Below are 142,912 nucleotides of genomic sequence, written 5' to 3'. Positions count from 1 at the left end.
GATAAAGAGGAGTTAGAAATCTACTTTTTTCTCCTTTGGAGCTCTTTTAATTATTAGACAGATGAAATAAAACTAGACAAAAAACAAAGCTACTATACTACATGCTCACCATTAAATATTTCTATGACTAATATTATGTATACTTTTGTTCAGACAGATGGTGCTATTAAGAAGAAACTTCTAGCTGGGCGCAGTGGCTCACACCTGTAATCCCAGCACTTTGGGAGGCCGAAGCAGGCAGATCACGAGGTCAGGAGTTCGAGACCAGCCTGGCCAAGAGACCAGCCTGGCCAAGATGGTGAAACCCCGTCTCTACTAAAAATACAAAAATTAGCTAGGTGTGGTGATGGGAGCCTGTAATCCCAGCTACTTGGGAGGCTGAGGCAGGAGAATTGCTTGAACCGGGGAGGCAGAGGTTGCAGTGAGCTGACATTGCACCATTGCACTCCAGCCTGGATGACAGAGCGAGATTCTGACTCAAAAAAAAAAAAAAAGGACACACTTGATCGAGCTCTGCTGTGCTATACCTTTACACCAAACTACTCTGATTGTTTGTTAAAATACACACACACACGGCTGGGTGTGGTGGCTCATGCCTGTAATCCTAGCATTTTGGGAGGCCAAGGTGGGCAGATCACGAGGTCTCAAGACCATCCTGGCCAACATGGTGAAACCCTGTCTGTACTAAAAATACAAAAATTAGCTGGACATGGTGGCGGGCGCCTGTTGTCCCAGTTACTCAGGAGGCTGAGGCAGGAGAATTGCTTGAACCTGGGAGGCAGAGGTTGCAGTGAGCCGAGATCATACCACTGCACTCCAGCCTGGTGACAGAGCGAGACTCCGTCTCAAAATACATACATACACACACACATACACACAGTCCAATCTCTTTTTCTGTTTTGTTTTTTGAGACACAGACTCACTCTGTCACCCAGGCTGGAGTGCAGTGGTGTTATCTTGGCTCACTGCAACCCCACACCTCGGGTTCAAGGCGATTCTCCTGTCTCAGCCTCCCAGTACCTGGGATTGCAAGCGTACACCACCAGGCCCGGCTAATTTTTGTATTTTTAGTAGAGAGGAGATTTCACCACATTGGCCAGGCTGGTCTCGAACTCCTGGCCTCAAGCAGTGCCTCGGCCTCTCAAAGTGCTGGGATGACAGGATGACAGGCGTAAGCCACTGCGCCCGGCCAGAACTTTACACGTTTCAAAGAGCTTCAGGTATTTTTTTTGAGACAGAGTCTAGCTCTGTTACCCAGGCTGGAGTACAAGTGGTGCGATCTTGGTTCACTACAACCTCTGCCACCCAGGTGCAAGCAATCCTCCTGCCTCAGCCTCCCGAGTAGCTGGGGGCATGCGCCACCACGGCTAGCTAATTTTAGTATTTTTAGTAGAGATGGGGGTTTCGCTATGTTGGCCAGGCTGAGTCTGGAACTCCTGACCTCGTGATCCGCTTGCCTCGGCTTCCCAAAGTGCTGGGATTACAGCAGTGAGCCACCGCGCCCGGCCTCCAGGTCGACTCTTATGTGGAGTGTCCACTTGTAGGTTCCCACGCAATTTTGCTTCTAGTGGTTATAGTGAGTATTGAAAGCTAATGACTCACCGGAATGTTTACTCTTTTAATTCTTTTAACAGTCCGCCTGCCGGTCTCCTTCTACCTTTGATGTTAACTGGCTAACACTGTGGTTCATTTCCTGTTATTTGCAACTTTGGAATTAAACTCATACATGGAGTCAAAGCAAATGAAAGACGCAGGTCAGCTATCCTGTTAAGGGCTGTAGCTGTGGTTCTGGAAGCTTCCAGTCCAACAACTAGCTTGTTTTCCCTCCTCCCCGCCGCCCAGTGGAGGCCTCTCTTTCGTAGGCGGGGTAATTAAGGTTGGCCTAAGGCTCTCTAAGCAAATGTGTGTTCTGCACCAGTGATTAGTTTTTCCTACACTGAGTCACATATCTTGCTGCTAGGGAAATGTATTTGACAAGACTCAAGTGGAGAATTTGTCCGTTTGTTTAGCATGTAAGGCCTTGTCCTTGAATGCCCTTTACCCCTTAGATTCTGGATATAATGATATGGTGGTACAAGTTTGCTTATTAGCTGGTGGGAGGGGGTGAAGAGGAGTCTTTATGGGCAGTTGTTTTCTTTTCTTTTTCTTTTTTTTGTGGGAGACAGTCTTGCTCTGCCGCCCAGGCTGGAATGCAATGGCATGATCTCGGCTCACTGCAAGCTCTGTCTCCCGGGTTCAAGCGATTCTCCTGCCTTAGCCTTCCAAGTAGCTGGGATTACAGGCATCCGCCACCACGCTTAGTTAATGTTTGTATTTTCAGTAGAGACGGGGTTTTGCCATGTTGGCCAGGCTGGTCTCAACCTCCTGACCTCAGGTGATCCCCCCGCCTCGGCCTCCCAAAGTGCTGGGAATACAGGCATGAGCCACTGTGCCTGGCCATGGACAGTCCTTTTCTTACACAGAATTAGGAGTCAGAGGTACTTGTTTTCATCTGTTTACAACCGGTTCAACATTCCAAGGTCATAAACTTAACACATCTACCTCATAAATTGCTTGTACAGATTAAACAAGATAATGTAAGTTATGTGCAATAAACATTCTTGACCGGGCGCGGTGGCTCACTCCTGTAATCCCAGCACTCTGGGAGCCCGAGGCGGGTGGATCACGAGGTCAGGTGATTGAGGCCATCCTGACTAACATGGTGAAACCCGTCTCTACTAAAAATGTGGTGGCAAGTGCCACGTAGCTGTAATCCCTGCTACTCGGGAGGCTGAGGCAGGAGAATCACTTGACCCCTGGAGGCGGAAGTTGCAGTGAGCTGAGATCTTGTCACTGCACTCCAGACTGGTGACAGAGCAAGACTCCATCTCAAAAAACAAAAAACAAAAAAAAAAAAAAAGAAAAAGAGAAACTGTATTACAGTTTCTATCATAAGAAAATAATCAAATTGGCCGGGCGTGGTGGCTGACGCCTATAATCCCAGCACTTTGGGAGGCCGAGGCAGGCGGATCATGAGGTCAGGAGATCGAGACCATCCTGGCTAACACGGTGAAACCCCATCTCTTTTAAAAATACAAAAAATTACCCTGGCGAGGTGGTGGGTGCCTGTAGTCCCAGCTACTTGGGAGGCTGAGGCAGGAGGATGGCGTGAACCCGGGAGGCGGAGCTTGCAGTGAGCCGAGATCGTGCCACTGCACTCCAGCCTGGGCAACAGAGCGAGACTCTGTCTCAAAAAAAGAAGAATCAAATTTAGGCTGGACACAGTGGCTCACACCTGTAATCCCAGCATTTTGGGAGGCCGAGGCAGGTGGATAACACGAGTTCAGGAGTTCAAGACCAGCCTGGCCAACATTGTGAGACCCTGTTTGTACTAAAAATACAAAAATTAGGCCGGGCGCGGTGGCTTAAGCCTGTAATCCCAGCACTTTGGGAGGCCGAGACGGGCGGATCACGAGGTCAGGAGATCGAGACCATCCTGGCTAACACGGTGAAACCCCATCTCTACTAAAAACTACAAAAAAAAAAACTAGCCAGGCGACATGGCGGCGCCTGTAGTCCCAGCTACCCGGGAGGCTGAGACAGGAGAATGGCGTGAACCCGGGAGGCAGAGCTTGCAGTGAGCTGAGATCCGGCCACAGCACTCCAGCCTGGGTGACAGAGCGAGACTCCGTCTCAAAAAAAAAAAAAATAAAAAATAAAATAAAATAAAAATACAAAAATTAGCTGACTGTGGTGGTGGGCACCTGTAATCCCAGCTACTCGGGAGGCTGAGGCAGGATAATTGCTTGAACCCGGGAGGTGGAGGTTTCAGTGAGCCGAGATTGTGCCATTGCACTCCAGCCTGGGCAACAAGAGCAAAACTCTGCATCAAAAAAAAAAGAAAGAAAGAAAGAGAGAAAGAGAGAGAGAGAGAGAGAGAGAAAGAAAGAGTAAAGAAAGAGGAAGGGGAAGGGAAAGGGGAAGTGAAAGGGGAAAGGAAAACGGAAAGGAAGAGAGATCATAAACTGCTGTGCTGTTATGTCAGTGCTTGACTCTGATTCCCACAGGTCTTGGATGTGTAGGAGAGTCAAAACTCTCTTCTGTTAGTGTCCTGGCTGGGCCTGAGAATTAAATTGACATAAATAAAGCATATTAACAGGAGAAAAGTGTACAAATTTAATGTAAGTTTTATGTGACTCAGGAGCCCTGGAAAGGAAATGAAGACCCAAAGAAGTGACAAAATCAACAGGATTTTGTATTAGGTTGAACAAAGAGAGGCAATTGTGGAAAAGTAACTAAATTATGTGCAGAGTTTGTTAAAGGAAGGTAAGAATTAGTTTCACAAAGTATGTTTGTACAGGATTCTCAGAGCTGTGACTCCCCGTGGAAGAATGTTACTTTTTTCCTGGTACAGGGAAGGCATGGTCACGTGGGAGTTTCTCTCTCCTGTTTGCAGGAAGCAAAGGGGACATTATAATGCCTTTCTTGTATCTGCTGTTTTTCAAGTGCCTTTAGCTTGAAGTAATCCTTACGTCATGGTGGCATATTTTGGCATAGAGTATTCTGCCACCCTTCAGCTGCATGTTGCAGCAGGAGCACCCTCAAGGCAAGGGAGATGACAGCCAACAGCCCCAGGCTACAGCCTCCAGCTTGCGAACTATTGTGAAATAGTGGTAGCCATGAAATCCTGGCTTGGCCCAGTTCACCCAGACCTGAGCCATCTCCTTGGGAGGGTCTTGGAGAGGGGCAGGGCATCATGACTGATCATTGTACCAGGAAACCATGCAAGCAGTAGAGGAGTTCTCCAAGCGAATGAAAGGAAATGGGGGCACTTTGGGAGGCCGAGGCGGGTGGATCACCTGACATCAGGAGTTCCTGGCCAACATGATGAAACCCTGTCTCTACTGAAAATACAAAAAAATTAGCCGGGCATGGTGGCGGGTGCCTGTAATTCCAGCTACTCAGGAGGCTGAGGCAGGAGAATCACTTGAACCCAGGAGATGGAGGTGGCACTAAGCCAAGATATCGGCACTGCACTCCAGCCTGGGCAACAGGAGTGAGACTCCATTTAAAAAAAAAAAAAAAAAAAGGCCGGGTGCGGTGGCTCAAGCCTGTAATCCCAGCACTTTGGGAGGCCGAGACGGGTGGATCACGAGGTCAGGAGATCGAGACCATCCTGGCTAACACGGTGAAACCCCGTCTCTACTGAAAAATACAAAAAACTAGCCGGGCGAGGTGGCGGGCGCCTGTATTCCCAGCTACTCCGGAGGCTGAGGCAGGAGAATGGCGTAAACCCGGGAGGCAGAGCTTGCAGTGAGCTGAGATCCGGCCACTGCACTCCAGCCCGGGCGAGAGCGAGACTCCGTCTCAAAAAAAAAAGTTTAATATATTGCTCATTTCTCAGCCCCTGCTGTTCAGCACGTTTTCCCCACAGGTTCTGACAACTCCTTTGGTTTTTTTTCCTGCTCGCTTCCCTTGTCCTGCTTACAAATCATGTGATTCAATTTTTCAGTGCTGTCTCTTTCTCTTCATCTTCCTTATCCTTTGTACTCTTCACTGTGTCTTGTTTTGGACTTTTTCTAAAACAAAGCACTAATAATGCAAACCTTTCCTAAAAGTTGTTAGGGTACTGTATGCAATGTATACTGGGATAATTGGGCCTGTTACCCCAGGAACCACCCCAGACTGCCCCCTAAGAGTATAGGTGGGAGTGTATAGATTGTGACGATGATATGATTCTGTTTTATAAAATGAAAGAAGTTAGACACGAATCCAACAGCATCAGCCACAACAGCTTCAAAAAGAAGTCTTCCATATAAATAATTCATATTAAAAGATTTTTTTTTTCGGTTAGAACAAATAATCCCCTTCTAAACCTTTAAATCATCCAGAAAACACATTTGAGGTTTCTGTCGCCAAGTATATATGTGTGTTTTATTTTTTATTTTATTTTATTTTTTGAGACGAACTCTCGCTCTGTCGCCCAGGCTGGAGTGTAGTGGCATGATCTCAGCTCACTGCAATTTCTGCCTCCTGGGCTCAAGCGATTCTCCTGCCTTAGCCTCCCAAGTAAGTGGGATTATAAGTATGTGCCACCACGCCTGGCTACTTTTTGTATTTTTAGTAGAGATGGGGTTTTACCATGTTGGCCAGGTTGGTCACGGACTCCTGGCCTCAAGTGATCTGCCCGCCTTGGCCTCCCAAAGTGCTGGGATTACACGTGTGAGCCACCACACCCAGCCTATATGTGTGTTTTATATTCTTTATTTTCAGTACTCAAATAGTAAAGTCAAAGGTTTATCTGAGTTCTGATGATAGCTTCCTTAACAGGAAACGAAACTGCCAACGTTCCACAAAGCAGACAAAGTACCTAATTTGTTGAAAAAAAACATGCTGAATCACCAGAAGAAAACTGTCTTAAGCATAATCAAGTGAACATTTGTGTGTAAGTATTTTTAAAATTAACTTGCCTTCAAAATTAAATGGCTCTGTAGACAGTCACGTAATGGTGTGATCCACAATTTAAAATGTATTTTTAGAATTTCCGACTTACATGCTGATTAGAAAACTTGCAAGTCACAATCATTTGACATTTTGGAATAGGGCAGTTGGAGTTGAAAGTGGGAAGAAAAGTCCCTGGAAATATTTTTTCTTTTATTTTTTTTTTTGAGATGGAGTCTTGCTCTGTCGCCCAGGCTGGATCTCGGCTCACTGGAAGCTCCACCTCCCAGGTTCACGCCATTCTCCTGCCTCAGCCTCCCAAGTAGCTGGGACTACAGACGCCCACCACCACACCCAGCTAATTTTTTTTTTTTTTTTTTTTTTTTTTGAGACGGAGTCTCGCTCTGCCGCCCAGGCTGGAGTGCAGTGGCCAGATCTCAGCTCACTGCAAGCTCCGCCTCCCGGGTTTACGCCATTCTCCTGCCTCAGCCTCCCGAGTTGCTGGGACTACAGGCGCCGGCCACCTCGCCCGGCTGATTTTTTGTATTTTTTTTTTAGTAGAGACGGGGTTTCACCGTGTTAGCCAGGATGGTCTCGATCTCCTGACCTCGTGATCCTCCCGTCTTGGCCTCCCGAAGTGCTGAGATTACAGGCTTGAGCCACCGCGCCCGGCCAATTTTTTTTTGTAGTTTAGTAGAGACGGGGTTTCACCATGTTAGCCAGGATGGTCTGGATCTCCTGACCTCATGATCTGCCTGCCTCAGCCTCCCAAAGTGCTGGGATTACAGGCGTGAGCCACCACACCTGGCCAAGTTACTGGAAAATTTTAAGAACAAAGTAATGTTAGGCCATATATACTACTTTTTATTTCTTTATAGTCTGAATTTTTTTGTGAACTACTTTTACTTTAACCCGATTAGAAAATTGCATAGCTTTACACACTGTCAAAGGTTCAAAGGTTTTTGGAGGGCTTGTTTTTATTTTTATTTATATTTATTTTTAATTAACTTTTTCCTTTTTTTTTTTTTGTAGAGACAGTGTCCCACTGTGTTGTGCAGGCTGTTCTTGAACTCCTGGCCTCAAGCAGTCCTCCTGCTTTGGCCACCCAAAGTGCTGGAATTACAGGTGTAAGCCACTGAGCCTAGCCTTGTTTTGTTTTTTATTTTTGCTTATTTTATTTTATTTGAGACGGTATCTTGCTATGTCGCCCAGGCTGGAGTGCAGTGGCACAATCTCGGCTCACTGCAGCCTCCACCTCCCGGGTTCAAGCAATTATTCTGCCTCAGTCTCCCAAGTAGCTGAGACTACACGTACGTGCCACCACGCCCAGCTAATTTTTGTATTTTTGGTAGAGACGAGGCTTCACCATATTGGCCAGGCTGGTCTCGAACTCCTGACCTTGTGATCTGCCTGTTTCGGCCTCCCAAAGTGCTGGGATTACAGGCATGAGCCACCATGCCTGGCTTGTTTTGTTTTTTAAGTAACTACTTTGTTAGTTGATTATTTGGTTTACCTCACAGTCGTCCAAATTACTTTTTACTTTTATAGGTTTTTTAAATTTTAAATTGAGATGGGGTCTTGCCATGTTGCCACAGCTGGTCTGGAACTGGGCTCAAGCAATCCTCCCACTTTGGCCACCCAAAGTGCTTGGGATTACAGGCATGAGCTGCTGCGCCTGGCCTACTTTTTATTTTTATTTTCATGTATTTATTTATTTAGTTTTTTAAAGACAGGGTCTTGCTCTGTCACCCAGGTTGGAGTGCAGTGGTACAACAATAGTAGCCTCAAACTCCTGGGTGCAAGGAATCTTACTGCCTCAGCCTCCCAAGTAGCTAGGACTACAGGCATATGCCACCATGCCCAGCTATTTTCTTAATTTTTTGTGGAGACAGAGTCTTACTATGTTGCCCAGGCTGGTCTCAAATTCTTGGCCTCTAGCAATCCTCTCACCTTGACCTCCCAAAGTGCTGGGATTACAGGGATGAGCCGCTGCACCCAGCCCCAAATTGCTTTTTAAAATATATGCTTTATCACTTTGCTCACTTTACACACATGACTTTTTCTATTAGAGAAACGGGAAAGCAAAATACTAGAATTCCCAGACTCCCTTACAGCTAAGGGTTGTCAGGTGACACATTTCGGCCAATGAAATGTAGGTGGAAGTGCTCGGCGATGGCTTTCTTCAGAATTAAAAACCAAAAAAGGGCTTCTTCTCTGAGAAAACACCAAATGGCGGATGACGCCGGTGCAGCAGGGGGGCCTGGAGGCCCTGGTGGCCCTGGGATGGGGAACCGCGGTGGCTTCCACGGAGGTTTCGCCAGTGGCATCCGGGGCCGGGGTCGCGGCAGTGGACTGGACCGGGGCCATGGCCGCGGAGCTCGCGGAGGCAAGGCCGAGGATAAGGAGAGGATGCCCGTCACCAAGCTGGGCCTCCTGGTCAAGGACATGAAGATCAAGTCCCTGGAGAATATCTATCTCTTCTTCCTGCCCATTAAGGAATCTGAGATCATTGACTTTTTCCTGGGGGCCTCTCTCAAGGAGGAGGTTTTGAAGATGATGCCGGTGCAGAAGCAGACCCGTGCTGGCCAGTGCACCAGGTTCAAGGCGTTTGTTGCCATGGGGGACTACAATGGCCACGTCGGTCTGGGTGTTAAGTGCTCCAAGGAGGTGGCCACCGCTATCCGTGGGGCCATGATCCTGGCCAAGCTCTCTCTCCACTGCCCTCCTGCGCAGAGGCTACTGGGGGAACAAGATCCACACCGTCCCTTGCAAGGTGACAGGCCGCTGCAGCTCTGTGCTGGTGTGCCTCATCCCTGCACCCAGGGGCACTGGCGTCGTCTCAGTGCCTGTGCCCAAGAAGCTGCTCATGATGGCTGGTATCGATGACTGCTACACCTCAGCCCGGGGCTGCACTGCCAACCTGGGCAACTTCGCCAAGGCCACCTTTGATGCCATCTCTAAGACCTACAGCTACCTGACCCCCAACTTCCGGAAGAAGACTATTTACCAAGTCTCCCTGTCAGAAATTCACTGACCACCTCGTCAAGACCCACACCAGAGTCTCCGTGCAGCAGACCCAGGCTCCAGCTGTGGCGACAACATAGGGTTTTTATACAAGAAAAATAAAGTGAATTAAGCCTGAAGGGAAAAAATAAAAAATAAAAAGCCAAGCAGTATGAGGAAAGGCTGTGATTTTTTTTTACCGGCTGCCTTCCCCCATTTCCTTGGGTAGAATGGACACATTGCAGGAAGTGACATTAAGTTGAGAGCTGAGGGGTTGGGCACAGTGGTTCACACCTGTAATCCCAGCACTTTGGGAGGCAGAGGCTGGAGGATGACCTGAGGTCTAGAGTTCGAGACCAGCTTGGCCAAATGGTGAAACCCCTGTCTCTACTAAAAATAACAATAAATAAATAAATAAGGCCGGGCGCGGTGGCTCAAGCCTGTAATCCCAGCACTTTGGGAGGCCGAGACGGGTGGATCACGAGATCAGGAGATCGAGACCATCCTGGCTAACACGGTGAAACCCCGTCTCTACTAAAAATACGAAAAAAAAATACTAGCCAGGCGAGGTGGCGGGCGCCTGTAGTCCCAGCTACTCGGGAGGCTGAGGCAGGAGAATGGCGTAAACCCGGGAGGCGGAGCTTGCAGTGAGCCGAGATCGCGCTACTGCACTCCAGCCTGGGCAACAGAGCGAGACTCCGTCTCAAAAAAAAATAAAAATAAATAAATACATAAATAAATAAATAAAATTTTAAAAAGGCTGGGCAGGGGGCTCATGCCTGTAATCCAGCACTTTGGGAGGCTGAGGCGGGTGAATCACAAGGTCAGGAGTTCAAGACCAGCCTGGCCAACATGGTGAAACCCCAGTCTCTACTAAAAATACAAAACATTAGCTGGGTGTGGTGGCAGGTGCCTATAATCCCAGCTATTTGGGAGGTTGAGGCAGGAGAATCGCTTGAACCCGAGAGGCGGAGGTTGTAGTGAGCCAAAATCCCACCACTGCACTCCAGCCCGGGCGACAGTGCGAGACTCCGTCTCAAAAAAAAAAAAAAAAAAAAAAAAATTAGCTGGGTGAGGTGCAAACCTGTGGTACCAGCTACTTGGGAGGCTGAGGCAGAAAAATCGCTTGAACCCAGGAGGCAGAGGCTGCAGTGAGCTGAGGTCACGCCACTGCACTCCAACCTTGGCGACAGAGCAAGACTCCGTCTCAAAAAAAAAAAAAAGTTGAGCGTTGAGGAAGAATAGGTAGGAGTTAATTAGATGTAGGCGATCAGAGGTCTTCAAAGAATAGTGTCCTGCCAAGAAATTACATTTAATAAAGAATGATTGAAGGACTGGATATCTGACTTTATCTTCAAATCATCAAAAGCCTGCTCAGTGGATGAGACGGCCCCTGCTTCAGCAGGGCAGAGTTAAGGCCACAACTGGGTGAATGCAAACAACAGAGGCAGCTTTCAACCATGCTAGTTGAAGATTTTGACAAATAGAACTTTCAAACAGTGCTTTGAGCTACCATGTAGGTAGTAATTTCACCATCATTGAATGTGTTCAAGCAGATGCTGAGTGACGCCCAGCCGGGACCAATAGAAATGGTAGTCTTGTTGTCAATGCAGTGATTGTAGTATTTCAGTTTTATTCAAACATTTTTGCTCACATATGCCCTAAAAGAATTTTGAATAGCTATATATCCCCTCTCCTATTTTATTTTGTCTTTTAAATTTTTAATTGTAAAATGTTCCTTCATCTGTTTCAAACAGGTGCTTACATTTGTAAAATCATAGTTTTAAAATTTGCAAAGGGCCAGGTGCAGTGGCCCACACCTGTAATCCCAACACTTGGAGAGGCCAAGGAGGGCGGATCACTTGAGGTCAGCAGTTCAAGACCAGCCTGGCTAACAAGGTGGAAACCCCTGTCTCTGCTAAAAAAAAAAAAAAAAAAAAAAAAAAAAAAGCTGGTTGTGGTGGTGGATGCCTGTAATCCCAGCTACTCGGGAGGCTGAGGCAGGAGAATTGCTTGAACCTGGGAAGCGGAGGTTGGAGTGAGCCGAGATCACACTGCTGCACTCCAGCCTGGGTGACAGAATGAAACTCCGTCTCAAAAAAAAAAAAAAAAGGTGCAAAGAATGTGATTTCTGGTGTACTATACATTATACATATGGCTTACATCTCTTTTTTTCCTTTTTTGAGACAGAGTCTTGCTCTGTCGCCCAGGCTAGAGTGCAGTGGCATGATCTCGGCTCACTGCAACTTCTGCCTCCCAGGTTCAAGCGATTCTCCTGCCTCAGCTTCCCGAGTACCTGGGATTACAGGTGCCCACCACCATGCCCTGGTAATTTAAATCTATTTTTATTGCTTCAGAATCTTAGCACAGCTCATTTAGCTTGTTCTGTTAATGGAAAGTGCCTGTTCTATAACCTAATGACAAAGCCAGTCCTTACTATCAAACCAATCAGCCAAATCAGACGAACTTGTAAACAATTGTGCAGACCAGGCATGGTGGGTCATACCTGTAATCCTAGCACTTTGGGAGGCTAGGTGGGCAGATAGCTTGAGGCCAGGAGTTCAAGACCAGCCATGGGCAACATGGCGAAACCCCGTCTCTACAAAAACAAAACAAACACAAAAATTAGAATAAAAAATTAGCCAGGCATGGTGGCGTGCACCTGTAGTCCCAGCTACTTGGGAGACTAAAGTGGAGGATCACTTGAGCCTGGAAGGCTGAGGCTGTAGTGAGCCATGATCTCGCCACTGCATTCCAGCCTGAGTGACAGAGTGAGACCCTGTCTCAAAAAAAAAAAAAAAGCAGTTTGTCACCTGGATTCAACAGTTGCCATTTTCTTTCTTTTCTTTTCTCTTTCCTTCCTTCTTTTTTTTTTTTTAACCAAAGCTCTCTTTTTTTCAGGTCTTGAGAAAGAAAATTGTCCCAAACTTAATCTGGAAGAGAACTTTTAGGGCTGAGGTAATTTACAGTCTGTTCCGGGACGTAATCAGCAATCCTGATATAATGCTTGAGTAGTCTTTTTCTGCAAAGTTATGGTTTCCACCCAGCTGCCTGGCTGCTGAGACTCTATAACCAATAGTTCATTGTATCGCTTTTATCTCTACCAAGAAAGAAGTCTTTGAATTGACTTGCTCAGGAGCTTCTTTCTTTGTGGAACTTGAACTAAAACCCCAGTACATGCTCCTACCTAAGCAATCTGAGAAGCGGTGTCAACTCTCTGGGAACTCTTCCCTTGAGAGCTATACATTCCTGAATTATTCTTTGGTTTGGTGCCCAGAGGTTTTTACACCTTGGGGGTAGCACCCTCTGCTAAGATTCAGGGTGGGTTAGGGGTACACCTTTCTTTAGTAAGGTGGGAGAAGGACATTTATTTATTTATTTTAGAGACAGGGGTTTCACTGTGTGCCCAGGCTGGTCTCGAACTTCTGGGCTCAAGCAATCCACCCACCTCCACCTCCCAAAGTGTTAAGAGTGCAGCCAAGGCTGGGCACAGTGGCTCACCCCTATAATCCCAGTACTTTGGGAGGCCAAGGCAGGTGGATCACCTGAGGTCAGAAGTTCAAGACCAGCCTGGCCAACATGGTGAAACCCCATCTGTACCAAAAATACAAAAATTAGCCGGGTGTGGTGCTGGGCGCCTGTACTCCCAGCTACTCAGGAGGCTGAGGCAGGAGAATCACTTGAACCTGGGAGGCGGAGGTTGTAGTGAATCGAGATTGCGCCACTGCACTCCAGGCTGGGCAACAGAGCGGGACTCTGTCTCAAAAATAAATAAATAAAAAGAGTGCCACTGTGAACCACCCCATCTGGCCAGGAAGGGCATTTATGAAAGAGGAGAGACGCAAGAGGAGCCAAGTGTGACCTCTTATTATTATTTTAATTTTTTTCTTTTTTAGAGACAAGCTCTCACTATATTGCCCAGGCTGGTCTCAAACTCCTGGGCTCAAGGGATCCTCCCGTCTTGGCCTCCCCAAGTGCTGGGATTACAGGTATAAGCCACCGCGCCCAGCCCAAGTGTGACCTCTTAACCTCAGGAGCATTTTCAGGCAGATCATTTCCTGAAAGAGAAGTTGAGGTTTGGAACCCAAGTTCCTTAAAACTCAGTACCCTGGAATGCTCTTGTATACTTCAAGCAACAAATGTTTCCCAGTGTGATGGCCCTAAACTAGATGTCTCCTATATGCTTGGGGCAAAGGCTTATATAAATGACCTAGAGAGTAATTTATCAGACATAATGTCAAGTGATTATTCTGAAGGCCCTTGGGGCAGCATCCTACTACATCTTTTCTAATTTCCCCAAAGTCCGCCCTTCTCAGTTCCAGAGAGATCATATGGTGCCCATTAAAAATAGTCTTTAGAGACTGGGCGCAGTGGCTCACGCCTGTAATCCCAGCACTTTGGGAGGCCGAGGTGGGTGGATCACTTCAGGTTGGGAGTTCGAGACCAACCTGACCCACATGGAGAAACCCCCCCCCCCCGTCTCTACTAAAAATAGAAATCAGCCAGGAGTGGTGGCACATGCCTGTAATCCCAGCTACTTGGGAGGCTGAGGCAGGAGAATCACTTGAACCCGGCAGGCGGAGGTTGCAGTGAACCGAGATTGTGCCATTGCACTCCAGCCTGGGCAACAAGTGCGAAATGCCATCTCAAAAAAAAAAAAAAAAGGCTCTCGAAGGCAGGCCTTGATTGAGTAGACTTGAAAAACAAGGTGTTCTGAATCTGTCCCCTACGGGTTGGAGCGTAAGAAACCTAAGGGTTTGTTTTAAAAGGTAAATCTAAAAAAGTTATCATCTGAATCAAGACTTGTGTGTATTTCATTAGAAGAAAGGCATTATTCTTTAAAATAATACTTTTGGTTTTGGCTTTTATCACTTGTAAATGTCAACTTTAAATTCTCACTTCTTCTCTTGGTCCAGATGTTATGGAAATGTCATTCTTTCCTACAAGTCATTACCAGGAAATACTTAGGTCTTAAAAGGTACACTGGGCTTTTCCCCACTGAGTTGTAGTTAGAAAGAATAATAAACATCATGAAATTCAAAACTAGGACAATATACCCAAAAAAATACTAACACAATAACCTGGGCTGCAAAACTTGTTTAGCAAGTTTCAGCTGGAGGTTAATTAAAATCGGCTTGGAAACCTCTTAAAATACAGATTGTAATGTAAACCACACACACAGCACCACCTAGATTCTTCCCTCAGGAGCTTTCTCCTCTCCACTTCCCTGGATTTTGGTGGGAACCTTTCCCCAGAATTCCATCTGGTCTGGCTGAGACCATGGTGCCCCTGACCATAACACAAACCTTTTTCTCCCATCTCAGGGGAGGAGCAAGAGGACAGTGGATAGACAGGCCCCTCCTTCACAGTTCTAACAGCACCCCCACATTCAGCTCCTTAAGCCTTTGAGCCCTTTTGGAAAGTGGGATGGTATTGGAGTGGGGGTCGGGAGGAATGGAGGATTGTAAGAATTTCCTCCAGTGTTACATGTTTTTGGCCAGGCACAGTGGCTCATGCCTGTAATCCCAGCACCTTGGGAGGCCAAGACAGATGGATCACTTGAGGCCAGGAGTTCAAGACCAGCCTGGCCAACATGGTGAGACTTCATCTTTACAAAAATTAGTCAGACGTGGTAGCATGTGCCTGTAATCCCAGCTACTCCAGAGGCTGAGGTGGGAGGATCACTTGAGTCTGGGCGCTCAAGGCTGCAGTAACCTGTGATTGTGCCGCTGCACTCTAGCCTAGGCGACAGAACAAGACTCTGTCTCAAAAAAAGAAAAAAAAATACAGAGTAGTTTAAGTGACATTGTTCTTGACAGGACAAGAGAGCGCGAAGAGGTCAAAGAAAGAACAGGAGAAGGCAGAAATGCCGCCTGACATTGGACTTGCCCATAAGAGGCTATTGAAGTGGCCGAACATTCTCAGAACTTAGCTCTGTATTTCTTCAGAAGTTCCTCAGGTTACCGCTATTATTCCTTTTGTCTGGGCTTGTTCAGAATGATTGTCAGCTAACACTCTGTTGGTGGATAAGCATCTGTGAGATGTACAGGAAACAAGGCCGAGTATAATTATAACATAATTCTGTAACAACATTGCTCAAGACTGCCTCAGTACTATATGCCAGAGTACATCATGACTATCTTGCTGACAGGCATTTGGATGGCGATTAGTGTTGGATCCCGTCTGGGAATCAGGCTCGAAGCCAAAGAAACTGGAAAATGATTTTTGTCTTTTAACTCCTTGGAGGCCTGTGTGGAAAATTCAGAAGAGCAAATTTTTGTTTCTAGCAACAGAACTCATACATAATTTGGCCGGGCACGGTGGCTCATGCCTGTAATCCCAGCACTTTGGGAGGCCGAGGCAGGTGGGTCACTTGAGGCCAGGAGTTCGAGACCAGCCTGGGCAACATGGTAAAACCCCTTCTTTACTAAAAACACAAAAATTAGTTGAGTGTCGGGGCAGGCGCCTGTAATCCCAGCTACTTGGGGAGGCTGAGGCAGGAGAATAGCTTGAAACCAGGAGGCAGAGGTTGCAGTGAGCTGAGATTGCACCACTGTACTCCAGCCTGGGCGACAGAGTGAGACCCCATCTCAAAAACAAAACAAACGGCCAGGCACAGTGGCTCACGCCTGTAATCCCAGCACTTCGGGAGGCCGAAGTGGGCGGATCACCTGAGGTCCAGAGTTCGAGACCAGCCTGACCAACATGGAGAAACCCCGTCTCTACTAAAAATACAAAATTAGCCGGGTGTGGTGGCGCATGCCTGTAATCCCAGCTACTCTGGAGGCTGAGGCAGGAGAATGGCTTGAACTCGGGAGGCAGAGGTTGCCATGAGCTGAGATTGCGCCATTGCACTCCAGCCTGGGCAACAAGAGTGAAACTCTATCTCAAAAAAAAAAAAAAAAAAAAAAAAAGCAAACTCATAAGTAATTCAAGGAAGAGTAAACAAAGCTGGATGATTGCTGAGCCGCTTGCCTTGCCTCAAAGCTGCTGTAGAGGCCAATGGAAATCTTTCCCTTCGCCTTCTGACGGTTCACTGGAAAATCAACTGACAAAAGGCTGATTAGTAAGAGAAATGGCATACAAGCTTATTAATGTTCGCGGAGGGAAATCACAGAGTGATTACTGCAACCCACCTCCCAGGGGGTACAGAAGTTTATATACCATCCTGAGGTTACAGAAAGAATGGCGCTTGACAGCTGGGCATGGTGGCAGTCGCCTGTAATCCCAGCTACTCGGGAGACTGAGGCAGGAGAATCGCTTGAACCTGGGAGGTGGAGGCTGCAGCGAGCCGAGATCACGCCACTGCACTCCAGCCTGGTGACAGAGCTAGACTCCGTCTCAAAAAATAATAATAATAATATAAATAAAAATAAAAGAATGGGGCTTGGATCCTGGCAAAACAGGTTGGAAGAGAAGGCCTCTTCTAACCTGTGTAGGGGGAGAAGAGGAGGCCTGGCTAGCAAAGGGGGTCTTGTTATATAGATCAAACCTCACAAGCAGCAGCCCTTTTTCAGGCCAGACTCTCAGTTAATCTTTCCTAGATCCGGACAAGGGAGGGCCTCCGAGAAAGCAGGACTGCATCAGTGCGGATTTTCTCTACACATACAAAGCTCCACAAAAGGCAGCTTTGAAGCTATTCTTGTATTTCCAGCCCTTCTGAATAGCCATCTTGAAATACGTCAAAGAAGTATGTTTTGGGGTGAAACATTTTGGTTTCCTTCACTGGTCTTTTGTGGAAGTGTCGAATTTTCTTGCAGAGCTGGCAGAGACGTGTTGAGACAGGGAACAGTGGATAGGAAGCCTGCATTCTCCCTGTTCCTCGACCGCCGAATGTAAGCACAGGCAAGACCTTTTCCAGGTTTCAAAGAAACAGTCTTAGTCCTAAAGCGCCAGCGGTGTTTAATGAGGAAACACTACCGTGAATGGTTAGTGAGACTATACCATGAGTTGCAGTTCATGAGGTATACGTGGAACCCAGCTACCCAGTTCAGATCTCAATCCTATTGCCTCCTGGTTGTATGACATAAAACAAATTGATTGGCACCAGGCATGGTGGCTCACACCCATAATCCCAGCACTTTGGGAGGCCGAGGCGGGCAGATCACCTAAGGTCAGCAGTTTGAGACCAGCCTGACCAACATGGAGAAACCCCGTCTCTACTAAAAATACAAAAAATTAGCCGGGTGTGGTGGCAGGAGCCTATAATCCCAGTTACTTGGGAGGCTGAGGCAGGAGAATCGCTTGAACCTGGGAGGCAGAGGTTGGGGTAAGCCAAGACCGCGCCAATGCACTCCAGCCGGGGCAACAAGAGCGCAACTCCGTCTCAAATAAATAAATAAATAAATTAATTAATTAATTAATTTGCTTTCCACACCCTACCTTCCTCATACAGAAAACGATGGCTTTGCTTAAAGGATTAAATGACATAATCCATGTATAACATGTGGGATGTAGAAAGTGTCCTATAATTATTAGCTTTCTTTTTTTCAATTAAACTGTGATTCTCAAAATGGGTGTCTGTTATAGGTAAAGAATGACATTAGAATTGATTTCTATCTCAGTTTTCCCCTAAAAAGGAGACTGGTTGATTCCATTCATTTAATGAATGTTCACGAAGTGTTTACTATGTGCCATGCATGGAATGAGCCCCTGAGGATACAGAAATTATGAGGCAGAGTCCCTGCCCCCAGGAAGTTTACAGTCAAGAGAAGTAAACATTTTTGTGCACACTCTTATGCCAAAAGTATAAATAAATAAGTCAGAGGTCAAATAGTGTAGTTCAGTGGTCCCCAGTCCCCAGGCCGTAGACCAGCACCTGTGTGTGGCCTGTTAGGAGCCAGGCCACACAGCAGGAGGTGAGCAGTGGACCAGTGAGCATTAGTGCCTGAGCTCAGCCTCCTGTCAGATCAGTGGCGGCATTAGATTCTCACAGGAGAGTGAAGCCTATTGTGAACTGCACATTGGAGGGATCTAGGTTGCGCACTCCTTATCAGAATCTAAGGCCTGATGATCTGAGGTGGAACAGTTCCATCTCAAAACCATCCCCCCGTCTATGGAAAAATTGTCTTCCACGAAATTGGTCCCTGGTGCCAAAAAGTTTGGGGACTGCTGGTGTAGCTCAACAGCTTAGAAAAGTGGCAGGAGGCCAGATGTGGTGGCTCATGCCTGTAATCTCAGCACTTTGGGAGGCCGAGCCGGGTGGATCATGAGGTCACGAGTTCAAGACCAGCCTGGCCAACATGGTGAAGCCCCGTCTCTACTAAAAATAGAAAAATTAGCCGGGTGTGGTGGCAGGAGTCTGTAATCCCAGTTACTCAGGAGGCTGAGGCAGGAGAATTGCTTGAACCCAGGGGGCGGAGGTTGCAGTGAGCCAAGATCACACCACTGCACTCCAGCCTAGGTGACAGGGTGAGACTCCATCTCAAAAAAAAAAGAAAGAAAAGAAAAGTGGCAGGAGTGTGGTAGAAAAAGCACACAGTTGTGAAGGCACAAACCTGGTTGACAGCCCAGACCTGCACCCCCTGTAATGAATCCAAGTTGCTTAACCTCTCTGAGCCTCCATTTCCTCTTCTTTAAAATGGGCCTGGGCCAGGTGCGGTGGCTCACACCTGTAATCCCAGCACTTTGGGAGGCCAAGGGCAGCGGATCACTTTAGTTCAGGAGTTTAAGACCAGCTTGGGCAACATGGCAAGACCCTGTCTTGCCAAAAAAAATACAAAAATTAGCCAAGAGTTCGGTGGCATGCACCTGTGGTTTCAGCTCCTCAGGAGACTAAGGTGAGAAGATCAGTTGAGCCTGGGAGGTTGAGGCTGCAGTGAGCTGCGATCACATCACTGCATTGCAGTCTGGGTGACAGAACGAGACCCTGTCTCAATAAAATAAAATACAATAAAATAAGATGGGCCTGATCCAGTGGTGTGCTGCAACCTGCTCCTACTGGCTTGGGAGAACCTATTGTTAAATATTCAGGAATTTTGTCAGCTAGTTGCTAAAACCATTGGTACACCCTTGGTGGAAGTATTTACACCATGGAAATCAGCCAATTCTATAAATCAAGGATACCACTGGACTTACTAGCTGACTTACTAGCATACCACTGGACTTACTAGCTGACTTACTAGCATACCACTGGAATACCCTACAATATTGTTATGGTCGTTCATGAAATAAAATCACAATGTCTGGCACATAGTAGATGCTCAATTAGGGTTACTATAAATATATCACATAGAATATATGAATAATGTGTATCTGCCAGGCACGGTGGCTCATGCCTGTAATCCCAGCACTTTGGGAGGCCAAGGTGGGTGGATCACCTGAAGTCAGGAGTTTGAGACCAGCCTGGCCAACATGGTGAAACCCTGTCTTTACTAAAAATACAAAAGAAGTAGTCAGGCATGGTGGCACATGTCTGTACTCTCAGCTACTCAGGAGGCTGAGACAGGAGAATCGCCTGAACCCGGGAGGCGGAGGTTGCAGTGAGCCGAGATCGTGCCATTGCACTCCATCCTGGGTGAGAGTGAGACTCCGTCTCAAAAAAAAAAAAAAAAAAAATGCCAGCACTTTGGGAGGCCGAGGCGGGCGGATCACGAGGTCAGGAGATCGAGATCATCCTGGCTAACACAGTGAAACCCCGTCTCTACTAAAAATACAAAAAATTAGCCAGGCATGGTGGTGGGTGCCTGTAGTCCCAGCTACTCGGGAGGCTGAGGCAGGAGAATGGCGTGAACCTGGGAGGCGGAGCTTGCAGTGAGCCGAGATCGCGCCACTGCACTCCAGCCTGGGCCACAGAGCCAGATGGAGTCTCAAAATATAAAAAAAAATATAAAAATCAGAAATAAATGAAGTTTGTTTTTATTCTCATAAATGAAGAAAAGCCAGAATCTAATTCAATTTCCTTTGACTCCAAGTCAAGTGTTCACCAGACCCAAACTCCCTCTGGACCACGTCTCTGCAAACAGAGAGATTTGTTGTTGTAGATTTAGCTGTTTTGAAACCATTTTTATTGTCGTTGTTGTTATTGATTTACTGGATAAAAGAAAGCAGTATAAACACTGAGGTGGAAGAAGATAGTGTTGGCCCACAGCTGGTGGAACACTTCCTCAGGGAAGCCTGGAGTGAATGCCGCCACTCTCAAGCCCCACTTTAAAAGGATCTCCCTGCTGTGCCTGTGTTATTATCAAAACAGAGAACTGTGAACACCACCTGCTCCCAATAAATGTTGTTTCCCCTGGGAACCGCTGAAGCTCAGAATTACCTAGCCATTGATGTCAGGTCTGGGGGAGGAAATGTACTAGATGAGCCTGGGACAACTTAAAAGGGAAGAAGTTAACAAAGGCTTCTGGGGTCGCGTCCAAAGGACTCAACTCTGGAGCCAACTTGAAGAAGCTTTCACCGGACAATTAGGGAAATCTGAGCTTCAATAAGAAAAATAATGGCAAGTAATTAAGATACAGGAAATGCTAAGAGTCCTTGAGTTAATAATGATACTTCAGGCTGGGCGCGGTGGCTTGTGCCTGGAATCCCAGCACTTTGGGAGGCTGAGGCGAGAGGATTGCTTGCGCTCAGGAGTCCAAGACCAGCGTAGGCAACTTGGTGAAACCCCGTCTGTATATTATTTAGAAAAATAATAATGCTACTTGAAAGGAAAAAAGCCTCATTGGAAGATGCTGGGGGCACTAAATTCATTCTTTTGAAAACTAGTAAATAAAAGGGAGTAATTAAGCATTTATTCTGCCTCTTCTGGGTGAACTGTGTACCTCAGGGTAACAAAATATAAGATGGGGGAAAGTTCTCTTATTTTAATAATAATAATAACAATTTTTTATAGAGACGGGGGTCTCACTATGTTGCTCAGGTTGGTCTTGAACTCCTAGGCTCAAATGACCCTCCCACCTCGGCCTCCCAAAGTGCCGGGATTACAGGTGTGAGCCACGGCGCCCAGGTGGAAGTTCTCTTTATAGAAGTATTCTAGGTCATAAATAAAGAAGAAATGATGGAATTTCACCATTTTGCAACTCCTAATGAATCCGCAGACCTAGGTATTGGTATTAACAGCTGCTAGCAGCACAGAGATGACCAGGCATTATTTGCTTCTTGAGGGGAAAAACATCACCTATGAAATATTCTTGCCCAAAACTCAAACCTGAATCTGATCAAGTCTTATCTCTGATGACTTTGGCATTATTTTTTTTAACCAAACAAAAGCAGGCAGTATTGTATACTGGTTACAGCAGGAGTTTTCAAACTTGAGCAACACAGACTCCTTTTAAAAGAAAAAGATATAGGGCCTGGTGCGGTGGCTCACGCCTATAATCCCAGCACTTTGGGAGGCTGAGGTTGCCTGTTCAAGACTAGTCTGGCCAAAATGGTGAAACCCCATCTCTACTAAAAATACAAAAAAAATTAGCCAGGTGTGGTGGCGTGTGCCTGTAATCCCAGCTATTCGGGAGGCTGAGGCAGGGGAATTGCTTGAACCGGGGAGGTGGAGGTTGCAGTGAGCCGAAATCTTACCACTGCACTCCAGCCTGGGTGATAGAGCGAGACTCTGTCTCAAAAAAAAAAAAAAAAAAAAAAAAAAAAAAAAAATTCTCACAGACCCTCAGTGGTGCTTGAAATTATTTTTATTATATTACTATAATTATACACTGGATGTGAATATTTTGTGTTTACTGCTCCTCTATAACTGTAAAACCAGTATCCATTTATAAATCAAATACAAACAAAATTACCAAACTAATAACATTCAAATGAACAATGCTGACTTAATGTGATGGAAGATGTTTTTCTGTAATGAAGTTGCTGCTTGCAAAGGAACATCGTACTGACTGCTTGGGCGGATATTCTTTGATTTCAGCACTGTATGGAGTGAGATGACAATTCTGCCTTGTTTTCTAAAAACTTTCGAAAAGGTTCTTCTTTAGGCACTATGATATGACTTCACTTGGTTTTGCTTGGCAAGAGCCAAGGTGAACAGAATAAACACAAACTGAAATGGTTGTACTAACAATTGTGACTAAGATTCAGTTATAAACTGCAAACTGCTTATCCAGATCAGTGGGTCTCAACCCTGGCATCACCCCTAGCATCACTTTTTTTTTTTTTTTTTTTTGAGACAGAATCTTGCTCTGTTGCCCAGGCTGGAGTGTAGTGGTGTGATCTCGGCTCACTGTAAATTCCATTTCCCAGGTTCAAGCGATTCTCGTGTCTCAGCCTCCCAAGTCGCTGGGTTTACAGGTGCATACCACCACGCCTGGCTAATTTTTGTATTTTTAGTACAGGCAGGATTTCACCATGTTGGCCAGGCTGGTCTTGAACTCCCAACCTCAAGTGATCCATCCATCTCGGCCTCCCAAAGTGCAGGAATGACAGGTGTGAGCCACTGCACCGGGCCCCTGGCATCACTTTGGTATGTGCATAAAAATATAAGTAAATTAGAAATCTCTCTCAGGGTGGGGCATTAGTATTTTTACAGTGCTTTCTAGGCCATTCTAATGTGTAGCCCATACTGAGAACCACTGCTTTTGATTATCCAGAAAATGCTTATACTGATTATTCTTTGGAGTAGAATCACACAGAAACACCGCATTCAATCATTCTTATAGAGACTGTGAGGTCTTATGAGACTATGGCAGGAAGCCCCAGGGGTTTGAGAAATTGGTTTGGAGCTTGATTCCCAGGTCTAGTTGTGTGACCATGGGCAACTTAACTTCTCTTAGGTTTAGCTTCTCATTGTAAAAAGAAACTTATAATTGTACCAATCTCATACAGTGGTTGTGAGAATTAGATGAGATAATAATGTATACAAAGTGCTAAACTGAAAGCCTGGTTCCTGATTAGTGCTTAATACATGTTAGCTCTTAGCTCCTATCACTAGTTTTTTTCTTTTTTCTTTTCTTTCTTTTTTTTTTCTTTTGAGATGTAATCTTGCCCTGTCGCCCAGGCTGGAATGCAGTGGCGTGATCACGGCTTACTGCAACCTCCGCCTCCCGGGTTCATGTGAGCCGATTCGCGCCACTGCACTCTAGCCTGAGCAAGAAAAGCGAAACTCTGTCTCAAAACAAACAAAACAAAGATGGCACCAGTCAAGGAAACAGAATTCTAGGAGCAGACATGGTCACCTGCAGACTCAGAGGAAGGCCTTGTCTGTCACAGTCAGGGAGGAAGTTGCTTCACTCCTAGCAGGAGAAGGTGGCTGGTTTCCCAGGGCGTGGCAGTTCCATCAGTTGCTGGTGAGCAGCCACTTGCTTTAACGAACCGTGATGAGCAGCATCCATTCTAGGTCCTCCTGGGTCCCCAGTGGAGAGGAGACTCACAGGAAGGGGTAGAGTGGATCAAAGCCATTAATAAATCATTAGATTTCTTCTGAATTGTTTCTTCAGCATTTCTGTAGAAAAGACTCTACTTTCTTTCCCTAGAAAGACTACTCTGGAATGTAAGCAGTTGATGATCTTGGACTCTGGTTTTCCATGTTTATCATTGTTTGTTGTTTCTTTTCAGATAATTTCCCTGTAACATGTTTTCTTACTTGCCTGGTGACTTCAAACTTTATAGATTTGCTTTATAGTTCAGTTTTTAAAAAGGTGTCTTTGTAATTGAGTTCAGCTAGTAGTGGGCTAATGCTGTGGTGTTTCAGCTTTTTTTTTTTTTTTTTTTTTTTGAGACAGAATCTCACACTGTTGCCTGGGCTGGAGGGCAATGGTGCAATCTCTGCTAACTGCAACCTCCGCCTCCAGGGTTCAAGTGATTCTCCTGCCTCAGCCCCCTGAGTAGCTGGGATTACACGGGCCTGCCACCATGCCTGGCTAATTTTTTGTATTTTTAGTAGAGACAGGGTTTCACTATGTTGGCCATGCTGGTCTTGAACTCATGACCTCATGATCTGCCTGCCTTGGCCTCCCAAAGTGCTGGGATTACAGGCGTATGCCACTGCTCCCAGTCGGTGTTTCAGCTTCTGAATTTTAAAGTTGGCTGGGTGCAGGCTGACGCCTGTAATCCCAGCTCTTTGGGAGGCCAAGGTGGGAGGATCACTTGAGGCCAGGAGTTGGAGACCAGCCTGGGCAATGTAGCGAGACCTCATCTCTACAAAAAAATTTTTTTAAAAGAGGAAAAGCTGGGCATGGCGGTGCGTTCCTGTGGTCTAGCTACTTGGGATGCTGAGGCAGGAGGATTGCTTGAGCCCAGAAGGTCAAGGCTGCAGTAAGTTGTGATCGTACCATTGCACTCCAGCCTGGGCAATGGAGTGAGAACCTGTCTCAAGAAAAAATAAAATTAAATGAAAATGAAAATGAAAATAAATAAAATTTACACTTAAGGGACTTCTCTAAAGTGGATACAAAAACTTCATAAAAGCCTTCGTCTTCACAACACTGGGCCTTTAAGGCTAAGTTCTAAGAAAGAAGAGAAAACAAAGACTTATATTGTAACTTGGTGGTTAATTTAATTCATTCATATATTTAACCACAGTCAGCATGTAGTTGCTTTCCTCTAAGAGGCTCACTTTCCAAAACACAATTTGCAAAATATCTTACTTCTCCACAAGGCTCTTTGTGTTTGGTTACCTTTTATTTTTGCCAGAGTTTCTCTTATGTAGTTACTTGCCTGCCTAAGGCCCCTGGTTGATAATTGACTCTGTGAGCCCGTTTTCGTGGCATGCTCTCTGAGTCACCAATAAATCCCAAAGCCCTCCTGTATTAAATATAATACAGGGCTACATCTTTATATATGGCTACCTTCTAATCTAGGAAGCCATAAGAGACACTGATACAAAGGACTGCAGGACAACCTTCCCTTCGACTGAGCTCAGTATGGATTTCCTGGAGAACTCCGAGAGATACAGAGCATTGTTTTCAGGTATCTGACTTCTTTTGGAAAACATTTATCTTGGACATTAGTCTACAGTGGTTCTTATCAACTACCATTTTCATTATTGTGGAAATTAGTCAGTTTAGGAATTTGGGCCAATGCAATGAATAGTGAAAGGAGTTCACATATCTAAGGGGAAACGGTCTTTTCTTTTTCATTTCAGTCCTTAAGAAAGCATTTGTTTACTTCTTTACCCCCTGGCAGTTTTAAGGGCTATTGTTTCTCTGCTCTAGAAATCCATTGTATTAACACAGGACTACAAATTCACCCTCCAAATAAGATGTTAATTTATCTGATTTATACTTGTGTCCAACTGGAGCTTTTGTTTGCAAGTTTCTTGTAAAAATGTGTACTTTTTCAGTACACATAAGAGACACTAATTTCAGTGATCCATTTTACCTTCAAAATTATCTTGGTCAGGTGCTACGGCTCACACCTATAATCCCAACACTTTGGGAGACCAAGGCAGGAGGATTTGAGACCAGCCTGGGCAACTTAGCGAGACTCTGTCTCTATTAAAAATCAAAAAAATTAACCGGGCATAGTGGCATGCACCTGTAGTCCCAACTACTTTTGGGAGGCTGAGGTGGGGAAATTACTTGAACCCAGGAAGATAAGGCTGCAGTGAGCTGTGATCACACCACTGCACTGCAGCCTGGGCGAAAGAGTGAGACCTTGGCTCTATTAAAAAAAAAAAAAAAAAAAAAAAAAAAAAAAGTCTTGTGTTGCATGAGGTTTTGGGGGACAAGATGTTTTTTCTTGATTTTCAATGTTTCATAATCCCACCTCCACATTTTACTTGTGTAATGATGAGTTTATTCATTGAGTGAGACTTTGGCTCTATTAAAAAAAAAAAAAGTCTTACGTAGCATGAGGTTTTTTAGGGACAAGATATTTTTTCTTGATTTTCAATGTTTCATAATCTCATCTCCACATTTTACTTGTGTAATGATGGGTTTATTCATTGTGGGCCTCAGTTTCTAATGTGGTTTTCAGCTCTTGAAAATTCCGTCAGATGCAGTGTATAGTGTCATCAATGTAAAAAGCTGTGTTTTGTCAGGCGCTGCGGCTGACCCTTGTAATCCCAGCACTTTGGGAGGCTGAGGTGGGTGGATCACTTGAGGTTGGGAGTTCAAGACCAGCGTGGCCAACATGGCGAAGCCCTGTCTCTACTAAAAATACAAAAATTAGCTGGGTACGATGGCACCCACCTATAGTCGCAGCTATTCAGGAGGCTAAGGCATGAGAATTGCTTGAAACCAGGAGGCAGAGGTTGCAGTGAGCTGAGATCACTCTACTGCACTCCAGCCTGAGCAACAGTGAGACTGTGTCTCAAAAAAAAAAAAAAAAAAAAAGTCATGTTTTACATGTTGCTATGTATAAAACCTTGATAGTCAACTGGTCAACTGGCTTCTATGCAGACTCTGTTAATACTAGCATAACACATGACCATAAAAACTTTAAATTGGGTTAAAAACTATTTTGAGCAATTCTATTCATCCAATGGCATTTGTGGGTCATTTTTGTCTTCAACAGCAAGAAAAATGTGTAAGAAATAAAGAATTAGTAAAAATGCTTACACCAAACAATTAAATCAAAGAGTAGTTTATTAAAAAAGAATCAAAACAGAAACTCTAAGTACCAGTGTGTACATTGTACACATTTAAATGACTCACGAGAATGAAGTTTTTTTTCAAATATATTAAGATCACACCACCTTGTTGTTTATCGAAAGATATTCAAGGAGACATATCTGACTCTCCAAACTGCATCTGAGATTGCCACTTTAAACAGACCTCATTTCAAACATGCAACAACGCCACTGGTAATAAAGCTTTGGAATGGGTGCTCATTCTATTATTTCACTACAAACAGCATAGAAAGCAAGATAAGTTGGGAATTTATTCTAAAATAGAATGGAGGTTGTCATCATCTACACCAGCACTCCTCACTCCTCTGTTGCCATTTTTAGCAAGTACTGCTTGTCGATCTTGAACAGTCTCCAACCCTCTTCACTGGACAGATCAGAAGCACCTCTTCTTTTGTAGAAGTTGATGGATGGTTCATTCCATTCTGCTACCAAGAAGTGCATGCTGCTGCAGCGACACTTCATTGCAACCTATTATGAGAGAGTAAAACACAAACTCAGTGACATTTTAGCTTGCTTTCAAGACCCAATTTTTATTCCATCATTAAAATAATCCAGTAAACTTACAAATTTGGAAACCAAAAACTAAGACATACCCGGCTTAGATTCTTCAGAATTTCTGATCCTATGCCAAAGCCTAAAAAGAAAAAGCACAATTTAAAAAGTCATTGTAAGGATTTATATAACCCTGAACTCTCTTCAGTCCCTCTGCTCCGAACTCAATCGTACCTCTATAATCACTCATCACGAAGAAGTCCTCAAGATACAGTAACTTGCCAATCCACGGGTCATAGGTAAAATAGTACATGGCAAAACCAACAATGCTGTGTCCTGTAATAAGAGTATCACATGAGATGTGGAGAAGGAAAACATTTCATAAAAGTTGCAGCTGCAGAATCAGAGGCCTATCATAGGTTTTAAAAAACATACATGCATGTATTATAGAAACAAGTAGCCACGACTGTCTCATGATTTTTATGTGAGTGCAGTCCAGGCCACTGCTGGATGATCTCACTGTTCTGAAAACATGTATTTGCAAAAAGCACACATCAGAACTCACTGAAGTCAGGCTACAACTGTGGACTGGCCACTCTGCAGTCTGCTGGAAGCTCACACTCAGGAAGTGAGAACACTTTCATTACTTGCCAGAGCAAAATTGCTATGGTTTTAAACTCAACACACACATTACTCACATCCTACTGGTATACTGGTATGTTGACTTGGGAATAAGTCAGGTTTACACGGCAGTTCAGAATAGTAAATATTTGGAAGTTTACAAACTCTTGCTTCCTTAAAGGTCAGAACATCAGGCCAAAGTACAACGTTTAATTTCAGAACTTGCCTTCCAATTTACGCATTTTCAATTTGCTCTCCCCATTTGTTGAGTCAGAAGAAGCAGCACTGCCCAGAAACAGGTATTACATAACATGCACATTACTTTAAAAAGTACTCATCCCGTGTTTTCTGCTTATTTCTTCTAGCCTGAGGAACAGACGTCAGAAAAAAAGCAACCACCCAAACAACTTCCCCTTTTAGCTGAGCTGTCTTCTGACCAATCAACAGGGACCAGCCAGAAAAAAAAAAAAAAAAAAAAAAAAAAGGCATCTGACACCCTCTTAACAGGTGTCTACTATTCCAAATGGAGGCAAAGGTTTCAAATTAAACTTTCTAGCCATTTTATATTCCTTAGCAAACAGACAGGAAGCGAGTATCATAGTGGGTTTCTGATCTACCGTGTTTGAAGTGTGTGATAATAGGACCTTACCTCATTTATCATGATCATCTACTTTATTGTGTAAAGGATCTTTTAGTTACCTCCCCGCCCATCCATGTACACGGAAGGGCCATGTACATGGCGAAGCTAGAGACTGTAACCTGAAGATTGGGACAAATTAAAGAAAAAAATGTGATTTAACACAATTACAAAAACTGTTACGTTAGGGTCAAACAAGAACCATTTTATGAAACTGAATTATAACAAATGACATTATACCTAACTCTTCCGGGTCTCCACAGCACTTATACTTACTTAAGCAGCTTAAACTCTTCCGAGTCTCCACGGCACTCTGATACTTACTTAAACAGCTCTTTTAACCTGCCCTAGTATTCTCAAGTGCAGCATATCTAATTTTTTTTTTGTTCAGTAGTTTGAACACTTGCTGGCTATTTTTTCTGTCCAAGTTCTCAGTAACTTCGGCCTGTGTAGTCAGTGGTTCTACACAGCCGACACTACTTCTTACATAACACTCGGTGTCTCTGGCTTCTGTAAAGGGAGAGGGGTTACCTTCCGGAGTCCAGTGCTCTTTGGGCACTTCTGCAACCAGGCAGTGGTAAAAGGGGTGCTCTCCAAAACCATCTTCTAGCAGATCTGCAAGAAGGGGGAGCAGGGACGGTAATGGCCTCGGCGAAAGTGACAGGCACCGAACGCTTGTCCCCCGCCCCGCCACTGTTGAATTACCTTTTTCAGTTAAGATTACTTGTTCTTCCATGTATTCATATTTAGCCAGCTCCTGGGGGGATGCACATAGGAGATAGAAAAGCAGAAAATAAAATGAGGCTCCGGCCCCGCCAGCTCACAGGAAGGGAATGGGGAGGGCGAGGCGGGGTAGCGGCCGGGCCTGGGATGGGCGCAGAAAGGGGAACGGGCTGGGCTCTCACACCGGCCCAGACCTCAAGACGCGAATCACCCCACCCCGAGAAACGGAACCACCTCCACCCTACGCCCCGGGAGGAGCTCGGGCTCTCCGCTACCTTGATCAGCCGCAGTATGTCACTGCAGTCGGCGGCAGTGGCTGGGCGGATCACGAATTTAGCCATTTTCGTCTTTTGCTTTTCTTCCCTTTGCGGACCAGGCCCCTGTACTTGAATAGTAGGAGGAGGTGGTTCCTCATTCGTCTCCCGGGAGCGTCCTCTTCTCAGTCAGGCTGGCACCATGACCCAGGGAACCTCGGCGAGTGACTGATAAACCTCAGTCGACTTGCGACTAAGAGCTGCGCACTTGAACGTTGGTCCGGCTCGGCTTTTAAGCGCAAAGAAGCCCCGCCTCGGGCCGTGAGGTGGGGACCTCTCATCCAATGAGGCCGCGGCCCCGGGGCGCATCGTTTCCTCTCCCAGGCACCACCCTCTCTTCCGGGCGCCCGTGTGAACCCGGAGGACAAAAGTTGGGGCCGCGGGGCGCGCTGTGGGATTCACTAGCGGCGCCCTCTAGTGGCGCTTCGCGGAGCCTTGGCGGAAACCCTACTGGGAGCCGGTGTGTCCCCCAGTAACCTTTGCAAATGAAAGAGGGGAATTCCCTCTGCGGCCCCCCCGACAAGTGACCTTTCTCTTTTCTCCTTGGCCAGTCAGGGAAGCAAACTCAGGAACCCTGGACTTAGGATATGGGAGGAAGATTAAAGCGGCAGTTCTCAAAGTGTGACCCGGGAGACGCTGCAGATCCCAAGATCCTTTGTAGAGTTTCGGTGGCAGAACTAGTTTTAGAATAATAGACGTCATTTGCCTTTTAAACTCACAATGGAATTTTCCAGAGGCGACCTGATATCTAATGATGACACTGCTCTTATGACCAAAGGAATGTGAGCTCGTATATTCTTGCGGTTTTTAGAATTTTCTAAGGTAGGTTATTTGGATTTCCCAATTATCTTTTTTTCTTTATGCTTGTAGTTTCTAGAGTTGACAGCATATTTTTTTTCTCACTTTTCTAACCTTCTTATACCTTCTTAAATCTCTGATCTTCCTTGTCACTTGATCTTGACACCTTTCCTTCTGCCCGAGTACATTCTTCATAATTTGCTTTAGTAAAGATCTGCTTTTACTAAACTTTCTCAGTTTTGCTTATCTGAATGTGTCTTTAATTCATCTTATAATTCTTTTTTTCCGACTAGTCAAGTGCAGTAGTGAGAGTAAAATAAGGAGTTTGATCTGTAACTGACTGTGAACAATCAACTGAGATAACTCACTACCTTTGGACCAGCCCATCTTACAATTCTTGAAGGGTTTATTTCACTGTTTATAGATTTTGAGGTTCAGAAGTTTTCCTCTTTCAGCACATTGATGTTATCTGTCTTCTGACTTCGGTTGCTGTTGAAAGTTGTTGTAATCCCTACTTGCTCCATCCTCTATGCTTCATTTCCTTTAACTTTTTTTTGAAATAATTATACATTTACAGAATATGTGATGATGTCATTGCTCTGGTGAGGAAAAAAATATGTGCTTGTGTATTCCTATGTTTTTTACAATTTTCGAAGGTAAGGTCTTTGGATTCCTTGATAAGTATTTTCTCTTTTTTTGGTAGAGACAGGGTCCTCACCATCTTGCTCAGGCTGGTCTCGAACTCCTGGGCTCAAGTGCTCCTCCCACCTCAGCCTCCCAAAGTGCTGGGATTACAGGTGTGAGCCACCGCAACTGGCTGGATTCCTTGACAAGTTTTAAATGTTCTGAAACCAGAGTGTTTGGGAACATTTGGATTCGAGTATAGCTACTCCTGTATTGTACCGCCTGGCCCAAGTATTCAAGCCTTTGTGGAATGAAATGACTTTTCTTTTACAACTTTACCTTTCCCAGACAGACCCTGCTGAAGGCCTTACTTTGACAGCCCTGCCTGGGTTCAGAAATGAGTCAGAGGATGATTTTCACAGTGATGAAAAGCATAAAAGGGGCCTGCAGTGTCTGCAGTCTGTAGAAGGAGGGATCAGACTATCACCAAAAAACCACCTATAACATTCAACAAGTGATTCTCTGCCTTTGCTAGCAATATCTTGTATGTAGAAAAGAAAACAGAAGTAGATCCTCTGTTACCCTTCCTGCCCTAGGAGGATTCCACGGTTAGTGAGTCACCCTGGGAGTTTATGAAACTCGAACGTCTTTCTCAAAGATCTTTAAAAATCACTTTGATTCTCAACTGCCTAAGTTACAGCTACTAGTCTTTCCTGACAGTGTTGGCTAGACCTTATGGATGACCAGACGGCTTTTTCCTCCTCTGCTTCTGTCTAAAATGTCAGGACTTAGAAGAGCTTGTTATACATTTCAGTAATGTATAGCGGTAACAGTAAATTAGACCACTATGACTAAGCACTAGTGATAGCTGCATAACTAAAGCAAAACCAAAGCCATCTTCTGTTTGGGTTGCTTAATTTAATAGAATAGTGATTGTTTTGGCCAGGCGTGGTGGCTCACGCCTGTAATCCCAGCACTTTGGGAGGCCGAGGCAGGCAGATCACGAGGTCAGGGCGTCAGGAGTTCGAGACCAACCTGGCCAATATGGTAAAACCCCGTCTCTACTAAAAATAATTTTTAAAAATTGGGCATGGTGGTGTGTGCCTGTAATCCCAGCTACTCGGGAGGCTGAGGCAGGAGAATCATTTGAACCCGGGAGGCAGAGGTTGCAGTGAGCCAAGATCATGCCATTGCATTCCAGCCTGGGCAACAGGACGAGACTCCGTCTCAAAAAAAAAAAAAAAAAAAGAAAAGAAAAAGAATAGTGATTGTTTCATTAAAATGCATTATAATTTTTTCTGTTTATTTTGTTTTTCTGGTTTAAGTTTCTTCTTTCTTTCTTTCTTTTTTTTTTTTTTTTTTTTTTTTGATGAAGTCTCACTCTGTCACCCAGGCTGGAGTGCAGTGGCGTGATCTCCGCTCACTGCAACCTCCGCCTCCCGGGTTCAAGCCATTCTCCTGTCTCAGCCTCCCGAGTAGCTGGGACTACGGGCACACGCCACCACGCCTGGCTAATTTTTGTATTTTTAGTAGAGACAGGGTTTCACCATGTTGGTCAGGCTAGTCTCAAACTCCTAACTTCAGGTGATCCACCTACCTCGGCCTCCCAAATTGCCGGAATTACAGGCGTGAGCCACCACGCCCGGCCTAGTTTAAGTTTCATGATCTTTTGCTTTGCTTTGTCCTTATTACAAGAAGAACCTATTCTGAAAAACAGATGGTGGCCGGGAGTGGTGGCTCATGCCTGTGAACCCAGCACTTTGGTAGGCTGAGGTGGATGGATCGCTTGAGCCCAGGAGTTTGAGACCACCATGGCAACATAGGGAAACCCTGTCTGTACCAAAAATACAAAAATTTGCTGGGTGTGGTGGCGTGTGCCTGTATCCCGGCTGTTAGAGCTATTAGCCTCCCAGTTTGGGAGGCTGAGGTGGGAGGATTGCTTGAGCCCAGGAGGTAGAGGCTGCAGTGAGCCATGATCATACCACTGCACTCCAGCCTGGGTGACAGAGCGAGACCCTCTCTCAAAAAAACCAAAAGAAAACAGATGGCTAAAAAAGCCCACTGTGACTGTGTTTGTGGACATGAAGAAGCCTAGAACCCTAAGAAATTTGAATGCTTTTTGTGGCAGTGAATCACATTATACTTTTCCATTGTCATGAATGGATAGATGCAACCAACATTACATATATATATTTTTTATTTATTATTATTATTATTTTTTGAAACAGAGTCTCACTCTATTGCCCAGGCTGGAGTGCGATGGCACAATCTCAGCTCACCGTAACCTCCGCCTCCTGGGTTCAAGTGATTCTTCTGCCTCAGCCTCCCACCTGCCACCATGCCCAGCTAATTTTGTATTTTTGGTAGAGACAGGGTTTCACCATGTTGGCCAGGCTGGTCCCAAACTCCTGACCTCAGATGATCCACCTGCCTTGGCCTCCCGAAGTGCTGGGATTACAGGTGTGAGCCACCACGTCCAGCCATATTTATTTATTTATTTATTTATTTATTTTTTGAGACGGAGTTTTGCTCTTGTTGCCCAGGCTGGAGTGCAATGGTGTGGTCTTGGCTCACTGCAGCCTCCACCTCCCAGGTTCAAGCGATTCTCTTGCCTCAGCTTCCTGAGTAGCTGGGATTACAGGCATGTGCCTCCATGCCCCACTGATTTTGTATTTTTAGTGGAGGTGGGGTTTCTCCATATTGGTCAGGCTGTTCTCAAACTCCTGACCTCAGGTGATCTGCCCGCCTCGGCCTCCCAAAGTGCTGGGATTACAGGTGTGAACCACTGCACCTGGCCTATTTTTTTTTTTTTTTTTTAAGAGACAGGGTCTTGCTCTGTCACCCAGACAGGAGTACAGTGGCATGATGATAGCTCACTGCAGCCTTGAACTCCTGGGTTTTAGCGATCCTCCCACCTCAACCTCCTGAGTAACTGGGACCACAGGTATGTGCCACCATGCCCGGCTAATCTTTACAATCTTTTGTAGAGGTGGGAGTCTTTATTTTCTTCCTTTCCTTTCCTTTCTTTCTTTCTTTTTTTTTTTTTGAGACAGAGTCTTCCTCTGTCACCCGGGCAAGCTCTGCCTCCCAGCATCAAGTGATTCTCCCACCTCAGCCTCCCGAGTAGCTAGGATTATAGGCGTGCGCCACAACACCCGGCTAATGAGATGGGAGTCTTTCTATGTTGCCGAGACCGGTCTTGAACTCCTGGCCTCAAGGGATTCTCCTGCCTTAGCCTCCCAAAGTGCTGGGATTATAGGCATGAGAAATCTCATGCCCAGCGTGGAATTTATATTTAAAATGGCATATACAGGCCGGGCGCGGTGGCTCAAGCCTGTAATCCCAGCACTTTGGGAGGCCGAGACGGGCGGATCACAAGGTCAGAAGATCGAGACCATCCTGGCTAACACGGTGAAACCCCGTCTCTACTAAAAAATACAAAAGATTAGCCAGGCGAGGTGGTGGGCGCCTGTAGTCCCAGCTACTCGGGAGGCTGAGCCAGGAGAATGGCATAAACCCGGGAGGCAGAGCTTGCGATGAGCTGAGATCTGGCCACTGCACTCCAGCCCGGGCGACAGAGCGACTCTGTCTCCAAAAAAAAAAAAAAAAAGGCATATACAGCTCCTGAACAGCAGGGGGAAAAATGGCGTGAAAAAAGGGATTAATTGTCTAGCATTTGGGAAACTTTTATTTGGTTAGTGAGTCAGCAGATGAACATGCCTTTACTGAGTCTTATGTTAGGTACTTGGAGGTTTTAAAGGATGATCAAGTTTTGAAACCAGCCCTCAGAGTACACACGTTACTTTTAGAGATGTGTGTGTGGTTTTCACAGCAGAATTTAATCTTTGTGAGAAAGAGAATCCCTGTAACTGAGAAGGACTGAGTAGAGGAAGAGTAGTGGGAAGGGAATCAGCCAAGGCATTGTCTTAGGCGGTTTGCCTTAATTGTCTCATTTGATCCTTACAACTGTTTTTTTTTTTTTTTTTGAGACAGAGTCTCGCTCTGTTGCCCAGGCTGAAGTGCAGTGGCATGATCTCAGCTCACTGCAACCTCTGCCTCCTGGGTTCAAGCGATTCTCCTCCCTCAGCCTCCCGAGTACCTGGGATTACAGGAATGGGCCACCACACCTGGCTAATTTTTGTATTTTTAGTAGAGATGGGGTTTCACCATATTGGCCAAGCTGGTCTTGAACTCCTGACCTCAAGTGATCCACCAGCCTTGGCCTGCCAAAGTGCTAGGATTACAGGTGTGAGCAACCGTCCCCAGCTTAATTTTTTTTGTTTTTGAGAGAGAGTATCGCTTTGTCGCCCATGCTGAAGTGCAGTGGTGTGATCTTGGCTCACTGCAACCTCCACCTCCTGGGTTCAAGCGATTCTCCTGCCTCACCCTCCTGAGTAGCTGGGATTACAGGCATGTGCCACCATACCCAGCAAAAAAAATTTTTTTTTTGAGACAGAGTTTCGCTCTTGTTGCCCAGGCTGGAGTGCAATGGTACGATCTTGGCTCACCGCAACCTCTGCCTCCCAGATTCAAGTGATTCTCCTGCCTCAGCCTCCCGAGTAGCTGGGATTACAGGCATGTGCCACCACGTCCGGCTAATTTTGTGTTCTTAGTAGAGATGGGTTTTCTCCATGTTGGTCAGGCTGGTCTCCAACTCCTGACCTCAGGTGATCCACCTGCCTCGGCCTCCCAAAGTGCTGGGATTACAGGTGTGAGCCACCGTACCTGGCCAATTTATTTTTTCTTTAAATTTTTAGTAGAGATGGGGTTTCGTCCTGTTGGCTAGGCTGATCTCAAACTCCTGACCTCAGGGGATCCTCCCACCTTGGCCTCCCAAAGTGCTAGGATTACAGGTGTGAGCCACCACACCAGGGCCTATATATATATATTTATTAAACAGGATCTTGCTCTGTTGCCCAAGCTGGAGGACAATAATGCAATCATGGTTCACTGCAACCATGACTCCTGGACTCAAGCAATTCTCCCACCTCAACCTCCCGAGTGGCTGGGACCACAGGCACATGCCACCATGTCTGGCTAATCTTTAACATATTTTTTTTTTGTAGGGATAGGATCTTGCTAAGTTGCCTAGGCTAGCCTCGAACTCCTGGCTTCAAGCTCTCCTCCCGCCTCAGCCTCCCAAAGTGCTGAGATGACGGGTGTGAGCTGCCATGCCTGGCCCTTACAACTATCTTGTGAAGTAAGTAATAGCTCCGTCTTTCCAGTTGGCAAAACCTGAGGCTCAACAGGGGTTATAAAATTGTTAAAGCTGGGACATGATAGAGTTATGAATGTTTATGACTTAAGGCTGGTTTTGTTGGACCAAGGGCCACTGCTCTCTACCATTCTACCATGAACATTTTTTTTTTCTTTTATCTTTTTTGACACAGTCTCATTCTGTCGCCCAGGCTGGAGTGCTGTGCTGTGATCTTGGCTCACTGTAACCTCCGCTTCCCGGGTTCAAGCGAGTCTCGTGCCTCAGCCTCCCAAGTAGCTGGATTACAGGCACCCGCCACCAGGACTGGCTAATTTTTGTATTTTTAGTAGAGATGGGGTTTCACCACATTGGCCAGGCTGGTCTGCAACGCCTGACCTCACGTGATCTGCCCGCCTCGGCCTCCCCAAGTGCTGGGATTACAAGTGCGAGCCTCCGCGCCTGGCCCTATTTTCATTTTTTTTTTGGATATATACCCAGAAGTGGGATTGCTGGATCATGTTACTTAAATTTTTAACTTTTTGAGGAATCTCCCTACTGTTTTTCATAGCAGCCGCACTGTTTCACATTCCCAACAGTGTGTAAAGGTTCCAATTTCTCTACATCTACACCAACAGTTGTCATTTTGTTTTCTGCTTATTTTTTATTATTATTTTTTAAAGTGACAAGGTCTTTGTTTGTCATCCAGGCTGGATGGAGTGCAGTGGCATGATCCTAGCTCATTGAACCCTGAAGTCCAGGGGTCAAGCAATCCTCCCACTTCAGCCTTCCAAAGCACTGGAATTACAGGTGTGAGCTACCACGCCTAGCCTTTCTTTAATTTAAAAAAATTTAAAAGTATTTTTATGTAGAGATGGGGTCTCACTATCTTGGCCAGGCTGGTCTTGAACTCCTAGGCTCAAGTAATCCTCCTACATAGGCCTCCCAAAATACTGAGATTACAGGCTTGAGCCACCACACCTGGCCACCTTTCAAAAAATAGTGACAGTTAAAATAGATGTGAGGCGATATTGTGGTTTTAATTTGCATTTCTCTGATGATTAGTGATGCTGAATGTCTTTTTATATGCTTATTGTTTGTTTATACCTTTTTTGGAGATATGTCTATTTAAGTCCTTCATCTATTTTTTTTTTTTTTCTTTTTGGAGACAGGGTCTTGCTCTGTCTGGAGTGCAGTGGTGCGATCTTGGCTCACTGCAGCCTCTGCCTCCCAGGTACAAGCAATTCTCCTACCTCAGCCTCCCAAAGTAGCTGGAATTATAGGTGCGTGCCACAATGCCTGGCTAATTTTTTGTATTTTTAATAAAGAAGGGGGTTTAGCTATGTTGGCCAGGCTGGTCTCAAACTTCTGGCCTCAAGTGATCCACCTGCCTCAGCCTCCCAAAGTGCTGGGATTATAGTCATGAGCCACTGTGCCCAGCCTCCTTCATCCATTTTTAAATTGTGTTATTTGTTGTTTTGGGGTTTTTTTTTTTTTTTTTTGGAGACTGAGTCTAGCTCTGTCGCCCAGTCTAGAGTGCAGTGGTGCAATCTCAGCTCACTGCAACCTCTGCCTCCCAGGCTGAAGCAATTCTCCTGCCGCAGCCTCCCGAGTAGCTAGGATTACAGGCGCATGCCATCATGCCTGGCTAGTTTTTGTATATTAGTAGAGATGGGGTTTCACCATGTTGGCCAGGCTGGTCTTGAACTCCTGACCTCAGGTGATCCGCCCACCTTGGCCTCCCAAAGTGCTGGGATTACAGGAATGAGCCACGCCTAGCCAAAACTTAAGGTCTGTTTCCTACCAAGCATCGTGCTTAGGGAGTGTCAAAATAAATACGGCATAGTACCTGCCCTCTAGGGACTCACAATTCAATATTACAAGCCCTTAAGGTACTGGTTCTGGTCGGAAAGGATCCAGCCTTCTGGAGAAAAAGGACAGGTACAATTAGAACTGAGGGGCAGATACACGATTTGTAACCCATTCTGTGTGAACTGCCTCCTCCGGGCAGCCCTTCCTCTCTCCCCTCCTGAGACTGTGTCTAAAAGGAAGACTACTGCCTATCACTCACCTCAGAGATCAAGCCTTTAACTCCTTATAAACACTTAGGATATCTGAAAAGTGCAGTCAACCATCCTTAGGCCTCCTAAAGTATCAGCTCTTGGGTGGGCGCTATGGCTCATGCCTATAATCCCAGCACTTTGGGAGGTCGAGTCGGGTGGATTGCTTGAGCCCAGGAGTTTGAGACCAGCCTGGGCAACATGGCAAAACCCCACCTCTACAAAAAATACAAAAGTTAGCTGGACATTGTGGTACATACCTGTAGTACCAGCTACTTGGGAGGCTGAGGTAGGAAGATCACACTACTCCTAGAACTTAGCTTCTGAAATGCCACTCCTGCACATCTTGGGTTTATTCCTTTTTTTTTTTTTTTTTTTTTTTTTTTTGAGTCAGGGTGTCACTCTGTCTCCAAGGCTGGAGTGCAGAGGTGCGATCATAGCTCACTGCAGCCTCAAACTCCTGGACTCAAACAATCCTCTCAACTCAGCCTCCCATGTAGCTGAGACTATAAGTATGTGCCACGTGGCCGGGCACGGTGGCTCACACCTGTAATCCCAGCACTTTAGGAGGCCAAGGCGGGCAGATCACAAGGTCAAGAGATTGAGACCAACCTGGCCAACATGGTGAAACCCCATCTCTACTAAAAATACAAAAATTAGCCAGGTGTGGTGGTGCATGCCTGTTGTCCCGGGAGGCTGAGGCAGGAGAATAGCTTGAACCTGGGAGACGGAGGTTACAGTGAGCTGAGACTATGCCACTGCGCTCTAGCCTGGTGACACAGCGAGACTTTGTCTCAAAAAAAAAAAAAAGTATCTGCCACCATACCCAGCTAATGTTTTACTTTTTGAAGAGATGGGGTCTCATTATGTTGCCCAAGCTGGTTTCGAATTCCTGGGCTCAAGTGTTCCTCCTACCTTGGCCTCCCAAAGTGCTGGGATTATAGGTGTGGGCCACCATGCCTGGTTCACGTCTTGGGTTTATATACCTAGATTGTCCTCAGGTTTACGATTCTACACCTGATCTTATTAGAATTCAGTCGAATTTGTCTTTAATTCTCCATTTTCTCTTTGAATTCTGACCCTATCCCACAAGGAGTTTTTCTCCTCCCTAATCCCTCTCCTCTCAGCCTCTTTTCAGAATCATCTGCAAACCAGTTCTATAAATGGCTTTTATTTGGCCAAGAGGCTCATATAGTCTGAGCAACAGAAAGTAAAGATATATAATCTGAGCAACAGAAAGTAAAGGTAACGAATATAGAAAATTTTCTGATGCACTCTATCTTCAATTATTTGAAAATAATCAGGCCAGGTGCAGTGGCTCATGCCTGTAATCCCAGCACTTTGGGAGGCTGAGTTGGGCAGATCACTTAAGGTCAGGGGTTTGAGACCAGCCTGGCCAACATGGTGAAAACTCGTCTCCACCAAAAATTAGCCAGGTGTAGTGGCGCATGCCTGTAATCTCACCTGCTTGGGAGGCTGAGGCACAAGAATCTCTTGAAGCCAAGAGGCGGAGGTTGCAGTGAGCTGAGATTGCCCCACTGCACTCCAGCCTGGGTGACAGAGCAAATGAGACTCAGTCTCAAAAAAAAAAAAAAAAAAAGAGAGAAAATAATCAGTAAAGAGGGAAGGGGACTAAAACAACAAAATAATCAGTAAAGCCAATATGCTAATTCAATTCCATTTAATTCATTTATTGAGCACCTACTATATATCAGGTATCATGCTGGGTCCTGAGACCACAAAGATCAAACACGGAGAGTTCCTGACTTCCGAGAATTTGCCACCTAGAGAGAAAAAACAGAAATGTAATCAAATACATTGTGATAACTGCTTCAGTGAATAACATACCACATGATCTACAGGAAGCAGCAAAAAATTAATTCTGCCAGGATGGAGTGCTAGAGAAGTCTTGGTGACGAGGCAGCATAGTGGCCTGGAATGCTACAGAGAGGAAGTGACATTTGTGTAAAGAGAAGTGAAACTAAATTAGAGAAAAAGAAACTAAGTTATCCAAATTGAATTTTTTAGTTTCATACTAAACCCTTTATAAGAGGCTAAGAAAATTTCCAAAGAATTAAAGGAAAACATGTTTATTTGTCTTTCTGTTTCACTTTATCATATACCTAAATCCTAATTAAAATGTCATTTTAATTACAGGCACTCATGTGGCCAGGTACCACTGTATCAATGGCCCAGTTGCTAATCTCCTGGTGGGAGATTTCCCTGAGTGACCTGGCAGTGTCACTATTACTACCACCCCACATGAATCTTGTGCTGGAGGCGACTAGAGCTGTGTGTCCCTCAGCAGAAGCAGGTGGCATAAGCAAGAGTTCCCTTTTGGTTTCATTTTCAGAGGACCCCAATTGCGCACTCTGCAAGAAATAATGTGCCTCTCAGGATGGTTCCAAGCTGAGCCCAAATCACTGAGGGAGATTCACTGCTTGCTAACATGAGCTTTATTCCTGGATAAACAAGTCCCAAACCATCTTCTCCATATGCCACCAAGGTCAGGTCAAAACACACATTATCAGCTGGGCGCGGTGGCTCACACTTGTAATCCCAGCACTTTGGGAGGCCGAGGCGGGCGGATCACTTGAGGTCAGGAGTTCAAGATCAGCCTGGTCAACATGGCGAAACCCCGTCTCTACTTAAAATACAAAAATTAGCCAGGTGTGGTGGTGTGTGTCTGTAATCCCAGGTACTCAGAAGGCTGAGACATGAGAATCCCTTGAACCCAGGGGGTGGAGGTTGCAGTGAGCTGAGATCACGCCACTGCACTCCAGCCTGGACAACAGAGTGAGATCCTATGCCAAAACCAAACAACACCAACAACAAAAAAAGTGCTTTATCAAGTGCGACTCTGTGAGAGACACTCTGCTAGATGCTGGAGCCATAAGAGTGAAAATAATAGTCTCTGCCCCAGAGGGGCTCAGGTCTGGCTCCTTGATACATTTCACAGATGAGGAAACTGAAGCACTGAACTTTCTGGTTTCTTTCTCTGGGCTGGTTATGCTGTACTCCCTTCATTGAGTATTTTCCTCCCTTCATGAATTTTCAAGAGTTTCACTCGTTGCCCAGGCTGGAGTGCAATGGCATGATCTCGGCTCACTGCAACCTCCAACTCCCACGTTCAAGCGATTCTCCTGCCTCAGCCTCCCGAGTAGCTGGGATTACAGGGACCCGCCTGGCTAACTTTTTGTATTTTTAGTACAGACAGGGTTTCACCATGTTGGCAGGTTGGTCTCCAACTCCTGACCTCAGGTGATCCACCTACCTCGGCCTCCCAAAATGCTGGGATTACAGGTGTGAGCCACTGCGCCCAGCTGCACAAAAGTTTTTAAGTTTGATGTAGTCCCACTTGTCTATTTTTTGCTTTTGTTTCCGGCCAAGAGAGAATCTTACATCATGTAACATAATCATGGGAGTAACATCCTATCACATACCATATTGGTTAAAATCAAGTCACAGGTCCTATCACCACTCGAGGGGAAGGTATTACACAAAGGCATGAACACCAGGAGGCAGGATCATGAAGGCCACCATGGAGTCTCTCAACCACACATTTATTTATTTATTTATTTATTATTTATTTATTTATTTTTCCTGGCTCCCAGAACTGATGCCAAACATTTAAAGGGCAATAAAAGCCTACTTTTTATTCAACCTTTAACCAGTACTTTTTTTCTTTTTGAGACAGGGCTCTCACTCTGTCGCCCAGGCTGGAGTGCAGTGATACAGATCTTGGCTTACTGCAACCTCTGCCTCCTGGGTTCAAGCAGGTCTCCTGCCTCAGCCTCCTGAATAGCTGGGTCTATAGGCATGTGCTACCACACCTGGATAATTTTTGTATTTTTTGGTAGAGACAGGATTTCTTTTTTTTTTTTTTTTGAGACAGAGTTTCGCTCTTGTTGCCCAGGCTGGAGTGCAGTGGCGTGATCTTGGCTCACTGCAACCTCCACCTCCCGGGTTCAAGCGATTCTGCTGCCTCAGCTGCCCGAGTAGCTGGGATTACAGGCGCCTGCCACCATGCCTGGCTAATTTTTTGTATTTTTAGTAGAGACGGGGTTTCACCATGTTGGCCAGGCTGGTCACAAACTCCTGACCTCAGGTGATCCACCCGCTTTGGCCTCCCAAAGTGCTGGGATTACAGGCGTGAGTCACCGCACCCGGCCGAGACAGGATTTCTCTGTGTTGGCCAGGATGTTCCTCAAACTCCTGGCCTCACGTGATCCGCCCACCTTAGCCCCCCAAAATGCTGGGATTACAGGCATGAACCACTACGCCTGGCCTAGTCAAAACTTATTAAGGTCTGTTTCCTGCCAAGCATTGTGCTTAGGGAGTGTCAAAATAAATACGGCATAGTACTTGCCCTCTGGGGACTCACAATTCAGTATTACAAGCCCTTAAGGTACTGGTTCTGGTCGGAAAGGATCCAGCCTTCTGGAGAAAAAGGACAGGTACAATTAGAACTGAGGGGCAGATACACGATTTGTAACCCATTCTGTGTGAACTGCCTCCTCCGGGCAGCCCTTCCTCTCTCCCCTCCTGAGACTGTGTCTAAAAGGAAGACTACTGCCTATCACTCACCTCAGAGATCAAGCCTTTAACTCCTTATAAACACTTAGGATATCTGAAAAGTGCAGTCAACCATCCTTAGGCCTCCTAAAGTATTAGCTCTTGGGTGGGCGCTTTGGCTCATGCCTGTAATCCCAGCACTTTGAGAGGCCCAGGTGGGTGGATCACTTGAGGTGAGTTCGAGACCAGCCTGGCCAACATGGCGAAACCCGTATCTACTATAAACACAAAATTTAGCCGGGTGTGGTGGTGCACGCCTGTAATCCCAGCTACCAGGGAGGCTGAGACAGGATAATCACTTCAACTTGGGAGGAAGAGCTTGCAGTGAGCCGAGATTGTGCCATGGCTCTCCAGCCTGGGTGACAGAGTGAGACTCCGTCTCAAAAAAACAAAACAAAACACCAAAATTTAGCTGAGCATGGTAGCAGGTACCTGTAATCCTAGCTACTTGGGAGGCTGAGGCAGGAGAATTGCTTGAACTCAGGAGGTGGAGGTTGCAGTGAGCCGAGATCTTGCCACTGCATTCCAACCTAGGTGACAGAGTGAGACTCCATCTCAAAAAAAAAAAAAAAAAAAAAAAGTATCAGCTCTTTGAATCTAGGTATAGAGGTTACTCAGTAAGAAGATCATAGTAAATAATTGCCTGTTAGTGCACAAAGCATAAGGCACCCCCTCTTTTCTCTGTGGCCTCTGGGTACATGCAGATTTTAAAGTTTAAAATTCAGCTTACCAACCTTTGTACCATTTGTCAACCGGCAATTAAATGTTAACAGTGAATCCAGGAAAATAGAGGATGCTTCAAAGAAGGAAATGTGAGAGTACACTGCACCCAAGCAGCCTCTGGCCTGAGGAACAAGGAACAGACCCATGTTCTGGCCCTGGTGCGAGTGAATGTTTGGCATAGTCTGTCTGCTGGCAACAACAGAGGTTATTACCTGAAAACTCATTCTGGAGGTGGAGGATGTTGGGGTGACTCATTCCTTTTGGGAGGATGATGAGGTAGGGGAAGGGTGCAGAAAGATCAAAAGGGGGCCCAGGACCATAGGACTGAGAGAAGTGTAGTACATTTTAGGGTCTCCTTATAAGATTAATTATATGGGGTACTACAGCAGAGGGAAAACAAAATATGCAACCAGCATTTCTTCCATTTCTTTGTGCCTACTGTGAGTGGTATTCCTTGTTTGGCATTTTACAAATGTGATTTCATTTAGTTTTTTTTTTTTTTTTGAGATGGAGTCTTGCTCTGTCACCCAGGCTAGGGTGCAGTGGCGCGATCTCGGCTCACTGCAACCTCCGCCTCCTGGGTTCAAGTGATTCTCCTGCCTCAGCTTCCTGAGTGGCTGGAATTACAGGCGCACGCCACCACACCTGGCTAATTTTTGTACTTTTAGTAGAGACAGGGTTTCACTAAGTTGGCCAGTATGGTCACGAACTGCTGACCCCAAGTGATCCTCCCGCCTCGGCATCCCAAAGTGCTGGGATTACAGGTGTGAGCCACCACGCCCGGTCCTGGCCTCATTTAGTCTTAATTACCATGTATGGTTACTTATTGTTTAATTATGTCCTACTTTCTCATCTGGAGTCTATTAAATTAGAAAATATTTGTTGTACTCTGAAAAGGAGAGATTAATTGTACATTTCCATTCTAGAGCTTCAGGGAAAACTGGGAATAAAACCAGCCATTTAAATAAAACTCATCTGGATGAATATGATCTGGAAGTATAAAGGTTTTCTTCAAAGCCCTACATCCTCTGCTGTTGAGATTTCTGTCATCTTAGAAGCATAGAAAGTAATTCTGTAGTCCCAATCCCTCATCTAAAAGTTAAGAAAACTGAAGCCCAGAGGAGGTAAAGTACATGTCCCAGGTCACCCAGCTAGAAAGTGACAGATAGTTGACTAGAAACCTCATTAAAAAGGCCAGGTGCGGTGGCTCGTGCCTGTAAACCCAGCATGTTGGGAGGCCGAGGCTGATGGATCACCTGAGGTCGGGAGTTCGAGACCAGCCTGACCAATGTGGAAAAACCCCGTCTCTACTAAAATTACAAAAAATTAGCTGGACGTGGTGGCACATGCCTGTAATCCCAGCTACTTGGGAGGCTGAGGTAGAAGAATTGCTTGAACTCGGAACGTGGAGGTTGAGGTGAGCTGAGATCGCGCCGTTGCACTCCAGCCTGGGCAAGAGAAAAGAAACCTCATTAAAAAAGAAAGAGAATCAGAAGTACAGCTGAGATTTACTGACCTTTTTTTTTTTTTTTTTTTTGAGATGGAGTCTTGCTCTGTCGGCCAGGCTGGAGTACGGTGGCACGATCTCAGCTCACTGCAACCTCTGTCTCTCGGGTTCAAGCCATTCTCCTGCCTCAGTCTCCTTAGTAGCTGGGATTACAGGCACATGCCACCATCCCCAGCTAATTTTTTGTATGTTTAGTAGAGACGAGGTTTCACCATGTTGGCCAGGCTGGTCCCAAACTCCTGACCTCAAGTGATCTGCCTTGTCTCTGCCTGCCAAAGTGTTGGGATTACAGGTGTGAGACACCACGCCTGGCTAGTTTACTGACTTTGAAGTCAAGAAATCTTTTACTGTACCACTGTGCAATTATGACCCTCATAGATTTTCTGGCAGAAATGGTAAATAAAAAAACAGACGTGGCCGGGTGCGGTGGCTCACGCCTGTAATCCCAGCACTTTGGGAGGCCGAGGCGGGTGGATCACAAGGTCAAGAGCTTGAGACCGTCATGGCCAACATGGTGAAACCCCATCTCTATTAAAAACACAAAAAAATTTAGCTGGCGTCGTAGCATGCGCCTGTAGTCCCAGCTACTCGGGAGGCTGAGGCAGGAGAATCGCTTGAACCCAGGAGGTGGAGGTTGTAGTGAGCCGAGATCGCACCATAGCACTCCAGCCTGCACGACAGAGCGAGATTCCGTCTCAAAAAAAAAACAAAAAAAATCCTCTCTAAAAAAACAGATGTTGTATGAAATATTCTCCAAGGGCTGGAACTTGGGCAAAAATCTGTAAACAATCAAAACACTTGAGTCCACTTCTCACAAATTAAGTTTCACTAGCACACGTCTTGTTTTAATGACAACAGGGAGTGCTCTTGACAGTTCCAGTCTCCTCAACCTCTTCCTCTTCCTAGGCCTTTCTCCTCTGCTTTGCATCCCTGTTCCCAATCACAAGAATAGGACTGATAAATAGAGCTCTGCAATATGGGTTAGGAATACCTACAGTTTAAGACAAGTAACAATTGATGGCAGCAGCAGCCTGTCTGGAGCGGCTACTGCAAAGATGCCAGCTGTAGTGGGGGAGGCAAGGTGAGGGCTGCGTGCTCCGTGGAGCTGGCCGGAGCCCCACCGCCTTCTGAGTTGACTGGGTGGGAGCCCCATGCTTTCAGGCACAACTGCAGCCGCACAGCTGCAACCTCCCAGCCACAGCTGCAGACCTGGACGTCCCTGTGCTCTCGCGGGCCAGGAAGCCCCCTGCCCCTCAAGGCTTGGAAGTGTCTGCTCCCGCTGCCTGGCCTCTCCTTGCTCCTGGAGCCCACTCTGGGGCAGGGCAAAGCTGTGGCTGAGCCCAAGAGCTGTCTAGACCCAGCTGGGTGTGCCTGCGCCTGGGGCGCTGCCGACATGCCAGCCCCCTGCCACCTGGCCCCCTCCAGACTTTGGGCACTGACAAGCACAGGAGGGAGGCTGGCGGCGTGGGGCAGGAGACTCTGAGGGCAGCTCGGTGCGGGCCTGCCGGCAGTCCTCTGCAGAAACAGCCTGGGCGCCGTGGACGACATGATTGATGGTGGCAGGAGGCAGACAGGCTCCTGGGTGGAAAGGGGTGGGTTGAAGCCCCACCTTCAAGTCAGGGAGGCCTGAAGCCCGGGAGCTAGGCTGTCAGTCGTGGGTGAAGTCTGTGGCCCAGAGTGAGAACTTAGGGTGATTTTTCTGGGTCAGCCCATGGCCACCCATGGACCAATCAGCATGCACTTCCTTCTGCGCCTAGCCAGTCACACAGACCCTGGGACTACCAGCTGTGGGAAGGAGCTACCCAATTCAGGTCTCCTCGACTCATCAAGACGACCTGCCTGCGGAAAGGAGCTACTCACTTCAAGTTTCCTGAGAGATGTTCTGTCACTCAGTAAGGCTCCTCTTCGCTTTGCTCACCCTGTAGTTGTCCGCGTGCCTCATTCTTCCTGGATGTGGGACGAGAACTCAGGACCCACTTAATGGCGGGCCTGAAAGAGCAGTAACACAAACAGGGCTGAAACACGCCCTCCTCCCCCCACACCCCCCTGCCCCGACTTGTGCGTGATGTGAAGGAGAGAAGTGCTGTGGCCCTTCAGGGAGCCCAGACCTAGGGGCTCCCTGAGCCAGGGCTGTGACACCCTCTTTGGGGCGCTGCGGTTTCTGGTATCTTCAAACTTCCGGGCACCACTGCATTCTCCTTGTCCAGACACAGGTGCCCACAGCAGAAGCCGCTTGTGATTCATCAGATTCAGCTGCAGACTTGCATGGAACCGGCACCTTTGCCGGCACCTGGAGCTGCCCGCCCAGCTGCAGCAGCTGGTGTGTCTGGCTGTGCGCAGTGACCAGACCTTGCATTCGCTCGCCTACACAACCCTCACCGCTCTGTGCCTGGGTCACCCTTGACAGGCGTGGAATCCTGGCTGGTAGCATGAGCTGAGCGCAGCTTGCCAGGCCAAGTCGGTGGAACGAGTCTAGCAAGCCTGATCAAAACTCAGGCAAAGGCACCACTGGTCACAGAGCTTTCTAGCTGGAAAAGCAACACCAGAAGGATCCTGTGACACAATCAACATACTAGGAGATCCCTGCCACCCTGAGAGGCTACAGGAAGCTGCCTCCATCCAGGCCTCTTCACAGAAGGAGAATTGCAGAGATCATAGGATTTTTCTGCTCACAGGAACAGATGGTGTCCGGTCAGGAAGCTAAAACGCTTCAAGGAAAGTGCAATAGGGATTATAATAGTGATGATCTGAGACTCTGATAATGATTCTGAGATGATTCCCAATTCTATGATGAATCATCTCAGAATGACTCTGAGAGGATGATTCCTGATTCTATGATCATTGAGGTAGATCTCACGGTTGGTGAATCTACTTGGTAAAGCTGAGGCATCACAATACCATCGTTTCTTTCTGAGGTGAAAGCTTTCCCAATACTTTCAAAATAGTCTGCAGGCTGCTCTACCTGTGGAGTAGCCATTCTGTATTCCTTCACTTTCCTAATAAACTTGCTTTCCCAGCTGGGTGTGGTGACTCACGCCTGTAATCCCAACATTTTGGGAGGTGGAGGTGGGCAGATCACTTGAGGTCAGGAGTTCAAGACCAGCCTGGTCAACATGGTGAAATGCCATCTCTACTAAAAATACAAAAATTCGCTGGGTGTGGTGGCGGATGCCTGTAATCCCAGCTACTCAGGGGGCTGAGGCAGGAGAATGGCTTGAATCCGGGAGGTGGAGATTGCAGTGAACCGAGATTGTGCCACTGTACCCCAGCCTGGGTGACAGAGCGAGACTCTGTCTCAAAAACAAAACAAAACAAAAACAAAAACAAAAAAAACCAAACTTGCCTTCACTTTAAAAAAATGGTCCACATCTCTTCATTTATGTTCTTCCCTCATAGATAGAATACACACTTATCCTCAGACAGGGATTATGGGTTCTCCCATCCATGCGAGTGACTTAGAGAATGCCAGCCCTTGGCATGACGCCAAAGAGTAGTTGACTCAGTAAGTCCTTTTAGGAAGGTGGAGCTAAGTGTACTTGTGTGGCGGAAAAAGCAGTGTTTTTTTTGTTGTTGTTGTTTTTGGCCAGGCACATTTAGATTCAAATCTCAGTACTGCCAGTTACCAGCTGTGTGATTTTAGACAAGGTACTTGAATTTGAGTGTGATTATGTGTAAAATGAAGTGAATAATAATGACTTCCTCCTCCTAGGGTTGTAAATACTAAATGATGTTGTAAAGCCCTTTGTAGAGTGCCTAGAATATAATAGGCACCCTCTAAATGTTTGTTCCTTTCTGGCTACCTGGCGATATAAGGATTCCAACTACTTTGGGGTTAGGAAGAACAGCTGCGAATGGCCTAATGGGGCCCTAAAGTTGTTTTATCCTGCCCTTATATACAGGACCATTATCTTATTCATTGACCTTTGGCATGAAGCATTGACCTTCCTCACGAATAATAAATGTGTAATGATTCTTGTTTGCCAACCAATGAGGTATGGCTCAATAGTCATAGAATCAGAAATCATTAGAGTATGGATAATCAGTATTGTAAACCCCGTTGCACTTTCCTGGGAGCATTTTATCTGCCTGGCCAGACACCATGTGAACATGGTTCAATCCAGAACATATCACCTGGATAAATTATTTACAAGTCTGTCTCACTTTAGAAGTGGGACTTATTCATGACCTAAATAGCATTCAACTATAATCTACACTTGCAGTTTTTTTTAAAGAAGCAAGCTTACAGAAAAGATGAAAGTAGGAGAAAGTGTTCAAAAGGCCATGATACAAAATATATCAATTCACACAATTTTTGTCACCCAGGCTGGAGTGCAGTGGCACGATCTTGGCTCACTGTAACCTCTGCCTCCCGGGTTCAAGCAGTTCTCCTGCTTCAACCTCCCAAGTAGCTAGAATTACAGGTATGCATCACCAGGCCTGGCTAATTTTTGTATTTTCAGTAGAGACAGGGTTTCACCATGTTGGACAGGCTGGTCTCGAACTCCTGACCTCAAGCGATCCACCTGCCTTGGCCTCCCAAAGTGCTGAGATTACAGGCGTAAGCCACCATACCTGGACCTTTGTTCTTTTTATAGATATTTTACAGATACCAGATAGGGGGAAATTGTGCAGTTAAAATGCTTAGAATCTGGACAGGACAGCAGACATAACCATTTCCCAGACTTTCTATTTTTTTTTTCTTTTTCTTTTAAAAAAATGTCAGAAACCTATTTCTTGCTAAATTTTCCCAAACTTTCTTTCAATACTTAGTCTCTGAAGCCATGGTTAAAAACAAAAATAGGGCCGGGCGTAATCACAGCACTCTGGGAGGCCGAGGCGGGTGGATCACGAGGTCAGGAGATTGAGACCATCCTGGCTAACACGTTGAAACCCTGTCTCTACTAAAAAATACAAAAAAAATTAGCCGGGCATGGTGGCAGGCGCCTGTAGTCCCAGCTACTCAGGAGGCTGTGGCAAGAGGATCACTGGAGCCCAAGTGATCCAAGCCCTTCCTTCCTTCTGTCCTTCCTTCATTCCTTCCTTCCTTCCTTGCTGGAGTCTCACTCTGTTGCCCAGGCATGGAGTGCAGTGGCGTGATCTCAGCTTACTGTAACCTTCACCTCCTAGGTTCAATTGATTCTCCTGCCTCAGCCTCCCAAGCAGCTGGGATTACAGGCACCTGCCACCACGCCCGGCTAAATGTTTGTATTTTTAGTAGAGATGGGGTTTCACCATATTGCCCAGGCTGGTTTCGAACTCCTGAGTTCAGGCAATCCACCCGCCTTGGCCTCCCAAAGGGCTGGGATTACAGGCATGAGCCACTGCGCCTGACCTTGTTTTCCTTTTCTTTGGCCATTTCAAACAATGTTGTTTGAAACAACATTCTTGTGTATGTCCTTGTGTACAGGAGCAAGAATTTATAGGGTATTTACCTAAGACTGGAATGCTGGGTCACAGGGTATACACGTGTTCAACTTTGTGAAATAGTGCTAACTTGTTCTCCAAGGTGATCATACCAATTTACAGCCTGCACTAGCAGTGAATGAGAATTCTTGGTGCTCTCTGTTATCACCAATAGTTGATATTTTCAGACCTTTTGGTTTTGCTTATCTGATGGGTATGAAATGGTATCTTATCATGGTTTAAATTTGATTAATGTGATAGTGATCTTTTCATACGTTTATTGGCCATATATTTTTCTTCTTCTGTAAAATTCTAACTTATGACTTTTGTCCTTTTTTTCTTTGAGACAGAGTCTCACTCTGTTACCCAGGCTGGAGTGTAATGGCATGATCTCAGCTCCCCACAACCTCTGCCTTCCAGGTGATTCTCCCTGCCTCTCAAGTGATTCTCCTGCCTCAGCCTCCCGAGCAGCTGGGATTACAGGTGCCCGCCACCACACCCAGCTAATTTTTTTGTATTTTTAGTAGAGATGGGGTTTCACCATGTTGACCAGGCTGGTCTTGAACTCCTGAGCTCAGGTGATCTGCCTACTTTGGCCTCCCAAACTGCTGGAATTACAGACGTGAGCCACCGCGCTGGGCTGACTTTTGTCCATTTTTGATTGATTTGTTTTTCTTTTTCTTATTCATTTGTAGTAGCCCTTTTATTTAATTCATTATTCTAATCCCTCCCCTTTTGTTATTTTTGTTACAGACATGTACTGAATCTGTGGCTAGGATACTTTTTTGTCAATAGTGTCTTTGGTCATATGGAAGTCTTTCAATTTAAAGTAGTCAAGTTTGGCCAGGTGCAGTGGCTCATGCCTGTAATCTCAGCACTTGGGAGGTTGAGGTGGGAGGATCCCTTGAGTCCAGGAGTTTGAGACCAGCCTGGGCAACATGGCAGACCCTGTCTCTACTAAAAATTTAAAAAATGAGTTGGGTGTGGTGGTGCACACATGTGGTCCCAGCTACTCAGCAGGCTGAGGTGGGAGGATTCCTTGAATCCAGGAAGTTGAGGATGCAGTGACCTGTGATACTGCCACTGCACTCCAACCTGGGCAAAAGAGTGAGACCCTGTCTCAAAAAAAAAAAAAAAAGTCAAATTTATCAATGCATTTTAAACTGAGACTATGTTATTGGGTACAAGCAAGTTCAAAGTTTTTATATTATGTCACCCAGCTGGAGTACAGTGGCACAATTCCAGCTCACTGCAACGTCAGCCTCCCAGGTTCAAGCGATTCTCCTGCCTCAGCCCCTGAGTAGCTGGGATTACAGGCGCCTGTCACCACGCCCAGCAACGTTTTTGTATTTTTATAGAGATGGGTTTCACTATGTTGGCCAGGCTGGTCTTGAATTCCTGACCTCATGATCTGCCTGCCTTGGCCTCCCAAAGTGCTGGGATTACAGGCATGAGCCACCGTGCCCGGCCAATACACCTTTATTTTTGTAAGTATTTACCTGATAAGCCTTTTTCCTAATCTTTACTTTCAGTCTTACTGTATCTTTATTTCAGTGCCATACCAAGGACAAGACAGCAGGAATGGTCCACTCCAGTTGCAGACAATAATGACCCTGTAGCTCCAGCATCAGCTCACCATTCTGATTTTGAATTTCATGCTTATTACTGTCCTGTCATCACCTACTGTTTCCATGGTAGACTGGACTAAGAGATGGGTAAGAATGATACATGTGTAAGGATGTAACCAATAAATGAGACAGACTCACATCCACCTGAAAGGACACAATGAAATAGTAGTAAGAAGTCCAGAATCGATTTTTGCCAAAGTACAGTGTAAAGAAGTGGAAATAAAGTTTCCTTATTTACTGGCTTTAGATAGAGAAAAGAGTCCTAGATTACGAAAATTAAATGCAGACATAGGGTTCTGAGATGATAATTTTCAAGTCATTTTATTTGCAATGTTGGTGGGGAGCCTGTCAATTAAGTTAGAACTATCTGTCATTCATTACTTTATAATTTACCAGAGTAAAAATAAATGTAGAATACACTTGTCCCCATGGGGCGACAAACCAAAAAGGGAGAAATATTGTCTGAAGGCTTGGAAAATGCTGAATACGTACATGAAAGGGAACTTGAATATTCCAATTTGAGGCCCCGTGATCATCTAGGTTTCTAGATGATTTCTCATTTCCAAGTTTGAGTCCTCTGACTTCAGAATCCCCTGATTCCACCACTGATTGCTGTTATCAATGACTGGGGTCATGAGCCTACTTTCAAATCTACCTCATTATCAGTTTTTCACAGCAAGTCTCGGGTGCAGGACTGCGCCCTCTGGTGGAGAAGAACACAACTAACTACACATCCGATAACAGCCATTACTTTTTTTTGTTTGGTCATTACTTTCAGTGGCAAAAACTGCAATTATTTTTGCACCAACCTAATATTTGGTAGATGTGTGCTAGCTATCAATTGCTGGCCATTTGACTTTTTGGAGAGTTACTTAATGTCTCTAAACCACAATTTCCTTATCTATAAAATGGTAGTACTGACCTCATACAGTTGTTGTATTAAATAAGATTAGTGCTTATTTAAGGAGTTAGTGCTCAATAAACAATACTATCCATACTATTATTTGGTCAGTTTTTTTTTTTTTTTAGACAGAATCTTGCTCTGTCACCTAGTCTGGAGTGCAGTAGCACAATCTTGGCTCACTGCAACCTCTGCCTCCCAGGTTCAAGCAATTCTCCTGTCTCAGCCTCCCAAGTAGCTGGGACTACAGGCGTGTGCCACCACACTCAGCTAATTTTTGTATTTTTGGTAGAGATGGGGTTTCATCCTGTTGGCCAGGCTGGTCTCAAACTCCTGACCTCAAGTGATCCACCCGTCTTGGCCCCCTAAAGTGCTGGGATTACAGGAATAAGCCACTGTGCCTGGCCCAATCCTGTAATTTTTACCCTGGCAGATTTTTACTAATTATGTTAAACAACAATACAGAAATTCAATAGGAACCCCTTTTAAAAATACCAACTAGTGCCTGGGCGTGCGCGGTGGCTCATACCTGTAATCCCAGCACTTCGGGAGGCTGAGGCAGGTGAAACACTTGAGGTCCGCAGTTCAAGACCAGCTTGGCCAATATGGTAAAACCCCATCTCTACTAAAAATATAAAAGTTAGCCGGGCGTGGTGGTGGGTGCCTGTAATCCCAGTTACTTGGGAGGCTGAAGCAGGAGAATCACTTGAACTCAGGAGCCGGAGGTTGCAGTGAGCCGAGATTGTGCCATCACACTGCAGCCTGGGCAACAAGAGTGAAACTCCGTCTCAAAACAACAACGACAACAATAAAACAAACCAACTAGTAAGAGTTGCTTCTGGTGATATTCTTTATGACTTTGCTGACCCCAAATGTAACCAGCCCTATCACCTTTCACTTGAAAAATTCATTACTTTTAACCAAAAGGCCTTGGGACTAACCCAGTCATCAGCAATGGAGGATTCCAATATTGGTGCCTTCAACCGTCAGTATTTTTCTTGTATTCTGACTTCTTCTTGCCTAGTGGTTCACGAGTTAGATATCTAAGCCCTGGAACAGGACAGAAAGGTACATCAGGGGCTGGCACTCTGGTGGGAGGTGATATATGGACCTATGGCCCCTGCTCTGATGAAATCTGACAATTTCTTTGTGTGTGGGAGGGGTAAGGGAAATCAGATAAATCTGTCTTCTAGCTGAATAGGAGGGCTATCACTCAAAATGAGCTCTGACCTCTTGGTTAGTCCAAGCTCTTGGTTCTTGGTCTCACTGGTCAATCCAACCATGAATCAGGGCCGAGATTAGGAAGAGGCAAGTGAGACATTCACCTGTGCAGAATTTAAAGGGGTGCAAAACCCCCAATAATCAAGATAAATAATATTTCAATGGAATATTAGAAAAATCAAATTTGCATTCAAGGCAAATGCCTCACTTGCCACATCCTGGTCCTGACCCTGGCCCTGCTTGATATAACTGCTTCTATAATTAGTCACAAGTGAAGGGAAGTAAGTAGTGAGATCAGTTATAGGCTGGGCATCAGACATCAGTAACAATCAGGGATTGCTCAATCCTCAATCTCCCAAGTGCCATGAGAGGCAAGGAGTTGAGATGATCATGGAATAGAGGATTGGGGTGGGAGGGTATGGAATAATATGCACCTGTTCTGTACATCTACTAACATTTACCCAATGTCTGGACTGAGAAGCGGAGTTATTTTTTCTCATTACAATGTCGGGGTGGACATCCTCCCCCAGGCACATGGAATGGCATATGGCAGCATCCTGCATTTGTGTTTGTAGAATACGTGCCTTAAACAGCCTTGGAGGACTACTACTCTGGTTTAGGGCTGCAAACCACTGTGTCATTGAAGGAACTGGCAATATTTAACTGAACTCAAGAAGATGGAAGGAAAGGAGTGGCAAAGATTTAAACTTGAAGGCTTGTACAAGAAAGTGGGACTAGGCCAGGCGTGGTGGCTCATGCCTGTAATCCCAGCACTTTGGGAGGCTGAGGCGGGTGGATCAGAAGGTCAGGAGATCGAGACCATCTTGGCTAACATGGTGAAACCCCATCTCTACTGAAAATACAAAAAATTAGCTGGGCATGGTGGCATGCACCTGTAGTCCCAGCTACTCGGGAGGCTGAGCCAGGAGAATCGCTTGAACTCGGGAGGCGGAGGTTGCAGTGAGCCGAGATCGCGCCACTGCACTCCAGCCTGGGCAACAGAGCAAGACTCCATCTCAAAAAAAAAAAAAAAAAAAAAGAAAGAAAGAAAGTGGGACTAGACTTAGACTTATTCTGTGTCATATCAGGGGTAGTTCCAGGAAGCAGATATTAGCTCCACGTAAAGAAAAATGTTTAATAACAAGAATGGGGAGCTTCTGGAAAAAGGGTTACAAAAAGGCATTTCTACTTTATGGGGCAGATTTGCTGAACCTGTTTTTTTTTTTTTTTTTTTTTTACACAGTCTCGCTCTGTTGCCCAGGCTGGAATGCAGTGGTATGATCACAGAGCACTGTAGCCTCAACCTCTGGGCTCAAGTGATCCTCCCACCTCAGCCTTTCGAGTAGTTGGGACCCCAGGTACGCACCACCACACCCGGCTATTTTATTTTATTTTGTGTTGTAGAAACAGGGTCTCACTATATTACCCAGGCTGGTCTCAAACTCCTGAGATCCAGTGATCCTCCCACCTTGGCTTCCCAAAGTGCTGGGATTACAGGCGTGAGCCACCACACCCAGTCTGAACCTGTTCTTATAGGGTTGTTGCCAATTCCAATATTCTATTCTTTTTTCTAGATTGGCTGCCAGGAAACGTTTGACTCTTATTATATTACTATAAGCATCTTAGGTCACTTCCGTAAAAATAGCCCTCAGAGTCAGAGGGGAGAGCAGTGTGGAATTTTCTGATTCATCTCTGCCTCAAATCATAAAAAAACTTGCTTAACTGATTATTGTAAAAAGTTTGATTCTTTTTTCTTTCTTTTTGTACTGTATCTTTCTTTTCTAAAAGTTGCAGCTTGATTTACCAATTGGAAAACATGTTCTCTTTTCTCAGAACATGTGCTTAGCCATGCAAATTGCTGTGGTGTATATTCATAGCCCTTGAGAGATGGTGTAGGGGGCTGAAAAATATCTTGGCTGGCTTTTAGGAGCCTTGGATTATAGTTCTGGCTCTGCCACTATGGCCTTAGGCAAGTCTTTTAAGTTCACTAAGTCATATTTTCCTTAAAAACATTGTTTGTTTGGTTTTTGAGATGCAGTCTCGCTTTATCGCCCAGGCTGGAATGCTATCACAGTTCACTGCAGCTTGGACCTCCTGGGCTCAAGTGACCCTCCTGTCTCAGCCTTTCAAGTAGCTGGGACCACAGGCATGGGCCACCATGCCTGGCTAATTTTTGTATTTTTTGTAGAGACAAGGTCTCATTATGCTGCCCAGGCTGGTCTTGAACTCTTGGGCTCAAGTGATCCTCCCGCCTTGGCCTTCCAAATTGTTGGGATTATAGGTGTGAGCCACCATGCCCAGCCTCATTGTTAAAAAAGTTGTAAAAAAATTTACAAAAACATTTGTATATGAGGAGAGGAGAGAAGGAATAGGATAGTTTTCCAGGTCCCTCAGAGCTCTGAAATGTAAAGTTTGCATCATCACTGAGCTGAGTCCAGCAAAATTGTTTCATGTCTTGATCTCACTTCTTTCCTCACCTCCACCCCCAATCAAATGATGATAGACGGTACGGGGTCAGATAATCAGGTAATGTTACATGACATTTCAGAAAACCACTTTTTTACTTTTTTTTGAGAAGGAGTCTCACTCTGTTGCCCAGGTTGGAGTGCAGTGGCACAATCTAGGCTCACTGCAACCTCCGCCTCCCAGGTTCAAGCAGTTTTCATGCCTCAGCCTCCCAAGTAGCTGGGATCACCGGCATGCGCCACCACGCCTGGCTAATTTTTTGTTGTTGTATTTTTAGTAGAGACGGAGTTTCGCCATGTTGGCCAGGCTGGTCTTGACCACCTGGCCTCAGCTGATCTATCCATCTAGGCCTCCCAAAGTTCTGGAATTACAAGCATCAGCTACTGCGGCTGCCTGAGAAAACCACATTTTAAAAATGGACTTGATGGTAGTCTCCTGAGCTACTAGGCACAACTGTATATGGAGCAATTTTTTTTATTTTTTATTTTTTTGAGACCGAGTTTTGCTCTTGTTGCCCAGGCTGGAGTGCAATGGTGCGATCTTGGCTCACCGCAACCTCCGCCTCCCGGGTTTAAGTGATTCTCCTGCCTCAGCCTCCCGAGTAGCTGGGATTACAGGCATGTGACACCACACCCAGCTAATTTTGTATTTTTAGTAGAGATGGGGTTTCTCCATGTTGGTCAGGCTGATTTCGAACTCCCGACCTCAGGTGATCCGCTCGCCTTGGCCTCCCAAACTGTTGGGATTACAGGCGTGAGCCACTGCGCCCGGCCAGCAATATTGTTTTTAACTGGGTTTTTAATCCAGTAGACATTTACATTAATTGCTCATTTGCTGTCCTTTTTCTGAACTGGCAGTCTGCATGTTGACTTGGCAACTGGCCCCCAAGCACAGGGCTTCAGTGTATCTGGGAGTGCAGTTATGCCTGCTGTGTTTGCAATTAGACTTTAGGGACACTCATAGCTTCAGGGACTTGCACCAGTGCCTTCCCCAGGTTCTCAGGCCTCCTGGGCTCAACAGCATGGACTCCCACTTACGAAGGTTCATGTGGTTACTGCCACCTTCGAATGTCCAACCTACCATCAGAGACCAGTGCCAAGTCCCCTGACATGGCACTCTTCTTCAAGGAGACCCACAAGCTAATTGGCAAGTTGATGACATTGGACCATATTACTTTAGAAGGGCCAGCGATTTTTAAAAAATATTTATTTATTTATTTATTTATTTATTGAGACTGAATCTCCTCTACCACCCAGACTGGAGTACAGTGGCCCGATCTTGCTTCACTGCAACCTCCACCTCCTGGGTTCAAGTGATTCTCCTGTCTCATCCTCCTGAGTAGCTGGGATTACAGGTACACGCTACCATGACCGGCTAATTTTTGTATTTTTATAGAGATGGGGTTTCACCAGTTGACCAGGCTGGTCTTGAACTCCTGACCTCAACTGATCCACCTGCCTTGATTACAGGCATGAGCCACTGCACCTGAGAAGGGCCAGAGATTTGCTGTCACAGGAATCAGTATTTTCTCTAAGTATGACTGCCTTTCCTACCTGTAGGGCCTCATTTACCATGATTATCCTGGGGTTTTTGGAATGCCTGATCCACAGGCCTGTATTCTCACACGAGATGGCATCTGAGGAGACCTGCTTCATCATGAAGGAGGAGTGGGAGCAGGTCCTGACAAATAGGATTCATCGTTCATATCATATACCACAGCCTCCACAAGTAGCCATCCTAACAGAGCATTTGAATGATCTGCTGAAGGTGTAACTGAAGTGCCAACTTGGAGACAAGACTCTGCAAGCATGGGGTACCATCCTCCAGGATGAAATATAGGCACTATATTCATGTTCTATTGCTAGGTAACAAATTAACACAAATTTAGTGGCATAAACAACACATGTTTATTACCTTAGAGTTTCTGTGGGTCAAGAGTCTGGGCATAGCTTAGCCGAGTCCCCTGTTCAGGGTCTCCAAGGCTGAAATCGAGGTGTCAGCTGGGGCTGGGGTCTGTCTTCTAAGTTCATTTGGTTGTTGGCGGAATTCATTTTCTTGCAGTTGTATAACTTCTTTCTTCTTCAAGGCCAGCAAGAGAATTTTTTTTTTTTTTTTTTTTTTTTTTTTTTTGAGACAGAGTCTCACTCTGTCACCCGGTCTGGAGTGCAGTGGTGTGATTTCGGCCCACTGCAACCTCCGCCTCCCGGGTTCAAGTGATTCTCATGCCTCAGCCTCCCGAGTAGCTGGGACTACAAGCGCGTGCCACCATGCCTGGCTAAGTTTTGTATTTTTAGTAGAGATGGGGTTTTGCCACTCTGGCCAGGCTACTCTTGAACTCCTGGCCTCAAGTGATCTGCCCACCTCAGCCTCCCAAAGTGCTGCGATTACAGGCTTGAGCCACCGCACCTGGCCTCCAATTACCATCATTTCTAATGGCCCACAGGGGACTCATGTTTCCTGAATTTGCAACTGTGGGCTCTGCAGGGTTCAAGGTTCTGTTCTGCAAAGGGGCACATTCTTGCCAGTGGACACAAGTGTGGGTGTGGCCAGGCCTTTGGACTTCTTGTGGCCAAGGATTCAGCACCTTGGCAGGGATACTTGCTCTCAATCAGCAGGAAGAGGCTGCTGTTGTACAACGAGGCAGAGAGGAATGTGTGTGGAACTTGGGTGATCAATCTAGTTGGGCACTTCTTGGTATTCCTTTGCCTGGTTGTGACTGCGATTGGACAAGTGCAGCAACCCTGGTGTGAAATGGGTATGATTACCAGGGGCTCAGACCTCACAGGAATGAGGGTTTGGGTTACACCATCAGGAAAGCTAGAGGTGAGGGGCATTTAGAATACATGGTAGAGGAGAGACAAGATGAGAACCAACTGTGACTCCAATACCAACTGTAGTGACAGGGGCTGTAGTTAGTCCTACTAACCTCCCTCTTCTGAGTTACCCTTCAGGAAGAGAGACCCATGGGAACCATGGAGGAGTTCCCTGAATGTGTATGGAGAAATCGATCTGTGCAGTGCAAGGGGTGACCCGTGCTAGCCGTGGAGGTGTCCCACTCAGATCTCCCTTCAGCAGAGAACCTGCCACAAGGGGTAGAGTTAGCGGACAGCCATCAGGATCTGCCTCAGCTTTCAAGCTGAGGCTACGTGCTTCCCAGACAGCCTCAAACCAAAGGCCAGGCACTGCCGTGGTACAAGGGCTCACCATTTCTGGCCAGCACAGGACTCTTCAGGAGGGCAATCTTTGCACCAGCATTCCCTGTTTCGCAGGCCTAGGCTTTCTCAGAGCTGCACTGCAGTCCAAGGCTCCTCCTACCCAAATATCTTTCCTGACCCCTCTCCTTTCTCAGATTTTAGTCCTGAGAACATCGTGAACTAAAAGTATTCCCTGTCTGGTCCTGTTCCCTCTCCCTTTTATGTTTTATAGGCATTGCCCCCAATAAACCTTTTGTACATCTGACTCTATATCCCTATATTATTGAAAGAGACAGCTTTATTGAAGGTGACACCTGAAATGCAGATGTCCTGTTCTTACAAATACCCTCTGACCCTATGTTACTAATGGTATTACATGTTTTCAATGTTTGCCTTTTTCTTTCTTTCCTTTTTTTTTTGGAGATGGAGTTTTGCTTCATCACCCAGGCTGGAGCGCAGTGACGCGATCTCGACTCACTGCAACCTCTGCCTCCCAGGTTCAAGCAATTCTCCTGCCTCAGTCACCCAAGCAGCTGGGACTACAGGCATGTGCCACCACGGCCGGCTAATTTTTGTATTTTTAGCAGAGACAGGGTTTCACCATGTTGACCAGGCTGGTCTCGAACTTCGGACCTCAGGTGATCTACCCTCCTCGGCCTCCCAAAGTGCTAGGATTACAGGCGTGAGCCAATGTGCCTGGCCATGTTTGCCATTTTTAAGCAAGAGAAAAATGTTAGCGGGAAAAGCATTTTTTGTTTGTTTTTTGAGACCAAATTTTGCTCTCGTTACCCAGGCTGGAGTGCAAAGGCGTGGTCTCGGCTCACTGCAACCTCTGCCTCCGGGGTTCAAGCAATTCTCCTGCCTCAGCCTCCTGAGGAGCTGGTACTACATGTGCATGCCACCATGCCCAGCTAATTTTGGATTTTTTGTAGAGACAGGGTTTCACCATATTGGCCAGGCTGGTCTCGAACTCCTGACCTTGTGATCCATTGGCCTCGGCCTCACAAAGTGCTGAGATTACAGCCGTGAGCCACGGTGTCCAGCTGGAAAATACTTTTACATTGTTTCCTTCTCCCCTCCTAACTTTATTATTACTATTATTATTTATATTTTGAGATGGAGTCTCCCTCTGTTGCTCAGGCTCTGAGTGCAGTGGCATGATCTTGGCTCACTGCAACCTCTGCCTCCCGGGTTCAAGCAATTCTCCTGCCTCAGCCTCCCAAGTAGCAGGGAGTACAGACACATGACAGCATGCCCTGCTCATTTTTTGTACTTTTAGTAAAGATGGGGTTTTGCCATGTTGGCCAGGCGGGTCTTAAACTCCTGACCTCAGGTGATCTGCCTGCCTCAAGCTTCAAAGTGCTGGGATTACAGGCATGAGCCACCGTACCTGGCCCTCCCCCCCTAACCTTATTGTGGATCCTTTTGTATAATCTGAATAATTCGGGAAATAAGATATGTTTTTAAAAAGTTTCTCTGTCCTATTGAAATCATAGTTTGAATCACTTTGTATGAAAGTTGATGACAGTTTTCCAGGAACATTTTCTACCTAAATCAGATATCTAAAAGTATATATTGTTCAGCAGCCCAAAGAAAGATGGTAACTGGATATTTTTCACTCATAATACTAGCTTGAACTGACAATGCCATTGGCCAGGTTTGGTGGCTCACGCCTGTAATCCCAGCACTTTGGGAGGCTGAGGCGGGTGGATCATGAGGTCAGGAATTCAAGACCAGCCTGGCTAACATGGTGAAACCCCATCTCTTCTAAAAACACAAAAATTAGCTGGGCGTGGCGGCGCGTGCCTGTAATCCCAGCTACTCGGGAGGCTGAGGCAGGAGAATCCCTTGAACCCAGGAGGTGGAGGTTGCAGTGAGCCGAGACTGTGGCACTGCACTCCAGCCTGGCAACACAGCAAGACTCTCTCAAAAAAAAGAACTGACAATGCCTTGTTAGGTTTTATTGTTTGATTTAAACAATTTTTTTTTTTTAAGACTTGGGGTCTTGCTATGTTGACCAGGCTGGTCTTGAGCTCCTGTTCTTAAGCGATCTCCTCCCACCTCAGCCTCCCAAAGTGCTGCGATACTGCTTTCCAGCCTTGTTATTTGATTTTATTGTTTTACTTGTAATAATGACATTAATAATATCTTATGTATCTGTCAGTGCATGATTAGGTAACTTTTAATTACACAATTGATACCATCTCTGTTACCCTGAGACCATATTAAAATAGAACTAATAGGACATAACAGGAAACAAAAACGTTGGGTAGAGAACCTGTTACTTAAGGACAGTGATTCTCACCACTATACAATTGTTGTACGTTTCCTGTTCTGATTTTGTGACCATTTCCCCTTCCTTCCCTGCTATCCAAAACGTGGTATAGCATATATGCTTGACAATAACGACGACAACAACAACACACACAGAAATCAGAGTTGCTAAGCTGTTTTAAGAATTTTATGCATGCTGCCAATTGAGATAGTTAGAGACTCGTGGATGAATGCTAGGCAGGCTGGGTCTAGCAGGGGTTCCCTGAAGTTAGAACTAAGGTAGGTGGGCTAAGTGATGTGATCATTTTTTTCCCTCTTTAACCTCTGTAGTGGACATCTATGTGGTTGGCTGCTCCGTACTCCTCTTCTTTTCTTTCCTTTTTTTTTTTTTCTTTTTTGAGATGGAGTCTCTGTTGCCCAGGCTGGAGTGCAGTGGCGTGATCTCAGCTCAGTGCAACCTCCGCCTCCCAGGTTCAAGTGATTCTCCTGCTTCAGCCTCCCGAGTAGCTGGGACTACAGGTGCCCACCACCACAGTCAGCTAATTTTTGTATTTTTAGTAGAGACAGGGGTCTCACCATGTTGGCCAGCCCGGTATTGAACTCCTGACATCAGGTGATCCAGTTGCCTCAACCTCCCAAAGTTCTGGGATTACAGACGTGAGCCACCGCACCTGGCCTCCATACTCCTTTTCTAAGAAGGTGCTCTGTGTCCCCATCTGTACAGTGACTTATGGAAATAGCCGTGTTAGTAGACTGTGACCCAGTACCTGGCCATGAGTCTGGGTGAGGTGATTCCTGGTAAGTCAGGGCAAGGGTTCCTTACCCCGATGCCACAGTTGGCTAGTCCAGGAATGTGTACCTGATCCAAATTGAACCAATGAATCTCTTCTCAGAATTTTTTGTACTTGGGCTGTAGAAATTTGGGTCAGTCTGTATGTGTGTGGCTGTTGTTGTAAGATGTAAAGTTCAGGAGCTTCTATTGCCATATGGAGAATGCCATTACATAGAGTGAAAAATGAATGAAGCCAGTATGCAAAGGAAAGCAAAGATAAGCAATAGAGAGAAGGCATCTGCATGGCATTAAGTCCCTGGTTTCAGCTGTTCCGGCCAACATCGATGGTGTTTATTATATTGATGAGAATGTCTTTGTAATTTGGAAATTGATGGAAGGTGACTTGATTGCAGGAAAAACTATAAACTGTACCTACCTGTTATACCATTTATAAAAAATTCTCTCTTGTACTTGTTTTTTCTCCCTGAGCCTCCTATTGCTTCAAAGAAAAGTTCAAGTAAAAAGAAGAACAAAAATAGTATAATTCAATACAATATTTATTGCCCTCTGTGTTAGGTGTGGTAGAGTATAAAGAAATGCGGCTGACACAAAACCAACAAGACAATCACTGAAAAGGTACAGACAATGTGAACAAAAATGAAAGAGAGATCCTGGTAGGCTGAAAGGGGTGTCTTCCAGATGTGAGATTGATAAAAGCAGGGAAAATTTGGTAGAAAGAGAAAGCCGAAGACCATGCTCCATGTGTAACTCATGAAGTGATTCAAAACAGAAAGCTAGCTTAATTCAAATCAATACATTTGTACTAAGTATGGGGTATTGTGAAAAAGCATATGGCCCTTGCCTTTTAGGAAATTGCCATCTTTAGAGGCAAAGTAAGACTTGCTTATATTCTCAAAAGATCCCCACTCATTACCTTATTTCTCCTTTAAACCGCTTTACCATATTTGAAATCATGTTGGCCGGGCGCGGTGGCTCACGCCTGTAATCCCAGCACTTTGGGAGGCCGAGGCGGGTGGATCACCTGAGGTCGGGAGTTCAAGACCAGCCTGACCAACATGGAGAAACCCCCGTCTCTACTAAAAATACAAAAATTAACCAGGCATGGTGGTGTATGCCTGTAATCCCAGCTACTCGAGAGGCTGAGGCAGGAGAATCGCTTGAACCCGGGAGGCGGAGGTTGCGGTGAGCTGAGATCACGCCATTGCACTCCAGCCTGGGCAAAAAGAGCGAAACTCCGTCTCAAAAAAAAAAAAAAAATCATGTTATTTGCTAACTTGTTTGTTGATTTGTTTTCCTTCCTTATCAACAGGCAAGCCCCTTAAGGGCGGGGATTTTTGTCCGTTTTTCTTTTTGCAACCCCAATCTCTGCAATAGTGCCTGGCACGATGCAAGCAAGTCAATAATAATCATTGAAAGAAATGGAGAATTAGGTCGTAGGGTGAAATAATCTTAAACGCTCTGGCCTTGTATCTCTCTAGCTCGGTCAAGATGTCAAACATTAGGGATCAGGCCAAGAAGAGAAGACGAACAATTTTTTTCCCTTTAGGTCAGTGGTTCTTAGCCTTTGGTTACATTAGCATCACCTGGGGGCACCTTTAGACATCATCCCGAAGCCCAGACCGCGCTCAGGACTAAATCAGAATCTCCAGCCAGTGGGTCTCAAGCATCAGGGTTTTTTTTGTTGTTGTTGAGACAGAGTCTCCTTCTGACGCCCAAGCTGAAGCGTAGTGGTGCGATCTCTGCTCACCGCAACCTCCGCCTCCCGGGTTCAAGCGATACTCGTGTCTGTCCCCCGAGTAGCTGGGATTACAGGCGTCTGCCACCACGCCCGGCTAATTTTTGTATTTTTAGTAGAGACGGGGTTTCGCCATGTTGGCCAGACTGGTCTGGAACTCCTGACCTCAGGTGATCTGCCCGCCTAGGCCTTCCAAAGTGCTGGGATTACAGGCGTGAGCCACCGCGCCCGGCCAAGTATCAGTATTTTGGAAAGCTGCCCAGGAGATTCCAATGTGCAGCCCAGGGTAAGAACAGAGGGAGCCAAGACGCGGGGATCAAGGATAAAGGAGACAAGTTCCACTAGGCGGGGCCGCGCCTTTTCTCGACATCACGCCCTTGCGTTGCTGCGTGGTTCGTTTACTCAACCGAGAATAGGCCGGTCCTCGCTCTAGCAACACGACTTGCACAGCTGATTGAGTGGGAAGCTCCGCAGAGGCGGACTCCAGCCTCCAGTCAATGAAAGAGTAGGGTCCGCCCTGCACAGCGCGGCCCCGCCCCGGCACAGAGCGGCCCCGTCCCGGCACAGCGCGGCCCCGCCCCGGCACAGCGAAGCCCCACCCCCGGACACCACGGTCTGGCCCCCGGGCCGTCTTGCAGCTAGGGCGCGGTCTGGTGCTCCTGCGTGTTTTATCGCCTCAGTTTCCCTCCGCCTACTAGCGCGCGGGACCTGGTTCTCCATCGCGCTCACGGCAGCCTAGTGCAATGAGGCGGGCAGCACTGCGGTAGGTGGCAGGGCGTGGAAGGACCTGGCAGGGCGGTAGCCTGGGGCGCCCCCGCCTTCCCTCTGAGCTCCGGGCTGGCCCCGGCGGAGGAAGTGGGCCACTTATGGGCAACTGGGCTCGCTGATAAGGGGCGCTCGCCCACTGTGACTCCGGCCGGACATGAGCCCGCCGGCCTTGGGTTGGGAGAACCTCGCCCCCACTTTGGCGACTTCTGGCACTGAGTTTGATATTAAAAGCAAAGCGACACTTTTAAGGGAGGAAGTTGGGTGTTCCCTAAAATTCCTTTCTCCTTGCTTATCAGGGGTGTGGTTGGTAGCCGCGTTGGGGTAGCCCCTTGTCAGAAAGATGGTATTTTGAGTTCTGTGTTACCTCTAGCCCTTCATCCTCCTTTGGAGGACATTTTTAGGATTAAATGCTTGACCTACTTAGGCTCTGACTTAAGTTGTAACATTGGCAGAGATGGCAGGGTAACTTTTGGCTCCCAGGACCCAAGGACTGTGCGTCTAGGGCCCTGGTGCCTATTTGAACTTTACCTTTAATGAGCCGCAAAGCCCTTAGAAGAGGCTGGGTGCTTTGATTGGACCACGTGGGTGAGGGAGGATGTCTTTTTGTAGATGTAATCTTCCCAGCTGGCACAGTTAAGGCCTGAGGGCCTTAGACTCCGAGCGTGTCCCGGTCTCTCTAATCCCTTTCACCTGAGCCTGCCAGCCTTTCCAAGTTTTCTGCCTGCTGGCTCCCAGGGGGTTCACACCTACTCCAGTTTCTGAAGTTATCTCGCTGCCAGTGGGCCTGTCCCCCTGATGTGACTCATAGTGCTTCTGACTCACATTAACCCCATCAATTCTCTTGGAGGTCCTGGATCTCTCTCACTGTTCCTGGGGACTTTGTTATCAGTTGTAGGGTTCTGTCTCTCTTGTTTATAGTACTTAAAAACAAACAAAAAACCTTTGTTAAACTATTTGAAGACAACTGAAAGTCATTATGAGAGAGGCCACAGTTGACTTTAGCTTGCAATGTGAAAGGTCTTCTACAAAAGCTCCATGGTCCTGTTCAAGTGCTTTCTCTCATAACCCTGTGTTCCTTTCTTGAAAATTCTATTGAGGCCGGGCGTGGTGGTGCACGTCTGTAGTCCCAGCACTTTGGGAGGCTGAGGTGGATGGATCACTTGGGGCCAGGAGTTTGAGACCAGCCTGGCCAACATGGCGAAACCCCATCTCTATTAAAAATACAAAAATTAGCCGGGCGTGGTAGTGCACGTCTGTAGTCCCAGCTACTCGGGAGGCTGAGGCAGGAGAATGGTGTGAACCCGGGAGGCAGAGCTTGCAGTGAGCTGAGATCGCGCCCCTGCACTCCAGCCTGGGCAACACAGTGAGACTGTGTCACAAACAAACAAAAAACTATTGAACCTTAAGCAGATAATCTCTTAGTGTCTAGTGAGAGGAGGAGTTCACAAATGAATATCGACTGAGATGATTAGGTTCCTTTGGTGGGCAACCTTTGTAGCTTCTTTTCTTTTTTAGACTTGCAAGAGGCACCTGACTTTGTTTAGTCTCTAAATAGAGGTTATTTCCTCAGAGTGGAGGGCATATGAGTAGCATTGCCTGTTATTGCACTGAACACTCTTCCTTGCCAACTGCTGTATGCTTGGGACCCAGGGCTAAGCCAAGACATTTCTATTTACACCTCCAGGGTGACTTACGTGACTTCCTAGGCCGGCCATGGAGGCCTTGAGTTCCTTGATTTCCTTTGACTGGAAAGGTTCAGTCATGAGGTCCTTGGACTTGAGTGTCACAAAGTCCTCTCCACAGTAAAGGCCTAGAGGTTTTGCTATAAGTAAGACTCCTGAGGGCTTATCCTAGGGTTTTGCTATAAGTAAGACTCCTGAGATAAGCCAGTCACCCTGAGTTAAGTATTGATTAAAACCGTTCTCCCACCTCCTCCACCTCAGTGCGGTGTGTGTGTGTGTGTGTGTTGGGGGAGATCGGAAGAACTGGGCTTCATCCGGATTCTGCCGGTGTGCCCGTTGACTGGCACTGCGGAAAGTCATCCGAAACTGGGGCCTCAGTTTCTTAAGGAGGTTGGTTTGAATCAGAATCTTCAAATATAAGAGGACATGGGGGTATCAAAAAGGGATTTTGTGTGTGAGCAAAAATGTATTCCAACCCTTCCCACACCCGCTCAAGGCCCACAGTTTCCATCAGATTATCAGTAAATAGGATACCAAATGTAGTGAAGAGTCACCATTACATGCCAGGCGTGGTGGCTTACGTCTGTAATCCCAGCACTTTGGGAGGCCGAGGCGGGTGGATCACTTGAGGTCAGGAGTTCAAAACCAGCCTGTTCAACATGGTGAAGCCCTATCTGTACTAAAAATAGAAAACTAGCTGGGCATGGTGGTGCACAACTGTAATCCCAGCTGCTCGGGAGGCTGAGCATGAGAATCGCTTGAACTCGGGAGGTGGAGGTTGCAGTGAGCCAAGATGTCGTCACTGCACTCCAGCCTGGGTGACAGTGAGACTGTCTCCAAAAAAAAAAAAAAGTTACCATTACCCAAATATTCCCGAATACTATGTTGACAGTATGATGTAGATTTATTATTACCAATATGCTATTGGTGTAAGCAACATTTTTCAAAAAGTGTTCCAATTATGCCTTTGTTGTGTCACAGGAATGTATTTCCAAATTTCTTAAGGCAGCATGCAAAGCAATGGGGCTGTAGGACCACAATTTCCAAATAAATTGACCAAAGTGTTTCTCTGTATTCATTAACTCCCTTCTTTCCTCTCCTCATTTGATTCTATGTTTGGCAGTGGTCCATGATAGTGCCTGGCTTAGTCAATCTTTCTTTCTTTTTTTTTTTGGAGACAGAGTCTTGCTCTTTTACCCAGGCTAGAGTGCAGTGGTGCGATCATGGCTCACTGCAGCCTTGACCTCCCCAGGGCTCAAGTGATCCTCCCACCTTAGCCTCCTGAGTAGCTGTGACCACAAGTGTACACCACTACGCCTGACTAATATTTTAAAATTTTTTTGTAGAGACGAGATCTCCCTATGTTGCCCACGCTGGTTTCAAGTGATCCTCCCACGTTGGCCTCTCAAAGTGCTGGGATTACAGGCGTGAGCCATTGTGCCCAGCCTGGTTCTTTTTGCTCTTTAGGGGAGACTTTGGAGAAGCATGACTTTCTGGAATAATGATAGCTAGAGTTTTTTGAGGACTTGTCAGTATATTAGACATGATCTTCTAGACATGCCCTTCAGGGTTTAATATGTGTTAATTCCTTTATCCTTTTGACAATCCTATGGGATAGGTAGTAGTATTATCCCCATTTTACAGATGAGGAAACTGAGGATCAGGGAGGCTAGGTAACTTGTCTAAGGTCACTCAGCTAATAAGCAGCATGATCGGGCTCTTTTTTTTTTTTTTTTTTTTTGAGACAGAGTCTTGCTGTGCAGTGGCACAATCTCGGCTCACTGCAGCTTCCACCTCCTGGGTTGAAGCAATTCTCCTGCCTCAGACTCCCGAGTAGCTGGTACTGCAGGTGCCCACCACCATGCCCAGCTAATTTTCATATTTTTAGTAGAGATGGGGTTTCACCATGTTGGCCAGGTTGGTCTCAAACTCCTGACCTTAAGTGATACGCCTGCCTTGGCCTCCCAAAGTGTTGGAATTATAGGCGTGAGCCAGTGTGCCCAGCCTTTGGGCTCTTAACCCCTCTACTATATTGCCTCTCACACAAGCAGGACGGAATGATTTTCATCCCTCTTCAGAAAATGCTGCTTCTTAGTGTAACAAAACAATTTCTGTGTATATGTGTATTTATTCAGATGTGTGAGACTGGTTATATAGCTCCTGTTAGTGGTGTGTATTCAGGGTATTTAGCCATTCAGAATCAGATCCCATTTCTTATATTGGATACATTTAACGTATCTATTATAGTTGCTATTAATGCGTTGGGGGTCTTTTTTTTTTTTTTTTTTTTTGCTCTTTCAGCTAATTGTAGCAATAGAAAGGATTAGCTTTTTCCAGTGTGTTCTTGTGTTCTTTAAAACCAGATATATTCAGTTGTAAAATGCTAGTTTCTTTTTTTGAGATGGAGTCTTGCTCTGTTGCTCAGGCTGGAATGCAATGATGCCATTTCAGCTCACTGCAACCTCTGCCTCCTGAGCTCAAATGATTCTGCCTCAGCCTCCAGAGTAGCTGGGACTACAGGTGTGTGCCACCACGCCTGGCTAACTTTTATGTTTTTAGTAGAGATGGGGTTTCACCATGTTGGCCAGGCTGGTCTCGGACTTCTGACCTCAGGTGATCCACCTGCCTCGGCCTCCCAAAGTGTTAGGATTACAGGCGTGAGCCACCATGCCTGGTGGGCGCCTGTAGTCCCAGCTACTTGGGAGGCTGAGGCAGGAGAATGGTGTGAACCCGGGAGGCAGAGCTTGCAGTAAGCCGAGATCGCACCACTGCACTCCAGGTTGGGTGACAGAGCGAGACTCCGTCTGAAAAAAATATATATATTTATCTGCATACAAAAGTATAGGAATTGAATATTTTTCGTGAAAAAGTAAAGCTAAAATATATACGAGAGAGGCTCGTTAGCTGTGTGATTGAAGAATAAACAGAGATCCAAAATCCCAAATCCTCCAGCAAGAATTTTGGTCTTCGTGGACCAGCAGGGATTGTGTTGCAACCAAAGAAGATAACTGGGTGACTAAGAAGTTCAATTAGCCAAGGAGCATGTGCTCATATTTCTGTGTTCTGTGCAATTAGATGATTTGACTTAGTGGAAGGATAAGGATTTGTTCTAACAGCACAGTGTCAAAACTGCATGTAGATTTTACAGAATACTGTAAATACTGAGAGACTTTCTCTGAATGCTGTCATTCAGAAGAGAAATCTATAGTAGCTTGGTCTCTAAAGAAAATGAAAAGTATCTCTTTTTTTGTTGTTAGTCATTCCTTATTCCCACATTAGGTAGTGAGAATTTACTAGTAAATTGAACTAGAATGAGTGACAGTATCTGGGGTTCTGTTTTTTTTTTGTTTTGTTTTGTTTTGTTTTTTGTTTTGTTTTTTTTTTGTTTGTTTTTTTTTTTTTTTTGAGACAGGGTCTCGCTCTGTCGCCCAGGCTGGAGTGTAGTGGCATGTTCTTGGCTCACTGCAACCTCCGTCTCCTGGGTTCAAGCGATTCTCCTGCCTCAGCCTCACAAGTAGCTGGGATTACAGGTGTCTGCCACCACGCCCAGCTAATTTTTGGATTTTTAGTATAAACAGGGTTTCACCATGTTGGCCAGGCTGGTCTCGAACTCCTGACCTCAAGTGATCTGCTTACCTTGACCTCTCAAAGTACTGGGATTATAGGCGTGAGCTACCACGCCTGGCCTGCAGGGTTCTTTTTTTTTTTTTTTTTTTGAGACGGAGTCTCGCTCTGTCGCCCGGGCTGGAGTGCAGTGGCCGGATCTCAGCTCACTGCAAGCTCCGCCTCCCGGGTTTACGCCATTCTCCTGCCTCAGCCTCCCGAGTAGCTGGGACTACAGGCGCCCGCCACCTCACCCGGCTAGTTTTTTGTATTTTTTAGTAGAGACGGGGTTTCACCATGTTAGCCAGGATGGTCTCGATCTTCTGACCTCGTGATCCGCCCGTCTCGGCCTCCCAAAGCGCTGGGATTACAGGCTTGAGCCACCGCGCCCGGCCAGGGTTCTTGACCTATTCAGAGCCTTGCCCTCTTCAACTGTGCCCTCACAGATCCGTTTATTAATCTGTGATGTTGCCTGTGCGCTACCCCTGACATAATATTGTGTAATTAGGAGTCAACACTTAAGCAGTAATGAACCAAAATCAACTTATTTTGGGAGAGTAGGTTAGGCACATTTAGACAGCTTTTATTTTTTGTTTTTTTGAAGTAGGGTCTCACTTTGTTGCCTAGACTGGAGTGCAGTGGTGCAATCTTGGCTCACTGCAGCCTCGACCTCCTGAGTTCAAGTGATCCTCCCACCTGAGCCTCTTGAGTAGCTGGGACCACAGGTGCATGCCACCACACCTGGCTAATTTTTGTATTTTTTGTAGAGATGGGGTTTTGCCATGTTGCCGAGGCTGGTCTTGAACTCCTGGGCTCAACCTGTCTACCTGCCTCAGCCTCCCAAAGTGCTGGGATTACAGGCCTGTGCCACCGTGGCCAGTAGATCGCTTTTATTTTATTGTGTTGGGACTCTAGAAAATTTCTGCATAAGTTAAATAAACACTTTCTTTGCATCTGGAAAGGGCTAATTCAGTGTTCAAAGTTTACTTTATAATTGGGTTTATCTTATTTACTGAGGAGATATGGTGCGATAATAAAGAACAGAATAAACTGTTCATAATGCATTTGCTCAGTTGTTTACCAAATCGATTATGGACTTCTGAAACTAATAAAATAGACCAATAATAAATCCATTAAACCTAGTTGCCATCTTTTATTTATTTTTTAGATAATTACCTAATTGGTCTCTGCTCTCAAGAAATGTTTAGTGGGAGAAATGATTTATGGAATAGCCTCATGAAAACATACATACATACATACATACATACATGTAGTTGTTGTGAAACAACTACAGACTCCTGCAAGACAATATATACTAAGGGTGGTATGGCCAGATACTCTGGGAGGAGGGTAGGTCTTTGAGGTTGCCAGGGAAGAAGCCGTGGAACCTACTCTGTGTTTTATCTTGTTTTATAGGCTTTGTGCCTTGGGCAAGGGGCAGCTTACTCCTGGAAGAGGACTGACTCAAGGACCCCAGAACCCCAAGAAACAGGGAATCTTCCACATTCATGAAGGCAAGCATTGTGTCTATGTTTTATGTCTATGTGGTGAAAAACCTTGTTTTACTTTTATTTGAAATGTATATAGAAATGTAGTTTAGAGCAAATGAGGCATATTAAAGGTAGATCTTTCATAAACATTTCATTGACAAAATGACCAGGATAGCTGCATAATATTAATAGCTTCAGGTAGAAGTCACATTCAGATTTTGAACTATTGTTCCTGGGAGCCTTGAGGACTGAGCTCTTTTAGTTAAGCGATTTCCACTTCTTGTGTGTAGGTTCTGAAGGCATGGGAAAAGAGAGATGGCCCATTAGTTGTACCGAGTAAACACTCCTAGTCCATAGTTATGTTCGAGGGATCCTGTTAGTCCATGCTTAATTAAAGTTAATTTCAATTACCAATATGATATGCAAACTGTGGATTGTCTTTATTAAACTAGGAGTATTCATTATAATTAAAATTGTGGCTTCTTTAAAGGGTCCAAATAAATTTATATTATGTGTGTATATAAATATATATGTAAATAAAATTTTAAAGTTTTTCCTTCTTGGCCCTCAGTACTTGCCTCTCTTCTTACACTGACTAAGCTAACAGTAATTATTTTATGTCAGTGAGCATCAGTAGTCTATATCCTGTTTGAGGTACTTTCTATCCATTCTTTTTTTTTTTTTTTTTTTTTGAGATGGAGTCTTGCTCTGTCGCCCAGGCTGGAGTGCAGTGGCAGGATCTCAGCTAACTGCAACCTCTGTCTCCCAGATTCAAGCGATTCTCCTGCCTCAGCCTCCCGAGTAGCTGGGATTACAGGCATGCTACACCACGCCCAACTAATTTTTGTATTTTTTAGGAGAGATGGAGTTTCGCCATGTTGGCCAGGCTGGTCTCCAACTCCTGGCCTCAAGTGATCCGCCTGTCTTGGCCTCCCAAAGTGCTGGGATTACAGGTGTGAGCCACCGTGCCTGGCCTGTTCATTTTTTTTTTTTTTGAGATGAAGTCTCACTCTGTCGCCCAGCCTGGAGTGCAGTGGCGTGATCTTGGCTCACTGCAGCCTCCGCCTCCCAGGTTCAAGCAGTTCTCTGCCTTAGCCTCCTGAGTAGCTGGGATTACAGGCGCCCACCACGCCAGGCTGATTTTTGTATTTTTAGTAGAGTCGGGGTTTCACCATCTTGGCCAGGCTGGTCTTGAACTCCTGACCTCATGATTCACCCGCTTCGGCCCTGTCCATTCTTTTATTCAAGGCACTTAGGAGGAAAAAATCAGAAATAAGACTAAATTACTAATGGTTGTTGTTTGCAGTTCTGTAACATTTAATTGTAATTATACACCAAACTTAGGGTGTATCCATAATTGTTTGATAGAAAAATCAACCTTTTTTCATGAAAGTTAAAATGCATGTTAATATTAATCATATCTGGTTTTGATCACTTAGTTATTGAAGGACTGAGGATTGCTATAGTTAATTTCCTATAACTGGAATATGTATTTTGAAGTGCTAGGAAAAACATATGAACTCAACACAGTATTTGAAATACTATAGATTTATCTTTTAGTTTCAAATTATTGCTGGTTCTCTAATTGATTTTCCCTTTATTCATCTAGCATGTTCACCTATACATGTGAATCATGGTGTGTGTGGTAATTAGTATCAGCTTTTCTTTTAAGAGCTTAAATTTTGTAAGCACTAACATACGCTTGCACTTCTGGGCAGTGGCATTAACTAAAATTGCATTCTTTGCCTTAGCTTGATGTAAGTCTTTGCTTCATTTTTCTGGCTTAAACTTTTCTAACAACTAGGAGACTATAAGTATATGAGAAATTAATTATAATGAGACTCAGATTTGGATATTAGTATTAGTCTCTGAACTAAGTAATTTGATCTAATACTGCGTATAAGAAGATAGATGGGGGCCAGGCACGGTGGCTCACACCTGTAATCCCAGCACTTTGGGAGGCCGAGGCAGGTGGATCACCTGAAGTCAGGAGTTCAAGACCAGCCTGGCCAACATAGTGAAACCCCGTCTCTACTAAAAATACAAAATTAGCCGGGCATGGTGGTGCCTGCCTGTAATCCCAGCTAATTGGGAGGCTGAGGCAGGAGAATCACTTGAACCCTTGAGGCAGAGGTTGCAGTGAGCTGAGATCATGCTATTGCACTCCAGGCTGGGCAACAAGAGTGAAACTCCGTCTCAAACAAAACAAAACAAAACTACAAAAATTAGCCGGGTGTGGTGGCACAGCACCTGTCATCCCAGCTACTGGGGTGACTGAGGCAGGAGAATCACCTGAACCCAGGAGGTGGAGGTTGCAGTGAGCCGAGATTGTGCCACTGAACTCCAGCCTGAGCGACAGCGAGACTGTGTCTCAAAAAAAAAAAAACAACAAAAAAGAAGATAGGTGGGAATCCTGTTCATATCTCCATCATAATGGTTCTTATTGGCTAACACTGATACAGCCCCATTAAATGAATAATTGAAGTTATTCTTTTTTGTTTGTTTATATAAACCCTGTGATTGGCATAAAGGTATTCATTTGTGCACTAAAGAGACAGTATAGTTCTTTCAGGTTTTTAGGGAGCAGAGGCTTGATCCTGTCCCTGAGCTGTTTGTTGTGGCATTAAATGGAAATCTATGGATCTTTAAATCTTTTGAGTGCATGAATTGCTTTTCATAGTTCTTGAGCTCATTGCCATAATCCGTTTCTCATATTTCTTTGTTTCATGGAATGACCTCTCTATTTTTGTTTCAGTTCGAGATAAGTTGCGGGAGATAGTCGGAGCATCCACAAACTGGAGGTATGCATCTTTGTTTTCATTCGTTCTTTTCATCCCCAACATATTATACTAGGCTGTATTTAGGCTCAGTTGATGGTCTCCCAGTGGGTATGGGGAGCCCTGTGTTCAGAGATAGGTTGAGAAGTATTTTGCTTGGGGGAGGTCAACATTTCGACATGCTCATCAGATGACACCTCATTGTCATGAAAGAAGGTGATTTACGTATATTCTGCATTTTCAAAGTGCATTTAGGTATATTACCTCACTGATTCTCATAACAAAACTTGTGACGTGCTTATGACATATGTTCCTGTTCCTTTTTTACACACAAAACTGAAACTCAGAGATTGAATGATTAAATATCAGGGTTTGGGACTTGAACCCAAGTCTCTTAGTTTCTCTGTTTCATGCAACTTGAATCCTTTATTGCTTCTTGTCAGTTCAAAATTAGGCCTCCCATATTGTCTTTATCTTTCTCACAATATTTCCTTGTTGTAAAATAGGATCGTATCCCTCTTGGTTTACAGAATTTTGAGGCTAAAATGAGATAGAAAAAACATGAGTGATCACTAGATATATAATAATCTATCGTTGGTATAGAAATTAATGACTTATTTTTAAATTCTTTATATGAAAAATTTCAATTTACTAAAAGGTAGAAAGAATGAATACCTGTGTACCCACCACCTGGGTTTGATACTTATTAATATTTTGCCAAATTTCCCAATATACACATACGCCTGAACCATTTCTAAATAAGTTATAGATACCACGACACTTCAGCATGTATCTCCAGTAAATATTTTATAAACCAGCCTTCGCTTATCTCCAGCAAATAAGACATTCTCTCATGTAATCAAATTGACAGCAATTCCTTGCTAGTATATTACTCATCCATAGTCATATTTCCTTAACTGTTACCATTTTTTAAAAATAGATTGCTCCTTTTAACAAAAATGTTTTTATAGCTGTTTAAAAAACATCAAGATCCAATAAAGGATTGCGTGTTGCATCTGGTGGTTATGACTCTTTAGTCTCCCCTAATCTAGAGTAATGGACAGTCATCCTTCCCTCATTCTTCCCCCACGAGCTTAACTTTAAGGAGGCCAAGCCATTTGTCTTAAGAATGTTCCACATTCTGGATTTACTGGTGTCATTTAACTCATTCCTCTATCTCCTGTATTTTTTGAAGGGTAAACATTTCTGGAAATAATACTTTATAAGTTAAGCTTAGAAAGAAATCTTAGCTAATGTTCTTATCAACATTGTCATTCCGTATCCCCTTGTCTCTCTTTTCTCTTCCACCTTAATCTTCTCTTCTTTTTCTTCCCTTTCTCCTTTTCATGTTCTGTTCTTCTTTACCTTTTGTTCTGCCTTCCATACTTCCTTTGGTTATAGTCCATTTTCCCTCCTCTGTCTCTCTTTCCTGAAATTGAAGGCAGAGAGAGAGAGAGAACTGGGGCTCAAAGAATCCGAGAACTGTCAGGTGAGAAATGGGAATATAAAGTAGAGTGGCCAACCCATTCTTTAGCGTATATATTTATATATATACTATTGTGTCCATGTCTCTGAATTTTTAATTTAATTTCAAATATTCTAGTCTTTGAGTAAACTTTTTGATAAGGGTGAATATATGGCTCATTTGGGTATATCTATGTCACTTTTAAGTTTTTTTTTTTTTTTTTTTTTTGAGACAGTCTTGCTCTGTTGCCCAGCCTGGAGTGCAGTGGTGTGATCTTGGCTCACTGCAACCTCTGCCTCCTGCGTTCAAGCAATTCTCCTGCCTCAGCCTCCCAAGTAGCTGGGATTACAGGTGCCCACCACCACGCCTGGCTAATTTTTTGTATTTTTAGTAGAGATGGAGTTTTGCCATGTTGGCCAGGCTGGTCTCGAACCCCTGACCTCAGGTGATCCACCTCTCTCGGCTTCCCAAAGTGCTGGGATTACAGGCGTGGGCCACGGCACCTGGCCTTAAGTATGTTTTTCTTTTTTTTTTTTTTTGAGACAGAGTCTCGCTCTGTCGCCCAGGCTGGAGTGCAGTGGCTCAGTCTCGGCTTACTGCAAGCTCCGACTCCCGGGTTCACGCCATTCTCCTAGCTCCGACTCCCGGGTTCACGCCATTCTCCTGCCTCAGCTTCCTGAGTAGCCGGGACTACAGGCGCCCGCCACCACGCCCGGCTAATTTTTTTGTATTTTTTAGTAGAGACGGGGTTTTACCGTGTTAGCCGGGATGGTCTGGATCTCCTGACCTCGTGATCTGCCCGCCTTGGCCTCCCAAAGTGCTGGGATTACAGGCGTGAGCCACCGCGCCCAGCCTAAGTATGTTTTTAAGCTTGAGAAATGATACCGGAAATGATCAATTTCACCAAGTGGTGGGTGGGAAGGGAGGAAAAGAAGAGAAGGTGAAAGTAGGCCCAGACGTTTTTCCTCCTTTGATGGTATCTTACTGGCCTGTGTACCACTAGAATTGTGGGCTAGCACTGCTCTTGTTTTATGAATCCTGCATCCTTTCTTCTCAGAGACCATGTGAAGGCAATGGAAGAAAGGAAGTTACTTCATAGTTTCTTGGCTAAATCACAGGATGAACTGCCTCCTAGGAGAATGAAGGACAGTTACATTGAAGTTCTCTTGCCTTTGGGCAGTGAGCCTGAATTACGAGAGAAATATTTGACTGTTCAAAACACCGTAAGGTAACACAGTGCTGTTTTTATGTATTTGTTTTTATTTCTTTGTTTTATAACAATGTTGAAATACAATTCACACACCATACAATTCACTTGTTTAAAGTGTACAATTCTATGGTCTTGATACATTTAGAGAGTTGTGCATCCATCACTACAATCGATTTTGGAACATTTTCATCACCCTGAAGTATATTATTTATTTTTAAAAGGAGACCAACATGATTTGCATTTAATTCACCGTTTGCTTTATTTCACAGATTTGGCAGGATTCTTGAGGATCTTGACAGCTTGGGAGGTACTGGTATTATTTTAGTCTTTCTAATAGATACCTACAGATATACATTGAATTCTGTGACTGGAAAGGGCTCTTTTATTCTTTAACCTGCACAGATGGTGATATTCTAAAGTGCAAAAAAAAAAGAAGGACATCGGCCGGGTGTGGTGGGTCATACCTGTAATCCCAGCACTTTGGGAGGGTGAGGCGGGCGGATCACTTAAGGTTGGGAGTTCAAGACCAGCCTGACCAACATGGATAAACCCTATCTCTACTAAAAATACAAAATTAGCCAGTTGTGGTGGTGGGCGCCATAATCCCAGCTACTTGGAAGGCTGAGGCAAGAGAATCACTTGAACCTGGGAGGCAGAGGTTGTGATGAGCCGAAGTCGTGCCATTGCACTCCAGCCTGGGTAACAAGAGTGAAACTCTGTCTCCAAAAAAAATGTAGATTCCTATTTAATGTAGCCTGAATAATCTTTCTTACTAGTAACTTTAAAAATAAGTCTTAAACTTACAGAAAAGTTGCAAATACAGTATAAAGAATTTTTCTGTGGCCAGGCACAGTGGCTCACGCCTGTAATCCCAGCACTTTGGGAGGCTGAGGTGGGCAGACCACGAGGTCAGGAGATTGAGACCATCCTGGCTAACATGGTGAAACTCTGTCTGTACTAAAAATACAAAAAATTAGCTGGGCGTGGTGGCATGTGCCTGTAGTCCCAGCTACTTGGGAGGCTGAGGCGGGAGAATCACTTGAACCTGGGAGGTGGAGGTTGCAGTGAGCTGAGATCACGCCACTGCACTGTAGCCTGGGCAACAGAGTGAGACTCCGTCTCAAAAAAAAAAAAAAATTTTCTTTGTCCCTGAATTATGTGAGAATAAGTCACTGACATGATGCCACATCACCCCCAAATATTTGAATATGTCTTTCCTACAAACAAGGACATTCTTCTCCATAACTACAAACAGCCATAAAAAAATCAGGAAATTAACACTGGTGTGTCATACTGTCTAATCCTCAGGTCCCATTCAACTTTTGCCAGTGGTCCTTCATAGCAGAAAGATCCAGTTCTGAATCATATGTTGATTTAATTGTCATGTCAGGACTAGTTCCTTAATCTTTCTTTGACTTTCGTGACTTTGACATGGTTCTTTTGTGTATTGTCCCTCAATTTGGGTCTGCGTGATGCTTCCTCATGATTAGCTTTGGGTTATACATCTCTGGCAGGAATGTCACAGAAGGGATGCTCTGTTCTTGTTGCATCCTATCAAGTGGTACATGGTTTTGATTTCTCGTTACTGATGATATCAGCTTTGCTTACTGGATGGCGATGATGTCTGCCACTCTTCTTCACTGTAAAGTTACTCTTTTCCCCTTCGTAATTAATAAGTACCTTATGTGGGGGAGGGGGCAGGTAACTTTGAGACCTTCATCAGACTTTCAATTCATTATTTTTAAATCAGTATGGACTCAGGAATTCCTGTGTCATTGAATGGACTATAATATGTTACTATCATCTATATGATGCCCAAATGGTCCCAGGAGTGTCCCAGTCCCTTCAGGCTAGCTTCTGTGTGGTTTTCTTTGATGCGTCCCCATTATTCTTTGAGCACTTTCTCACTTTCTGGCACAATAAGGTATTCTAGGCTCATCTTGTACTTTTCCCTGCCTGAGTCCTAGAATCACCCACATCTCCAAGGAGCCCTTTTTTGAAATGGAGAATGATATTTTGAAGTGGAGGATGATATTTTGAAATGCAGAATGATGTTTTGAAGTGGAGGATGATATTTTGAAATGGAGAATGATATTTTGAAATGGAGGATGATATTTTGAAATGGAGATACGTGCGTTGGGAGTGGTCATTGCTCCTGGATATCACTGCTCCCATACCCTCTTAGCGGAGGAGCTGGGAAATACATGTGCATATACATACATATATATTATTTCTAAATCTTTGTACAGATGTATGTATGAAAACCATGGGATTGCACTGATAGCTCCAATTCCAGTTTAGCCACCACAGGGTTCATTCTCATTTCCTTTCTTTCCATATTTGTATTCCCTTCTCCAGCTGGCTCCATTCTCCTTAATATATTGACTTATTTAATCAGTTCCCCTGTATGTGACCAGTTTCCTATGGCTGCCACCCCTCAGGCATCACGGATGCTCCCCTCACCTCACCTGGGCTCTGGTACCCCACACCAGGTCCCCCTCTGCAGGCTCACCCTCTTCACTGTGCTCAAGCTGTGACATGCTCTGCCATCACTCTTGCAGCCCCTCTGCAGGGATGTCTTCCTCACCCTGCTCAGATGGCAGCCCCCTACTCTAGGCTACCTTACTTGCTCCCACCTAATGATATTTGGGCTGAATGGTTGGGAAAGGGTCTGAAGAAAGGTTCTAATATATTTTTTAAAAAACTATTAAACTATTTTTTTAATAGAGATGGGGTCTCCCTGTGTTGCCCAGGTTTTTCTTGAACTCCTGGGCTCAAAGGATCCTCTTTCCTCAGCCTCCCAAAGTTCTGGGATTACAGGTGTGAGCTGCCGTGCCTGGCCTTTTTTTTTCTTTTTCTTTTCTTTTTTTTTTTTTTTTTTTGAAACAGAGTCTCACACTTGTTGCCCAGCCTGGAGTGCAGTGGTCTGATCTTGGCTCACTGCAACCTCTGCCTCCTGGGTTCAAGCGATTCTCCTGCCTCAACCTGAATAGCTGGGATTACAGGTGCCTGCCATCACAGCTGGCTAATTTTTGTATTTTTAGTAGAGATGGGGTTTCACCATGTTGGCCAGGCTGGTCTCGAACTCCTAACCTCAGGTGATCTGCACGCCTCAGCCTCCCAAAGTGCTGGGATTGCAGCTGTGAGCCACCACGCCCGGCTCTGACTTTTAAAATATAGATACAAGCTTGTTGTTAAGCTTACACCTAGCAACTACTTTTCTCTAGATTAAATGAACCCAGTTAAAAATTCATGGCTGGGCACAGTGGCTCACACCTATAATCCTTGCACTTTGGGAGATCGAGGCAGGAGGATCACTTGAGGCCAAGACTTTGAGACCAGCCTGGGAAACAGTGAGTCCCCATCTCTACAAAAACCAAAAAATTAGCTGGGTGTGGTGGCATGCACTAGTAGTTCCAGCTACTCAGGAGACTGAGGCAGGAGGATTGCTTCAGCCCAGGAAGTCGAGGCTGCAGTGAGCTGTGGTGACACCACTGCACTACATCCTGGTTGACTTTGGTTTGCTTAGGTGTCCGTATATACACAAGCTCCCCTGCCACCACTACCCTCTTTCTTGCTCATTAACTGCTATTGATGGCCAGTCTCTCTCTCTCTTTTTTTTTTTTTTTTTGAGACGAAGTCTTGCTCTGTCCCCCAGGCTGGAGTGCAGTGGCGCGATCGCGGCTCACTGCAAGCTCTGCCTCCCGGGTTCACGCCATTCTCCTGCCTCAGCCTCCTGAGTAGCTGGGACTACAGGCGCTCGCCACCGCCCCTGGCTAATTTTTTGTATTTTTAGTACAGACGGGGTTTCACCGTGGTCTCGATCTCCTGACCTTGTGATCCGCCTGCCTTGGCCTCCCAAAGTGCTGGAATTGCAGGCGTGAGCCACTGCACCCGGCCTGGTCAGTCTCTTTAACCTGTTCACTTGATTCTATTCCTTCTATTTCTTCAAGGAACTGCCTTATCACTTAGCTTTCTCCATCATTTCCTGAGCCTTTTCTCAACTTCACTTTTCCCTCAAGTTATAAACATATTCCAGCTTCTTCCATCTTAAAATGAAAAATAGGCTGGGCAGGGTGGATCACGCCTGTAATCCCAGCACTTTGGGAGGCCGAGGCGGGTGGATCACTTGAGGCCAGGAGTTCGAGACCAGCCTGGACAACGTGGTGAAACCACATCTCTACTAAAACTACAAAAAGTAGCCGGGCATGGTGGTGCTTGCCTGTAATCCCAGCTACTCGGGAGGCTGAGGCACGAGAATTGCTTGAACCTGGGAGGCGGAGGTTGTAGTGAGCTGAGATTGTGCCACTGTACTTCAGCCTGGACAACAGAGCGAGACTCTGTCTCAAAAACACAAAAATTAGCCAGGTATAGTGGCGTGTGCCTGTAGTCCCAGCTACTCAGGAGGTTGAGGCAGGAGAATGGCTTGAACCCGGGAGGTAGAGGCTGCAGTGAACTGAGTGCACCACTGCACTCCAGCCTGGGTGACAGAGTGAGACTCTGTCTCAAAAAAAAAAAAAAAAAAAGTAAAAAATACTCTTTTCTTATAACACCTCACACTTTCTTTCCTTACTTTATAGCTCACTTTCTGAAAAGAACTGGGAAAATCACCTGCTCTCATTGCCTCTGTATGCTAACTTCCTGTTGTTAAATATTTGCCAGTCTGCTGTGTTCTGGCTTCTGCTCCTCCACGCCATTGAAACTGCTCTTGCCAAGCTCGCCATTGGCTCCTTTACTACACGATTGAATGGATACTTTTCATGGCTGACCTGACCCCTTTGTGGCTTCTTGTATCATCCAGCCCACCCTTGGGCTTTGGTGACATTTCCTTCTCCTTCTCTGGTTGCTCTTTTGTAGTCCCCTTTGTAGGTTCCTCTTTTTCTATTGATCCGTTAAATGTAAGTTATCCCCAGGGTTTTGTCTTCTGCTCTTTCAAAAAATGATTACTTTTTGAATTCATTTTATTTTATTTTGTTTATTTTTTTTTTTGAGCCGGAGTTTCGTTCTTGTTGCCCAGGCTGGAGTGCAATGGCGCAATCTCAGCTCACTGCATCCTCCACCTCCCAGGTTCAAGTGATTCTCCTGCCTCAGCCTCCCAAGTAACTGGGATTACAGGCACCCGCCACCACACCCGGCTGATTTTTTGTATATTTAGTAGAGACGGGGTTTCACCATGTTGGTCAGGCTGGTCTCGAACTCCTGACCTCAGGTGATCCACTTGCCTTGGCCTCCCAAAGTGCTGGGATTACAGGCATGAGCCACCGCGCCCGGCCTTTTGAATTTTATAATTTGTTCATATTAATTAAATTTTAAGGCATTTTAAAATTTAACAATGAAAATAGTTAAATCTTTTAAAGTTTTTTATTTAGTTTTTGAGATAGAGTTTCACTCTGTCACCCAGGCTGGAGTGCAGTGGCGTGATCACAGCTCACTGTAGCCTCGACCTCCTGGCTCAAGCAGTCCTCCTGCCTTAGCCTCCTGAGTGGCTGGGACTACGGGTGCACACCACCATGCCCGGCTAATTTTTTTGATTTTTAGTAGAGACAAAGTCTGCCATGTTGCCCAGGCTGGTCCCAAACTCCTGGACTCAAGGGATCTTCCCACTTCGGCCTCCCAAAGTGGGATTACAGGCGTGAGCCACTGAGCCCAGCACTATTTTTTAAGTTGAGGTTAAAATATAAAATTTACCATCTTTATTTTTTATTTTTTATTTTATTTTTTTGAGACAGAGTCTCACTCTGTCAACCCCCAGGCTGGAGTTCAGTGGCACCATCTCGGCTCACTGCAACCTCCACCTCTCGAGTTCAAGCAATTCTCCTGTCTCAGCCTTCCAAGTAGCTGGGATTACAGGCATCTGCTACAACGCCTGTCTAATTTTTGTATTTTTAGTAGAGATGGGGTTTTGCCATGTTGGCCAGGCTGGTCTCAAACTTGTGACCTCAGGTGATCCCCCCCACCTCGGCCTCCCAAAGTGCTGGGATTACAGGTGTGAGTCACCACGCCTGGCCCATCTTTATCATTTTTAAGTGTACCGATCAGTGGTAAAAACTACATTTATATTACATCTCTTCTCTACCCTTCCCTTCTGCCCTTTTTTGGGTTGACATTGCAGATTCTCTATAAACTCATCTACTCCCAGTGTTTCAGTTGCTATTAGTATGCTGAATACTTATGAAGCTACATTTTCTGGCCTGTTTTTCTGAGTTTCAATCAGTTTTTCCTCTTAGCTACTAGATTTATTTTTCTTTTTTAGAGACAGTCTCGCTCTGTTGCCCAGACTGTAGTGCAGTGGTAAAATCATAGCCTACTGCAACCTTGAACTTGTAGGCTCAAGTGTTCCTTCTACCTCAGCCTCCTGAGTAACTGGGACTATAGGCACACTACACCATGCCTGGCTAATTTGTTTTGTTTTTTGTTTTTGGAATACGGTCTCACTCTGTCACCCAGGGTGGAGTCCAGTGGTGCGATCACAGCTCACTGTATCCTCCACATCTCGGGCTCAAGCATCCTCCCATCTCAGCCTTTCAAGTAGCTGGGACCACAGGCACATGCCACCATGCCTGGCTAATTTTTGTATTTTACTGTAGAGACGGGATCTCACCATGTTGCCTGGGCTGGTCTGGAACTTCTGGGCTCAGGTGGTCCATCTACCTCTGTCTTCCAAAGTGCTGGGATTACAGGCTTGAGCCACCATGCCTGGCTTAATTTGTAAAGTTTTTTGTAGAGACAGGGGTCTCACTCTGTTGCCCAGGCTGGTCTCAAACTCTGGGCTCACGTGATCCTTCTGCTGTGGCCTTCCAAAGCCCTAGGATTACAGGTGTGAACAACTGTGCCCTGCCCAATACCTTCATTTGGATGTGCCATAGGCTCTTCAAATTTAACACATTGAAAATGGCCCATTCTTTTCTTCCTATATTCTCTTTTTATTTTGAGACAGAGCCTTACTCTGTTGTTCAGGCTGGAGTGTAGCAGCATGATCATGGCTAACTACAGCCTTGACCTTCTGGGCTCAAGCAATCCTTCCACCTGTCTCCTGAATAGCTGGGACTACAGGCATGTGCCACCACACCTGTCTAACTTTTGTGTTTTTGGTAGAGATGGAGTCTCTGCTGTGTTGTCTGGGCTGGTCTTGAACTCCTAGGCTCAAGTGATCCTCCTGCCTTGGCCTCTCAAAGTGTTGGGATTACAGGCATGAGCAACTGTACCCAGTCTGTGTTCTCTTTTTCAGTGACTAGTACACCATGCTTACCTATCCAAGCTAGAAAACTGAATTTATTCAAGTCTTGTCAGGTTTACCTTCTTCTTAACTCATAGTCTTTTCATTTCTACTCCTGTTGCCATAGGTTGGAGCCATCTGATTTCTTTGCTGGACAAAGACTTTAAAATGGAGTTTATTGCCTTTAGCCTGTCTTTCCCCCAGTGCGTCCTTTAGCAGGTGTATAGATGAAAGGATTTACAGTTACTCAACAAATATTTATTGAGCCACATATCTTGTCCTGAAAGTTTGTGATACAAATTTGAATGGATCATAGGGGAAGCAGGGAGCCAATCAACATATAATTATACAATTTTTTTTTCTTAAATTTTGAGACAGTCTCACTCTATTGCCAGGCTGGAGTGCCGTGGTGCAATCTCGGCTCACTGCAACCTCTGCCTCCTGGGTTCAAGTGATTCTCCTGCCTCAGCCTCCTGAGTAACTGGGACGCCACCACACCCGGCTAATTTTTGTATTTTTAGTAGAGACGGGGTTTCACCATGTTGGCCAGGATGGTCTCGATCTCTTGACCTCGTGATCCACCTGCCTCCGCCTCCCAAAGTGCTGGGATTACAGGCTGAGCCGCCACGCCCGGCCCAACATATAATTATACAACTTTAAATGAGTTGATATCTGTAAGGTGCATGAACCATGCTTGGCACATATAAATGCTTGTTAAAATATGGAAAGTATAGAGATAACCACAGGGTGGCATAGGAGCCAAGGATGTTATGGGGAAGGAGGGATAACTGAGTGAAATAATTGTTTCATGATTAATTAGAACAGAGCCAGGAAGAAAACAGGTAGCCAAGTCCTTGTGATTTGTTTCTCTTTCCTGAAGATGTTTGATACTGTCAGACTCATGTGCTGAGTTCTTATTCTGATTTTGGCACTGAGTCTCTGTGGAGTAGTAACAAGCTGCCTGGTGGGTCTGGGCTTGCTTCGGGCTTTGATTTCTTCACCAAATCTTAAAATTGAGGGGGCAGTCAGATTGGAGGATCTCCCAAATCCTTCAATTTATAAAAGTGTTTGGTCCTAGGATAAGATGATCAGTGGAATATTGGGGGCTGGGTCTTCAAAACGAGACAAGACTTTTAATGGATTTTAGGGAGTAAATTTGAAATGTTGGGAAATAATTCTGCCTTTAAAAAATTTGGTACACTACTGTTTTCCTGCAGTTCTTACTTGTTACATGCACAACAAAATCCATTCAGCCAAGATGTCTCCTTTATCGATAGTTACAGCCCTGGTGGATAAGATTGGTAAGTGATATCATTTTCTATGCATGCGTAGAATTCTTAGTAATTGCAAGATATTATTGAGATTACAGGAAGTCCTCTCCTTTTATGGGAATTTTTTTTTTCTTTTTGAGATGGAGTTTTGTTCTTGTCACCCAGGCTGGAGTGCAATGGCATGATCTCGGCTCACTGCAACCTTCGCCTCCCAGGTTCAAGCAATCCTCCTGCCTCAGCCTCCCAAGTAGCTGGGATTACAGGCGTGTGCCACCTCGCCCAGCTGATTTTTGTATTTTTAGTAGAGACGGGATTACACCATGTTGGCCAGGCTGGTCTCAAACTCCTGACCTCAGGTGATCCACCTGCCTTGGCTTCCCAAAGTGCTGGGGTTACAGGCATGAGCCACCGCACCCGGCCCTTTATGGGGAATTTTAATGTACATATGCATATGAAAATGTCTAGAATGCTATATACCAAGATATTTATTATAATTAGGTGGATTTTGCATGATTCAAGTTTTATTTTTTATATTCTTTGCTTTTTCTATGTTTTTCAAAAACACATGTAGATTTCTTCGTGTCAAAAAAGTTATTTTAGTTTTGAAAACAAAAAAAGAAATGTAGTGGAATTAGCCATAATTTCTAATTGTGCATATTTACAGAACAGAACATTTTTGGTATGATTTAGACCCCGAATAACTTCTGTTTTACAGATATGTGTAAGAAGAGCTTGAGCCCAGAACAGGACATTAAGTTCAGTGGTCATGTTAGCTGGGTTGGGAAGACATCCATGGAAGTGAAGATGCAAATGTTCCAGGTAAATATGCGCCTGAAGATTGTCCACTGTTTACATAAAACCAGCTAGTCTCCATGCAGGAAAAGCTTATTCACCTATGTACAGGTATGTCACTTACTGCTTCTAGAAAAACAGTTGAAAGCTCATGTCATACGGATGGTGGGTTATTAATATCCTCCTTGTGGACAAAGCCTGAAGTACCATTTGGTGTTTATGTTTAATATTTATTACTTTCTAATCATATACAGCTCCACGTTAAGGTGTTTATTTCTGGTTCGGCCCAGGAGAGTTTCACAGAAGTCTGTGTTATGGTAGGAGTGAATGGAATTGATTACTGTATTCATTTCTCAGGATTGCTGTACAGTTGGCCCTCTGTGTCTGCAGGTTTCACGTCCACAGATTCAACCAACCATGGAATGAAAATGTTTGGAAAAAAAAACTGAAAAATAATATAAATAAAACACAATACAGTATAACAACCGTTTTTTTAAAAAAATAGAGATGGGGCTGGGTGCAGTGGCTCATGCCTGTAATCCCACCACTTTGGGAGGCTGAGGTGGGCAGATCACTTGAGGCCAGGAGTTTGAGACCAGCCTGGCCAACATGGTGAAACCCTGTCTCTATTTAAAAAATACAAAAATCAGCCAGGCATGTTGGTGCACGCCTGTAATCCCAGCTACTTAGGAGGCTGAGGGACGAGAACCACTTGAACCCAAGAGGTGGAGGTTGTAGTGAGCCGAGATTTCGCCACTGCACTCCAGCCTGGGTGACAGAGTGAGACTCATCTCAAAAAAAGAAAAAAAAATTAAAAATGGAGAAATAGAGATGGAGTTTCGCCATGTTGCCCAGGCTGGTCTTGAACTTCTGGCCTCATGTGATCCTCCTACCTTAGCCTCCCAAAGTGCTGGGATTACAGGCATGAGCCACCATGGCTGGCCTTCAAACAGCTATTTATATGGCATTTATATTGTATTAGGTATTGTAAGTAATCCAGAGATGATTTAAAGTATACAGGAGGAGGTGCATAGGTTTTATGTAAATACGACACCATCTTATATCGGGGAGTTGAACATCTGTGGATTTTGGTATTGGCGGGTGGTGGTGGGGAGTTCTGGATTCCAAGGGGCAGCGGTACCACAAAGTACCATAAACTGGTGGCATAAAACCAGAAAATGGGCCGGGCGCGGTGGCTCAAGCCTGTAATCCCAGCACTTTGGGAGGCCGAGACGGGCGGATCATGAGGTCAGGAGATCGAGGCCATCCTGGCTAATACGGTGAAACCCCGTCTCTACTAAAGAATACAAAAAACTAGCCGGGCAACGAGGCGGGCGCCTGTAGTCCCAGCTACTTGGGAGGCGGAGGCAGGAGAATGGCGTGAACCCGGGAGGCGGAGCTTGCAGTGAGCTGAGATCCGGCCACCGCACTCCAGCCTGGGCGACAGAGCCATCATCACTCGCCATCAGAGAAATGCAAATCAAAACCACAATGAGATACCATCTCACACCAGTTAGAATGGCAATCATTAAGAAGTCAGGAAACAACAGGTGTTGGAAAGGATGTGGAGAAATAGGAACACTTTTACACTGTTGGTGGAATTGTAAACTAGTTCAACCATTATGGAAAACAGTATGGCAATTCCTCAAGGATCTAGAACTAGATGTACCATATGACCCAGCCATCCCACTACTGGGTATATACCCAAAGGATTATAAATTATTCTACTACAAAGACACATGCACACGTATGTTTATTGCGGCACTATTCACAATAGCAAAGACTTGGAATCAACCCAAATGTCCATCTGTGACAGACTGGATTAAGAAAATGTGGCACATATACACCATGGAATACTATGCAGCCATAAAAAAGGATGAGTTTGCGTCCTTTGTAGGGACATGGATGCAGCTGGAAACCATCATTCTTAGCAAACTATCACAAGAACAGAAAACCAAACACCGCATGTTCTCACTCATAGGTGGGAACTGAACAATGAGATCACTTGGACTCGGGAAGGGGAACATCACGCACTGGGGCCTATCATGGGGAGGGGGGAGGGGGGGAGGAGGGAGGGATTGCATTGGGGAGTTATACATGATATAAATGATGAATTGATGGGTGCTGACGAGTTGGTGGGTGCAGCACACCAACATGGCATAAGTATACATATGTAACAAACCTGCACGTTATGCACATGTACCCTAGAACTTAAAGTATAATTAAAAAAAAAAAAAAAAAAAAAAAAAAAAAACCAGAAAATGTATTGACTCACAGTTTGGAGGCTACTAATCCAAAATCAGGGTGTCAGCAGAGTCATGCTCCCTCTACAACCTGTAAGAGAGAAACCTTCCTTGTCTGTTTCTTGCTTCTGGTGGTTTGCTGGCAATCCCTGGTGTTCCCTGACTTCCAGCTGTAGCACTTCATTCAGTCTCTGCCTCCGCCATCACATGGTGTTCTCTCGTGTGTCTGTCTCTCTGGTGTCTCTTGTCAGGATGCTGCTAATCATACTGGGTTAAGGGCCCACCCTACTCCAGCATGACCTCATTTTACCTAATTATGTCTGCAACAACCCTATTTCCAAATATAGTCACATTCACAGTTACGGGGGTTAGGATTTCCACGTGTCTTTTTGGGGGACACAGTTGGACCCTTAACAGTCATTTGAGCTATTACAGTAGTTAGGAACAGCTCATCTGATGAGTAAAACTCAGAATAGCTATTACAAACAAATGAAGAAATTTGACAAGAAAAAGTACCTCAAAGAGGATAACAACACAGAAATAAAATGATTCAGTGTATGTCCAAGATTTCGTTGTGGAAAACTTATTTAAGAATGATTGGCCAGGCACGGTGGCTCATGCCTGTAATCCCAGTACTTTGGGAGGCCGAGGTGGGCGGATCACGAGGTCAGGAGATCGAGACCATCCTGGCTAACATGGTGAAGCCCTGTCTCTACTAAAAATACAAAAAAGTTAGCTGGGTGTGGTGGCGGGCGCCTGTAGTCCCAGCTACTCGGGAGGCTGAGGCAGGAGGATGGCGTGAACCTGGGAGGCAGAGCTTGCAGTGAGCCGAGATCGCGCCACTGCACTCCAGCCTGGGCAATAGAGCAAGACTCCATTTAAAAAAAAAAAAAAATTCTTGGTTAATTCCTAGTCTGCTCAGTGCCGTGCCATGCACAGCAGATTCCTGGCACAGGACCTGCCTTTTAGGGAATCTTGAAAATTTGAATCTTGGACAAATAGGTTGAAAAAGTGATATAGGAATTATTGAGAGAGAACCAGTGGAAATCAGTGTCAGACAAGTAAACACTTTTGTTTTAAATTTGCATTCTTCACTGTCTGTTTGACTAATCACATATGACTCGAGTGATCTTTTTTATTCCGGAGAAGTGATGTGGGGATAAGCACTCTACCTCTGGTTTGCATAGATTTAAGTTCTAATCCCAGCACTGCTGCTTCCTAGTCATGTGGCTGTGGGTAAACCACCTCTCTGAGCCTCTGTGTTCTCCAGTGTAACATGAAACTAGTAACAGAGCACCATGTTACATGTTGTGGAAAGGGAAATTGGAAAAAAACCTATTCATGTGAAGTACTTGCTACAGTGCCAATTACACAGTAACCACTGTTGGATTTTTTTTTTTTTTTTTTTTTTTTTTTGAGACAGGGTCTCGTTCTGTCACCCAGGCTGGAGTGCAGTGGCACGATCTCGGCTCACTGCAGCCTCTGCCTCCCAGGTTCAAGCGATTCTTCTGTCTCAGCCTCCCTAGTAGCTGGGATTACAAGTGCACACCACCATGCCTGGCTAGTTTTTGTATTTTTTTATAGAGACGGGGTTTCACCATGTTGGCCAGGCTGGTCTCGAACTCCTGACCTCAAGTGATCTGCCCGCCTCGGCCTCCCAAAGTGCTGGGATTACAGGCATGAGCCACCGCCCCCAGCCTAGCAATAATATTAATTTATTATAAATACTGTTGAGGTGGCCTCAAATTTCTATTTTGGGCTTGACCTTCATACCCACTTTTCTGAGTGCTCCTTAATTTCTTCACCTAGACGTGCTGTTGCTACCTCAAGTTCCAATAAACAGTATGTTCCAAACTGAATGGCTCCAATTCTCATCCTCCTCTAGTCTCCCCTTTGCCAGCCTCCTGTTTCCTCCAGCTCCAAACCTTTGTGACAGCTTTAATTTTTCCCTTTCCCATGCAGCCTTTTGCCAGGTCTTGTAAATTCATCACCCACAGCAACTCACCAGAATTCTTTCTCCCCACATCCTTTTGGCCCTGTGTTTTATTCAAGTCCTCGCTGCCTCTTGTGTGAGTGCCTTAAGAGTCTTTTAATTAACCTGACTTTCTCTAGCCTGACCTCTCTCTGTTAATTTCATGCATTTTTACCACAGAAGGCTTCCAAAGCTGATCTTGAATCAGGTCACCTCCCTTCTCAGAAACCTTCAGTGACCATTCATTATCTGTGGATTAAAGTCTAAACCCCTTTGACTGGCCCAGGCGCGGTGGCTTACGGCTCCAATCCCAGGACTTTGGGAGGCCGAGGCAGGTGGATCTCTTGAGCTCAGGAGTTCAAGACCAGCCTGAGCAACATGGTGAAATCCTGTCTCTACAAAAAGTACAAAAAATTGGCTGGGCATGGTGGCTCATGCCTGTAATTCCAACACTTTGGGAGACCAAGGCAGGCAAATCATGAGGTCAGGAGTTTGAGACCAGCCTGGCCAATATGGTGAAACCCCATCTCTATTAAAAATACAAAAATTAGCTGGGGGTGGTGGCACGTGCCTGTAGTCCCAGCTACTGGGGAGGCTGAGGCAGAAGAATCGCTTGAACCTGGGAGGCGGAGGTTTCAGTGAGCCGAGATCGTGCCACTGCATTCCAGCCTCGGTGACAGAGCAAGACTCTATCTCAAAAAAAAAAAAAAAAAGTACAAAAAATTAGCCGGTGTGGTGGCGTGCGCCTGTGATCCCAGCCACTTGGGAGGCTAAGGTGGGAGGATCGCTTGAGGCTGGGAGGTGGAGGTTGCAGTGAGCTGAGATTGCGCCACTGTACTCCAACCTGGGTGACAGAGTGAGATCCCCATCTCAAACAAAAAGCAAAACTCCTTTGATTAATTAGGACCCGAGGGGCTTCATAAACTAGCCCCAGCCTATGTTTCCAACTATATTCCCTTTGACTTATCATTTATATACCTTCTTAATGCTCACCACTGGCCTTCAAGCATCGTAAGAATAGGGAGTTATTCATCTTTACGTTCTAGTGCTTGGCACTAGTGGGTGTTCATGATAGTAAACCATAATTTACATATAGGTTGAACATTGCAACTCTGAAATCTGAAATGCTCCAAAATCTGACTTTTTGAGCACTGACATGATGCCCAAAGGAAATGCTCATTGGGTTTGGAATGTTCAACCTGTGAGTATTGAATGCAAACATTCCAAATCCAAAACTCCAAAGTAGTCTGAAATACAAAACACTTCTGGTCCCAAGCATTTTGGATAAGGGATATTCAGCTGGGAGTGAGTGAATGAGTATAGTTGCTGGTGCTTTTTCCTTTGCCTGAAATTCTCGTGCTCTGGCTTTGTATCCACATTCTCCCTGTGCTCCAGGATAACTTCATGCTCAATCCCTTTCCTTATTCTCCCATCATGTAACACCTGTTCCTTCCCCAGGCCTCCTTCCTCAATACCATCTCTCTGACTCACTCTCCTGGCACCTGCTAGTCTCCTACAGAGCTGTGCATGAACATGTCTTTTCTCTTCCACTGTGGACTCTACTCCTCAATGATAGGACCTGGGTTTGAGTCACCTAGCTCACTTCCTGACATCCATTCATTTCACATTCATTTAGCAATCATTTATTGAGTGCCTGTCCTGTGCTAGACATACAGCAGTGAGCAAAACAGATAAAGTTCCGTTCTCTTGGAGTTGATATTCTAGTAGTGCCTAGAACCTGCCTCTTTCATTCATTGGCAAATGTTGATCAGGTATCTGCTATCTGCCAGTCTTTGTGCTAAATACTAGGGGTATAACTGGAGGAAAATGGTCTTTGTCCTCCAGGAGCTCACGGTGCAGTAGGGAGACAGCCACATAAACAAATGATTATCATATAGTATATTGTTATGCATTATTTTTCAACAGGGACACTGTTGGCATTTCTGGTGGAAGCATTCATTGTTCTGCAGGCCTGTCCCCTGCATTATGAGGGATTTAGCTCCCTGGTTACCCCCCTCCACAGTAATGCCCCCCAAGTTATGTGACAACCAAAACCACTCTGTATTTTTCAAATGCCCCCCATTAGAGTGATGTCTACTTCTTTTACATTGAGAACCACTGTCAAGAGAGGACTCTTTCTATTAAGGGGGCTGAATGAAGGAGGGAAAGAAAATCTGGGGAATAGGGATGGGGGAGGGGAGGAGTGTCATGAAGAATGAGGCTGCTGAGGAAGGCATCAGGTAAAGATATAGACAGGAGGCAGTCAACAGCCTGCTCTATCCCAGGACCTCTCGATTGTTAGTTAGCTATGGCTAGAGAAAAAGGTGCAGGTATGAGCACAGTATTTGGTGAACAACTGGAGAAGAATCCTGGGCTCTCTTGTGGAGGGCTTTATATGCCATGCTAACAGGATTAGCCCAGGTGCTGGTGCAAGAAAGGAGCAACTATTGAAAAGTTTGAATAGGGCAGAGGCATAATGAGATTGGTGAGACTGTTCCTGCAATTGAGGGGGAAGGCGATAAGGGCCTGAGTAGGTAGTAGTGATGAAGCTTGTATCATTTGTTGAGGAGGGAACCGAATATACTCTCAGGTTATAAATAGCTTCTGTCATTACTTTATGGTATGACTTTCCTGGAAGTACAGACTTCTAGGGGATAAAGAAACATCTTAAGGCCCAGGCATGGTGGCTCATGCCTGTAATCCCAGCATTTTGGGAGGCTGAGGCTGGCAGATTGCTTGAGTTCAGGAGGTCAAGACCAGCCTGGGCTACATGGCAAAACCCCATCTCTACAAAAATTGGCTGGATGTGGTGGTGCACGCCTATGGTGTCAGCTACTCAGGAGGCTGAGGTGGGAGGATTACTTGAGCCCATGAGATCGAGACTGCAGTGAGACATGATCGTGCCACTGTACTCCAACCTGGGTGACAGAGTGAGACCCTCTTCCTGGGGGTTTGGGAGGGGGGGAAGAAACATCTTAAAACCTCAGAGGCCTGTGCATTGTAAATACAGGTTGAGTATTCCTTATCTGAAATGCCTGGGACCAGAAGTGTTTCTGATTTCAGAATATTTGTATTTACTGGTCGAGCATTCCTAATCCCAGAGTTCAAAATCTTGAAATGCTCCAATGAGCATTTCCTTTGAGTGTCATGTCAGTGCTTGAAAAGTTTTGGATTTTGGAGTATTTTTTATTTTTGGATTAGAGATACTCTACCTGCATTTAACTTAACCCACATAATCATCTTTGATTTTACCTCTTTTTGGGAGCTCCTGTGCCCAGCTACGGAGGCATAAACATGTGCTAGTGGTTGGCACACCGCAGTTCCCTGGAACATACTAGTGTTTGTGAGCATGATGGGAGGTCCACTTGGGTAGGTGTGCCATCAGGAGGACAGGTACGCCCTGCAAGAAGCTCAGATTCTGAGGGAAGCAGGCAAATTAAACGCTTATGATACCCTCTGTGACCCTTGCCTTTGGGTCCCAGTCTTGCACAGTTCCAAACTCCATGCCAGCAGCCCATCTCACGCAGTATACTGTTTGCATTTTGTTTGTTTTGTTTTGGAGATGGGATGTTTTCTGTCACCCAGGCTACAATGCAGGGGCGTGATCATAGCTCAGTGCATCCTCGAGCTCCTGGGTTCAAGGAATCCTGCCTCAGCTTCCCAACTAGCTGGTACTACAGGCATGCACCACCATGCCTGGCTAATTTTTAATTTTAATTTTTAGTTAGAGACCAGGTCTCGCTATGTTGCCTAGGTTGGTCTTGCACTCCTGGTCTCAGGCGATCTTCCCATCTAGGCCTCTCAAAATGCTGGGTACCATGCCCAGCCGCCTGTTTGGGCTTTGAGGTTTTTTTTCCTCTGCTAGGCTACAGGCTCCTTTGTCATCCTGCCATTCCCAGAGCCTAGTGCTGTGCCTGGCTCAGGGTAGGCCCTTAGCAGATGATGGTTAATGAACGTGCTTCTCCTCTTTTTCCAGTTTCAGGCTTTCTCTCTCCCTCTCTTTTTTTTTTTTCTTTCCTTTTTTTTTTCTTGAGGCAGGCCTGCAATCTCGGCTCACTGCAACCTTGGTCTCCTGGGTTCAAGCTGTTCTCATGCCTCAGTCTCCTGAGTAGCTGGGATTAGAGGCATGTGCCACCACACCCTGCTAATTTCTGTATTATTTAGTAGAGACGGGGTTTTGCCATATTGACCAGGCTGGTCTCAAACTCCTGGCCTCAAGGGATCTCCCACCTCGGCCTCCCAAAGTGCTGGGATTATAGGTGTGAGCGACTGCGCCCGGCCCACATACATACTGTCTGTCAGAGTCGTGACAGGTCTTCCTGATCAATCTATTTCTCATATGTACATTTTCTTTCCTTTGTTCTTTAGTTACATGGTGATGAATTTTGTCCTGTTTTGGATGCAACATTTGTAATGGTGGCTCGTGATTCTGAAAATAAAGGGTAATTGCTATTTTTTCATAATTCTTTATTTTGAAGAATTTCAAAGATACATAAGCCTAGAGAGAAGACTACAATGAATGTCCATATACCTGTCATTTGGACTTTACAGCTTTAATTGCAATATTTTGGCCGTTCTTGTTTCATCTGTTGTTTAAAGAAAATTTATATTTTAAGGCAAATCCCATACATAATGACATTTCACTCTTAAATACTTTAGGCATCTTTTAAAAAATAAGAATATTCTCAGGCCAGGGGAGGTAGCTCACGCCTGTAATCCCAGCACTTTGGGAGGCCAAGGCTGGTGGATCACTTGAGGTCAGGAGTTTGAGATCAGCCTGGCCAACATGGTGAAACTCCACCTCTACTAAAAACACAAAAATTAGCTGGGCGTGGCGGCACGTGCCTATGATCCCAGCTACTGGGGAGGCTGAGGCACGAGAATCATTTGAATCTGGGAGGTGGAAGTTGCAGTGAGCCGAGATTGCACCATTGCACTCCAGCCTGGGCAACAGAGCGAGACTCTACCTCAAAACAACAACAACAAAAAGAGATGTTGCACAATTCTGTGAATACACTAAAAACCATTAAATTGTACACTGTCAATGGGTGAATTGTGTGGTATGCAAATTATACCTCAATAAAGCCGTTACCAAAAAAAAAGAAAATAAAACAGACTTACAGACATAAAAATCAAATGTAATATGTGGACCATATTTGGATCCTGATTTGAACAAATCATTCAAAATATATTTGGAGAAAACTGGATATGAACTAATATTAGAATATATTAAGGACTTATTATTTTTGTTAGGCATGAAAATAGTAATGTAGTTACTTAAGAGAATATTATCCTTTTTTTTAAGATGGAATTTTGCTCTTGTTGCCCAGGCTGGAGTGCAATGGTGGGATCGTGGTTCACCGCAACCTCCTCCTCCCGGGTTTGAGCGATTCTCCTGCCTCAGCCTCCTGAGTAGCTAGGATTACAGGCGTGTGCCACTATGCCTGGCTAATTTTTAGTAGAGATGTGGGTTTCACCATGTTGCCCAGGCTGGTCTTGAACTCCTGACCTCGAATGATCCACCCACCTCAGCCTCCCAAAGTGTTGAGATTACAGGCGTGAGCCACCGCGCCCAGCTGAGTTGTGCAATCTCTTAAATCTTTTTAAATCCAGAACAGGTGTGTCTTCCCCTATTGTTTCTTATTCCCTTGTTGAGAGGCTGGATCATTTGTTCTAAATAGTGTCCCACTTTCTGGATTTGTCCTATTGCTTTCTCATGGTGGTTTGTTTGTTTTTTGGTCTTGTTTTTCTCTATCCCTAGTAATTTCTCTAAACTGAAGTTAGATCTAAAGCCTTGTATTAGATTTCGGTTGAGCATATTTGGCGAGAGTACTACATAGGTGATGTTGTATATCTCATATCTCATGTTGCATCATATCAGGAGGTACAAGTTGTCCCACTCACAGTGATGCTAAGATTGGTGTGGGGGTTCAAGCAGTTACAGCCTAATCTCTTGAAGTTCAGTTTTTCCTCTTCTGATCAGCAGCAATCTACAGGGGTTTCCTTTGTCATCCTGCAAATAGCTGAGTTTCCCATCAGTCTTTTTCCAGCGCTTTCGATGTCCACTGCTGATCATTGCTTTAATTACTATCATGAGGCGGTTTAGAGTAATTCTCAAATTTTGTCATTCCTTCTACATTAATTAGCTGGAATTCTGTAAAGAAGAGCTTTCCCTTAACAACTAGGGCAATTGGGTTTGAAATGGAGAGTTAGGATCAATGCTTCATTCTTTTATTTACATATTTTCAGAATAAGGAGTTGGTTCACTAGCTGGTGATGACATGCCTTTCCCAGTTTTTTGGATTTTTAGAAAAGTGTCATGTTTTTAAATTTCTTTTTGTTTTTCTGTTTGTATGTGTTTTTGAGATGGAGTCTCGCTTGGTCACCCATGCTGGAGTGCAGTGGCGCGATCTCGGCTCACTGTAGCCTCTGTCTCCTGGGTTGAAGAGATTCGCCTGCCTCTGCCTCCCGAGTAGCTGGGACTGCAGGCATGCACCACTATGCTTGGCTGATTTGCTTTGTATTTATAGTAGAGACGGGGTTTCACCAGGTTGGCCAGGCTGGCCTCGAACTCCTGACCTCAAGTGATCTGCCCACCTAGGCATTCCAAAGTGCTGAGATAACAGGCGTGAACCATCACGCCCAGCCCCAGTTTTTTTTTTTTTGAGATGAGGTTTTGCTCTTCTGTCCAGGCTGGAGTGCAGTGTCATGAGCATGGCTCACTGCAGCCTGGGCCTCCTGTGCTCAAGCAATCCTTCCGCCTCAGCCTCCTGAGTAGCTGGGACCACCGGCGCATACCACCATGCCCAGCTAATTTTCTTTCTTTCTTTCTTTTTGAGATGGAGTTTCATTCTTGTTAGCCAGGCTGGAGTGCAGTGGCGCAATATTGGCTCACTGCAACCTCCACCTCCCGGTTCAAGCGATTCTCTGGCTTCAGCCTCCTGAGTAGCTGCCCAGCTAATTTTTAAACTTTTTGTAGAGATGGGGTTTTGCCATGTTGGCCAGAATGATCTCAAAATCCTGAGCTCAAGTGATCCTCTCGCCTCGGCCTCCCAAAGTGCTGGGATTACAGGCGTGAGCCACTGTCCTGCCAGAAAAGTATCATTATGAATTCATGGTTTTAATATGTTTTCTGTATTTCAATAAATTGCAGCCATCGTTTCTCTTGATGCTCCAAGTGTGCCATCTTTGGGCAGTGGGAGTTCCTCTAAGCTGTCTCCTTTCCACCTGTCTCTTTGATACCTTCCTGCTCTCTGACACAAGATGTCTTGGGCTCATCTTACATATTTCCTGCCTCAGGCCTGGTGTCATCCATTTCTCCAAGTAGTTCTGGGGTTCCTTTTAGTGGGAACTGGTATTTAGACCTCAAAATCTGGGCACTGGAACAGTACATTGTTACTAGTTTGTTATTGTTTCTAGGCCTTTTCAGTGGACAGAGCTAGGATATATTTTAAACAAACAAAAAGCCTCATGAAGGCTTGGCGCGGTGGCTCACGCCTGTAATCCCAGCACTTTGGGAGGCCGAGGTGGGCACAGATCACTTGAGCCCAGGAATTTGAGACCAGCCTGGGCAACATGGCGAATCCCCATCTGTACTAAAAGTACAAAAAATTAGCCAGGTGTGGTAGCATGTGTCTGTAGTCCCAGACGATGTGGGAGGCTGAGGTGGGAGGATCACTTTAACCCAGGAAGCGGAGGTTGTAGTAAGCCAAGGTTGTACCACTGCACTCCAGCCTGGGCAACAGAGCAAGACCCTGCCTCAAAAAAAAGCCTCATGGTCATTTTCAAGTCAGATTTAACCATATAGTCTTCAACTTACTTTACGTCATCTTTTTTTCTCTTAAATTGAATTACTGGTTTCTAACAGTTACACCCAGACTGAGAAAAACTAATTGTGGGGGTAGAGCTGGGGTGGGAGGAATTGCTCTTTGCACAGGACAGAGTCCAGTGGCCTATGGGAAATCTCGTTTGTATTAGAAATTTGATTTAGGAGTCTGCAGTGAAAAATATTTGCTGCTGCATGGAAAGCTGACTTGGAAAGTCAAATTAAGATAGAAAAATATGTTGGTCACTTAGTGATCTGAGGGAAGAATAACACCCCTCTACTCTGGCCCTTCCTGCCAGCCCCAGCTGACCTGCTGTGGCCGGTGACTGGCCTGGGGCTTCTATTCAAGCACTGAAGCCATTGCTGCAAGTTTCACTCCCAGCTGATGCATGTCACTCTTCCAAGCTGTTGTTTCAATTCTTTTGTTTTTTTGTTTTCAAGACAGTGGTTGGCTCTTGTTGCCCAGGCTGGAGTGCAGTGGTGTAATCTCGGCTCACCACAACCTCTGCCTCCTGGGTTCAAGTGATTCTCCTGCCTCAGCCTCCCTAGTAGCTGGGATTACAGGCACCCACCACCACACCCAGCTAATTTTTGTATTTTTAGTAGAGACGGGGTTTCACCGCATTGACCAGGCTGGTCTCGAACTCCTGACCTTAGGTGATCCACCTGCCTTGGCCTCGCGAAGTGCTGGGATTACAAGGGTGAGCCACTGCCACCGGCCTGTTTCAATTATTTTGTTTCCATTGTTGTTTCATCAAATCTTTGGATTCTACCACAGTGAAGTATTATCCCTTTTCCCTTATTTTTTATTTCAAGAAATTTGATGCTTACAGAAAATAGAAAGAATAATGCAACAAACAAATGCCTTTCACCTAAATTGTATTACATTTGCATTATTCTCTTATCCTCTCTCTATAAATACACATATTTACATATTTTTTCCCATGAATCATTGGAAAGTAAGTTTGAGACTGCTTCACCCATTCAGGAGTTCAGCATGTATTTCCTAAGAACCAGGCATTTCTACATAACTTCAATGCCTTTACTATATCTGAGAAATTTAACAATGATACAATTATTTAATATGTGATCCATATTCAGATTTCACCAGTTGTCCCTAAAATGTCCTTTATAGCTATCTCCCTGATTCAGGACCCAATCCATCAAGGATTGTATATTGCATTTGGTTATCCTGTTTCTTTAGAATAGTCTCTATGGCATTTGCTGTCCTTCAAAAATTGATATTTTTAGAGTCCAAGCCAGTTTTCCTTTCCCTTTTTTTTTTTCTTTTTTTGAGACAGAGTTTCGCTCTTGTTGCCCAGGCTGGAGTGCAGTAGCACAATCTCGGCTCACCACAACCTCCACCTCCCAGGTTCAAGCAATTCTCCTGCCTCAGCCTCCCGAGTAACTGGGATTATAGGCATGTGCCACCACGCCCGGCTTAATTTTGTGTTTTTAGTAGAAACGAGATTTCTCCATGTTGGTCAGGTTGGTCTCGAACTCCCAACCTCAGGTGACCCGCCTGGCTTGGCCTCACAAAGTGCTGGGATTACAGATGTGAGCCACCATGCCTGGCCTAAAGCCAGTCTTCTTGTAGAATGTTCTACAACCTATATTTGACTGTTTCCTCATGATTAGAATCAGGTTAAACATTTCACAATTGCCGTTATCCTTTTTATAATGTGAAGTTTCTAGTGTGCAATTAAGGCTGTAACCGTAAGGCTTCCCTAATTGTTCCAGCGTTCACATGTAAGGCAAGCAGTAAGCACTACCCAAAATGAAAAGCAGGTTCTTTAAAACTAGTAGGTGATTAGTAAAACTAGTAGGTGATTAGTAAAACTAGTAGGTGATTAGTAAAACTAGTAGGTGATTAGATGAACTAGTAAGTTCATCTTCAAGTTTTATTAGATAATGGCGTAACTTAAATTATATTCTTTTTTTTCTTCTTTTTAGGCCGGCATTTGTAAATCCACTCATCCTTGAAAGCCCAGAGGAAGAGGAGCTCTTTAGACAAGGAGAATGTACATTAATTTGTTTATAATAAAATAAATTTGAAAAGCACATTAATTACACTGCAGAAGAGATTATTTAAGATTTTTTATGGGTTCTTCATACCAGTCAAATGTCTTTTGTTTGTTTGTTTGTTTTTTTGAGATGGAATCTCTCTGTGTTGCTAGGCTGGAGTGCAGTGGTACCATCTCGGCTCACTGCAACCTCTGCCTCCTGGGTTCAAGAGATTCTTCTGCTTCAGCCTCCTGAGTAGCTGGGACTACAGGTGTGTGCCACCACACCCAGCTAATTTTTGTATTTTTAGTAGAGATGGGGTTTCCCCATATTGGCCAGGATGGTCTCGATCTCCTGACCTTGTGATCTGCCTGCCTTGGCCTCCCAAAGTGTTGAGATTACAGGCGTGAGTCACTGTGCCTGACCCAAATGTCTTATTCATACCAATAATTTATTGAAATTAAAAATATGCTATTCTTTGTTCTTTGGAGTCCTTACTTTGAATGATTTTATTGATCAGACAATATTTATTAAGTGAAGTAATTTGTTATCTCAGTTTTTTTTTTTTTTAAAGACGGGTTCTTGCTCTGTTTCCCAGGCTGGAGTTGGGCTTGGGTCCAGGAGTTTGAGGCTGCAATGAACTATATTGTAGCCTCGACCTCCTGGGCCCAAGCTATCCACCACCTCAGCCTCCCGAGTAGCTAGGACTATAGGCACATGCCACCATGCCTGGCTAATTAAATTTTTTTTTTTTTTTGTAGAGACAGGGGGTCTCACTATGTTGCCCAGGCTGGTCTTGAACTCCTGGACTCAAGCGATCCTCCTGCCTCAGCCTCCCAAAGTGTTGGGATTACAGGCATGAGCCACTGCACCTGGCCTATTTTCTCCGTTTTAATGAAGTGAGAAATGCATCTTGATGGGATAACTGCAGGTCAGGGCTCTGGATCAGGATGATACCAAGTGATCTCACACTGAACCAATATAATTTCCACGTGGAACCAAAGACTCACTGGGAGTTTTATGTGGCCTCTGCAGTTTTCTCTTGGATACGTGTATAATTTTCAGTGAGATTTTGAATGGCACCCCAGGTCAGAACGCCCTGTGCTGTAGTGTGACCCTCCTGATCATTGCTCCTTATTCTCCCATGTTTCAGTGAACAAGGGGAGAAGAATTGCCTTCAGTTCCACATCATTACTGAAAATGGCCCCCAGCGCTGAGGAGGGGACCACCATACATGAGATGTTTCTCAGCACACTGGATCCAAAGTAAGGATGGTGAGATTCCACGTTGGAAAAACATTTAAACCTTGGCCTTTTTTTTTTTTTTTTTTTTTTGAGACACAGTTTCTTTCTTGCTACCCAGGCCGGAGTGCAATGGCATGATCTCAGCTCACCACAACCTCTGCCTCCCGGGTTCAAGCAATTCTTCTGCCTCAGCCTCTGAGTAGGCATGGACCTCCACGCCAGGCTAATTTTGCATTTTTAGTAGAGATGGGGTTTTTCCACATTGGTCAGGCTGCCTGCCTCGGCATCCCAAACTGCTGGGATTACAGGCGTGAGCCACCGCACCTGATCTTTTTTTTTTTTTTTTTTTTTTTTTTTTTTTTAGACAGAGTCTTACCCTGCCGCCCAGGCTGGAATGCAGTGGCGTGATCTTGGCTCACTACAACCTCTGCCTCCCGGGTTCAAGCAATTCTCCCATCTCAGCCTCCCAAGTAGGTGGGATTACGGGTGCCTGTCACCATGCCCAGCTAATATTTTTTGTATTTTTAGTAGAGATGGGGGTTTCACCATGTTGGCCAGGCTGGTCTCAAGCTCCTGACCTCAGGTATCTGCCCGCCTCGGCCTCCCAAAGTTTTGGAATTACAGGCATGAGCCACCGTGCCTGGGCTAAACCTTGGCCTTCTTTAGAGCCACAGTTGTCTGAGTGTATTGGGAGTGACTTGCAAATGTTTTTACTTTTCAACAAGAGAACCATGGCATTAACAGGGTTTAATAAATATTCATTTGTATAGGACTATAAGTTTTCGGAGTCGAGTTTTGCCCCCTAATGCGGTGTGGATGGAGAATTCAAAACTGAAGAGTTTGGAAATTTGCCACCCTCAGGTATTATAATTTAGTGAGAAATCCGAATGGGATAGCTTCCATTCATGATATTTGTCCAAGATTTGACACACCTTTAAACTGGCCTTTGTCCTGTGGCATTGTTAATTCCTCTGTTCTGTATACAAAGGTGGCCATAAGTTTGTACTCATTGATATTTATTTATGTCCTGTAGGAGCGGAACATTTTCAATCGGATCTTTGGTGGTTTCCTTATGAGGAAAGCATATGAACTTGGGTGGGCTACTGCCTGTAGCTTCGGGTGAGTTATATGTAAGGCAGTCTTAACTTCTGAGAAGCAATTTATATCACCCCACTGAAATGAAACATTTCAGACCAGTCTGGGTGTGTGTGGAAATATGTTATGTTTTTAAATGAATACCACACTGATACCAGCTGAGTTTGATCTTCATTTTAGAAGGTTGTTTCTCTGACTTTGTAAGTTCATACATTTGAAAAACCACTGAGAAAATACAGTGATGATATGTAGAAGGGAAAAGATACAGTTATTTTGGCCCTAATCTGCTCACGATGGCATCTCTTACCATTCCTCACTGGTAGGATCTTTTCCCCCTTGTCTAAGTTTATTCTTCATTCATTGTTATTTTGCTTCAGCTAGTTGTTAGGGAAAAAAATTGAGATCATCTGAATTTTGTAGTATACCCCAAATTCTGTCTTTTCCCCCAATAGTGGTTCTCGACCGTTTGTGGTAGCAGTAGATGACATCATGTTTCAGAAACCTGTTGAGGTTGGCTCATTGCTCTTTCTTTCTTCGCAGGTAGGTGTGTGATGAGAGTTGACATACAACTTTTTTTTTCATTTGAGCCTAGAAGTTTCTATATCCAAAAGCCACTGTTTTCTCTTATGACTGTCCTTTTCCCCTTCCTAATGCAGTTGACTGACTATAGTGTCTATAATCTGTTAGGTATGCTTTACTCAGAATAATTACATTCAAGTCAGAGTACACAGTGAAGTGGCCTCCCTGCAGGAGAAGGAGCATACAACCACCAATGTCTTTCATTTCACGTTCATGTCAGAAAAAGAAGTGCCATTGGTTTTCCCCAAAACATATGGAGGTAAGTAGTGATTATTGCTTGTCCCTAACAAAGGGAAGAACTTCTAAGGACATTTTTCTCCTTTTGAATTTTAGGAAGTGTATTGATGCCTGTCAGCACAAGAGCATGTCTTTAGGAGATTTTGCTTTTGAGATTTGGCAGCCCTGAAGACCAAAGATGCCTGTGACCCCCAGGCAGGCAAGCAGCCACTGGTAGTCAAAAACTGATCTAGCCAAAAGGAAGGGGACAGGAGTCATGGCCTGCTTCTTTGGGAATGTGGCACACCCCCGGCCCAACAGTGCATCTTGTTCTGTCCCAGTGTTCCCAAGTAGTCTTGTGTTTATATGATGGTTTTCTAAGGTGTTACAAGTTTCTCCAGGGTTCTCTCTTGTGTTTCAGAGTCCATGTTGTACTTAGATGGGCAGCGGCATTTCAACTCCATGAGTGGCCCAGCGACCGTGAGAAAGGACTACCTTTGGAACCCTAGGAACACCACATTTGTTGAAAACTAGCACTCCACCCACAGTGACGTGGTATCTGATGAAGACCTGATCGAGTGTATTGGTTTTAGTGTTGCATCTAATCCTCCATACAGGAGGAGGATGTATTCAGCCTTTAGGATGATCAGAAAAGCAGAAAGAGAGAGTGGCCAGATGGGGCTGAGGGGAGAAAGAATTATTAAACAATAAATACTTTCAAAACAATTTTTTAATTATGAACCTACCATGTTGCCTCCTATCTTCTAAAAAAAAAAAAAAATTGAGAGACTGGGTGCGGTGGCTCATTCCTAGAATCCCAGCACTTTGGGAGGCTGAGGTGGGTGGATCATGAGGGTCAGGAGATCAAGACCATCCTGGCCAACATGGTGAAACCCCATCTCTACTAAAAATACAAAAAATTAGCCAGGTGTGGTGGCATGTGCCTGTAGCCCCAGCTACTTGGGAGGATGAGGCAGGAGAATGGCTTGAACCCAGGAGGTGGAGGTTGCATTGAGCCGAGATCACACCACTGTACTCCAGCCTGGGCGACAGAATGAGACTCTGTCTCAAAAATAAATTAGTTAATTGAGGATACCATTGGATGCATTCTTTTCTTACACATGTTGCAACTGTCAGTATACAAGGTTTCCTGCCAGGGTGTTTGGATGACATTCTTTAAACCTAACCAGTTCCTCTGTGCTGTCTGAATCCCATCAGCCATACATGATTCCTTTGCTTTCCTCTATTTCCCAACTTTTGTTGTCAGAGGGTAGATGAAAAGTTGGGGTGAGGGGATTTAACAAAAGATACTGCATCTGTAAAGATTTGTGGGAAGATTTGGGTCTGAAACCATACCATGAGGAAGGTGTGTAGAGATGATCTAGATAAGGAAAAACACAGGACCATTTGGTCATTCTTTCATTCACCGGACAGCTATTCAGCACATTCTGCTGGTGGCTAGGCAGGATATATCTGATGTAAAAAATAGGAACCACAATAATAATAGCTGCTTACGTTTATGGAGCATTGCCATGTGCTAGGTAGGCACCATCCTCAGCACTTGGCAGGTCTGAGCTCCTTTATTCCAATCAACACTATGAGGCAGGTTCTGTAACCCCCTCTTAGGGTTAGGCCATTCAGGAAACTGAAGCACAGAGAGCTTAAGTAACTTGCTCGAGGTCTGACGTGTAACATGTGGAGGTGCTGGGATTCAAAACCAGGCAGTGTGGGTCCAGGGCACTCTTGACCAGTACCTGTACTGCTTTCAAGGAATAGAGCAAGAGAGGTCATACCTAATATCACAGTGTCACCTAGGAAGCCCAAGGGAGGCATTCCCGTTAATCTGCAGCCCAGGCCGGGCGTGGTAGCTCATACCTGTAATCCCAGCACTTTGGAGGCCGAGGTGGATGGATCATGAGGTCAGGAGTTCAAGACCAGCCTGGCCAAGATGGTGAAACCCCATTTCTACTAAAAATACAAAAATTAACCGAGCATGGTGGTGGGTGCCTGTAATCCCAGCTACTCGGGAGGCTGAGGCAGAGAATTGCTTGAACCCGGGAGGTGGAGATTGCAGTGAGCCGAGATTGTACCACTGCACTCTAGCCTGGGTGGACAGAGCGAGACTCCATCTCAAAAAAAACAAAACCCCAAAAAAATCAGCCAAGACCATTTCTTTTTCAACAGGAAGGTAACTTAGAAGAAAAAATAATCTCTGGGAAAAGTGCTCCCAAGAAGGAAGCAATATTTACTGTGGGTTCTACATTAGTGTTCACAAACTTGGCTCTGCCTCAGAATTAGGTGGAAAGCTTTTTTTTTTTTTTTTTGAGACAGAGTTTTACTCTGTTACCCCGGCTGGAGTGCAGTGGCGCGATCTCAGCTCAGTGCACCCTCTGCCTCCTGGGTTCAAGCAATTCTCCTGCCTCAGCCTCCTGAGTAGCTGGGATTACAGGTGTCCGCCCCCACGCCTGGCTAATTTTTGTATTTTTAGTAGAGATGAGGTTTCACCATGTTGGCCAGGTTGGTCTCGAATTCCTGACCTCAGGTGATCCACCTACCTTGGCCTCCCAAAGTGCTGGGATTACAGGCGTGAACCATTGCACCCGGCCGGTGGAAAGCATTTTTAACAACAATTTTTTAGGCCAGGCACAGTGGTGGCTTATGCCTGTAATGTCAGCACTTTGGGAGACTGAGGTGGGAGGATCGCTTGAGACCAGCCTGGGAAACATAGTGAGACCCTGTCTCTACAAAAAGTTAAAAAATTATCCGAGCATGGTGGTGTGCACCTGTAGTCCCAGTTACTCAGGAGGCTGAGGTGAGTGGATTGCTTGAGTCCAGGAGTTTGAATCTGCAGTGAGCTATGATCATACCACTGCACTCCAGCCTGAGTGACAGCAAGGCCCTGTCTCAAACAATTTTTTATATTAGTTTATGTAATGTTTATTGAAATCACAGTGTCAACAAGCACCTCTGGCATGAAATAGTCACAGGAGCAAACACAACTATCTCTTGGAAGCATGCAGTTTGACTAATGGAATCAAGTATATGCTGTACTGTAATAACTTGTCTCTCCATGCTGTAATGCCATCCTGACTGAGATTTACCTGGCCCTTCAATACAGCATTTTGCATATCTACCTATGACATGACGGGGGGTGGCTAACGGGGAGGGATGCACCCTGGGGAGTTTTGTGAATGTGTTAAGTGGAGTTAAGAGACCTACTGCATGCTATTGTATAGATTATATATTATATATTTAACCATTTGCTGCTGTACACTGAAGCTTTTTCTAGTATTTCCTTTTTGCTATTATAAACAATGTTGCAGTAAATATCCTAAATACTCTAAAACATTTGACCCTTAAATTATTCTCTTTGGAAAAATATTAAATGAGGTATTTAGGTCAAATAGTAGGCACACGTTGAAGGCTTTGAATATGTATTTCATGTGACCCTTCAGAACAGTTTCACACAATCACTGACACATTGGCAATTTCCCTGAACTTTGCCAATTTTTATCTTTTCTTTTAAAAATATCTTTGCCATTTTGATAGGTGAAAAATGACATTCTGCTGGATGTGGTGGCTCACACCTGTAATCTCAGCACTTTGGGAGGCCAAGGCAGGCAGATTGCTTGAGGTCAGGAGTTCAAGACCAGCCTGGGCAACAGGGTGAAAACCTGTTTCTACAAAAATACAAAAATTAGCAAGGTGTTGTAGTCTTGCCAGTGCACCAAAATGTAGCCATCTCTGGTTGTCTCAGATAGTATCCAGAGTTCTTTGTCTCACGGAGCACAAACACAAGGGTGAGGTTGCAGTGAAAGTTTAAGAAGCAAAATAAGACAGCTCTCCGCTGGGTGCGGTGGCTCACACCTATAATCCCAGCACTTTGGGAGGTCGAGGTTGGTGGATCACCTGAGGTCCGGAGTTCGAGACCAGCCTGACCAACATGGAGAAATCCTGTCTTTACTAAAAACACAAAATTAACTGGGCGTGGTGGCACACGCCTGTAGTCCCAGCTACTCGGGAGGCTGAGGAGAATCGCTCGAACACGGGAGGCGGAGGTTGCTGTGAGCCGAGATCGCGGCATTGCACTCCAGCCTGGGCAACAAGAGCAAAACTCCATCTCAAAAAAAAAAAGAAAAAGAAAGCTCTCCGCAGCGGAGAGTGGGGGCCTGAATGGGTTGCCCGCTATGAGGCTGGGGTCGGGGGTTTTTGCGGACTGGGAAGGGGAAGGAATTTGCTTAGTCTGTGAGCTGTCTTGGAGAAAGCGAAATTCAGCTTGGCTCGGGACCAATCAGGAGCTGAATTGATGATTCATTGGGGCTACTCAGCTTGGCCCGGGACCTATCAGGAGCTGAAGTGAAAGCTTGGCCCGGGACCAATCGTGCTGAAGTAATTCTTAGAGGCCAGGGCTCAACACTGGAAAAAGGAAAGGGCCCACCGGAGTCGTCGGAGCCCACGGTGTTCATGCCTACAAAAGGAGAAGAAACTTTTTCCTGGGAACCTGATGATTATACAGAAGACAAAGACATTTCTATGTCAGGTCTTGTTCCCTTATCTGAGTGAGCTGGAGGTTTGTGCAAGTTTTTATCTGAGTGGGCTGGAGGTTCTCCGATCTGTGCAGCCGCGGGCTTGTCTCCAGGCACACCACCACCCTGTGCTAGTTCCCTTATCGGTGCCTGCAGCTTGATTTTTATCCCCAGGCTGCTTTTTATGTTATGTGGGGATGAGGCATTGACCCGTGGGTTGGGGGCTCTTTGGGGACCCTCCCCTTGCTGTCTACCTAAAGAAAGCTAGCTAACTCCTCTCAGCGTGATGGTGCACACCTGTAGTCCCAGCTACTCAGGAGGCTGAACTGGGAGCATCGCTTGAGTCCAGGAATTTGAGGTTGTAGTAAGCCAAGATCACGCCACTGCACTCCAGCCTGGGCAACAAGTGAAACCCTGTCTCAAAACAAACAAACAAACAAATAAAGCAAAAACAAAACACCCTGACATTTGTTAATTGCCTTTCTTTGAATTCTACTGAGATTGAAATTAAATTGCTTATTGTCTTTTTTGTCTTTTTGTTAAATTGTTCACGTAATTTTGGACACCAGAATCTTCACCCCAAATCTGGCATCTACCAATACAGATATAAAAGCTAGAGGTTTCTATTTTTAATACAGGACTTTAAGAAGATGAGATGAAGCAAACTAAAGGATATACACTAGGTTCTGGATTATTAGTGTTATGTCCCTCTCAAAGAATAAAGGAGAATTTTTGGCTGGGCACGGTGGCTTCGCCTGTAATCCCAACACTTTGGGAGGCCGAGGTGGGTGGATGACCTGCAGTCAGGAGTTCAAGACCAGCCTGGCCAACATGGTGAAACCCTGTCTTTAACAAAAATACAAAAATTAGCTGGTCATGATGGCAGGTGCCTGTAATCCCAGCTACTCAGGGGGCTGAGGCAGGAGAATCGCTTGAACCTGGGAGGCGGAGATTGCAGTGAGCCGACATCGCGCCATTGCACTCCAGCCTGGGCGACAGAGCGAGACTGCATCTGAAAAGTTAAAGGAGAATTTTTAACCAGTACCAGCACTGCTAAGTTCTAGCATACATCTTCCTCATGTGAGTAGGACATTGTTTTATATTAAATAGTCTGTGCTGAGATCCCAGTTTTACTTCATTTATTAACAAGTTCTTTTTTTTTTTTTTTTGAGACGGAGTCTCGCTCTGCCGCCCAGGCTGGAGTGCAGTGGCCGGATCTCAGCTCACTGCAAGCTCCGCCTCCTGGGTTTACGCCATTCTCCTGCCTCAGCCTCCCGAGTAGCTGGGACTACAGGCGCCCGCCACCTCGCCCGGCTAGTTTTTTGTACTTTTTAGTAGAGACGGGGTTTCACCGTGTTAGCCAGGATGGTCTCGATCTCCTGACCTCGTGATCCGCCCGTCTCTGCCTCCCAAAGTGCTGGGATTACAGGCTTGAGCCACCGCGCCCGGCCTATTAACAAGTTCTTAGTTTTCACCTTCATACTTCTGCAATGTGTAGTCTTTGAGGATGGTGTCTTTGCCACTGGTTTCTTTAGAAGAGTTTACTTCATTCTAGTATGCTTTGCACTGTGTTGGGCATGTCCATGTGATTCTGTGGTAACCCAAATCTTCTGTCAACATGTTCCATTTGATGCCTGTGTTTGCTCTGATCCGATCTGCTTTCTTTCACCTCTTTGAATAGAGCCAAGCACTCGACTCCTGGAGAACTGAACGGTCACCCAACTCCCCTGGGATTTCAACATTTTTCTTTTTCTTTTCAATTAGTTTGTGCAGTTTATCTTTCTAAAGACGTACTTAATTTTGTGGGATGGCTGGGCTCAACTGGGAGGTTCTTCTTTTCCATGTGGCATTAGCTAAGGTCACTCAGCTCTGTTCATCTGGGGCTGGGCCATCTGGTGCCTCAGCTGGGGTGGCTGAGGTGGCTGGCTACCAGGCTGGTTGGATTTCCTTTCTTTTCTTTTCTTTTTTTTTTTTTTTTTTTTTTTTTTTTTTTTTGAGGCAGAGTCTTGCTCTGTCGCCCAGGCTGGAGTGCAGTGGCCGGATCTCAGCTCACTGCAAGCTCCGCCTCCCGGGTTCCCGCCATTCTCCTGCCTCAGCCTCCCAAGTAGCTGGGACTACAGGCGCCCACCACCTCGCCCGGCTAGTTTTTTGTATTTTTTTTTTTTTAGTAGAGACGGGGTTTCACTGTGTTCGCCAGGATGGTCTCGATCTCCTGAACTTGTGATCCGCCCGTCTCGGCCTCCCAAAGTGCTGGGATTACAGGCTTGAGCCACCGCGCCCGGCCTCCTTTCTTTTCTTTTCTTTTTTGAGACAGAGTCTTGTTCTGTCACCCAGGCTGGAGTGCATTGGCACGATCTCAGCTCACTGTAGCCTCCAACTGCCGGGTTCAAGCAATTCTCCTGCCTTAGCCTCCCAAGTAGCTGGGATTACAGGCATGAGCCACTCTGCCCACTCGGCCTTGGATTTCTTAAATGGTGACTTGAGGACTCTAAGAGCAGCCAGATTTCCAGGTCTTAACCACACCACCCTCCTTCCTCTCAAAGCCATTTTCATGGAGGGATCAGTGGTGTCACTGAAGGTGGTAAGGATGAGTACTGGGAAAAGGCCACTGATTGGATGATTAAGACGTCCCTATTAAAAAGAAACAGTTTCAGCCAGGCACAGTAGCTCATACCTGTAATCCCAGCATTTAGGGAGGCTGAGGCAGGAGGATTGCTTGAGGCCAGGAGTTCAAGACCAGCCTGGCAACATAGTGAGACCCTATCTCTACAGAAAATAAAATATTAACCGGTTGTGGTGGCACGTGCCTGTAGTCCCAGCTACTTGGAAGACTGAGGCGAAATGATTGTTTGAGCCCAGGAGTTTGAGGCTGCAATGAGCTGTGATAGCACCACTGCACTCCAGAGTGAGACAACAGAGTGAGACCCTGTCTCTAAAAAAATAGTAAGTGCCGGGTGCAGTGGCTCACGCCTGTAATCCCAGCACTTTGGGAGGCCAAGGCGGGTGGATAACTTTAGGTCAGGAGTTCGAGATCAGCCTGGCCAGCATGGTGAAACGTCTCAGTACTTGGAGAGGCCGAGGTTAGTGGATTGCTTGAGTCCAGGAGTTTGAAACCAGCCTGGGCAACACAGTGAAACCCTGTCTCTACAAAAAAATAGAAAAATTAGCTGGGCCTGGTGGTGTGTATCTGTAGTCTCAGCTACTTGGGAGGCTGGGGTGGGAGAATTGCTTGAACCCAGAGGCAGAGGCTGAAGTGAGCCAAGATCGTGCCACTGCATTCCAGCCTGGGCAACAGAGGGAGACCCTGTCTAAAAAAAAAAAAAAAAATGTAATCATATAATCTTTATATGTGGCTAACACATATGTGTCAGGCACTGTACTAATGACATTAAAATATATACTCTCATTTAATCCTTACAGTAATTCTTTGAGATTAATACTATTATTACCCACATTTTGCAGATGAGGAAACAGGCTTAGGGAAGGTAACTTCCTAAAGCCTAACTTGTAACTATATAAGTGGGAGAGGCGAGACTAGGTCTAGAATTTTGGTCCTTTGCCACATTTCTGACATATTTTCTCAGCTGTTATAGTAAAGGGTTAACTAATGCCGTATATATATGGATCAGAATGCAGTCATGTCTCAACCATAAGAATGAATGATGGCTGAAATATTCTGGGCATTTGGTTTATTTCCTCTTAGAATAAAACTTTTGCTACAATTGTGATCGACTCTCTAAATTTACTTGTGTTTTCATTTTTTTTTGAGATGGAGTCTTACTCTGTCGCCCAGGCTGGAGTGCAGTGGCATGATCTCAGCTCACTGCAACCTCCGCCTCCTGAGTTCAAACAATTCTACCTCAGCCTCCCGAGTAGCTGGGAGTACGGGCACCCGCAACCACGCCCAACTAATTTTTGTAGTTTTAGTAGAGACTGGGGTTTCACCATGTTGGCCAGGCTAGTCTCAAACTCCTGACCTCAGGTAATCTGACCTCCGTCTCGCCTCCCAAAGTGCTGAGATTACAGGTGTGAGCCACCACGCCCAGCTGACTTGTGTTTTCTTTCCCTTCTGTTGGCACCAAATCATGAATTTACTATAAAATAGGAAACAGAAAAGAGGAGTTAAACGAAGAGATTAGGGCCAGATGTGGTGGCTTATGCCTGTAATCCTAGCACTTTGGGAGGCTGAGGTGGGCGGATCTCTGGAACCCAGGAGTTCAAGACCTCCTGGCCAACATGGCAAAACCCCATCTCCACAAAAAATGAAAAAACTAGCCAGGCATGGTGACACGCACATGTGGTCCCAGCTACTTGGAAGGCTGAGGCAGGATAATCGCTTTAACCTGGGAGGCGAAGGCTACAGTGAGCCAAGATCGCACCACTGCACTCCAGCCTGGGCGACAGAGCGAGACTCTGTCTCAAAAAAATAATATATATGTATCGTCCGGGCACAGTGGCTCATGCCTGTAATCCCAGCATGGTGGATCATGAGGTCAGGAGTTCTAGACCAGCCTGACCAACATGGTGAAACCCCATCTCTACTAAAAATACATATTGGCCGGGTGTGGTGGCGCCTGCCTGTAATCCCAGCTACTCAGGAGGCTGAGGCAAGAGAATTGCTTGAACTTGGGAGGTGGAAGTTGCAGTGAGCCGAGATCACGCCACTGCACTCCAGCCTGGGTGACAGAGTGAGACTTTGTCTCATAAAAAAAAAAATATATATATATGTATTATATATATATATATATTTCTATATATATGGGCTTGAAATTAGTGGGACTTGACTAACTATGGGCTTGAAATTAGTAGGACATAAAAATGAGTGGGCTTGAATATTTAAAAAAAGAAAAAACATCAGAATGCGTCATGCATAGTAACGTTAAGTGTTGTGTGACACGTTATGTATGCTCATGGTACACACATATATGTGAGTACTAGGTCACAATGTAAAATGTACTTCTACGTGGGTTATGGTTAAAAAGTTTGACCTTCTATCATGGATGGAAGGAGTATACTTGGTATAAGTTAACATACCTACTTAAGTTGTGCTTAGTTTTAAATTGTTCTGAATTTCTAAGTTATTTTCCTGTTTTTTAATAAATTAAATTTGTAAAAAAATTCGTTCGACAGTTAGTTGTCGCTCTTTTAGTTTAGCCTGAAAGGCACCTCCCACGCCCCCCTGCCCCCGCGCTGGCTTTGCGAGTGGCTGTTTGATTTCTGTGGGCTGGGTGCCATCTTGTGGCCTTTGTGTTACAGTGTAGTGTATTCCCTTTAACGCAACTTGGAAATCCTGTTTCTGATGTCCAGAGTGAACTGTCCAAATTACCAGAGCTTGAAGTGAATTAAATCAAGACTACAGATTCCATTCTTTTTTTTTTATTTGAGACAGGGTCTCGCTCTGTCACCCAGGCTGGAGTGCAGTGGCTCGATCACGGCTCACTGCAGCCTGGACCTCCTGGGCTCAAGTGATCTTCCCACCTCAGCCTCCCAAACAACTGGGACCACAGGCTCACACCACCAGGCCTGGCTATTTTTAACAATTTTTTTGTAGAGTTGGGGTCTCACTCTGTTGCCCAGGCTGGTCTCAGACTCCTGGGCTCCAGTGATCCTTCTGCCCTGGTCTCCCAAATTGCTGGGATTACAGACATGAACCGCTGCACCCAGCCTTGATTCAATTCTTAAAATTTCCATCTGGCCTTAGCCCCACATTAGACCCCCTAACCCTAGCCAATCAACTCTAAAGTATGTGCCATTTCCCGGTAGATAATCATGAAAGAGGAAGACCAGTCAGTGCTTGGTCTCTTGACATTGGGTGATAAGTACTGTCTTCTTCTGTAAGGGCTACTTGCAGGTGATACGGCCTTCAGTGGAGAAATGGGAAATGGGTGTATACCTCCTCTTCCCTGTGAAACGTTCCCTCATTCCGTCCCTGATTTTTCTTGTGGTTGTTTGTGCTCACCATGGAACCTCCACAGGAGTTGGCGTTTTTAGCACTTATTCCACTGTATTGCAATTCCCTTTTTAAATTTTTATTTATTTGAGACAGGGTCTTACTCTGTTCCCCAGGCTGGAGTGCAGTGGTGTGATCATGGCTCACTGCAGCCTCAACTACCCCGGGGCTCCAGAGAGCCTCCTGCCTCAACCTCCTGAGTAGCTGGGACTACAGGCATGCACCACCACACTTGGCTAATTTTTAAATTTTTTGTGGAGACAGAGTTTCACTATGTTGCCCAGGCTGATCTTGAACTCCTGGGCTCAAGTGATCCGCCCGCCTCGGCCTCCCAAAGTGTTGGTATTACAGGTGTAAGCCTCTGTGCCTGGCCATAATTCCTTTTCTTACATGCTTATTTCACTTATGAGACTGTGGGCTTCTTGAGAGAAGGAATTGTATCAGATCTTTTTATTCCTATTGTCTAGCAAAGTCGCTTGCATATATTTAGGTAATAAATGTATTTCGTGTAAACAAATGTACGATTTAGGTGAATTTGTGTGTTCGAGTTGGTTTTTGAATTTGTTAATTAAAACAATTGTAAGCTTAAGACTCAGGAAGGAGGCTCTTTTAAAATATATTTTTGGGCTGGGCACGGTGGCTCACACCTGTAATCCCAGCACTTTGGGTGGCTGAGGCAGGCCATTCACTGGAGGTCAGCCTGGCTAACATGGTGAAATCCTGCCTCTACTAAAAATACAAAAATTAGCCAGAAGGTGTGGTGCCCACCTGTAATCCCAGCTACTCGAGAGGCTGAGGCAGGAGAATTACTTGAACCTGGGAGGCAGAGGCTGCAGTGAGCAGAGATTGTGCCGCTGCACTCCAGCCCGTCTCAAAATAAATAAATAAATTTTTAGCATTTTACATAAATGTACAATATTATGCTAAAATTGTTATGTTAGTAATAGGATTGGTAAAAATTGCTTTACTATCTGAAACTAAATACATAGTAACTATGATAAACATTTTCTTTTCTTTTTAAAAGCTAGGTAAAAAAATAATGAATTTATAGAAGCGGCTGTGTGTGTGTGTGTATATATATATATATATGATATCATTATATATATATAGCTTTTTGTCCATGGTTCCTGGCTCATAACTCCCATAGCCCTTGTTATTTCCTAAGTGATTAAACAAGCATATCTTTTGTTAAAGCATTTGTCGTTTAGTCCTTGGTTCCTGAAGCAGCTTTGGAAGTGCTTCAGAGCGATCAAAGGAAAAGACCGTCTTTGGTTTTAATGTGCGGGTGCTGTAGGCCTCAGAAGCAGAGCTCGGAAAACAGTCTCTCCCTCTGACCTTCTCATACCCTCCTTTTTCACCTGCTCCTTTGTCTCTCCAAGGCAGGCCATAGAAACTGAAAATACAATCTGCCCCCACCTTTGTATCTTGGAGCTGGACATAAAGAAATTCTCTGACCTACCTTGTCTGATTGAAGGTCATAAGACCCTCATTTTAGAAAAGGTCCTGCCCTCTACCCAGGAGGAAGGAGTGCTGTACAGAGAGGCCAAGAGGAATCTGGATAGGCCTTGCTAGGATTCCCCACTCAGTCTATTAGCATTAGATCATGCCCTTTTTGTCCAATCACGTTTTGCACTTGATCTTAGCCAAAATGCCAAGAAGCGATCCAATCCCATTTTGACAGGGTTGTCCATGCTTCAATCATCCCTATCCAATGAAGTCTCCATAAAAGGCCCAAGAGGACCAGGTACACAGAGCTTCTGGACAGCTGAACTGGTGAAGGCTTGCAGGAAGGTGAACAAGAATTCACCCGTGTGCTGGCGTGATAGTGCACCCCGACTCCACGGGAACAGATGCTCCTGTGCTCAGGACCTTTCCAGACCTCACCCTATGTGCCTCTTCATCTGGCTGTTTATTCGTATCCTTCAAAATATCCTTCATAAGAAACTGGTAAGTGTAAGTAGGCATTTCCCTGAGTTTTATGAGCTGCTCTAACAAGTGAATTGAGCCTAAAGAGGGGGTTGTGGGAACCCCAACTTGAAGTCAGTCGGTCAGAAGTTCCAGAGGCCTGTACTTGGGAGCTGGTGTCTGAAGTGGGGCAGTCTTGTGGGACTGAGCCCTCAACCTGTGGGCTCTGATGCTATATCCAGGTGGACAGCATCAGATTTGAATTGGATCAGAAGATTCCTGGCTGGTATCCACTGCAGAACTGATTACTTGCCTGTTGGTGGGGAAAATCCCTACACATTTGGTCACAGAAGTCTTCTGTATTGATTGCTGTCATGTGAGAACAGAGGAAAAACAGTTTTTCTTTCTTTCTTTTTTTTTTATTTTCCTTGAGACAGGGTCTTGCTCTCTTGCCCAGGCTGGAGTACAGTGGTGCAATCATAGCTCACTGAGGGCTTGACCTTTTGGGCTTAAGTGATCCTCCTGCCTTAGATTCAGGAACAGCTGCGACTACAAGTACAGGACACCACGTATGGCTAATTTTTGTACTTTTTGTAGAGGTGAGGTCTCACCATATCATCCAGGCGGGTCTCAAATTCCTGGGCTCAAGTGACCTTCTTGCCTCGGCCTCCCAAAGTGCTGGGAGGCATGAGCCACTGTACCCAGCTGTGAAAGTTTTCTGACCCTATATATATGTATGAGTATGTATAGACACACAAATACATAGATATGTGTATATATATTCACCCCCACCACAGAGACATTTATGAAACTTTTTTTTTGAGAGAGAGTCTCGTTCTGTCACCAAAGTTGGAGTGCAGTGACACGATCTCGGCTCACTGCAACCTCCGCCTCCCGGGTTTAAGCGAGCATGTGTGGCTAATTTTTGTATTTTTAGTAGAGACGTGGTTTCACCATGTTGGCCAGGCTGATCTTGAGCTCCTGACCTCAAAAGATTCACCCGCCTTGGCCTCCCAAAGTGCTGGGATTACAGGTGTGAACCACCACGCCCAGCCTATGAAATGATTTACCTGAAACACACATTTTGTTACATCTTATATATTAATAACCTTGTATTCAAAGATTTCTCAGTGACATAGTGTTGTCACAAAGTTCATAGGGGGGTTAGGATACCAAAATATCATTAAATAATTAAATAGTAGTTAATGTGTTTGAGAACAAAATATACAACCTGGAAACCTAGTGACAGATGGGAAGTTTAGGATGTAGGGTTAGATGAGCTCTTGGACAGAGAAGAGACAGTGAGGTTGTGGTGGGGAGGGTGTGAGGAATGATCTCTTGTGTGAGATTCTAGGGACTAAGAAATCCCTGAAAGAGCTGTCCACCATGATCACTGGAAACCTCAGAACACTGGCCAGGCTTAACTGCGAAATAGTTAACAGAAGACTAGAAATTATGGGGAGAAGCGGGGAATAATAGATGTCATTCATATATTAGTGCACTGGAAAGATATTGCCTGGTGTGTTTCGTAGAAACTTCAGGTCACTTCTGGTTTTTTTGAGACGGAGTCTCGCTCTTGTTGCCCAGGCTGGAGTGCAGTGGCGCGATCTTGGCTCACTGCAACCTCTGCCTCCCAGGTTCAAGCGATTCTCCTGCCTCAGCCTCCTGAGTAGCTGGGATTACAGGCACCTGCCACCAAGCCAAGCTAATTTTTTGTACTTACTAGATACAGGGTTTCAGCATGTTAGTTAGGCTGGTCTCAAACTCCTGATCTGAGGTGATCCACCTGCCTAGGCCTCCCACAGTGCTGGGATTACAGGTGTGTGCCACCGCGGCCAGTCGGTCACCTATTTATTTACATTTTTTTTTTCTTTTGAGACGGAGTTTCGCTCTTGTTACCCAGGCTGGAGTGCAATGGCATGATCTCGGCTCACCGCAACCTCTGCCTCCCAGGTTCAATGGATTCTCCTGCCTCAGCCTCCTGAGTAGCTGGGATTACAGGTGTCTGCCACCACACCCGGCTAATTTTTGTATTTTTAGTAGAGACAGGATTTCTCCATGTTGGTCAGGTTGGTCTCAAACTCCCGACCTCAGGTGATCTGCCCACTTTGGCCTCCCAAAGTGCTGGGATTATAGGTGTGAGCCACTGCACATGGCCTCCTATTTATTTACTATTATTATTATTATTTTTTGAGACAGAGTCTCACTCTGTTGCCCAGACTGGAGTCCAGTGGTGTGATCTAGGCTCACTGCAACCTCCGCCTCCTGGGTTCAAGCAATTCTCCTGCCTCAGCCTCCCCGGTAGTTGGGATTATAGGCATCCACCACCATGCCCAGCTAATTTTTGTGTTTTTAGTAGAGACGGGGTTTCACCATGTTGGTCAGGCTGGTCTCAAACTCCTGACCTCAGGTGATCTGCCCGCCTCAGCCTCCCAAAGTGCTGGGATTATAGGCGTGAGCTACCGCATCCGGCCTTATTTACTATTTTTTAAATGTTTGTGGGCAGGTCATCTCTTGATCTATTATTTTGGGTAAGCTCCTACTGTTGTGACATTGTTCTGACCTCCTGCTATACAGGCAGCTACTAAATGATACGGGTCTCCTCCTTTCCTTAGTCTCTAGAATGGGTTTTCTCAGCATTGCCACAACTAACATCTTGGAGCAGATAATTCTTTGCTGTGGGACTGTCCTGTGCATTGTAGGATGTTTAGCAGCACCCCTAGCCTCTACCCACCAGATGCCAGTGGTGTTTTCAGTTTTGATAATAAGAACATCCCACATATTGCCATGTCCCCTGGTGGCAAAATCTCCATCCTTCCCCACTGAGAAGCACTGCTTTAGATTTGGTAGGTCAGCATCTTCTGGGACTAGGTCTCTAGTAGCTGCATCCTGGTTAGGCCCAGGGTCCATCCTCTCCAGTAGGGCAGGGGAATAATATCCTTTCTCAACTCTTTTTCCAGTCTTGTAAATGGCCACGAGACCATCTTTAAGATGGAAGCTTGGACTTACGGACTTTCAGAAGTCAGCTCTTCGAAGGGATAGTTTATAAAAGGCAATGACAAAAGGGGTGCATTTAGTGCTATTTTATTCAGAGGCTATTTATATCACCCAGTTAGTATGAAAAGTGGTGAGAGGCCAGGTGCTGTGGCCCACACTTGTAATCCCAGCACTTTGGGATGCCGAGGCGGGCAGATCACTTGAGGTCAGGAGTTCGACACCAGCCTGAGCAACATGGTGAAACCCTGTCTCTACTAAATACAAAAATTGGCCAGGCGTGGAGGCACATGTGTGTAATCCCAGATACTCGGGAGGATGAGGCAGAAGAATCGCTGGAACCCGGGAGGTAGAGGTTGCAGTGAGCTGAAATCGTGCCACTGCACTCCAGCTTGGGTGACAGAGTGAGACTCCGTCTCAAAAAAAAAAAAAAGGTGGCAAGTCAGGGTATGTATCTTCACTTACTTGTGAGTACCAAGATATTACTATTCTATCAGCACGCACTTCAGTAATCAAATACTGAGCTCCTCGATGGCAGAAATTTGTTATTTGGTCATTGATGTATGCCAAGTGTTTAGATGCTCAATAGTTGCTGAATGTTGAATGAAACATTAATGACTGGTTTTTTTGAGTGGACCTACAAAATAGCTCTCCTTGTAAACCATACTAACATGAACAGGAGGCTAGAAAAGCTCCAAAAATATGGAAACTATTAATCAAGAAGATGCTGGTGCATGCTTGTAGTCCTAGTGACTTGGGAGGCTGAGGCAGGAGGATCGCTTGAGGCCAGGAATTTGACGCTGCAGTGAGCCATGATTATGCCACCGCATTCCAGCCTGGAGTGTACGTGTATGAATATATACAGACACATAAATACATTGATGTCAGAGTGCGACCCTCTTAAAAAAAGGGATACCAGCTTATTTCATGAGTAAAACATTTGTACTTTTTACATTGGAAGGAGGAAATCTACATATAGAATTCCAATTGTATTGGGCCTATTGACAAGGTTATCACAAACCTGTTTAGATATCAAAGTACTAGCAGTCTTCAACTTTACTAATAGATTGGTTTATAAAATGCAAACTGTAAATTAGCATTAGAACATACTCTGCTATAGAAAAAGGTTATAAATGGCAGCTGGATTCCCATGTATCTACAAATTACCCACCATTTGTGACAGAACTCTATTTCAGCCAGAAGCCCAGTAACTCCCCCACCACTTCTAGTGATGGCCTTTCCCCGGGAGAAGGGCTTTTTGTATTAAGAGGGGATGGCTGGGCATAGGGGCTCATGCATCTTCCCACACTTGGGGAGGCCGAGGCGGGTGGATTGCTTAGGCTCAGGAGTTCAAGACCAGCCTGGGCCACATGGTGAAACCCCGTCTCTACAAGAAACATAAAAATTAGCTGGGCATGGTGGTGCATGCCTATAGTCCCAGCTGCTTGGGGGGCTGAGGTGGGAGGATTGCCTGAGCCCAGGAGGTTGAGGCTACAGTAAGCTGTGACCATATCAATGTACTCCAGCCTGGGTGACAGAGTGACACACTGTCTCAGAAACAAAACAAAACAAAACAAAGAGATTAGCAGATTAGCATGGAAGACAGATAGCAAGAAGTTAATTTTCCTGGGTACCTGGTCTCTTAACTATGTGGCAATGTCTACAGATAATGACAATAAAGTAATTGCCATATTGGGGTGGCAAATGGGGTGATGAAGTAGCACTGGAGTTCAGGTTTGTATATGGTCATTTGTTAAGAGTTAGTTATATGTATTTAAGGGTTCAAATTTTGTTAAACTAAATATAAATATCTAACTTGTTACTTATAAATTTGGTACAAGCTGAAGATGTAAATTTAGAGATGGGGGTGGGGGCAAAAGGCTTTATGTTATTACAGAGCAGTGGGCCATGGGGCCAGCTATTCCTATTACTGTGGAAGGTGAGTGTGCTCACAAGGTGTTCTTTACCGCTACCCTCAAAGGTATGGAAGGTGAGCCACAGTGGAGTGTTAAGAGCTCAGAAACTAGAATTAGCCTGTCTGGGTGCAAGGTCGGATTTTGCCTTTGCTAGGTAGCTATGTGACTGTGGGTAAGTAATTTACCTGCACTTCAGTTTCCTCATCTGTAAAATAAAGAACTCAATGAGTTGCTGTGAGGATTAAATAATGCCCCTAACCTGCTTAACACAATGCCTGGCACATGGCATATACTCCATAAATGTCATTATTGCTGTTACTCAGTTTGATTCAATCTCCCATTTCTTCCTTTGGAAAGACAGGGAATAACTGCTTGTCTTTTGACATCAGTGTCTAACGCTAACGCTAAACATCTTTGGACTCTGATGTGGATCTTTATATTCTCCAAGAAATTACTACTGCAACACAATGTGGTAACGAAACCGTGAACTTTATTGAGAACTTTCAAGCATCATAACTTGAAGAAGTATTTCTCAATTCAGTTTATCGAAATACTTCAGCTTTCCAGCTGGATCTGGGATTATCTGTTAAAACAAAACAAAAAAAGGAAATTATTCATTTTAAAGCCAAAGTACATAATGTGTAATCTGACATTAGTTGCCCATGCCTTGAGTAAAAATTATTTTTGTATATCAGATTGTATATTTAGAAAAAAATGAGATGTGTCCTACCTACTAATTTCGGCTATTCCAAAAGACAAATATTTTTATGTATTTTTTGCGAATAAATTAACATCTGTACTCAAGCACCCCAAAACTTACTTACAGCTCTTCTCTTGGCCACCAGGCTTTCATGGCATCTTCAGGTTTGATCTAATTAAGTCAAACACATTTAGAGAGCATGGCTACAGATGTTAATGTACTTTAAAAATCATTTGCTGCTAAAATGATGGTATGCCACAATTATCTGAAAAGGAGGCAGGTGTTCACTAAGGGCTTACTGAAGTCCAGAAATCAACTTTTAAATCTCAAGCTGCAAAGTAAAAAACAAAAACAAAAACAAAAAAACCCAAACTCAAATACATCAAGCACTACTGTCAATAATTAATGAATACTGTTGTGTTCCCTCCAAAAGCATCACAGCCTTACAAACCTGTTAGACTTAAAAAAATTTCCAGGCCAGGCGCGGTGGCTCACGCCTGTAATCCCAGCACTTTGGGAGGCCGAGGTGGGTGGATCATGAGGTCAGGAGATCGAGACCATCCTGGCTAACACCGTGAAACCCCGTCTCCACTAAAAATACAAAAAATTAGCCGGGCATGGTGGTGGGCGCCTGTAGTCCCAGCTACTCGAGAGGCTGAGGCAGGAGAATGGCGTGAACCCGGGAGGCGGAGCTTGCAGTGAGCCGAGATCCTGCCACTGCACTCCAGCCTGGGCGACAGAGCAAGACTCCGCCTCAAAAAAAAAAAAAATTTCCAATATATTTTGACCGCACATTAACTATGTTACTTGCTAGTTATAGGTAAAGTACATCTATCTTTATATATATATATAAATAACTTATTGTAACTTTTGTAATTGACTGATTCTGAATCAATTTCTGATGGGTTTGCAAAACAGGTTTGCCTTTGAGGTCAAAGTTAATGTTACAATAGCAAACTTACTCATCTCTGTGTTGATCTGATGGATCTCAAAGGGGATTTGAAATGATACATTAAAGGTACTTTGAGCACTAGGTACCTTAAAGTATAAATCAGTCGGGTTAGTTTACATTTGTTGATTATGAGGCTTATAGAAAGAAATATGAATCAGAAGCTGCTGGCTTAAGCAGCAGCTTAAGAAGCCTTAAAAAGCATTTCAGACACATCTTCAAGGTAGGGGGCACTTCCCCCTGGAGGTGCAGCAAAACCATCTGTGACTGATGAATAACATCTCCAATCACAGGCATGTGCTAGGTGTCCAAGTTCCCAGAGATCGGTGAGAGCTCCCAAGAAGTACAATTTAACTCTGAAAGGTATTACAGGATGAGTACCGGACATTTCAGAAAACATGTTGACTATTTACATGATTAACTTTTGAGGGCCACAAATCTCTCAGAATCTGATGAAAACTATGGATTCTCCCTCCAGAAGAATGCATACGTGTTATCACATACTGTGGTGGTCATTCTTTTTAATTTTATTTTTGATTGACAAATAATAGTTGTATATATTTATGTGTTTGGACATTCTTTCAACAGACTCGCTATATGGAAACTATTCCAAGTATTATGATAGGCAGTATTTATTAGTGAACAACACAGCCAAAGTCCCTGCCCTTGGCGTTACATCCTAATTTTAGGTTGCAGTAATAAATGCTTTTACAAATAGGTTGGTTGGGCCAGGTGTGGTGCCTCATGCCTGTAATCCCAGCACTTTGGGAGGCTGAGGAGGGTGGATCACTTGAGGTCAGGAGTTTGAGACCAGCCTGGCCAACATGGTGAAACCCTGTCTCTACTAAAAATACAAAAATTAGCCAGGTGTGGTGGTGCACGCCTGTAATCCCAGTTACTTGGGAGGCTGAGGCTGGAGAGTCGCTTGAACCTGGGAGGCGGGGGTTGCAGTGAGCCAAGGTCAGGCCACTGCACTCCAGCCTGGGTGACAGAGTGAGACTGCGTCTCAAAAAAAAAAAAAAAAGTTGGTTGGAGGATGTGTAGGGTGGGGAAAAAGTGGTGAGGAAAGACTTCTAAGATGATATTTGAGCAGAAATGTGAGCAAAGAGAGGGAACTAGTCATGCAGATGGAGTACAGAAAGAACGGCAAGGGCAAAGGCCCTGAGGCAAGAATCAGCTTAGCACGTTCAAGGACCAGAAAAGGGGCACACCTGAGGTTAGAGCACAAATTTCTACCAGTGGTTATCTATGGCTAATGGTACTTCTCTTTGGTTTGCTAAGGAAGGAAGTCTTAGGAGTCTATATTTTTCTATTACCCGAAGATAATGATTTCTTCCTCTAATGCTCTAGTATCTCCCAATTTCCTAACTGCAGCTTGTGTAAAACTCTTGATTTTTAGAAGATAAACATATTCTTCCTAAAAAGGTTCAAGCAAGTTTCTAAATTGTATTTTGGCAGGAGACTACTTCAGGGATTGTCTACAAATTACACAGCCTCCTGGCTGGGAGCAGTGGCTCATGCCTGTAATCCCAGCACTTTGGGAGGCTGAGGAGGGTAGATCACTTGAGGCCAGGTGTTTGAGGCCATCGTGGACAACATGGTGAAACCCTATCTTTACCAAAAAATACAAAAATTAGCTGGGTGTGGTGGTGCAGGCTTGTAGTCCCAGCTACTTAGGGGGCTGAGGCATGAGAACTGCATGAACCCTGGAGGCGGAGGTTGCAGTGAGTCCAGATCATGCCACTGCCCTCCAGTCTGGGCGACAGAGCAACACTGTCTGAAAAAAAAAAAAAAAAAAATTATACAGCCTCCTAAATGAAAGAATATACGTGTTTCAATCTCTTCTTTCTTCATGACAAGGAGAGAATCAGTATCTTCAGTATTAATTGAGCTAGATTTTCTCAAAACTTCTTACTATGCGTAGAAAGGTTTTGTTTGTGACTGTTTTCTTTCTCCAGAATACAGGAAGAAATTTGATACATGACCTATAAGACTTCTGAATTATTCTACCAAGTCTCCCCTCTGCCTTTTTTTTTTTTTGGAATGGTGTATTTATCTGTATACTTGGCTTTAAAATTCACAGCATCACACCCCATATTCTGCTTTCTCCAGTTTCAGCCACTCTTCCTAGAGGCCAAAGAATGTCTGTACTTTGATTTCTGCTTAGCAATGTTTACTTCATTTACAAAATCAAGACAGTTCTAGTAACAAGGAAAGATTATTCTAAGGTTAGCATTTTTTTTTTTGACTCTAACCATCAACTCAACATAAAAAAAAAAATACTTACAGTTTCACTACCAGGTTTCCAGCCAGCAGGGCAGACTAAAAGAAACAAAAAGAGGCAGAGGACATTTTAAAAACAGAATTCAGTTACCTCCAGCAACTGACTTTTTCTGTTTCTATATGAGACTGAAGTTAACAGAATATACTAATAAGAACATTTCCAGACCACCGAGCACATGACTTCTATTAGCCTCCTGTTCACACCAAGGAATTTCAGTCATGGAGCTTATCAGCAGGCAGCTAATCTATTTTCATTTTTAGCAATTGTGTTTAGTTACATTAAAAATATAAGAAATCAAGTTGATTGCCCCTCTAATACAGTTGGAAAGTTTGGGAATCTGGTGAGCTGAAAGGCCTAGGCATGGCAAAAATTCCTCCAAATTTACATAAACTTCCAGTTAGCTTGTTTGCCATGTTTCCTGCAGTACTTTGTACTGATGACATGATTCACTATTTGTCAAAAGAGACTTTAGAATGCATCCTGACTCAGTGACTCAGTGACATTTTTAAAAGGAATATATGTGTTCTATTTTAGCAAAATGATGAACTTGTAGATTACAAATGTGATACTGAATAAGCCCAGAGATTACATTATACTTCATCTTAGCTGAAAGGCAGAAAAGTGATCAAGGATTATTTAAAGGCTAAATTCAATAATACAAACAGGCAAATGAAAACTACATCACTAAATATTGCCAGATTGACACATTCTAAGCTTGCAGAAACATAATTTTAAAAATTGCAGTAGCAGAAACTTTTCTCTTTGAGTTTATCAAAAAGGACTATGCAAATAGTGAATATTTTTGCATCTTATTTAGTAAGCAGAATACATTAGTTTTATACACACACACACACACACACACATATATATACATATATATTTGATTTTTAGTAGAGGTGAGGTTTCACTGGGTTGCCCAGGCTGGTCTCGAATTCCTGAGCTCGAGCAATCTTCCCACCCTGGCCTCCCAAAATGCTGGGATTTCAGGCATAAGCCACCATGCCTGGTCTGATATTTTGTTAAAGCACTTTAAATTGTAATTTGGTCTGTTAAAAAGATCTGCTAATAATTTGTAAATAATCAGAAAACTGTGGAAATATCCAAATTACTTTTATGATAAGAAACCAAACAAATTATGCTATCTTTCAAACTAAAAAATCAAAAGGTTAGAAAGGAAAGGTACCTTCTCCATGTTTGTCAGTGTACTGGAATGCTTGAACCAAACGTAGTGTCTCATCCACTGATCTACCCACAGGAAGATCATTCAGAGTAATTTGTCTTAGGATTCCTTTGTCATCAATAATGAAGAGACCTCTGTAAGAGAAGAATGGTAGAGGTGAGGCCATTTCTTCTATGTATTGTGAATTCCTATACCATCCACACAGAAGGATGCTATATAGAACAAACACCACACTACCTACCTACTCCAATGGTACACACACACACACACACGTGTGCGCATATCCCTCCCTCAATCTGATGTATAATTTGGAATTATCACTGTAAAACTGCAGCTTTAAAAATTTGTTTTTGGCTAAGAAATGTACCATAGTATTTACAGTTGTTGAAGATAATCTGGCTTTTAAAAACTATACACATATGTGCATGTACTATTTTGAAAATAAAGAATAATTTTTAAATTTGTTTTCAAACGGGATCTCACTCTGTTGCCCAGGCTGAAGTGCAGTGGCATGACCTCGGCTCACTGCAGCCTCAACCTCTTGGGCTCAAGTGATCCTCTTGCCACAGCCTCCTGAGTAGCTGGGACTACAGGTGTGTGCCACCACACCCGGCTAATTTTTGTATTTTTTGTAGAAACAGGGTTTCATCATATTGCCCAGGCTAGTCTCAAACTGCTGGACCCAAGCAATCTACCTGCCTTGGCTTCCCAAAGTGCTGGGATTACAGGCGTGAGCCACCGTGCCCGGCCTTAAAAAAAAATTTTAAAAAGAAACTAATGGCTCAAATAAAATAATATAGCTAACATTAGATAATTTTACTTGGTTAATGTTCAAATGATTCCACATTTTAAAACTGCCTCAGTCTTTTTTGGGGCATATTTACTCTTGGAAATTAACTTAGTAACAGACTTTATGAAAGCAGAAAACATTAAAGACTTAGCAAGTACAAAAGAGGGGTAATTGCTGGTAGCAATACATGATACAATACAATGAACCTTGAGAACATTATGCGTGAAAAGAGGCTAGTCATAAAAGCACATATTGTAGGATTCCATTTATATGAAATGTCCAGAATAGGCAACTATGGTGACATAAAGTAGATTTGTGGTTGCCTAAAGCCAGGGGAAGTGGGTTAGGGGAAACAGGGAGTGATTGCTAATGGGTATGGGGTTTTTTGGAGTATGAAAACATTCTAAAATTGTGGTGATGGTTGCACAACTCTGTGAATACACAAAAACCACTGAAATGTGTTCTTTATTTTTAATTTTTTTAGAGACAGGGTCTCACTCTTGTTACCCAGGCTAGAGTGCAGTGGTGTGATCATAGATCATTGCAACCTTGAACTCCCAGGCTCCAGCGATCCTCTTATCTCAGCCTCTTGAGTAGGGGGACTACAGGAATGTGACACCACAGCAGGCTAATTTAACAAAAAAAATTTATTTATTTTTTTTGTAGAAGACAAGGGTCTGGTTATGTTGCCCAGGCTAGTCTCAAACTCCTGGGCTCAAGGGATCCTCCCACCTAGGTCTCCCAAAATGCTGGGGTTACAGGCATGAACCACCATGCCCAGCTGAATTGTATTCTTTAAATGGGTATTGTATTATATGTGAACTATATTCCAATAAAGTTGTTATAAAAAAACACAGGATTATAAAATACTGACACTTTCACATAAAACATTTAAGAAAAACTATTGGCACTACAAAGCAAATCAGCAATACAACCAAATGACAACTGTTTCACGCTAAAATTGCCCCCTTTTCAAAGAATTCTATTAATGTTTGTTAGCTCAACCCAGTGAGAGTATCTGGGTAAAATATTTCCTTAATTTTTCCTACTCCAAAGACACAGGTTTGCTAAGTAGTATGACACTTGTATTTAGAAAAAAACATTACTGGAGTCAGTTTGGAAAAAAGGAAAAAGAAATGGACAAGGAGTTGGGGGACCTGGATTTAAGTCTGGGCTCTGCAATTAAATAATTATATAACTTTGGCTAAGATCACGGAACTCTATGAATCTGTCTCTTTTATCTGTAAGATGACAGGGTTGGTGAAAGATCTCTAAATAATCTTCCAGCTCTAAAAGTCTATGATGCTAACATAGTTTAATCAGGGCTAATATAAAGTAACATAGTTTAAGTTTAGTGGTTTATTTTAAAGACTAATAGAACAAAGTAATATTTCTTTGTTTTTTGTTTTTTTTTTTTTTTGAGACAGTCTTGCTCTGTCACCTGGGCTGGAGTGCAGTGGTGCGATCTTGGCTCACCGCAACCTCTGCCTCCTGGGTTCAAGCGATTCTCCTGCCTCAGCCTCCCGAGTAGCTGGGACTACAGGCATGTGCCACTATGCCCAGCTAATTTTTGTATTTTTTAGTAGAGATGGGGTTTTACCATGTTGGTTGGCCAGGATGGTCTCGATATCTTGACCTCATGATCTGCCTGCCTTGGTCTCCCAAAGTGCTGGGATTACAGGCGTGAGCCACCATGCCCGGCCAATTATTTATTATTATTATTATTTTTGTCACTTTGTCGCCCAGGCCGGAGTGCAGTGGCATGATCTGGGCTTACTGAAACCTCAGCCTCCCAGGGTCAAGCAATTCTCCCACCTCAACCTGCCGAGTAGCTGGGACTATAGGCACACGCCACCATGCCCGGGTAATTTTTGTATTTTTTGGTAGAGACAGGGTTTCACCATGTTGGCCAGGCTGGTCTCAAACTCCTGACCTCAAGTAATCTGCCCACCGTGGCCTCCCAAAGTGCCAGGATTACAGGCCTGAGCTACCGTGCCTGGCCTCAAAATAATATTTCTTGATCAAAATTTGTTCTTCTATTTCATAAATAACATCTATTTCAAGGAGGATTACAAACATGCTTGGATTTGTCATAATGTAAAACCACTGAAAGGTACCTAAGAGTGTGGCCTGAGTCCTCTAGGTATACACCATAGTCCTTTGAGATCTGATGGGTCAAATCTGAAAGAAGTGGAATCCTTATTGGCCCAAGTCCTCCTTGTCTTCGAGGGGTATTAATCCTGTAACAAACAGAATGCTTACCTCTCAGAGCTAAGTAAACAGCATATATTAAAACAGCACTCTTTCTCTATACATGCACATGCACACACATGAACAAAATACACGCATTCTTTCACTAACAAAACAGGCTAATATACTTTCTATTTTGCTTTTCTCATTTAATATATTCATATCCTTTAAACATTAAAAAAAATATATACACAACGCATATTTATTTTATGTTTTTGAGACGGGGTCTTGCTCTGTCTCCCAGGCTGCAGGGCAGTGATGTGATCATAGCTCAGTGTAGCCTAGAACTTCCAGGCTCAAGCGATCCTCCTGCCTCAGCCTCCTGAGAAGCTGGGACTACAGGTGTGCACCATCTCACTGGACTAATGTTTTAAACACTTTTTTGTAGAGATGGGGTGTAGCTTTGTTACCCAGGCTGGTCTCAAATTCCTGGCTTCAAGCAATTTTCCTGCTTCAGCCTCCCAAAGTGCTGGGATTATAGGCATGAGCCACTGTGCTCAGCCTACAACACATTTTTGTTTTTTCTGAGACGGAGTCTTGCTCTGTCGCCCAGGCTGGAATGCAGTGGCATCATCTCGGCTCACTGCAACCTCTGCCTCCCAGGTTCAAGCGATTCTCCTGCCTCAGCCTCCCAAGTAGCTGGGATTACAGGCGTGTGCCACCACATTGGCTGATTTTTGTATTTTTAGTAGAGATGGGGTTTCACCATATTGGCCAGGCCGGTCTTGAACTCCTGACCTCAGATGATCCAGCCGGCTTGGCCTCCCAAAGTGCCGGGATTACAGGCATGAGCCACTGTGCCCGGCCTATAACACGTTTTTAATGTATGGATACACAGATATTCCTTGACTTATGATGGGGTTGTGTCTTTTTTTTTGAGACGGAGTCTTGCTTTGTTGCCCAGGCTGGAGTGCAAAGGCATGATCTTGGCTTATTGCAACTCCGCCTCCCAGGTTCAAGCAATTCTCCTGCCTCAGCCTTGCGAGTAGCTGGGATACAGGCGCCCGCCACCACGCCCAACAAATTTTTGTATTTTTAATAGAGACGGGGTTTCACCATGTTGGCCAGGCTAGTCTTGAACTCTTGACCTCAGGTGATCTGCCTGCCTCAGCCTCCCAAAGTGCTGGGATTACAGGCCACTGTGCCCAGCCGGGGTTATGTCTTGATAAACACATCATAAGTTAAAAATATCATTAGCTAAAAATGTATTTACTATCCCATAAACCCACTGTAAAGTTGAAAAATTCTATGTCGAACCATCATAAGTCAGGACCATCTTTACTATATTTTACTAATCTCCATGATGGAGATTTAAACCATTTACTTTTTTTTGCTTTATAAACACTGCTGAAAACATCCTTGTATTCTTACTTTTATAGACTTGTCTAATTGATTTCTGAAAGTGAAACTGATAGATCAAAAGATATGTAGTATCATAAGCATGATCTCAGTAGTGTGATCATAAGACAAAGCCTTGAAGAGATAGACAGGATACAAGTGGATGACATTTTAACATTCTGAGAGTCAAAGAAATGCAAAGTCCACTTGAAACAGTGAAGGAAGTTAGTTATAATATCAGATGCATCAGTCTTCAGTACAGGTTGAGTATCCCTTATCAGAAGTGCTTGGGACCAGAAGTGTTTTGGATTAAGATTTTTTCTGATTTTGGTATATCTGCATACTTACTGGTTGAACATCCCTAATCTGAACTCTGAAATGCTTCACTGAACATTTCCTTTGAGCATTATGTCAGCACTCAAAAAATTCTGAATTTTTGAACACTGTGGATTTCAGATTAGGGATGCTCAATGGGTATTCTGTAACTTGAAACCAGGAGACATGGGCTGATGCTGTAACAGGAGGGTACTGACACAGCAGACAGAAAACAAAACGACATTGCTCCAGGTATCTGGAGCCCCAGTTCTGACACCCAAGTAGAAATCTCTGGTTGATGTGAAACCTATCCAGCTGAGAATGTATCCCCAAATTTCCTTGGGAAAGCAATCCCAAATTATTTGGGATGACGTAACTTTTTCCTTAGTGGATATGCATTTTAATCCTCGGAAGATTTAGAATTACTACAGAAGTGATGAAGCACAGCCCAGGCAACATGGCAAGACTCCATCTCTACACAAATAAAAATTAAAATAGGCATGGTGGTGCAAGCTTGCAGTCCCAACTATTTGAGGAGGTAGAAGGACTGTTGGAGCCCAGGAGTTCAAGGCTGCAGGGAGTTATGACTGATTGTGCCACTGCACTCCAGCCTGGGCAACACAGTAAGACCCTGTCTTTCTTTTTTTAAAAGGAAATGATGAAGCAAATTAAGCCTAGATTTTAATTTTTTTTTTTTTTTGAGACAGGATCTCACTCTGTTGCCCAGGCTGGAGTGCAATGGTATGATCTTGGCTCACTACCGCCTCGACCACCTAGGCTCAAGTGATCCTTCCATCTCAGGCTCCCGAGTAGCTGGGACCACAGGCATGTGCCACCAGACTTGGCTAATTTTTTAAATTTTTTGTATAGATGGGGTCTCACTATGTTGCCCAGGCTGGTCATGAACTCCTGGGTTGAAGTGATTCTCCTGCTTTGACCTCCCAAAGTGCTGGGATTATAGGCATGAGTCACCATGCCAGGCTATTTTAATATTTTTATATTAAGAAATAATCAGTACATATTTATATATTAAGTTATTTATAATGTTTAAGAGAATTTGGCACATTAGAACTACGTAAGTATTTGGGAAGGTTTGTCTAAAAATTGAGATACTTAAGGAATTCACATATATTAAACATGTAACTGCATTTAAAAATACTTATGGGAATTAATTTCTTAGGGAAATGTAATTAATTAAATTGTAGCTCCCCAAGCAATGAAAATTTGTTACACACACACAGATTATAAATGAAAAAAAGCTCGTGTTTTAAATTTGTAACTTTAATAAATTGAATATTATGTTTTAAAACCAAAATAATTCTGAATCTTTTTTTTTTTTTGTTTTTTGTTTTTGAGATGGCATTTCACTCTTGTTGCCCAGGCTGGAGTGCAATGGCGCAACCTCAGCTCACTGCAACCTCCACCTCCTGGGTTCAAGTGATTCTCCTGCCTCAGCCTCCTGGGTATCTGGGATTACAGGCACCTGCTACCATGCCTGGCTAATTTTGTATTTTTAGTAGACATGGGGTTTCTCCATGTTGGTCAGGCTGGTCTTGAACTCCTGACCTCAGGTGATCCACCTGCCTCGGCCTCCCAAAGTGCTGGGATTACAGGTGTGAGCCACTGTGCCTGGCCCAATTCTGAATGGTCTTTATTGTGCACAAAGTTTTCTGCACAAGACTGTGGACACTATTAAAAACTCATATTAACATGTAAATTTCCAATTTTGAGACATGTTGCCCAACTGCTCTCCAGAAATGCTAAATAGCTGTGTGTGAGTGCCATTTCTTCAATTTTTGTCCACAGTGGATAAATTTTTTCAATCTTTTTAAATCTTGGCCAAACAGACAGGGAAAATTGGCATCTCTTGTCATTTTATTTTGCAATTCTTTACAATGAATTTAGGTAGAACATCTTTTTATGATTATGGAATTAAAAAATTTTTTTAAATTAATTTTAAAAAATTATTGTTTCTTGAAAATTGTAAAAGCTGAGTTTGACTATATAACTGTGTAACAGAGAAATGGCATATTTTAAAGATTTTTTTCCCTTCAGATTATGGTAACCCAATTTATCATAATTAAAGTAATCATATAATTCAGTGGTTTTTGTTATAGAAATCACATCTACTGCATTTAACTTTTCCCCTAATTTTGAAATGTCCTATACAATCCTTAAGCATTTTTACTATTGCAGCTGATTATACTACTCTTCTCTCTTTTTTTAACCGGAAAATGTGTAGAGGCATGTATTACTCTTAGATAAATCTATTCCTAAATTGCCTGATAAATGACTATATTCTTATTGTATCATATCAAGATTTATCTGCCCATGCTTTAAGAGTAAATCCATTCTTTTTTTCTACAAATGTAAGTGTAAGATACTGACCAGGCCAAATGGGTAAACTGTGAATCAACAGAGCATGCTACCACTTCAGTATTTATAGATCTGAATTCTTCAAGTCTATCACCAAAAGCGATAATTTCAGTTGGACACACAAATGTGCTGAAAGGTAAAACAAACAAACAAAAAAAATCAGTATTCTCCAAATAAGCATATACCTAAACTTTCAAATGACAATTTTTACAAATACCTTTAATAATAAAAATGCACATTAAGAATAATTTTATATTTCAACCTTTTCAAAACTGTCATTTGATCAAATATTTAATAAAGAAACATATTACAGAGTTCTCAACTACATCTCAATAAACTTTCTTTTTTCTTTTCTTTTTTTTTTTTTTGAGACGGAGTCTTGCTCTGTCGCCCAGGCTGGAGTGCAGTGGCCAGATCTCAGCTCACTGCAAGCTCCGCCTCCCGGGTTCACGCCATTCTCTTGCCTCAGCCTCCCAAGTAGCTGGGACCACAGGCGCCCGCCACCTCGCCCAGCTAATTTTTTGTATTTTTAGTAGAGAAGGGTTTCACCGTGTTAGCCAGGATGGTCTCGATCTCCTGACCTCGTGATCAGCCCGTCTCGGCCTCCCAAAGTGCTGGGATTACAGGCTTGAGCCACCGCGCCCGGCCCAATAAACTTTCTTATTACAACTTAATAGATCAGTAGTCAACCAGTGTTTCCTTCTCCCTTATAGCGATAGCCACCCCCCATTTTATTACTTTTATTTAATAATACCTTTTATTTATATAGTACTTTACAGCCTTCAAAGGATCTATAAACATTTTACATCATTTCACTATTTTTTTTGAGACGGAGTCTCGCTCAGTCGCCCAGGCTGGAGTGCAGTGGCGCGATCTCGGCTCACTGCAAGCTCCGCCTCCTGGGTTCACTCCATTCTCCTGCCTCAGCCTCCCAAGTAGCTGGGACTACAGGCGCCTGCCGCCATGCCCGGCTAATTTTTTGCATTTTCAGTAGAGACGGGGTTTCACTGTGTTAGCCAGGATGGTCTCGATCTCCTCACCTCGTGATCTGCCCACCTCGGCCTCCCAAAGTGCTGGGATTACAGGCGTGAGCCACTGCGCCTGTCCACTATTTTTTTTTATATTCCTATACCAACCCTATGAACTACATGCATCTATCTGTATTTTGGAGAGGAGGCAATGTTTTCCAGTACCCCCACCCCTCCTTTCTTGATAAGGTCCTCTTCCACCTTGTCTACCAGTCCTGTGCAACCAGGGATTTTATACCTTAATACCCTCATGTTGTCAGAAGGCCATGTTTAGAGAATATTACTAGGGTGGCATTTTTTCAAACCATGGTAGGGACTCCTTAAATCAACTGAGTTCTAAACAACATTTTTAAAAAGTGAAATCGAATAAAAAATAGGAGACTATATCATACATAGTAAGGGTAAATTATGAAACATATGTTTGTATATACAAATACATATATATGTTTGTCTTCAACAGTGATATTCAAAATAAAACAACCTTAACTCAAAGCTGGCTTTTGTTCTGGAGGTTTCTGAAAGGGACCAGGCAGGAGGACTAACTACTTGGGGAGGGAAGGGAAATGGCTATTTACCACATGATATGAGGGTTTTTCAGCATTTTAAGGAGCATGGCTGTGCTGGTGCATCCAGATGGAATGTTGCTGTATATTTACGTGCCTGTGTACTGGCTGGCAATGAAAAATGTATTTCCTACTGTGAGACATGGTCAAGAAAGTTTGAAAAACATAGACTTCGGGCACAAGTTCCTATCAGAGACCAATACAGGATTTTAACATGTTTTAGCTGTTCAGGTATAGCACTGTCATGTCCAAGTAGACAGTTCTAATCTAGGATGATGTCCCTGGAAACCTGGGCTATAAAATGTATTTTAAATATTTTCTAAAGGGTAGGAATGGTCAGCCTCAGGCTTCCTTTTTTTTTTTTTTTTTTTGTGGTAGGGTCTCACTCTGTCGCCCAGGCTGGAGTGCAGTGGTGTGATCTCAGCTCACTGCAACCTCCGCCTCCCGGGTTCAAGCAATTCTCCTGCCTCAGCCTGCTGAGTAACTGGGACTACAAGCACCCACCACCACGCCTGGGTAATTTTTTTTGTATTTTTAGTCGAGATGGGGTTTCACCATGTTGGCCAGACTGGTCTAGAACTACTGACCTCAGGTGATCTGCCCATCTCGGCCTCCCAAAGTGCTGGGATTACAGGCGTGAACCACTGCGCCCAGCCTCTGCCTTTCTTCTTATTTCAAGGAATGCTACCTAGAGATACATTTGACCAACTTCTTAGTGAAGACAGAAAAAGTTTTGGCAGGAAACTGAAGGGTTACGTTTGTAACTTTCCTCCTTGTAGACTGTGGTAAATGCCCCAGGATTCTTCCTTCTCTAACCAGGCACAGTCCAGCATTACATGAAAACAGGAAGAAGCTATCTTAGCTCCTTGTCCCAGAAGACCACTGCTAACAACATGCTCCAATTAACTATCTCTTACCCATTATGGAGTTATGAATAACAATGGAGAAACATAACATATTTTTCTGCTACATTAGACTAATTTCCAAATTCAGGGTGTTAGTCGTATATATTTAACATACATGTTAACTTTCTGGTTTTATAAACATGAATTTAGAAGGCCTGTCATTTTTTATGTTTACTGAAATTTCTACTTCTGGTTTCTATTAGAAATTAAGCTATACTTAAAATCAGGTCACAGTATGAGTTGATTAGAAAGAAGCAAGTTCTTACTAATTTAAAAGATTATATATTATGCAGACTCATAACTTTAGTCTCAATGTAATAATTTTCATGAGAATTCTTCCTATTTGGCTTAGAGCGGGGGTTGGCAAACGGGTCAACAGGCCAAATCCAGTAGAAAAAAATTGTTAATCCCTGGCCTAGAAACAACCTATAGAAGTGAGCTTAAGTATACCTTCCCTGCAAGTTTAAATATGATTTATGTGGTTCTAGATTAGTCCTAATGGAAAAAGGCACAGTGGCAAAGATAGAGGAGGAAACTTCTAGTTACTTTTTTTAACCAAAAAGTAAGTTCCAAGAGAATAAAAGATAAAAATTGACATAACTCTTTTTGGTCTCTTTTCACTTTCATGAGTTTTGAAAAACACTCAAAATAGTGTTTTGCAAAATAAAATTAAATCCTTAATGTGAATAAAGCTGTAGGAGTATTTACTTTTAGTCAACTTTCTGACCATATACAAAAATGCTCACTGTCACAGAGTTAAAGACGAGAAACCCCACAATAAGCATAACATATACACAGGTGTTATTCCTTATTCCTTAAGCAGTATATAGTATTTTCAGCAAAATGTTCAAATCCCAGAAAAGCAACAGATGCAGCAAAGAATAAAAATGGAAAAACCACAGTTACATGGTATCACGAGAGAAAATGGCTTAATTTTCTTTTTCGAGACGGAGTCTCACTCTGTCGCCAGGCTGGAGTGCAGTGGTGTAATCTCGGCTTACTGCAACCTCTGCCTCCAGGGTTCAAGTGATTCTCCTGCCTCAGCCTCCCGGGTAGCTGGGACTACAGGTGCGTACCACCACACCTAGCTAATTTTTGTATTTTTAGTAGAGATGGGGTTTCACCATGTTGGCCAGGATGGTCTTGATCTCTTGACCTTGTGATCCACCCGCCTTGGCCTCCCAAAGTGCTGGGATTACAGAATCATTTTTCTAATTAAGAGGGATACATTAAAAAGAATTATGGCATAAGTCTTGCTTTAAATGCTTTCTAAAATATTATCAGTCCATTTTCTTGCCTTAGTAGGTATAGCTTAATGAATATATTATAGCTTTCCTCTAATTATTCCATTATAACATAATCATGTAGACATAAGTATTGAGGTCGATGTGTTATGACTCTGAAATATATGGTAGATGTTACCTTTTTAAATACATTTCTTTACTTCAACTTGCCTTTTTAAAAACCAAGAGCTGAACAAAATTTCTGTTTGATATTCCTAAAAAACAATTGATAAAGACTAAGATTTTACTAGCTGCTATTTACATGTATTACTTACAAATCAAGTGGGTAGAAGAAAAAAACCAAGTATTTCCCACGATAATCAGTTAACTTCAGCTCCTTAAATTCTCCATCGATCACAGCTGTTCCTTCCCAGTAGGGCGCTGGCTTGGAAACTAAGAAAGAAAAATACATGATGTTCTGTAACACTTAGAAAGTTGGTGGAATGGTAGAAGGACATCTTTAGAAAATCACTAAAAATCAGGGCTACCTTTAGATCTCTTTGGCAGTCTGGTGAAGCTTACAGACTTCTTAAAATAGTGTTATTGAATGCAAAAAGGAAAATACATAGAATTACAAAAGAAACCAATTGTATTTAAATGCAATTATCAAAATATTTTTTAAAATGGTGATATCATAATACACGTGCTCTGTAACACTTCAAAACTGCAAGATCTAGTCGTGATCTGACAACTTAACTACCTAAGATAACGATGAGTGAAGATGGTGTTTCAGGATACCTGCAATAACCATAATGTAGCAAGAAAATAACTGTGGTTCTATTGGTGAAAGGTACAAGTACTGCTGAAGCTAGTGTAGTTTGTTGCTGACATTCATAATAGAAGGAAACACTAACTTTCAGATGGGGGTTAGTGAAAATAAATACTTTCTTCCCCTATTCATGCTCACAGACCCCTTAAATTCCACCCTGCACTAAATCCTCCTGGATACTTCACTATAGCCCTGCTTCAAGTTGTCAACTTCCTACATTTCAAATAATTAGATTCTCCTTTCTCTAATGGAAGTCTTCCAGATGTACTAATTTAGTTCGTCCAGCTTCTAACACACATGGAGGACCTGCTGCAGATGAGGCTACACAAAATGAGGAGGGAATGTACAAATACGTCAGGCTAGAAGTGTAAAATCCCAGACCATGGGATCATTTTCCTAGAGGGCTTTGAAAGAAGACTCCCTTGAACAGGTTTCAAGTGACCCAATGGAAACTGAACAGTTCATGCCGCTGTCTTGTAAGGGCATACAGTAATTTTAGCTAACACTCTTAGATAATAATGCACCTTCATGCTCTGTTAACACATTCAGATAGCACTTATACTTTCAGACCCCTTACAAACACTGAGGTCAATACTTGCTTCCAAGTTGGCTAAGGTTCCTAGAAAGTAAGGCTTATACTTTTCTGTAACAGCCACCATTTATGGTCACTCCGAAATAGAGACAAACGACATGAATTTCTCTTAAAAATTAATATATAACATATGATTACTTATCTTGAGCCAGCATCCTGCCTCATATATATAATCCTGATCTGATTAGGTAAAGGCCAGGAGGGAGAAATAGACAGAAGGGTATTCAATTATATACACTTTAAATAAATTACTTAAAATGCTACTTAAGTGAAAGGTTATAATAATTTTCATGATCTATTACAATGATGCACCCTAATGATTTTAGCATACTGGGAAAACCATATTTGAAAAATAAATTTTGTTCTGAAAATTGACTTTGGAAATATTTGGTTAAGAATGGTAGTTACTTTGCTAAGATCTACAAATGGAATTCCCAAAGCAATCCCTTGCATTTATCAAAAAAAACACAAATTGTCTTGAATATAAATTTCGTAATTAACATAAAGATTGTGGTAAATGCAGAGAAGTACAAAGAATACTTAAACCCTCTCTCTCCATAACTCCCATCAACTTAACTACTGTTAACATTCTAATGTCTGTTTTTCCAGTCTTTTTTTTAAAATTTTATTTATTTATTTATTTATTTATTTATTTGAGACAGAGTCTCAGTCTGTTGCCCAGGCTGGAGTGCAGTGGTGTGATCTGGGCTCACTGCAACTTCTGCCTCCCGGGTTCAAGGGATTCTCTTTCCTCAGCCTGCCCAGTAGCTGGGATTACAGGTATGCGCCATCACACCCGGCTAATTTGTGTATTTTTAGTAGAGATGGGGTTTCATCATGTTGGCCAGTCTGGTCTCGAACTCCTGACCTCAGGTGATCAGCCAGCCTCGGCCTCCTAAAGTGCTGAAATTATAGACATGAGCCACCACGCCTTGGCCTTTCCATGCTTTTTTAAATACAAATTTGCCACATTGCATCCCCGCCTTTTTTTCCTCCTTAAAGGAAACAGTAAATTAATTATAAAGTTTTTGATATTACTAAAAATTATTTGAAAATATAGCCTTAATGGCTCCATAATAGTCTTTACTAACAAAAGTCTTTGTATCTTTAATTCTAGGTAAGCCTGCAATAACCATAATGTAGCAAGAAAATAACTGTGACAGAGAAATGTAGTAAACAACTAAAATGTTAAGTTTTGCTGGTAAAGGGAAAGCTTTGGGAAGTAGATTTGTTTCCTATGGAAAATATATGTAATGTAAGTAAACACTTAACTGGCTGACATACTTAAAATACTTTCCCAGGCAAGTAAAACCAGTGGGACTTGGAAATACTGATTTTAAAATTTAAAAAACTGGTTTTCTTAAAAATCCCAAAGTAGGCCGGGCGCGGTGGCTCACGCCTATAATCCCAGCACTTTGGGAGGCCGAGGCAGGCGGATCATGAGGTCAGGAGTTCCAGACCAACCTGGCCAATACAGTGAAACCCTGTCTCTACTAAAAATACAAAAATTAGCCAAGTGTGGTGGTGTGCGCCTGTAGTCCCAGCTACTCGGGAGGCTGAGGCAGAAGAATCACTTGAACCAGGGTGGCGGAGGTTGCAGATTGCCCCACCACACTCCAGCCTGGGTGACTGAGTGTGACTTCGTCTAAAAAAAAAAAAAAGTCCCAAAGTAGTTAACGTTCAGTAAGTAATAACTGTAAATGTTTAAGAGGACAAAACAGTTTTTCTCATTTATCACTCCCAACCCATCCTAAGTCATAACAACATTCCATTTAACTCTAGGGATTCAGAATTGTGAAGCATTACTTTTTTCACTGAATACTGGCATGGAACATGCTGTAACTGAACCATAAAAGCCAACTGCACACCTACAGAATGTCAAATGATCTGTAGGAAAAGCAGGTTACTGAATAGCAAGCAAGAGACAGTCTTTATCTATAACCACTGTTCACTTTTGGTTAATTTTAACATCCAGATGTAGCAGGCCACAACTTTCACAGTATCTACTTCGTCTGACGTGTCATTCCTGAAAGTGGCCATTAGCTTTGTACACTGGACAGAAATGCAAATAATCAAAAACCAAATTGGCAGGACACAAATTTGCCACGAGGTTTATCATCAACCCAAATGCATACCTCTAACCTCCTTTCCCCTCATTTCCCTCAAAAGTACACTCTGTAATAGGTTCTTCATGTCTGAGAAACATAAGGAATATCCATTAACTACACAAGCTTTAGGGAAAGTGGCTTTTACTAATAATCTTTGTAAGATGCAAACAAAAAGGAAGAAAGAAAAACGAAATGTTTGACCTCCCGAGCACTGTGTTTAGCAACTTTTCTGTTTAATCAAACTTTTTGTGAATCATTATTCAACCTATCAATGTCTTCCTTCGCTGAAACAGTACCTGAAAAAGACGGGATGTGCTGCAGGCACTTTGAGATGTTTCAGAACTGTTTCAGTTTGCCCAACATCCTCGATGCAAACTCGGGACTAGGGCCACCCACTTTCCCTCAGCTGCGGCTTTTGGGGTAACCACTACCTCTTCTAAAATCTGATCAGTGGAAACCATACCTTTCTTCACAGCTAGAACTCCCCTTTATTCCCTTCCCCGCCCTCCTAGGAGAGAACCAGGCCCGCCCAGGGCCCGGAGGCAGCCTAGGGGGTGCCGCCCAAGCCCAGACTCCGGGGGTGTAACCGGGGTACACGTGTCTCCGGAGTCTCCCCTCCCACCCTCTGGCAGGACGCCACCTACTCTTGGCTTTGCTTAGGTGCAGGGAGTGGTCGGCGACCGATACCCGGGATGCCTCTCCCGGGTACACTTGTCCACCAGCGTAGAAGTGGCACTCCTCTTCGCGGGTGCGGGGCCTGTCCTCAGTCTCCCAGCCCCGCACAGCTCCAGCCGGCAGCAGGAACAGCAGTAGCGGCAGCAGAAGCAGCCTTCGGTCCCGGCCTTGGGCCGGAGTTGTCGCGGCTAGCAGCGGCAGCGCCTCCATGACCACGCGAGCGCAGAAACACGTCCCTTGGCGCGAGCGCGGCTTCTCCCGCCGCCAGGCAGCTACAACCGCGTGCACGACGCCCGCGCGAGCCGGGGCGCGGCCTCGCGAGACCTGCTCCGCCCCCTCCCCCCCCCAGCTCACCGCCCCGCCACGTGGGCGCCGGCCCCGCCTCCCCTCTCCCAAGCCTGCATAAGCGCCTGCGTCCCGTGGCGGACCAGGCTCTGGAAACGTACTCCAACTCTGCAAAGGCTGCGACAAGGTCTCCTGACCTTCGCGCTGTTTTAGACATCCTTCCACGCCTATCTCTTCCACAAAGCCTCACCACTGCACACAAGCCCCCACAAGCGGAATCTAGCCTATGTGCTTGTGAATGGCTTGCATTTTATACTTCTAATAAGCTTTCTAAAAGTCACTTAACATTTTAAAAAATTATGTTTGACAAATCATAATTGTATACATTCGTGGGATGCAATGTGATATTTTGAAATATGTATCCAATGTGGGATGATTACATCACATTAGTTAACTTATCCATCGCCTTGTTTACCTATGACTTTTATGGTGAGACATTTCAAATTTACTCTTATTCATTTTGAAATACACATTATTATTGACTGTAAAATTTACCCCGCTGCTTACCAGAGGCTGGGCAGTAGGGAAGGCAGGGAGAGAGGGAAGGAATGGGGAGTTAGTTGTTGGTCAAAGGTTACCAAGTTCCAGATAGACAGGAATAAGTTTCAAGATCTAATATACATTTACTAATTTTTTTTCTCGAAGTGATTTGTGTGAACAGTGTCATGATCTGCACTACCTGCAGCTCTTTTAAGTGCTGGAAAAACTTAGAGAGGATAGGTCTAACCATTTATTTTCCTCCAGCAGGCAAGGGTGAACGGCAGTTTTTGGTGACCTAATTTATTGTTTCAAAGGTAGCTTTTTTTTTTTTTTTTTTAATTTAAATGAAGACTTGAAAAGTTACCAGAAAACTCTCCCAGCAGTGTTGTTTCTTCTTCTGACAATTGCCCCATCA

At 44.5% G+C, this 142,912-nt stretch overlaps 3 protein-coding genes across 7 annotated transcripts; 1 reads left to right on the top strand and 2 right to left on the bottom strand.

Moving 5' to 3' along the window:
• Positions 1 to 26,879: 26,879 nt before the first annotated feature.
• SAT1 (spermidine/spermine N1-acetyltransferase 1) lies at positions 26,880 to 30,038 on the bottom strand. Its single transcript, XM_010382136.1, has 6 exons — positions 29,690 to 30,038; positions 29,397 to 29,448; positions 29,223 to 29,306; positions 27,668 to 27,769; positions 27,535 to 27,575; positions 26,880 to 27,409 (listed from the first exon to the last, which is right to left on the bottom strand). The coding sequence occupies exons 1-6, from the start codon at positions 29,753 to 29,755 to the stop codon at positions 27,239 to 27,241; spliced, it is 516 nt and encodes a 171-aa protein (XP_010380438.1). The 5' UTR covers positions 29,756 to 30,038; the 3' UTR covers positions 26,880 to 27,238.
• A 141-nt stretch (positions 30,039 to 30,179) lies between these two features.
• ACOT9 (acyl-CoA thioesterase 9) lies at positions 30,180 to 107,622 on the top strand. 3 transcript variants are annotated; one of them, XM_030933953.1, is made up of 17 exons: positions 30,180 to 30,550; positions 52,167 to 52,327; positions 72,294 to 72,391; positions 73,977 to 74,003; positions 75,123 to 75,168; positions 77,667 to 77,837; positions 78,089 to 78,126; positions 86,253 to 86,336; positions 87,022 to 87,125; positions 95,682 to 95,755; positions 101,092 to 101,159; positions 102,296 to 102,407; positions 103,157 to 103,247; positions 103,420 to 103,505; positions 103,934 to 104,021; positions 104,169 to 104,319; positions 104,698 to 107,622. In XM_030933953.1, exons 6-17 carry the CDS (start codon positions 77,683 to 77,685, stop codon positions 104,808 to 104,810), a joined length of 1,164 nt encoding a protein of 387 aa, XP_030789813.1. In that variant the 5' UTR covers positions 30,180 to 30,550; positions 52,167 to 52,327; positions 72,294 to 72,391; positions 73,977 to 74,003; positions 75,123 to 75,168; positions 77,667 to 77,682; the 3' UTR covers positions 104,811 to 107,622. The 3 variants fall into 3 exon arrangements, with proteins under 3 accessions (XP_030789813.1, XP_010372416.1, XP_010372423.1); XM_010374114.2 differs by lacking the exons at positions 30,180 to 30,550; positions 52,167 to 52,327 and adding an exon at positions 65,420 to 65,587; XM_010374121.2 differs by lacking the exons at positions 30,180 to 30,550; positions 52,167 to 52,327; positions 73,977 to 74,003 and adding an exon at positions 65,432 to 65,587 and having other exon boundaries at positions 104,698 to 105,021.
• A 14,413-nt stretch (positions 107,623 to 122,035) lies between these two features.
• Positions 122,036 to 141,995, bottom strand: PRDX4 (peroxiredoxin 4). 3 transcript variants are annotated; one of them, XM_010374104.2, is made up of 8 exons: positions 141,642 to 141,995; positions 137,804 to 137,921; positions 133,762 to 133,878; positions 129,588 to 129,710; positions 126,684 to 126,814; positions 125,504 to 125,538; positions 122,392 to 122,438; positions 122,038 to 122,150 (listed from the first exon to the last, which is right to left on the bottom strand). In XM_010374104.2, exons 1-8 carry the CDS (start codon positions 141,880 to 141,882, stop codon positions 122,147 to 122,149), a joined length of 816 nt encoding a protein of 271 aa, XP_010372406.1. In that variant the 5' UTR covers positions 141,883 to 141,995; the 3' UTR covers positions 122,038 to 122,146. The 3 variants fall into 3 exon arrangements, with proteins under 3 accessions (XP_010372398.1, XP_010372406.1, XP_030789811.1); XM_030933951.1 differs by having other exon boundaries at positions 122,065 to 122,150; positions 122,388 to 122,438; XM_010374096.1 differs by lacking the exon at positions 122,392 to 122,438 and having other exon boundaries at positions 122,036 to 122,150.
• Between the last annotated feature and the right edge of the window lie 917 nt (positions 141,996 to 142,912).

This window comes from Rhinopithecus roxellana, chromosome 7 (genome assembly GCF_007565055.1).
Source record: "Rhinopithecus roxellana isolate Shanxi Qingling chromosome 7, ASM756505v1, whole genome shotgun sequence".
In the NCBI taxonomy this organism is placed as follows: domain Eukaryota; kingdom Metazoa; phylum Chordata; class Mammalia; order Primates; family Cercopithecidae; genus Rhinopithecus; species Rhinopithecus roxellana.
Note: the sequence above shows the minus strand (reverse complement) of the source record. Positions and strands in the feature narration are given on the sequence as shown.

Coding starts and splice junctions, on each gene's coding strand:
- SAT1 (XM_010382136.1), bottom strand. CDS start 29,755: ATGGCTAAATTCGTGATCCGCCCAGCCACTGCCGCCGACTGCAGTGAC. Junction 29,449..29,689: donor ACATACTGCGGCTGATCAAG/GTAGCGGAGAGC, acceptor GCATCCCCCCAG/GAGCTGGCTAAATATGAATA. Junction 27,576..27,667: donor CGTGATGAGTGATTATAGAG/GTACGATTGAGT, acceptor TTTTCTTTTTAG/GCTTTGGCATAGGATCAGAA.
- ACOT9 (XM_010374114.2), top strand. CDS start 65,568: ATGAGGCGGGCAGCACTGCG. Junction 72,392..73,976: donor AATCTTCCACATTCATGAAG/GCAAGCATTGTG, acceptor TTATTCATCTAG/CATGTTCACCTATACATGTG. Junction 104,022..104,168: donor TGCTCTTTCTTTCTTCGCAG/GTAGGTGTGTGA, acceptor ATAATCTGTTAG/GTATGCTTTACTCAGAATAA.
- PRDX4 (XM_010374096.1), bottom strand. CDS start 141,882: ATGGAGGCGCTGCCGCTGCTAGCCGCGACAACTCCGGCCCAAGGCCGG. Junction 137,922..141,641: donor GCACCTAAGCAAAGCCAAGA/GTAGGTGGCGTC, acceptor TTTCTTTCTTAG/TTTCCAAGCCAGCGCCCTAC. Junction 122,151..125,503: donor GGAAACCTGGTAGTGAAACT/GTAAGTATTTTT, acceptor TTGTTTTAACAG/ATAATCCCAGATCCAGCTGG.